The sequence below is a fragment of the Dendrobates tinctorius genome, unplaced genomic scaffold (assembly GCF_039654945.1).
Source record: "Dendrobates tinctorius isolate UK_male_01 unplaced genomic scaffold, ASM3965494v1 ptg000006l, whole genome shotgun sequence".
Taxonomy (NCBI): domain Eukaryota; kingdom Metazoa; phylum Chordata; class Amphibia; order Anura; family Dendrobatidae; genus Dendrobates; species Dendrobates tinctorius.
Window position 1 is genome coordinate 9,282,017 of NW_027361674.1, and position 144,179 is coordinate 9,426,195.

Below are 144,179 nucleotides of genomic sequence, written 5' to 3' on the forward strand. Positions count from 1 at the left end.
TATAATATAATATGCCCCATAGTCCTCCATATAGTATAATACACTCCCTGTAGTCCTCCATATAATATAATGTGCCCCATAGTCCTCCATATAGTATAATACATGCCTCATAGCCCTCCATATATTAAAATACACTCAGCCCTCCATAAAGTATAATACAATACTCAGTCCTCCATATAATACACTCCTCATAGTCCTCCATATATTAAAATACACTGCCAGTCCTCCATATAATATAATACACTCTTCATAGGGCTCCATATAGTATAAAACACCACCAGTCATCCATGTAGTACAGGCTGGTCGCTCATCATGTGGCAGTTTATTGCATGGGCTGATGCCCTCAGAACTGGGGCGAAATGGCTGAAGGAGTCCCCTAATGAAGTAAGGCTGAACATTGAGTACGCTGTAGGATTGAATGGCCCAGTCTGTCCCAGAAGCGAGCTTAGTGACAGAGAGAGAAGGAGAGGGACAGAGGAAAAACTATGTTGTGAAACCTGATGATGATGCTGGAAAGAATATGGATATGCTGTGTACAAGTCTCAGTAAAGTTACTCAGTTAAAAGTTGAACTGGACTGTGGATCATTTTGCACCCAGGCGGACCAAGGAATCCTCCAGAAACGTACTGAGGACCCTGGTGGTGCAGAGTAAGGAGCTACAGGTACGCAGTCTGATGGACAGTGAGTTTGTGTCAGGAGGTCAGGGTGCACTAATGCAAATGTTGGCAGCCACGACTACCACCCTGCTCCTCTCTCACATACACAGCAATCTTGGTTTCTCTTATGTGATGTAAATAGCAGAATCAGTGTTTCCTGTGTGTTGTATTTACAGCAGTCTTGATGTGTCTCTATGTGATGTATATACACAAGTCAGTGTATCCTATGTGATTTATACTGCAGTCTGTGTATGCCTATGTAAACTATATGCGTAAGGGTCTTAGTGTATCCTATGTGATGTATAAACAGCAGGCTAAGTGTCTCATAAGTGATTTATACAGCAGTCTGTGTATCCCAATGATATATATATATATATACAGCAGAGTCTCAGTGCATCCTATGTCATACAGCAGTCTAAGTGTCGCCTCTGCAATGCATACAGCAGTCTGTCCTCTATATGATATATACAGGCATCTAATTATCTGGATTGTGATGTATACAGCAGACCGCCTACCACTTGAGTTCTATACATGTTATATGAGTAGAGATGAATTTCCCTTTTTGAAAAGACATGCAGTGTAATATACAACTATGATCAAAATGACTTATCGCTGTGAGTTCTTTACAAAACCTTTCGCAAACAGACTACCATGCTCCAGACCAACGCAAACTTGCTAAAGCAGTTGCAACTAGCAACCTCATCAATACCACTTAACATCACACACCTCACCAACTGAGACTACTGTATATACGTCATATTGGATACACTGAGACTCTGCAATATATACACACGTGGTCAAAATTGTTGGTACCCCTCGTTTAATGACAGAAAAACCCACAATGGTCACAGAAATAACTTGAATCTGACAAAAGAAATAATAACTAAAAAATCTAGGAAAATGAACAAATGAAAGTCAGACATTGCTTTTCAACCATGCTTCCACAGAATTTAAAAGAAAAAATAAAACTCATGAAATAGGCCTGGACAGAAACTTAATATTTTGTTGCCCAACCTTTTGAGGCGATCACTGCAATCAAACAATTCCTGTAATTGTCAATGAGACTTCTGCACCTCTCGACAGGTATTATGGCCCACTCCTCAAGAGCAAACTGCTCCAGTTGTCTCGTGTTTGAAGGTTGCCTTTTCCAGATGGCATATTTCAGCTAGTTCTAAAGATGCTCAATTGGATTTAGGTCAGGGTTCATAGAAGGCCTCTACAGTATAGTCCAATGTTTTCCTCTTAGCCATTCTTGAGTGTTTTTAGCTGTGTGTTTTGGGTCATTATCCTGTTGCAAGACCCATGACCAGTGACTGAGACCGAGCTTTCTGACACTGAGCAGCACATTTCTCTCTAGAATCCCTTGATAATTTTGAGATTTCATTGCACCCTCCATAAATTCTAGACACCCTGTGCCAGATGCAGCAAAGCAGCCCCAGAACATAACAGAGCCTCCTCTATATTTCACAGTAGGGACAGTGTTCTTTTCTTGATATGCTTCATTTTTCCATCTGTGAACATAGAGCTGATGTGCCTTGCCAAAAAGTTCAATTTTTGTCTCATCCGTCCATAGGACATTCTCCCAGAAGCTTTGTTGCTTGTCAACATGTAGTTTGGCAAATTCCAGTTTGGCTTTTTTTTTTCAACAATGGTGTCTTCTTCCTTGGTTGTTTGCTATGAAGGCCACTTTGGCTCATTCATCGACGGATGGTGCGATCTGACACTGATGTTCCTTGAGCTTGAAGTTCACCTTTAATCTGTTTAGAAGTTTTTCTGACTTCTTTTGTTACCATTCGTATTATCCGTCTCTTTAATTTGTCATCAATTTTCCTCCTGCGGCCATGTCCAGGGAGGTTGGCTACAGTCCCACGGAGCTTAAATTTCTGAATAATATGTGTAACTGTAGTCACAGGAACATCAAGCTATTTGGAGATGGTTTTATAACTTTTACCTATAATGGCACCGTGAGTAGCCTGTAGCCCTACATACAGGTCCAAGTCACTGATTCCAAGATTGTATACACCTGTGATGCTAAATAGCATGGTTGAAAAGCAATGTCTGACTTTCATTTGTTCATTATCATAGATTTTTTAGTTATTATTACTTTTGTCAGATTCAAGTTATTTCTGTAACCATTGTGGATTTTTATGTCATTAAATGAGGGGTACCAACAATATTGACCACGTATGTACATCATATAAGATACACGAACACCGTTGTATATATCACATATTATCTGTGACACTGCTGTATATACATCACATAGGATACACTGACACTACTGTATACATCACATAGGATATTCAGAGACTCCTCTGTATACGTCACAAATGACATATTGAGCCTGCTGTATATACAGAGGCATGTAAAAGTTTGCGCACCCCTGGTCAAAACTATTCTTATTGTGAACATTTAAGCAAGTTTAAGATTAAATGATCTCCAAAAGGTCTAAAGTTAAATATGACACATTTCCTTTGTATTTTAGGCATATATACATATATATATATATATATATATATATATATATATTATTTTACATTTAAAAAATTGCAAAAAGGAATATGGGCTCATGCAAAAGTTTTGGCACCCAGCATGGTTAGCACCCTCATTTGAAAATATAACAGCTTGTAAACACATTTGTAGCCAGACAAGAGTCTTTCAGTATTTTTCAAGTTCTGTGAGGTTCCTGGATCGTCTTCTATACACTGCTATTTTGAGGTCTAGCCACAGATTTCAATGACGTTCAGGTCAGGGGACTGTGAGGGCCATTGTAAAACCTTCAGCTTGCACCTTTGAGGTAGTCTATTGTGGATTTTGACTTGTTTTTACGATAATGTTCTATTTGTAGAAGCCATCTTCTTTTCAACTTCAGCTTTTTTTTTACAGATGGTTTTATGTTTGCATCAAGAATTTGTTGAAATGTCATTGAATCCATTTTTCCTTCTACCCATGAAATATTCCCCATGTCATTGGCTGTAATACAACCCCAAAGCATGATTGATCCACCTCCATGCTTAGTAGTTGGTGACATGTACTTTTCCTGAAATTATTTGCCCTTTTTTCTCCACACATACCTTTGATCATTGTGGCCAAAGAATTCTATTTTAACCTTATCGGTCCACAGGAGTTGTTTCCAAAGTGCATCAGGCTTCTTTAGATGTTCTTTTGCATATTTCTGAAGCTGAATTTTATGGTGAGGATGCTGGAGAGGTTTTCTTCTGATGACTCTTCTATGAAGGTCTTATTTGTGCAGGTGTCTCTATACCACAGCTCCAAAGTCTGTGAAATCTTTCTGAAGGTCTTTTGCAGTCAAGTGGGAGTTCTTATTTGCCTTTCTAGCAATCCTACAAGCAGCTCTCTCTGAAATTTTGCTTGGTCTTCCAGATCTTAGCTTGTCCTCCACTGTTACTGTTAACTGCCATTTCTTCATTACATTTTGAACTGAGGAAAGGGCAACTTGAAAAGGTTTGCTATTTACTTATAGCCTTCTCCTGCTTTGTGGGTCTCCAACATTTTTAGAGTGCTAGGCAGCTGCTTAGAAGGAACCATGGCTGCTGTATTTTGGCACAAGGTTAGAGGAGGCTGGGTTTTGATAAAGCTGGGAAATTTACATCACCTGGCCTTTCCTAGCAATGATGGTGAACAAGACACAGGCTAATTAAGGTCTGAAACCTTGTTCAAAGTTATCTGCTCCCACAAATCTCAAAGTGTGCCCAACCATTTGCAGACCTGTTAGAGATAATTTTGCCTTCAACTTGCTTAACTGTTCATAATAACTTGTAATTTTGATGAGAAGTGTCCAAACTTTTACTGCCACTGTACATCCTATAGGGTACACAGTGACCGCTGTATATACATAACATAAAATACACGGTCAGCTGTATATATCATACAGGATACACTGGGACTGCTGTATACATCACATTGGCATAAGTGTAACAGGAATGAAAGAGCTCGCTAATTCCACCCATAAATAACATCCTGAACAGGTTGTCCAACTTGACTTTTTTTTTTTTTGCGCAGCTTATCAAAAAATCCTGGATGGGCAAATATTTATTATGGACACATTAAAAATCCATAATAAATTATATTTGAAAGATACATGTCTACAGACCATAATTCTGATATGAAGAACTCAGTTGCATTCACTGTAAACCGTAAGATGATGTTACCGGTAATTAAAATCAAAATAATCTCCTTAAGTTTCTTCAGCTTAAAAAAAACCATTGACGCCTCCAATTTTTTTTACTGACCGAGCAAAAACAGGTGCCCTGTTCTTACAGACTGGAATTACTGGACCGTTGGCACCCTGGTGCTGATGCTGATGCTGACCAGTGTCAGACATAATACTTGTAATTGTGCTGAACACTGCGTGTGTGCATGTGCTCTATAGAAAAATTAAAAGGGCAGCCGCTGGAAAAACAGGGTTGGTTGCCCAAGCACTTTGGACCACCGAGAATCTGTGGACCACAGGGACATTCCTCACCACTGCCATCCAGGCTCAAGGTGAAACTGCTACTTCTGCCCCACCTGTAGTTATGCCACTTCTCTGATCATTTGCATTGTGAGAAATGTCATCTTTATAAGCACCTGAAAAAAAAGTCAAATAATTTTAGAGTGTGAAGAACCCCAATCCCATTAAAAAATCCACAGATACCACTGGGATCAGCCATAAAATGTGTATAATGGCCTCCTACTGTGACAGATGAACAGACTTCAAGTTCTCAGGGATCCAGATGTGTCCGACATAGCAGTCCCAAATTAAAATTAAGAACTTGTGAACCAGACCATGGGAGGAAAGGGTAAAAATTTTGCCAAACCACTCCCAAACATGCTTATTTAGCTCGCATACTCAGGCTCTACTAGGCTTAGTATAAAAATAAGCAGCCCAATTTATTTACAAAGTTACATTGTCACCCTCGATGAACAATAAATTGGTACAAAGATCATCTGCGATTAGCTGTCCAATGTCATTGGTGGCTTCACTGCATCTTCTCTCCATCTAGTCCAATCCCCACTCAATGACTTTTAGCTAATGCTATGCCACAAGGAGTTACAGCTAAACCCTAGTGAGTGATGAAAAATATAAAATAGCTGTACTAACGGACTGAGCAGCGCAGTATGTGAAGTCTATTAAAAAAAATATATAGACACTGCCCCTTTAAGAATGTAGTAGCATCGCATATATGGTCCAATAACGAAGCTAAACCAATTACATTACGACAAGTAATCATGGAATCATTGAAAGATGGATCGCTCTATAATTAACAATTAATGTGTTGTGTAACTGAGAGAACAGTACCCCCATCCTTCATCTGCTCTCTCAAAGGTATTTCTTTCCATCTACTTAACACCATTCTGTTTCAAGAAGCCCACCTGTCTCTAGCAGGAGGGGCCCGAGGTTTATGAGGCAGCTGCACCAAAGCAGAAAAATATTTCAACTTAAGACGCTCACCCAATGTTATAGAAGAAGTGTGTGCATTGGGATATATATATATATATATATATATATATATATATATATGTGTGTGTGTGTGTATGTATGTGTGTTTAGATATATTTGTCACTTATGTTCTAGATAGTAACAGATCCAGAGCCTACACTACAAGGGGGGCAGGTAGTGAATGACAGATCCTGCGGTACATATGGAGGGTCATGTAGAGAGTGACAAACCCCAGATTACACATGGAGGCCAGGTAAAGAATGACAAACCCTGCATTACATATGGAGGGTCATGTGGAGCATAACAGACCCCAAACTACACATGGAGGGCTTGTAAAGAGTAAGAGATTCCACATTATACATGAAGGCAGGCAGGTAGCGCATGACAGAACTTGCACTACACAAATAGAGCGGGTAGGAAGTAACAGACCCTGCACTACACAAAAAGAGTGGGTAGGAAGTAACAGACCCTGCACTACACAAATAGAGTGGGTAGGAAGTAACAGACCCTGCACTACACAAATAGAGTGGGTAGGAAGTAACAAACCCTGCAATACACAAATAGAGCAGGTAGGAAGTAACAGACCCTGCACTACACAAATAGAGCGGGTAGGAAGTAACAGACCCTGCACTACACAAATAGAGCGGGTAGGAAATAACAGACCCTGCACTACACAAATAGAGTGGGTAGGAAGTAACAAACCCTGCAATACACAAATAGAGCGGGTAGGAAGTAACAGACCCTGCACTACGCAAATAGAGCGGGTAGGAAATAACAGACCCTGCACTACACAAAAAGAGTGGGTAGGAAGTAACAGACCCTGCACTACACAAAGAGTGGGTAGGAAGTAACAGACTCTGCACTACACAAATAGAGCGGGTAAGAAGTAACAGACCCTGCACTACACAAAAAGAGTGGGTAGGAAGTAAAAGACCCTGCACTACACAAATAGAGTGGGTAGGAATTAACAGACCCTGCACTACACAAATAGAGCGGGTAGGAATTAACAGACCCTGCACTACACAAATAGAGTGGGTAGGAAGTAACAGACCCTGCACTACACAAAAAGAGTTGGTAGGAAGTAACAGACCCTGCACTACACAAATAGAATGGGTAGGAAGTAACAGACCCTGCACTACACAAATAGAGCGGGTAGGAAGTAACAGACCCTGCACTACACAAATAGAGTGGGTAGGAAGTAACAGACCCTGCACTACACAAAAAGAGTGGGAAGGAAGTAACAGACCCTGCACTACACAAATAGAGTTGGTAGGAAGTAACAGACCCTGCACTACACAAATAGAGTGTGTAGGAAGTAACAGACCCTGCACTACACAAATAGAGTGGGTAGGAAATAACAGACCCTGCACTACACAAATAGAGCGGTTAGGAAGTAACAGACCCTGTACTACACAAATAGAGCGGGTAGGAAGTAACAGACCCTGCACTAAACAAATAGAGCGGGTAGGAAGTAACAGACCCTGCACTACACAAATAGAGTGGGTAAGAAATAACAGACCCTGCACTACACAAATAGAGTGGGTAGGAAGTAACAGACCCTGCACTACACAAATAGAGTGGGTAGGAAGTAACAGACCCTGCACTACACAAATAGAGTGGGTAGGAATAAGAGACCCTGCACTACACAAATAGAGCGGGTAGGAAGTAACAGACCCTGCACTACACAAATAGAGTGGGTAGGAAGTAACAGACCCTGCACTACACAAATAGAGCGGGTAGGAATTAACAGACCCTGCACTACACAAATAGAGTGGGTAGGAAGTAACAGACCCTGCACTACACAAAAAGAGTTGGTAGGAAGTAACAGACCCTACACTACACAAATAGAATGGGTAGGAAGTAACAGACCCTGCACTACACAAATAGAGCGGGTAGGAAGTAACAGACCCTGCACTACACAAATAGAGTGGGTAGGAAGTAACAGACCCTGCACTACACAAAAAGAGTGGGAAGGAAGTAACAGACCCTGCACTACACAAATAGAGTTGGTAGGAAGTAACAGACCCTGCACTACACAAATAGAGTGGGTAGGAAGTAACAGACCCTGCACTACACAAATAGAGCGAGTAGGAAGTAACAGACCCTGCACTACACAAATAGAGCGAGTAGGAAGTAACAGACCCTGCACTACACAAATAGAGTGTGTAGGAAGTAACAGACCCTGCACTACACAAATAGAGCGGGTAGGAAGTAACAGACCCTGCACTACACAAATAGAGCGGATAGGAAGTAACAGACCCTGCACTACACAAATAGAGTGGGTAGGAAATAACAGACCCTGCACTACACAAATAGAGCGGTTAGGAAGTAACAGACCCTGTACTACACAAATAGAGCGGGTAGGAAGTAACAGACCCTGCACTAAACAAATAGAGTGGGTAAGAAATAACAGACCCTGCACTACACAAATAGAGTGGGTAGGAAGTAACAGACCCTGCACTACACAAATAGAGAGGGTAGGAAGTAACAGACCCTTCACTACACAAATAGAGTGGGTAGGAATAAGAGACCCTGCACTACACAAATAGAGCGGGTAGGAAGTAACAGACCCTGCACTACACAAATAGAGTGGATAGGAAGTAACAGACCCTGCACTACACAAATAGAGCGGGTAGGAAGTAACAGACCCTGCACTACACAAATAGAGTGGGTAGGAAGTAACAAACCCTGCACTACACAAATAGAGCCGGTAGGAAGTAACAAACCCTGCACTACACAAATAGAGTGGGTAGGAAGTAACAAACCCTGCACTACACAAAGAGTGGGTAGGAAGTAACAGACCCTGCACTACACAAATACACCAGGTAGGAAATAACAGACCCTGCACTACGCAAAAAGAGTGGGTAGGAAGTAACAGACCCTGCACTACACAAATAGAGCGGGTAGGAAGTAACAGACCCTGCACTACACAAACAGAGTGGGTAGGAAGTAACAAACCCTGCACTACACAAAGAGTGGGTAGGAAGTAACAGACCCTGCACTACACAAATAGAGCGGGTAGGAAATAACAGACCCTGCACTACACAAAAAGAGTGGGTAGGAAGAAACCAACCCTGCACTACACAAATAGAGCGGGTAGGAAATAACAGACCCTGCACTACACAAATAGAGCGGGTAGGAAGTAACAGACCCTGCACTACACAAAGAGTGGGTAGGAAGTAACAGACCCTGCACTACACAAATAGAGCGGGTAGGAAGTAACAGACCCTGCACTACACAAAAAGAGCGGGTAGGAAATAACAGACCCTGCACTACACAAATAGAGCGGGTAGGAAATAACAGACCCTGCACTACACAAAAAGAGTGGGTAGGAAGTAACCAACCCTGCACTACACAAATAGAGCGGGTAGGAAATAACAGACCCTGCACTACACAAAAAGAGAGGGTAGGAAATAACAGACCCTGCACTACACAAAAAGAGCGGGTAGGAAGTAACAGACCCTGCACTACACAAAAAGAGTGGGTAGGAAGTAACAGACCCTGCACTACACAAATAGAGCGGGTAGGAAGTAACAGACCCTGCACTACACAAATAGAGCGGGTAGGAAGTAACAGACCCTGCACTACACAAATAGAGTGGGTAGGAAATAACAGACCCTGCACTACACAAAAAGAGCGGGTAGGAAGTAACAGACCCTGCACTACACAAAGAGTGGGTAGGAAATAACAGACCCTGCACTACACAAAAAGAGCGGGTAGGAAGTAACAGACCCTGCACTACACAAATAGAGCGGGTAGGAAGTAACAGACCCTGCACTACACAAATAGAGTGGGTAGGAAATAACAGACCCTGCACTACACAAAAAGAGTGGGTAGGAAGTAACAGACCCTCCACTACACAAAGAGTGGGTAGGAAGTAACAGACTCTGCACTACACAAATAAAGCGGGTAAGAAGTAACAGACCCTGCACTACACAAAAAGAGTGGGTAGGAAGTAACAGACCCTGCACTACACAAATAGAGTGGGTAGGAAGTAACAGACCCTGCACTACACAAATAGAGTGGGTAGGAAGTAACAGACCCTGCACTACACAAATAGAGCGGGTAGGAAGTAACAGACCCTGCACTACACAAATAGAGCGGGTAGGAAGTAACAGACCCTGCACTACACAAAAAGAGTGGGTAGGAAGTAACAGACCCTGCACTACACAAATAGAGCGAGTAGGAAGTAACAGACCCTGCACTACACAAATAGAGTGGGTAGGAAGTAACAGACCCTGCACTACACAAATAGAGTGGGTAGGAAATAACAGGCCCTGCACTACACAAATAGAGTGGGTAGGAAGTAACAGACCCTGAACTACACAAATAGATTAGTTAGGAAGTAACAGACCCTATGCTTTATATGGAGAGTCAGGTAGAGAGTGACAAATCCCACACTACACATGGAGGGCAGGTGGTGAGGAACAGACCCTGCATTACATATGTAGGGCGGGTAGAGGGTTACAAATCAAACACTGGACATGGGGAGCAGGTAGAGAGTGACAGATCCCGCACTGCATATGGAATAAATCAGCTGTCACTTACTGACTTATTATTGTTGTCCTGTGTGCATATAATATCATAGTTACCAGCAGTAAGTCTTTTTTAGATAGGATGATGCGCTCTCTATAAGGATGATCTTAATGTTGAATGACCAAATCACCCTATCGATGATCGTTTATAGCCTTCACAGGGTGATTTCTGGCATGTTTACGCAAGCCAATAACCAGGAGACAATGCTTGAATGAACACTCGTTCCCAATTATTGGCTTATTTAAATGGCTTTATGATAGAAGAGAGAAGTCTCATGCTTCCTCAATTAAAGTTTATGAAAGCTACAGAAATTGACAAACTGTTTTTATAACTCTTAGTGGCTTAAATGGAAGGAGCATCACATCATAGTCACCTATTCTCCCAAAAGGTGAGGATCCCTAAACTCTGCCAATCTATTGATCTACTCCTACAGAGTGAAACATGAATAAAATAAAGGCTAGAATAACAATAAGCGCAATAGGGTCTTATCCGGTATACAAAAGCAAAAGAAAAAATGGGACTTGCTCACGTGGTGGGATTGTGACAGTCTGCCCCTTAGTTAGCTAGTTTGAAAAAGCTGCTGCAGATCCAACAAAATAATAAGGTATAAATATGGAGACGACGAGGACGTAAATCCACACTTCCCAAGATCCAATTTACAATGAGAGATCAAATGCAGTACGAATGTCGTTTTAATTTGTCAATGCGTTTCGACAAATGATGGTTTCTCCTGATGTAGAGTCCATCATTGTACAGTAGTTTGTCTTGACGAAGTCCATCAAAGTCCTTCGTTGTGGTTTGCCCTGATGAAGACGTGAGATTACTTCAATGTTTTGACAAATAAATACAGCATTCATACTGCATTTGGTCTTTCATCATAAATTGGATCTTTGGCAGCGTGGCTTTACATCTACGGCATGTCATCTCTATATTTACACAGTGACATGCCAGTGCTTTGGAGTAGGAAATTTGCAGTAACAATGACCCATACACTTTTTTCAGTATTGTGCATTGTGAAGTCAAGTGGCTACAATATTGTTAGTCTTTTGTTAGGATAGACAATTGATATGCAATTCATTGGATCCAAGTCTCACCATCCCCACCGATAAGCTGAAGAAAGGTGTTGGAGTACTACAGTGACTCCTGGCATTCCAGCTGACCAAATTATTGGTGCCCAGACACATTGCTGCACAGTTTGGCTGTGCCTGGTACTGCAGATTAGTCCATTCAAGCCACTATCAAAGGTACAGCACAAAGTCTGATTGGCTTGAATGCAGAGAAGCCACTGATAAGATATTGATGGCCTATCATAACATTTGTCCATCAGTATTTGAATCCTAGAAAAATCCTAGAGAAACCCATCGACCCCTTTGAACACTCATGATTTGGTAAAAGTTATCCTTTTCATAGTTCTCAGTTTTCTCAACTCTCCTTTTAATTGTGCTCTTGGCCCAACCAAGCATTTCAGAGTTTAACTTCATCCACACAATGAATACCAGAGAATGGAGAACATACTTTGGAAATTCCAGTGACGTCTAAGCTTGATCAGCTTCAGTCCAAGCGGAAACATCGGCACTGTTGCATTTCTCATGCATGTTTTTCACAGTATTTAGTACAAGAGGTTGGATTATTGGACATCTGGCACTATAGGTATTAGGAGGAGATTGCCCCCCCTAGGAGTTTATATTGGTCAGTTATTTTGGATTTTGTGTATCTATTGTTTTCCATGAAAATTTAATTTTGTAAAGTGAATTGACATGTTGGCCACATCTCCGTTGGAGCATCCTCATTTTCTTTCGAATACCTATGGACAGTTTAAAGGGGCTTTCTACATTGGATTATTCCTTTTTGTTAAAAGAAGTGATAACCTGATCACAAGAGGTCCTGTTGAGACATACAGTGACTTGTGGAAATCTTTTGGGAGCATATCTAATGGACGTAAGTGCTCTCTTCTCCTGCAGCGCCTCTACATTGGAAACGATGAATAAAAATGCTTTTGACAAATATCTGCATTTCAAATATTAGGAAATCACCATAATAATTCAATAGCAGACACCAATAAATGGACAATAAGGACAATCGCAATCTACCAAGAGAACACACTGAGCAAAGCTCCAAAAAAAAGCGACTATAAGTCCAAAGTAAAATCAATAATTTTTATTGTTAAGACAAATCCAGATACAAGTGGGGGGAAGTGGACAATAACGTGTGGAAACCGCACACCGCATGGATAACAAAGGGTTGCTGTACAATCAGAACCTATACAATATCAAAAAAATACATGCATAAATTTACTAAATTATCACAAAGTGCATATAGTGCATGGCAATGTATAGCAAATAAAGTGCACCGCCAAAAAAGATATCTTATTCAAGCTCCATCGATCAAATAAACAAATAAATACACAGGTCCTTGTCAAATAACAGGTGATAATTCACCATAGTTCGACATATGTATGATGCCTAGAAAGCAAAGGTTCCAGCAGTCAGCAACCCACCCCAACGATCGTTTCGGAGGGTCACTCCTTCATCAAGGGGCCCCTGGCGGTGGCGGTGCACTTTATTTGCTATACATTGCCATGCACTATATGCACTTTGTGATAATTTAGTAAATTTATGCATGTATTTTTTTGATATTGTATAGGTTCTGATTGTACAGCAACCCTTTGTTATCCACGCGGTGTGCGGTTTCCGCACGTTATTGTCCACTTCCCGCCACTTGTATCTGGATTTGTCTTAACAATAAAAATTATTGATTTTACTTTGGACTTATAGTCGCTTTTTTTTGGAGCTTTGCTCAGTGTGTTCTCTACATTGGAAACGTAGAATTACATATTGGTCATTTTAATCAGAAAAGCGGTTTATCCAGACATGTTGGATCCTGCAGAGCAGATGATGTTCTTTGCAGTGGTGTTTTGCTCTAGTTGATGAATTATGGTCCACGAGGATTCCCTTCTATTAACAAATAGGAAACCAATTTTTGAGTACTCTAACTCCCAAAACTCCTTTAACTGGTTCTGCAAAGTGTATGTACTGAAAAATGCCTACACATATACATATCACATACACCAGTGACCAAATCGCCTTACATAAAGTCCAAATTTATATAATAAATGTGTTTGTGGGCAGTTTTTGGAATTATGCAATACCATAAGGTCACGTAATTTAGACAAAGAAATGTACCACATGAGAATAATGACCCATTCATCCAAACTCACTCCCGAGAAATGTAATTACGGTATATGCCCTATAATAAACTATCACAATACTTAATATAATGAATGTTTCTAGTATAAAGAAACCTATCCAGATTCTGGGCTTAGATTTACATCCCGTGCCCACCGCATCACAAATCCGATTATCAACTAATGAGATTGTGTCAGCAATAGATAAATGGAAAGTGTCCTAAATAACATCCTATGAAGAATCTACTAGAGCACATATGTGAGGTCTGTTGTATGTTTTTGGCTAGTCCTGTGCAAACCCTTAATATAGGGTCCTCCGTATAAATTAGTCATTTTCTGGAACATAATCTATTTAGTGTACTCATGTAGGAGATTAATATTTGACCATTTTGTAGGCATTCTCTCCTGCGGGGTTTGGGATCACCTTTCATATGATTGCAGGAGATAATTTATCAACTAGCCCAAGGATCGATGATAAATGTTCTTGTGGCACATCCCATTTGAAGGGTTTTTTGGGGACTCAGAAATTTGTGATTTATCCCTTGGGTAGGTCATCAAGTTGATGGGAGTCTGACACCCTGCAGCCCTACCACTCAGCTGATAACGGGAGCCACATCTGACAGACGTTCAGAGACTTATACACCGTATTGTGACCATTTTCAGGTACTGTAGCTCAGCTCCCATTGATGTTAATAATTGGAGCTGCTATTTCCGAGAACGACTCCTCCATGGTGTCATCAAAGTATTGGGGGTACAGAGTGTAGGCTATTGAGAACCCTATTAGGCACCAAGATAATTTGGTCAATCTAATGCTTAAAATTATCCATAAAGTTGACTTCACTCTCTATTGTACCCAATCACATACGGTTTATAAGGCTCTTTTATTGACCTAGAATTATCTTGCTGCCACTTCTCGGCCATTATCCCACTTTATGTAACCACCTTCCTACTCCTATCATCCTGTACCATGGTCACACTCTATCATCTTACACTTTCAGCAAATTTCACCAATGTCTTGACAGTTCCAAAAAGGAAAAATCAGACACACGTCTAGTGGTTTTTATTTTTTATTATCATTACTCTTGTCGACTTCATTGTGGGACATTTATCTGATTCAAAAATTGCAGGTTAGAGCCAACATGCTATAACCTTGTGTATAGGATCTTCGCCCCTGGCACTGAATGAGGACTTGAATAATTGATGTGTTTCACCAGCTTCAATCAATTTTGTCATTTTCACTTCCCGTTCATAATAGATGGAATTCTTGCTTGTAAGCTTTATGCCGGCTGTCTGAAATCTGCAAAATGATGCATAGCAAATTTCTGGCAATTTTAATATCCTAAAATGTATTATAATTATTCATGACATGAACAATACTTAACATGCATTCTTCTATGCAGTGATATATATGACTGTTACTTATGTACACAGAATATGTGGTACAGCAAGATGATATGTAATCAAAAGTTTTGTGCACCCCCTGCCCTACGGGAATCAAGTTGTAATGCCATTCTGTGTGGCTCCCCCAGCCATGTGATTGCAGACATGTATCTCTTGTGGTGGCTAGAGTGAACCTTTCAAGGTTCGGTTCAGAGAACGTCCCGATGTTCGCCGAACATGTTCGCTCATCTCTAGTGGTGGCTCACATATGCACTGAACAAAAATATAAACTCAACACTTTTGTTTTTGCCTCCATTTTTCATGAGCTGAACACAAAGATCTAAGGGTATGTTTCCACAGTCAGTATTTGCTGCGGATTGTACGCAGTGTACATTTTACCTCACAAAATAAATCCTCTGTGATCCCCTGCTGTAATGTCGGTATTGTCTTTTGCTTCCTCCTCCGTGATCCCCTGCTGTAATGTCAGTATTGTCTTTTGCTTCCTCCCCTGCCCAGGAGATGTGGTATGCTCCGTACACGGTCAGACAGACAATTTTTACAATGAACTTTTTTTTTTGGAAAACCCCTTTAACGTGACTGGCTTTCTCTGCCTGTAGACACGTCGCGCATCTGCCGCTGGGATCAGCGGAATGATTCACTGCACCTGCGTGGAATTTGCACAGGTGCTGTAAATCAGACCGCCGCCATCTTTGTGCAAACAATGTGGCGGTCAGTGAATTATTCGGATGATCCCTGTGGCAGCGGGTGTAGTCTGATTAAGATAGGTGGATATATCTTTCCTGAAATATTCTTGGTAATAAGCAAGTAGCTAAGGCTAGTTTCACACTAGCGTTTGAACGATGCGCGCACGGCGCCGCTAAGCCACGCCCCCTGCCGGCTCCCTGCCCACCCCTTCCTGTTATCGCCTCCTCCAAGCGCAGAGGGCTGCATGCGTTATGCGCACCCTATCTTTAGCATAGGGTGCGCAGGCCGTGCGCAACTATGAATATAGCGTGCGCTGCGCATTTTTGGAGGTGCACCGTGCGCGCCGAACTCAGCATGTTGCATTTTGGCGCGCACGGCGCACATTCAAAAATGCGCAGCGCACGCTATATTCATAGTTGCGCACGGCCTGCGCACCCTATGCTAAAGATAGGGTGCGCATAACGCATGCAGCCCTCTGCGCTCGGAGGAGGCGATAACAGGAAGGGGCGGGCAGGGAGCCGGCAGGGGGCGTGGCTTAGCGGCGCCGTGCACGCGTCGTTTAAACGCTAGTGTGAAACTAGCCATAGTCTTATTTAGCCGGCATGCCACAAAGGGTATAGGGCGAGAGTCGAACAGTGTTTGGCTGGATAAGACAAGTCATTCAACAAAAATAATTTAAGGCTTTTTGATCCAAACAAAAAATGAGCCTGAGTGCTCTAAGTGAGTTCCTGGACTTGCTCAGTCCATGGCATTGGTGTTCCTACAAATTACAGGACAATTCTTCTGATTGAGTTTGGCCATCAACGATCTTGAGCAACAGTGAGAATTTAAAAAAAAAAAAAAAAAACACTGATGTAATATTACAACGATTACATTTTTCATGGCAAAGTTTCTTGAAGAAGGAAGTGACGGCTGTGACTATGTTCACATCTCGTTACTTGAATACTTTAGTATATTTATCAGTAAAATTCCTGGCACATGCCAAACAAGTGAACCTTTGGTGTACACTAGACCGAGTGCTGTGGCTCAGCATGGGACCAAAAACATGAGATGCCTCCTCGTTAATCATATTACTGGCGAGAGTGAATACCGGTACTACGTATAGACAGTGAATCGAAAAGATGGCCAGAGCAAATAATTGCCTAGGTCCTGCATGACTGCATGTGTGCACAGATACTTTACAGAGTAAGCAAATGTTAAGATCATATCCATTCATCTATAATTCAGTGTATAATAGCTGAGTCAGAAGCCACGATCAAACACGACCAACGTGGCTTCTCTTTGGAAATGCAAATTCCTAGTGATGACGACACTTGCGGCTGTATTTAGCTCAGTACAGAGTTCCAATGTTCTTGGATCGATACCAACTAGGTAAATACAGGACCATAAGATACAGCAATTTATAGAAAAATCACAAGACATTTCCATGTTGTATTTCTACATTCCCCTCGGTTTTTCATGTAAAGGTAGAATATTGAAGGGGTTTTACATCTGTTATTAATAGGTATTAGATGCTCCATGTAGCTTAAAATAAAGGGTACACTATTCTACTTTAAAGGTGTTTTCCTATTTTTTTTTTTTTTTTGTTCTTCAGGAGCACACAGCTCCCCTACCATCCAGCTCCCTCCTTGCCGGGGAGTGGTGCGCTCTTGAGCACTTACACTTACAGTTCGGGCTGGTATGAGGACTGTGCCCTGTCCGATGCTACAAAGCAGAAATCGCTTTACCTCTGCAGCAACAGAGAAGTGCAGGAGTACTAAAGATGGCCGCATCCAGACCGCTTTAAAGATGTGCTCGCACGCTGTATAAGAAACTGCTTACAAGAGCGCACTGCTTGCCTAGAAAACCGGCCACTGCAGAGGTGACCGGTAAACTATGCAGCAGGTGCTAAGCTATAAAACAAAACCCCCTCCGTTCTCAAGAACAGAGGAGTTTTAAGAAGTAAATTGCAAGGTTACTTTTTTTTTTTTTTTTTTTTCTTTTACAAGCATTTGGTCCATGCAAAGCTTAAAAAAAAGTTGTCTCATTTTCATAAAGGGCTAAAAGTCTTAGTTACTCACCGGTTAACGGTATTTTTCGGAGTCCATGACAGCACCACCTGAGAGAGGGATCCGCCCTTCCTAGGAACAGGAAAACCTACAGATACAAAAGGGCGGCACCTCTCCCACGCATCAGTTGGATTACAGAGCATAAAAGAGGACCTCCAAGGTTAATGCATCATTATATGTACAACAATATCAACACTTACATTTTTATCACCCGTGGATATGTACAAAGGGAAAACGTGCACACCCAATTTGACTAAGGGAAGGGAATCTATGGGTGCTGTCATGGACTCCGAAAAATACCGTTAACCGGTGAGTAACTAAGACTTTATTCGGTCGTCCATGACAGCACCACCTGAGAGAATTACAGAGAGTAATCACTACTTTAGGGGGGGACTACAGCCTGCAGAACCCTGATACCGAAGGAGAGGTCTGCAGAAGCACCCAAGTCTAGCCTATAATGACTATAAAAAGTGCTCGGAGAGGACCAAGTGGCCGCCTTACAAATCTGGTCGATGGAGACTTCCGACCTCTCGGCCCACGAGGTCGCCACGGCTCTGGTGGAATGCGCCTTCAATTTCTCCGGAGCTACTCTACCTTTTGAGGTGTAAGCTAGCGAGATTGCTTCTCTAATCCATCTGGCTAGTGTACTTTTGGACACCCTAAGACCTTTCCTAGGGCCTTGGTAGGAGACAAAGAGGGCATTGTCCTTCTTCCAAGGATCGGTAGCCGCTAGATACTCCAAGAGGCATCTCCTAACATCTAAAGTGTGTAGCTTCTCCTCTTTCTCATTAATTGGTTTAGGGAGGAAGGATGGAAGGACTATTTCCTGCGACCTATGAAAGCTGGAGGCTACTTTTGGTAAATACGCTGGGTCAGGTCTAAGTATTACCCTATCCTCTTTTACCTGAAGAAAAGGTGGGCTCCTAGACAATGCCTGAATGTCGCTTACCCTACGGGCTGACGTTATGGCTATCAGGAAAGCTATCTTGAGGGACAGGCTCCTAATAGAGGCTGACGAGATGGGTTCAAATGGCGCTTCTGTCATAGCTGTGAGGACTAGGTTCAAATCCCATGGCGTGAGTCTATTTTTTACTATTGGTCTGGATCTACTCGTTGCTTTGATAAACCTATTAACCCAGTAATTAGCCGCGATGTTGCAGCTAAAGAGGGCCCCTAAGGCGAATACCTGTACTTTAAGGGTACTGGTGGAGAGACCCAGGTCCAGCCCTTTTTGTAAAAATTCCAAGATCTGGCCTATAGGGACGGAATCGTCAGTATTTATATTTGAGCTTTGGAGGAATCTTTTCCAAATTCTGACGTAAATCTTAGTTGTCACCACTTTCCTACTTTTTAGTAGAGTGTCAATTAGGTCTGGGGAGAAGCCTTTACTTTTTAGCAATGACCGCTCAAATTCCACGCCGTGAGATGAAGGCCAGCCACCTGAGGGTGGAAGACCGGGCCCTGGGACAGAAGGTCCGGGAGAACCCAAGGATCGTCTACCGACATGATCCTGAGGTTCGAGAACCATGCTCTTCTGGGCCAGAACGGGGTGATGACTATGACCCTTGCCCTGTCCTTCCTGATCTTCCTCAACACCAGAGGAAGTAGAGATAGGGGAGGAAAGGCGTAGGCTAGCCTGAAGTCCCATTTTATCAGTAGCGCATCTACTGCCAGAGGAGTCTCCCTGGGATTTAGGGAGCAAAACTGTCTCGTTTTCGAGTTCTCCTTGGTGGCGAATAGATCCACCTCTGGTTGACCCCATCTCTGCACGATCTGAACGAAAATGGAGGTGTTTAAGGCCCACTCTCCTTGTTTTAACAGGTTGCGGCTCAGGAAATCTGCCGCGACGTTCTCTTTTCCTCTTATGTGAAGAGCCGTGAGAGATAAAAAATGCCGCTCTGCTAGCTGGAACAACTGTCCTGCCACATTCATCAGAGTTTTGGATCGAGTTCCGCCTTGGTGGTTGATATAGGCCACGGCCACTCGATTGTCCGAGAGAACTCGTACGTGATGGCCCTGTAGATACATAAGGAGCTCTTTAGCTGCGTGTACTACCGCTGTCAATTCTTTCAAATTAGAGGACATTTCTATCTGATCCAGTTCCCATAGGCCCTGGACCAGAATTTCCTCCATATGCGCCCCCCAACCGGAAGGACTTGCATCCGTGGTGACCACGCGGGTAATGATATACTCCCAAGGGACCCCTCTAGACAAGTTATTTCTTTCTAACCACCACTCCAGGGACTCTATTGTGTTACTGGATAAGGTCAGTCGACCTTCTAAGTTACCCCCAAGAATCCTCTGATACCATAAAACTTCGCCCTGTAGAGTGCTCGTATGAACTTGGGCCCACTGGACCGCGGGAATGCAGGACGAAAGGGAACCCAACAGGGACATGGCTTTCCTGAGGGACATGGAGGGGTTGTTGGAAGCGTTAAGGACTCGGCAATGCAGGTGCAGCAGCTTCTCTGGGGAAAGACGGCATTCCTGCTTTTTAGAATCTAAGGTTAGGCCTAAAAATTGTTGAATTTTTAATGACTGCAAACGGGATTTTTTGATATTAAGTAGCCATCCCAACCGCTCTAGAGCCGCCGTTGTTTTCTGTAATTGTTCTAAACACTGCTCGGCTGAACTGCCTATTATAAGGAGGTCATCTAGATAGGGAACGACTAGAATGTTTAGCTCGCGCAGATGGGCCATCACCTCTGCCATCACTTTGGTGAATACTCGGGGCGCAACTGCCACCCCGAAGGGTAAGGCCGCATACTGGAAGTGCTGGATTGACCCCTTCAACTGAACCGCCAGTCTAAGGAAAGGTTGGTGTGCTAGACATATAGGTATATGATAGTAAGCGTCTTTCAGATCTAGGACCACCATGAAGCAGTTTTGAAACAGCATTTTTATTGCGGTGTTAATTGTTTCCATTTTAAACGGACGTACGACCAGGAATTTATTGAGGGCTTTGAGGTTAAATATAGCCCTAAATGAGTCGTCCGGTTTATGGACCAAGAACAGGGGGGAATAGAAGCCTTTCCCCCTCTTCCTCTGGAACTCTCGTCAGGACTTTTTTGTCCAGTAGCTCAAGGACCTCGGTCTCCAGGGCAGCTTGTTCTAGCGGGGAAGATTTGAGCGGAGTTACCCTGAACCGATCTTGGGGGGACGCAGGAGAACTCTAGGTGCAGTCCTGTAGCTATCACCCCCAGTATCCAGCTGCTATTTGAGATTCTGGCCCAGGCCGGGTAGAAGGCAGATAATCTTCCTCCTACCGGAGCCACTAGTCATTGGGGCGGCTTCTTATTATCCCGTGATGGACCTTCTTGGCGCCCCCCTCCTCCGAACATGAAGCCCGTACCTCTGGTTTTCTTGTTGTCCCATCTGTTCTGATCTCTGGCCTGCCTCCTGTGGGAATACCCTTTCCTAGAAAAGGGACGTCTCCAGGATGTATTCAGCAGACTTGGAAATTTCTTTTTCTCATCCCCGGCTTTCTCTAACAGTTCGTCTAGGACGGGGCCGAATAAGTATTCACCCTCACAGGGGATAGAACAGAGACGGGACCTGGCTTGGATATCTCCTGGCCAGCATTTTAACCAGAGGGCTCTTCGGGCCGAATTAGACAAACTTGCAGACCTGGCCGCCATTCTTACTGAGTCTGCCGAGGCATCTGCCAGAAAGGCAGCAGCATTCTGGATAATTGGAAGAGACTTACGGATGGAAGCTCGCGAGGTTCCATCCTTTAGCTGGGAGTCCAATTGATCCAGCCAAACCATCATGGATCTGGCTGCGCACGTGGCTGCTATTGCTGGCCTTAGGGCGCCTGCTGACATCTCCCATGTGCCCTTTAAAAAGGAATCTGCCTTTTTATCTAGGGGGGTCTTTAAGGGAGGCCATATCGTCGAAGGGTATAGATGACTTTTTGGAGGCCTTAGCTACCGCTGCATCCAGCTTGGGGGCCTTATCCCATCGACTTACTACTGGGTCCTCAAAGGGGTATCTTCGCTTGAAAGCAGGCGGCATAGAACCCCTTTTTTCCGTTTTTTCCACTCCCTGTCTATCAGGTTCTGGACTCTTTCGTTTAATGGAAAAGTCCTTTGCTTTCTGGGGTCTAGACCCCCGAACATAATGTCCTGAGCAGATAATTGTGTCTTTTTTTCTTCTACCCCCATGGTTGACCTTATGGTTTTAATTAATTTATCCATTTGGTCCAAGGGAAAACAGAACCGGCTGGAATCCTCTTCGGAAGAAGAAGAGGAGGCCGAGGACTCTGAGGAGATATCTTCCCTCCTAGGGCAGACTGAAGATTCTGAGCCTGAAACACTAGCCCGTCTTCTTTTAGAAGAATCTTCTTTTGATAGGGCTTTTATTTCAGTCCTGATTTATTGCCTCAGGTCTGTAGCGAAGCTTGGATCTTCTTCCGCTACCTGCATAAATAGGGAAGAGTGTAAGAGTCTGATACTCCACTCATGTTCTACCCCTCATCTCCGTCCCTACCGTCTGTCTCACGCAAGACTGACACAATCTCTTAGGGTGGCCATCTGGTAAGGGGCAACTACAGAGGGCACATTCCTTGTGCTTCTGCTTCCCTGTGGCCTTCTTCCCCTGAGAATCAAAAAACATAAGGGGACACTGCATCAGGGTACATTCTCGCAGATCTCTTACCCTTGCAGATGAGGACAGGTACCGGATCATGGGGGGCTGCAGGAGGATCCTTTGGCCTAGAGGAACTACTGTGGCTCCCACTCGAACGTCCCTCCTTCCGCCTCTTAGGCTGGTCACTGGGGTGCTTTGCCATGGGCTGCACCTCTTGTGGATCCATGGGGGCTTCTGTTGTGTCCATCGCTGGGCCTCCAGAAGCACCTCAGCAGCAACGCCTTCTGTCTTAAGAAGGCTTCCCCTCCGGATCAGCAGGAGCTCCGTCCGGTGTTCGGGCCCCCCATTGGACCGCTCCCCGCGACCCTCCCCCTCCCCTTCAGGCCTGCCCGGCCCCCTCAGGCGGCAGGCGCGCATCGGCGCGTGTCCCCCACAACCGGAAGTCGACCGGCATCCGACTTCCGGTTTCGGCGCTAGGCTCCGCCCCCTCCGCCGCGTCACTTCCGCCGCGCGACAGGGGACGCACGGCAAGGGGCCAGCACTGCGCCGCCGGCTCGGAACCGCCGCTCCCTTTGTGGGACACCGCCGGTGGCGCCTGCCCGAACGGACCGCACCGCCCTGGGGGAAGGAGACACAGGGGGACACCGCTTACCTCACCGGCCCATGGAGAAGGCGCCCACCGGACCCGGTCTCCGCCTGCTCTTACCACTGCCGTGGAAATCCTACCCGGACCCACCGTGGCGCATCCAGGGCCCCCAGCGAGACCGAGGTAGGAGAACCCCCCGCTACCTGAGTCGGTCCGCTGGCCTGGGAATTCGGTTATCCATGACGGACGATCTGTAGGGAGTTCTGTCCTTCTTAGGAACAGGAAACCAACTGATGCGTGGGAGAGGTGCCGCCCTTTTGTATCTGTAGGTTTTCCTGTTCCTAGGAAGGGCGGATCCCTCTCTCAGGTGGTGCTGTCATGGACGACCGAATAAATGTAAATTTGTTAAATTACAAAGATCAATGGAGGACCGGAAGCATGAGCAATAGTGATGTCTGTTCCTTCCTGTTCTTTATTACAACCATGTGTTCCCTAAGTAGTCCAGATTGCTAACACTTCTTGGATTATTTAGGTGCTCATTAGTGATGAGTGAACGTGCTGGGATAAGGTGCTATCTGAGCATGCTCAGGTGGTAACCGAGCATCTTCGGCGTGCTTGAATACTATGTACGAGTCCCCGCGGCTGCATGTCTTGTGGCTGTTAGACAGCCGCAATACATGCCAGGATTGCCTAACAAACAGGTAATCCCTGCATGTATTGCGGCTGTCTAACAATCAGGTAATCCCTGCAAGTGTTGTGGCTGTTGAACAGCCACGAGACATGCAGCCGCGGGGACTCGAACATAGTATTCAAGCACGCCGAAGACACTCGGTTAGCACCCGAGCATGCTCAGATATCGCCTTATCCCAGCACATTCACTCATCACTAATGAGCACCTAAATAATCCAAGACTGAAGTGTTAACGAGCTGGACTACCTAGAAAATCTCCCTAAAGGGCCTGTCACACTAAGCAATATCGCTATAACATCACTGGTTTTTGTGACGCAGCAGCAATATCGCTATGTCTGATACTTACCTCCGACCGCTCCCCCGCTGGTTATCACGCGATAATGTCCTGGACCGTTTCTCGTCGTCAGCTTCCTGCTGGGGCGACGCGCGGGCGGGAGGACGTCAGGATCGCCTCGTCTGACACATAAGTAGCGACCCCCGACCCCTGCGATGTCGCTGGTGAGATCTGCCTGTGTGGCAGCTCACTAGCGACCACTTAGCGATGTACCAGCAATCCTCACCGCGTCATTTCGCTGGTCGGGATCGCTGGCACATCTCCAAGTGTGACAGTACCTTTACACATGGTTGTAATAAAGGACAGGAAGGAACTGGTATTTTTTTCTTTATTAAATCTGCAAGTGATAAAATAAAAAAGGAAGTAGGTATGGGATGGAAGGTATATTAACATTTTACACAGACTTCATAGCTGTGGTTAAAGGGGTTATCCTCGATTTCTCCCCAAAACAGCACACCTGTCAATGGGTCATGTCCGGTATTTCTGCTCTGCCCCATTGTCAGACCCCTCCCATAGACAGGTGTGGGTGCTGTTTATAGAGAGTGGAAACAAAACTTAAACTGCTCTGCCAAGGTGAGGGGACAGGAAACTGCATCACTAAAAACCTACAGTCCTGAAGAATTTTGAAACTTGGAAACGCATTGACCAATAAACCGTCATCTTGGATTCCTGTCCCCTCATCTTTCCTACGGCAGCACAGTTTTAAACCATTTGTTTCCAGTCTCTTACAATTCCAATACAGTGTTGTCTGAAGCAGCCCAAGCCTTTTTAGTAGTTGTGAGCACTCAACCCAACCAGGTGAAACCATTGCCTACAACCTTCCCACTTAGTATCCGGATAAGACCTCATCACCCATTTCTCTTCCAGATTAAAATAAAATGGAATCCATGTCTTTGGTGAGAAAAAAAAAACTTCACAGAAAATAGCAACAGTTAGACTCATTCACAAAATAAATTTTCCAAAAACTGAAGTCTAAACAGGACACACACAAAAAAAAAAAACAAAAAAACTGAATTAAAATATTCTAAATATAAATCTAGAACTGATCAGGATTTTATACACTGGGCCCCTGATCGATTTATCAGCATGGACCATTTAGAGAGCATGGAGGGTCTCCACAAATAGTGTAAAAAGAAAAAAAAGTGATTAAGACGACAGTGAGACTGACGGGCCACCGCACTAATCTCCGTTTAGGTCAGTGGAAATCAGTGTGACAACCTGACAAGCAATGGGCTGAAGGTATAACCACCGAATAATAGATCTGTAATCCCTATGGAGCATTATTTTTTTTCTTAGTGGTCCCTTTGGTATTCCTCCTCGAAATATGAATAAATTGACAACTGGGTGTTACCATTCATTTTGTTAAGTAGACATCCACCTATGCCATCGGCTCTATCAGCAATTACTAGATGGTGACCGATCGTAGGAGGGACAAATCCCTGGAACTCTCAATTCTTAATTTATTCACAGGAGGAACAACAGAGAAACCATGCAGAGTCCAAAGAAAACAATTACAAATACTTATGTGCACACGTTGAGTACTTGCAGATTTTTCAGCAAAGACGTTGTGTACAGCTTCACTTTTGCATGCCTTTTTACCCGTTGATATAAATGGACAGAGAATCTCCGAAATTTCAGTTCTTTCAGCGATCTCATTCACTTTACTGATCCTGTAAAACACTTTTTTTCTTAGCTGTGGCAAAAATGCATGTAAACAATCCCGTAACAGGAATATCGGAGCAGACCGAGGTCCTGGTCCTCTTCTTTTAGAGGTCTTCCGGCCTAGACAAGTTAGAATGGTTAGATGGGTGTGCGTACACCATAATCCACTGATTACCAACACGGTAGTTGAATGGTTTGGTGGCTCTCACTATCCAAGTCTTTGTCACAGAAGAAGATAGTCAACTGCAACAATTATATTATTCAGGTGGCTTTCAACATCTAAATAGAAGGGCAGGTAACATCAAGGCCGCCATCCTCTGAAATCGGTTGGGTCCAAGATGGCACTCACACCGATCTAACAGTTATCCAGTGTATAGGTTGGAATACCCCATTTTAATGTTTACTATGGTAACTTGTGGTAGCCCCATATAAACCAAACCGATCGAATTATCAAATGCTGCACAGGTGAAACGATCCAGATGAGGATCACATCTGTACAGTGACTACATCCGTAGACCCCAAATCCATCTTTACACTGAGGATTGAACACACAGAGCTGAAAAACTCCTGGCAATGGAAAATTCCCCTGATATTTCTAGTGATAGAAGATCAACATGAATGTGGAAAATCCAAATCCATGTGATTATCCGGCTGGATTTGGAAAACACAAATCCTCCTGACCTCTATACTCTGTAGGGAGGCTGACCTTGTTAGCTTCAATCAAATGAGTGACAACGTGGTTGGAATGCATCCGAATAAACATTTCCCTTAAAATCGGCCTTTTAAAGTGATGCATTAGGGATTGCTACTTAAGCGTTAATGTATAATTCCTAATTACGGTCTTTATATCACGGGAGTTTGGCTCATTACTGTATGAGGGTATGTGAACACATGAGATTCTGATGTAGTTTTGTGGCACCAATTGTGTACCAAAATTAAAAAAAAAAAAAAAAAAAAAAAAAAAAAAAAAGCTTGAAAGGGTTATTCCCATCTCTAAAATCCTATCCCAATATGTATTAGGATTGTTAATATTAGCAAATACTTCCAATTAGAAATGTATAGTTTTTCTGATTCGCTATGTCTCTTTTCTCATGTGCAGGACCTTAGGCATTCATGGTTACGACCATTGATGTAATGACCGCTAGCAGTTAGTGGTTGTAGCCATAGATACCTAAGGTCCTGCAATGCCTGCCCGAGATAAGACCTATCAAATCAGACCTATACTACATTTCTAATTGGTGGTATATTTTTACACTTGCTACATATTGGGATAGAATCTTGTAGCTGGGAATATCCCTTTAAATCTGCTTACATCAATCTCCCATTCATTTAAATGAGAAAACGCACTTCGTGCAAATATTCATTGGAAACTATGGGCGTCAATGGCATGATACTTTCCATTTGGCCGGGATCACACATGCAAGAAACATGGCCGAGTCTGGCATGTTAATACCCGGCACTCAGGAGCGGAGCGTGCGGCCGCATAGCAATACATGTGGTCGCATGCTCCGCTCCATTTCTCGCATGTGTGATCCCGGTCTATAAAGGTGTTGTCCGCTTTATCTGTGTGTTGGGGATATGATTTTGTGACACAATTATAGGTTCTTCTCGCATGCCACGTTCCTCAGACCACAATGTGGCAGCTGATGGAGGAGCATGTGACGAGACCTGTCCATCTTCTCCAATGAAAGACTGATTTTTTTTTTCCATGTGTTCTAAAATTAATTGGAAGAGGCTGGCGGACAGGACTGATCACAGGCTCGTCTATTAGCAAACATTTTGCTGACAGGAGAGCTGTGCAGTCTGTGAGAACGGAGGAGAACCTGTCATACAAAATCATGACCCACACATCTGGTAAAATCTAAAAGTTGACAACTTTTAATTAATGTGCATTTAAATTCAATATTTACGTCAATAGTAAATGCAAAAATGGAAACTGGAAAAATTGGGCAACACATTTGCCATTTTGCTTTAAACAAAGTAGTCAGGTCTTAATTGGTGTGGATGTGGCTTTGGCTGCTCATCAGATTCAATGGAATTTACGCTACCATTGGCTTAAAACTGTACTGAATATGTGCCATTGTTTTTTCTGGTGCAAAGACAGACAAGGATCCAAATAAAGTTTTAAAGGGCCGTAGGCCTTTATTTAGTCTCACTTCATCTTCTTTTGGCTTTGGACCCATGCACAAAATCCTGGTCTTAAAGAAGGACTTATCACCAGGTCAAAAGGGCCACTTTTTGCAATTATTTATTCCTGCTGCTACCTTGAGTATTTCATTATTCGTAAATCTGCTACATGGTTGCATAGATCTGGGGATTTTTATTTAGTGTGGATCTTTCCTGATCTTTCGAAGTAGGTGTGGCTCAAAAGATAACTATGCAGAGCAGCCTAAATACACGCCCCAGAGGATCCTGTGAAAACCCATCGCTTTGATAAAGACTACAAGAATTAGTATTAAAAAAAAGTCCATATATCAGAAATTGTACGGCAGATTTAAAAAAAAAAAAAAAAAAAAGGAAAAGGAATAAAAAGACAAAAAACTGGCCTCTGACCTGGTGACCGATCCGCTTTCTGGTCTCCCATACACATAGAACACATGTCTACCATTTTTAGTGGGATCAGAAGAGTAACATAGGCCTCCTTTGCTCCTTTGTCATGGGGTAGCTCCTTAGGCCTCTTTCACACTTCAGTTTTTTGTGTCAGTTAAAATCCGCCAAAAAGGCAGACAAGCGGATCCGTTGCTAACTGATGTGAACGGATGCCACAGGATCCGTTTTTTGACGGATCCGGAGAATGAGGAAATTTAAAGGAACCGCAGGGGGAGAGAGAGGGAGAGGGAGAGAGATTTCTCCCAGCATGCGCACTGGAAAATGCGGATCCAACCACAAAAAAAACGTTGCAGGGTCCGTCCAGGCATGCCGGCGGATGAAAAAAATTTGGTGGATCCTCACAAAAACAGATCCAACGGATGACCATCAGTCAAGATCCGCCAGTAATGCAACTCAATGGGGAAAAAAACGGATCCGCAAAAAAAAAAAAAAATTGCGGATCCGTTTTTTTTCATAACTTGGCGGATTTTGACTGCTTGTCAAAAACGGAAGTGTGAAAGAGGCCTTAGGGTGTATTGATACCACGGTTTTTGAAGAAAAAAAATTGCAATAAAAGACAGAATTATAGGTTAATAGACATGTTAATAGGTGACCTCTGAGACAGGTAGACAGGTAACCAGGTTCTTGGAAGTCAAATATGGCCAAGTTATGCATGGTCTATGGTCAATTAGTTAAGTTTTTAGTTAGAATGCAGATTGGAAAAATATTGCATGAAAAATACACATATACAACTACTCCCTGCTATTACACCAGACCCCCCCAAAACAATAAAATAAACTTCACACGCAAGAGACAGATTTTAACATTGTTATAAAATGCTTTAATAAATAGTTTTTTTTCTGAAACATTTTTTTTTATTTTTTTAAAGAACATGTCAACCAAAATGCACTGAACAGAACAAGATCCTGCTAAGCAATTCTTGTATAAAATAATTATTTTCAAGCATTCACGGTCATTGGCCAGAGTTTACACTTTCAGATACTCCCCCCCATACCCTCCCCCTAACCCAACCCCCACTGGTAATCCATCAATCAGGATGTCACTTTTACAACGATACTACCATTAGAGGAGAGAAATTAAGCAGCTTGACATACTATGTAGTAATAATAAAGCCTTAAAAAAAAAAAAAAAAAAAAAAAATACAAAAATAAGGCTGGTTTCACATTAGCGCTTTTTAAGCGCACGCATGGCCGGGGGTAGCTCCGCCCCCGAGCCGGCTCTCTGCCCGGCGTGCCCGCCCCTTGCTTGTAGCGCCGCCTCCTAGCGCACAGCGGCGCCTGCGATCGGCGCACCCTATCTTTAGCATAGGGTGCGCAGATCGTGCGCAGGCCGTGCGCTAGTTGCGCTTTGACCTGCGCTGCGCACTTTTGACGGTGCGCCGTGCGCGCCAAAATCCGAAAAGTTTGATTTTGGCGCGCACGGCGCACCGTCAAAAGTGCGCAGCGCAGGTCAAAGCGCAACTAGCGCACGGCCTGCGCACGATCTGCGCACCCTATGCTAAAGATAGGGTGCGCCGATCGCAGGCGCCGCTGTCCGCTAGGAGGCGGCGCTACAAGCAAGGGGCGGGCACGCCGGGCAGAGAGCCGGCTCGGGGGCGGAGCTACCCCCGGCCATGCGTGCGCTTAAAAAGCGCTAATGTGAAACCAGCCTAATTGCTGAAGCCTTATTTACGAACAGCTGTGTTTCTCGTGAGGTAATCCAACCTATTGCGTTTGCTGCCTTTTCCCTTTTTATTTTGAGAAAAAAAATTTAACAAAATAAAAATAATTGTTCCCTTCATTAGGCTTGTCATAAACGAAAGAACATGAAAAAAGTATCAATAGAAATGGTTCAAAAGAAAAAAAGAGAAATGCTTGACTCTGACGTCACCATAACCCACGTTTTGAGCAAAGCCCCTCCGAAAACAACATCACATGGGCTCAGAGACGTTTCTCTATGCTCTATATACTCACACCCCAATCTGTCACAGCTTAGGCACTTCTAACATCGATTAAGACCCAACTTCACACAGACCTAAGAGTTTAGGGGAGACTCCAGGGAACCCCATTTCCTCTTCCACACCACAGAGGGGCTTCCGTCACCTGATTTTATAGTGGCCATCATTTTCTGCACATATTATCCCCATAATTCCAAGGCATCCGTTGGTCTTCTGACTAGAGTTGAGCGACTTTGGTCGGATCGGGTTTTGTGAAGCCCAAATGAAACAAAATTGGAGTCTGATGAAAGTTGTCTGACTAGGGCAAAAAAAGTGGGAGTTTCGTCCGAAACCCGACCCCAATGCAAGTCAATGGGGAATAAAAGTCGTCATTGAGCGGATAACATTCATCCACTCAATGTCGACTTTGATTCCCCATTGACTTACATTGGGGTTGGGTTTCGGACGAAACTCCCACTTTTTTATGCCATAGTCGGACCAGTTTCATCTGAAACAAATTTTGTTGCATTCGGGTTTCACGAAACCCGATCCAACCAAAGTCGCTCATCTCTACTTCTGACCCCAAATTACAGCATAGTATAAGCCTATGGGGTCAGATAGGGAATTACATCCATAAGGAAGGAAAAAAAAAACAAAAAAACAACTACAACATGGATGTGTTTAACCTTCCCTAACCTAAAAGGAAAGAAAACCAATAAGGCGAGGTATGCTGTATGAGTAAAAAGTAAAAAAGTTTTTTTCTCTGGTTGCAGAGACCACACTAATTTCCATGGACCGTGCCTGGTATTGCATGATGCTAAGCTGCAATATCAGAAATGACCCACAAATAAGAGTGGCACTCTGATTTAAAAAAAAAAAAAAAAAAAAGTGGCAGAGGATTTTTTCGTCTGATCTCAGGTTTACCAGTTTGTTTTTGTTTTTTTTGTGTAAAACTGATTGAAATTGCAAAATGTTGTGACTGGAGAACATTTCTGGTGGTACAGGGCTGGAACTACACATACAAGTCTTAATGCACAGTTTTAAAAGCGGTATTGCCATCTCTAAGATCCTATCCCAATATGTAGATGTAATATTAGCAAATACCTCCAAATAGAAAATGTAGTATAATTCTTCTGATTAGCTAGGTTGTTTACACCATGTGCAGGGCATTGCAGTAGCTTAGGTATCCATGGTTACAACCACTCATATAGTGACAGTTGTTAGTGGTGGTAACCATGGTTATCCAAGCTACTACACATGGGGTAAGCGACATAGCGCATTAGAAGAACTATACCACATTTCTAATTGGAGGCATTTGCGAATATTATTACATTCACTAAATGTTGGGATAGGATCTTGGAGATGGGAATACTCTTAAGTCAAAAGCTGAGACGTATAAGCCCTTCCTTTTAAGATATTTTTTATTCATCCCAGAAACTACTTTGGGCATTGGTTGAAAAGACCTGCATCAAAAATTACACAAATAACCCCTGGTTCTACAGTCTAAGACCTTGCCATACAGCACCCCCCATACGTACATGGACACCAAGGAACGCAAGCCATAGGCAAGGAAGGTAAAGGAATGAAAGGCTGCTTCCTTCCAATAACAGCGCCACAGCTATTGATAGGTTTGGGCGGTGGGCTGGCACAACCGATTAATTGCAATATAGCCGATCCAATGGACAGTTACTGGGAAGAAAGCAGCCACATATCTAACACATTTGTAATTTTTAGGTTTCGAGTGAAGTTAGGTTTTAATCTTTCTTAATGAAGATGGACATTTAAAAAAAAAAAAAAAAAAAAAAAAAAAAAAAACAAAAAAACAAAACCTCCCTTCTGAGACATAAATTAAAAAGGAATGGCTTAAAAGAACAAAAAAAAAAAAATCTGAAATAATGTCATTAAATCAAATATACAGAGCGATTCCTTCAATATATACATATTTACAGAACATATGTTTACAATGAGAAAATAAACGTCTCTATAAAGGAGGACCCTAGCGCTCTGCCCGTCATACATGACATATATATTAAAGCAGAAGGTAGTCTTTGACAGTTGCTAAAGAAAAAGTTTAATCTCAAGGCACTTGTCACATACATCAATACTGCAATCCTAAAATAAAAAAAATAAAAATTATGAAAAATAATAAAATTAACCAGAATAAAAAATAAAATAAAAAAAATTAGATGCTTAAGTCCATAGATCGCCTTGTCGCATTAATGCTGTGCCTGTTAAAAAAAAAAACAAAAAAACAAAAAACAAAACAAAAACAAACAAAAAAAATAACTTGTAAGGCAATAAGTTCGTTGGGACCAGTGCTGGAAGCAAGTTAAACCAGACCTAAGTAAGAGTCGGGCATGGATATTTGTTTCCCCTACCGCCTTGTCTACAAGACATTGCAAAAACACTGGACAGAGACAGGAAAATTATGGGGCGGGGCGGGAGGGGATGGGTAAGGAAAAAAAAAAAAAAAAAAAAAAAAAAAAAAAAAAGAAAAAAGAAAGCTGAAGTCACTTATTTTCCTCAACCTGGAGGGGCTGGACGTCGTCATTAAATTATAAAACGTTAACAAAAAAAAAACAAATCTTGTAAACAACTGTAAAGTCTTTGCATAAGAAAAATGTACACTAGATAACGACAATCCTTGACTGAAGAGGATTTAAAGCAAACTTTATAAAAAATAGCAACTATCAAAGAACTTTTCTTTTTTTTTTGCCTTTTTTATATAGTCACAAATAATTTATAGAAAGACTACAGCAACAAATAGAAAAAAAAAAAAAAAGTAACTTTTTTTACATTATGTAAAGAAATTGGGAGTCCAGATTTTAGTCCTGAACCACTCATCCAGAGAAAAATAGGGCCTGGCAATTATTGCCAAGTAACACGCCCATGATGCCAACTAATTGTGGAAGGGTCATTCAATTGGAGATGAATTCTGCATCTCTCCTCGTCCCGTTCTCAGCATAGGTCCATTCTGTGTATACGGCTTTGCTTCCTTCAGTGGGGTGCGTTCACATTTTTAACACATCTGTTGTCCACTTTGTCGAGACTTGTCCGATGTGGTTTACTTTTTGAGCAGTCACTATCCCCTATGCTTGTGTAAGCCTTTGTGTATGACTGAGGGAGGCAATCGTCCTCCTCAGTGTCCTCCTCCTTATCCACCATGTCCTCTTTCACCCCCTCTTCTTCACCAGAAGTTCTTTTTTGAATATGAAGAAGATTTTTGCATTCATATTGAATGTCTCTATAAGGCACCCGAATTGGGTTCCATATTGGATTTAAAGGTTGGCGCTGGTTATTTGCTTCTTCTTCTTGGCGAGCTTCTCGCCGTCTCTCTCGCTCTTTTCTTCGCTTTCGCGTCCACCAGACACATATGCTTATACAAGTCATCCAAACAATGCCAAACACTACACACAGCACCGGGACAAGGTAATCTAAAAAGAAAACCATTAAAAGGAAGTTTTAGATGGGAATTCACATAGGACACATCTGACGTTTAGATGGAAGAGCACCATACATGGAGATTACTTACCTGAACTAGAGGCATCGACTACTGTTGTCTCAACTTTGACTTCCGTTACCGCCAACATGACTGTGCTATTCTGTCGTTTGGTGATGGCATTGACAATTGTATTGGCGGCGTTCTGAATGAGACTGGCATCTTGATTGTCCACTTGTGAGACGAGTGCCTGAAAGAGGGAGAAAAAAATCCAACATGATAGACCTGAGCAGAATCTTAAGGCTACAAGCTTAGTTGAAAACTCTCCTTAATGGTCCTTAACAAGTGAAACTACCTCTCCAATCTTCACCTAGATGTCTCACTCAAGATCCCAAACTTCAACCAAATAACTTGTTTGACTAGCTGTTAAAGAGGACCTGTTACCGGTCACAAATATGTAATTTCTTTACCTGGTGTAAATGCCGCTGTTCTGAATCCAGTGTAGTTTTTCTTTTGTTCCTGCGCCTCTCCGTTCCGGAGACACGGCCACTTCTTCCTTGTATAGAATTCTAGTCTTTAAGTGGGTGTGGTCCTTAAGACGACCTGGAGCTTGTGACTACACCCACTTGGTTAAGGAGACTAGACACAGGGAAAGGGGGGGGGGGGGGGTCGCATCTCAGGAATGGAGAGGAGCAGAGAGACAACTGAAAACAATATTGGATTGGATTCAGGAGAACAGTGGCATTTACACCAAGTTAAGAAAAACAAAAAAAATAAAAACAAACGGGTCCTCCCAAGATAAGGACCGTCTAATAGGACACAATCAGATTTGGAGGTTACTTTTCAGTTAGTAAGTCATTTTTATGCTGTCCCATGACTATGTAGCTGCAATATTCCTTATTCAATGGCTAATGTTTAGCGGAAATATAAGAAATTGATAGTATCATGGTTATTAAGCATAAGATCCAAACATCTCTGTTGCCTCGGTGGCTGTCCTCTCTTCCTCACACTGTGAAGCAGATAATGGCTGCTGACTCGACTCCTCTAAATCCCACTGTCACATATTCAAAGCAATGCAACATATGAAAACTCTTCCAGAGTGGAAGATACTCTTGAGAGAAGTTCTCCTCTCTGGCTCAGACCATTGACCCACAGGAGGACAGACAGAAAAGGGCCCTTGTGCAAGAACATTTTATGGGCCCTTTGTTGCCCCAGAGCTCTCAATTGGTCCCCTTACCTCTTGGTCCAAGCTGCACCAACAATATGTGTACCCCTGCATTGACCCATGTAGCGGACCTCCTGTCTAGGTCATCCATACAGATCGCTTTTTTTCACCATGGAACAACTCCTTTAATACCGATCCTTTAACCTTTAGACAAGCTATACTCACCACTGTAACCTCCACTGCTTTTTCTGCAGAGTACGTTTCAGCACACAAGACGACGAGCGGCTGGTCTTCGGATACAGTCCTGATGGAAGGCAAGTAGCGGATCTCCGAGCAGATATTTTCAACTGTAGTTCCCTTAGACAGGGGCAAAGGAGCAGTTAGAGTAAATCATAATGGTGATCCGAAATACATATTTTTACAAATACTGTTTTTATTTTAGGTCCCACAACCATTTTGAGAACTGGGGTCCCCTGACACCCAATCCTACCATGTGGCTGAGCAGAACAGGAGGGCAAAAGTTGCCAGTTTCCAGATGTGGGACTCACACCTACCTTATCAGACTTTTATATTATAATCCATAAAAGTATATTTCCCTCAAAGGGACTGTCGGCACAGAATGACTGTTCAAACCAAGCACAGGTATTCGGTGCATCCTTGGTGTGACCAAACCGTTCAGTGCACCTCCCCACCGACTTGTTTTCTGTCTATCTCCACCCTACTCTTACGATTGATAGCTCTGGCTTTATAGAGCCATCAGAGGGCAGAGATAGATAAAAAACATGTAGTTGGGAAGATGCACTGAAGTGTTTTGCCACACCAAATGTGCACTGAGCGCTTCCTTTTACGCGAAGTGCAGGGCCTAAATGAGCAAAGAGTGAAATGGGTCTACAGAATACCAAAGAGTTCATGCATCCATAGCCTCCACCCTGGGGCCTGCAATATGCATAACATAGTACCAGTATTGCCTGCAGTGCTCCTTTAAGTCCTGACTGACGGCACCCATTATAGGGGTGGAGTAGGCTACGATCTCATGCACAGATCAATGTACATGTTATGACAAGTTAATCCAAAATAAACATGAGAATTAAGTACCTGTGGAATTTTTTCTGGGTTGAATATTAATGTTATCCGGGCACAGTTGTTATCCAAGTATCCCGAATTGGGTAGGCATTTAATCATGTGTGATCTGTCGGGGGCACTGCACTCTCCCCACTCACGGCATGGTGGTTGGAAGCACTTTACAGAAGACCGTGTCGGCTCACATTCCTGGTCCTGGGGACACTGGTTCTTATCGTGCAGTCTTTCTAGTAGACATGGCTTTTTCCCACACCAGACCTGAAGAAAGAGCAGTGGTTAAACTACACCAAATTAGAAGGCTTAGATTTGCATGAAGGCAGTGAAACCAATCTATAGAATTAAACTGGAGAGCAAAAAGGTTGGCATAGTTCATGAAAAATTGTACTTAAAGTACATCTGGAATCTCCATGTTAGCCTGCATTTACATCTGTCCCATAAACCATAGTGGGATACCAGATCCAAACTAACAACCTCAAAGGCTGCTAGTTCGAGTCAGGACACCAGAGGCTAGTCTGGTGATTGAGGTCTGTTCTCAGACGTGTGAACGCAGTCTTCATGCCATAACACGACCTCCCCTGTGTGACCACCCCACCATTCACTCTGTATGAGAGGTAATTAAGCATGCACAATACTGCCATGATCCAAGGAGATTACTGCAAACTTAACGGTCCCTGTAAGAATGAAGCGCTTGTTTAAGGAGCAACCCCTGTAAAGGGGGTTTTACACTAAGCGATATCGCTAGCAATATCGCTAAAACGTCACCGGTTTTGTGACGTTATAGCGATATTGCTAGCGATATCGCTATGTGTGATACTTACCAGCGACCGGCTCCCCCGCTGTCCATCGCTGATCGCGCGAGAATGTCCGGCTCCATTTCTCGTCGGGCGCTTCCTGCTGAGACTTCCTGCTGTGACGACGAGCGACGCTGGACGCGGGCGGGAGGACGCAGGATCGCTGTGTGTGAATGGTAAGTATCGTGCGCTGTGTCGCTGCTGCATCGCTGTGAGGTCTTTCTGTATGAAAGCTCACTAGCGATCATTTAGCGATGCACCAGCGATCCTGACCGGGTCGGATCGCTGGTCGGATCGCTGGTGCATCGCTAAATGTAAAAGGGCCTTAAGGGTCCAGTTTGACATAGCGACGCACCAGCAATCTCGACAACGATAAAACCTGGTAAGGATCGCTGGTGTGTCTCTACATGGTTGCTAGTAAGCTGCCAAACAGGCAGATCTCTTCAATGAAGCAGCAATGATACGGCGATCCGTATAACGACCTCGGCGGTCGTTGGGACCTTGTCACACAGCAACTAGTCTGCTTCCCTGAGTTCTGTATCGCCAACGAGGTCGCTCGTTGGCGTCAAACACAGCGATGCATGCTGGCTAGCGGAACGCCAACGATCAAAAAATGGCCCTGGACATTCGAGCACGAACAGCGATATCCAGCGGGGGACGGTCGCCGCTATGTGTCACATGTAGAGAGATCGCTGGCGAGATCGCTGTTGCGTCACAAAATCTGACGTTTCAGCGATCTCGCCAACGATCTCGTTATGTGAGACGGGGACTCAAATTCGTCCCAAAACCAACTATGGGAGACGCAAATTAAGTTTATAGAAATGGAGAGACTCTACACCACGAAGAGCAAAATAGTCATTTTTACAAGCTTCTGGCTGCACCACCTTGGACAAAATCCAAAATTTTGTTAAAGAATAAAAATATTATTAGCCATCTATAAAGTCAGTGCAGATTTAACCTCCATTTGCCTCCATAAGAACTAGAGAATACCTTAATGCGAAGGATTAGAGGAGGATCGCACTATGATCCATACCTTGGTGCAGTCGCTCACTCCATCCAGGCAGTGACAGCTATTGCATTCCTCGTCCCATTTGCTCCCATGTGGGTACTGCATCCCTTTTACCCAGCAAGATCTTCCAAAGCCAATCACTAGCAAAAAGGAAAACGGAAAACAGTTTAGATCTTCTGCCAAGTCGTCCATATAAATTGCTTACAGGAGTCGTGGGCACTTATGTGAACACAACGTGCTAATTACCTTCCTGGCAACGTGGGCCAGCTCGTCCTGAAGGGCAGGTGCACCTGTAGCCATTGATTTCATCTATACAAGTAGCACCGTATGCACAAGGGGAAGACTGGCATTCATCGATGTCTACAAAAGACAAACAATAATAAGGCCGTGCCGGGAAGAGCTTTGTCTACATAATAGAGCGTAATCAAAGATGGCAGCGCCCGTCTGGTTTACAGCACAAGTGTGAAAGGCACAGAGTTGGTCTTTTTTTACCGATGTGCGGAGCAGCTGCTCGGGGTTTGTCATTTAATCTGTTTGTCTGCTGTTTATTCAGAAATTGCATAAAATACTTAGAATGGCCAGAGGCTTTTATAATTTATTGGATCTGGACATATGACTGATGCTCAAACCATAATCAATGTATGAGCTGTTAGTAAAAATAACGATACGTTCCCTCAAAAATAAGCCTTCAGAAAAATAAATTTCTTACTAATTCTGCAATCCGGTCCTGCAAATCCAGGTGCACATTCACAACGAAACCAGTTGACGCCATCAACACAGATCCCACCATTGTAACTGCATAGGATAAACAGATGAAACAGATACGGTAAGTAACGTCTCTATAAAATATACCAATACTCATACGCGAAGGGGATTGGTCACGTAACACGAGGCCCACCTTCTCTGTAACTTGTAGGAGACAGGACAGAATCATGTAGATGGATATTTAGTTTTGTGGGAAGTCAATCCAGTATAAAATGTGGGCTTAGGAGTCCAATGGGTGGGTCGCACAAGGAGCATGTATACAGACAGCTGGCAATCATGACTCCACCCACTGGACTCATACGCTAAGAAAGCTCTCTCAACTCCTTATGTTCAATAACATACTAGATGCAGATCGGAGGTTTTACATTTCGCAGCCAAAAAAATTGAGTATGAAATGTACTGAATTCTAAGAAATCTACACGGTCATAGCCAATTCAATGAAACAGGAAAAAGAGCAGCGATTCCCGGGCGCTGATGCATACACCCTGATCTTCACTCTGTAGCAGCGGCAGGGAATCACCGCTCTTTTTCCTGTTGGTTTGATTACATTGGTTCCCATCGGTGTGTGGGTCAGCGGTCGGGGAAGCAGCCCTTCATTCTCACAAGTCCAGAGTTGTGCCGGGTCACATCCTAGGCAGGGGAGCATATACAATCCTTCGCTCCTGGTCTCTTATATTGAGGGTAAAACACTAAGCGCCTTTTCTCTTGTTCTATGCAGGGTCATAGCCCAGGTCTGGAGGTCTTGGAAGTCTCATGTTAGTAATCTGCACTAGAGATTTATTTCTGCATTTTCCAGGGCCACCAGAATTAAATGGTAATGCTGAAACCTGTGCCCAATTCTAAATGCAGCACAGCAACATCACACTACTAAGGATGCAGCAATGTGATAAATAGGCTAAAAATACAAGCAAATGTCACTTACCAGGGATAAGGATTGCAGTCGTTTGTATCTAGAGAGAGAGAGAAGAGAAAATTAAATTTACCTTTTTCCCTCACCCCAGCTCTAAAAACATCAAATTGTCTTCTAAAGGCTGCTCCATGACTGGTGACCAGAACCTCCCTCTGCAACAAGATATTTCTAAAAAGGGGTTGGGGCTCAAGTCTTCCGTCACTCTGTGTGACTGCAGACTTGTGAATCCTCAGTGCGCACTTGTCAGGATTCTCGATTTGAACACTTCCAGTCAAATTCCGACTAGACGTGCCCAGTCTCGCTCAATTCACTTGTACGGAGTGAGGCTGGGCACGTCTAGTCGGCATGTGACCACATATATGCAAATTGTATACTTGCAGTCACGTGTCCTTTTTCCAGTAGCTTTAGTATTTACTCCTTATTCTGCATTTATTTTGCGCCACTTTACAAGTTGTCAAGGAAAAAAAAAAAAAAAAAAAATTAAATTGAAGAAACAGATTCATGAAATGCGACTTTTACCAAATGCTGCCTCTCACTTTAGTCCCTGCCTGGAGTAAGGTTTATGGAGCAGTTTTCAATGTGATGCATTTTTTTTGGCAAACCTATGACTTTTTGAAGGATTTGAGACTTTTGGTGCTGAAAAGTCACAAAAGCTGATTAAAGAAGAAAAAAAAAAAAAATAAATAATAGGCCCCTAGTGGAGGTAATACAGACATCTGCAACACCCCGTGTCGGTACATGAACTACAAGTGTCACCATATGTACAGGGGGGATATCATGGATCATGAGAGTTGGACTTTAATGGAGGTTAATAAGGTGAGGGGGGAGATAAAATCTCATTCTCTGGACCACTGAAGATCACACCTATTTAGCAGATAAATTAGTAAAGGCATTTTCTCACAACTAGCATCTACAATATCTAACACAAAGAAAACTTAAGCGGCAAAGTGGGACAGTCTGTGACATTAATGGAAAATCCTAAAGCCAGGCAATATTGGTATATGTGGAGACAAAACTCTAAAGGCAACCTGCCACCATGTTACCCATTATTAAACTACCACCAGTAGGTTATTCCTTGGCAGCTGCTGAGATCTTGCAACCCCAATCTCTAAAAAAAAAAAAAAAAGGCATAGCGGCCAGTCAGTGAGCACACAGCAGGCGCGGCGGTGGGCCTGTACACACCCACTGGACCACTCTGTGCGGACTGACCTATAGGGAGAGTGGAATATAAAAATTTAGCAGTATGCCAAGCTGAAGGGGGCACACAAAACAGAGCATTAGGGTCCTAATTAGCGGCACAAAACGTGATGGCAGCTTCCCTTTTATTTTGGAGGTAGGAAATGCTCTCTGACGCATGTAACCTGCACCTATCAGCATCCATTACAGGAAACAGTGTGCAACCGAGGAAGTTGACTTTTGCAAAAATTGTTCAACATTTGTAGAACCAAGAAAAGCCGAAAGAAAGTAGCTCTGTGAATATATCATTTAAAGTCTGGGTACCATTAACCTTAAATGCTTATGAATGTACCAAGTAAAATTTACCAAAGCTGGGGGAAATAATCCGTTGCAAAACTTAGACCAGAGGCAATCGTTTGCATACATTTACAAGTTCTCTAACTACAGCTCATCTACACCTTTACTCTTCGTGTATTCTTAAGACACACACAAGCTTCTTTTTTGTAGCCTCCAGCTATTTCCCATCCCAAATGAGTCAAATATGTTGGCAAATAAATGAAAGGATAAAACATGTTATGAGACACACCCTATATCCTAAAGGAATGAAAAAAAAAAAAAAAAAAAAGCAAAAGGCTTACTCTGTGTGCAGGTACGTCCCTCCCATCCTTCTTTACACATGCAAGAGAAGGAATCTCCGTTGCCCACGCACGTCCCTCCGTTAGCACAGGGGTTGGGGAGACAGCTGCTGTTCTTCGCTGTAACCAAAGACAAGAGAAGACTTTAGATATTTTGCTTTCGGAATGTTAAAACAGATAATGAATATTTTTCAACAATTTTGGTTCTCAAGTCCTCAGACAGTTCTCTTCTCTTCCTGTTCTCCATGCTTCATGTGGGCCACACAAAGCAAAGATTGAGTAAACTTATCGCTTTCTTATCCCGTTTCTGGCTTTTTAGGTTGTTCCGATATACACATGATTATTTCCTTTGTGTGTAACAAAATGTGTAATAGAAAGCATTTTCGGAAAGAAATACTTCATTTTCTGGAACAATTTTGAGGGTGCCAACACTTTTGGCCATGGGTGTATATATAGGAAGTAGGACAATGAAATATGCAACACCGTGACACCACATCAGTTACTGCACAGCACAAGTGATACCAACGTCATCACCGACTACTATACAGTACATCACACTGATCATAACAGACGGGATAGTAAATACCAGCAGATGCCAAACGATCCTTCCCATGCACTTTGGCCATTAGTGGAATTATTCCAGCAAGATTTGTAGATTGACAAAAAAAAAAAAAATAAATAAATAGATACAAATATTTTATAAATTTATACAGAAATGAGGAATTGCTAAGAAAATCGGTCCATTCTGTGTGCAAAAAATACCGTACATCATAATGACATAGCATAAGCCCAGAGGTCTCCAAATAGCTGTTGCAAAGCTATGCCTTGGATGCTGGGAGTCGTAGTTTTGCAGTAGCTGAAGCTAGACTAGAAATGTTGTATAGACTGAGAACACTGCAAGTAATGCAGTCATAAGATATAATATCTGATCAAGCTCACCTATGTTACAAGTGGCTCCTTCCCATCCGGAAGAACAAAGGCAGCGGAAAGTGTCTCCGGTATCGTAGCACGTTCCTCCGTTACTGCAGGTGTTGGCGTCACATTGATATTCACCTGATAAGAACGGTGGGATATAACTATAGTTCGCTGCCAGACACTATGTATTATGTACACACTTGTAAGGGACAGCTTGTTACTTACGTGAATGACAGGTTTTGCCTTTCCACCCATTTTCACACTGGCAAACGAAATCGTTCACCAGATCTATGCAACGACCGCCATTCTGGCAAGGATTTGGATTACAATCGTTGTAGTCTGCAACAGAAGGAGGGAAGAAAAAGGAAAAACAAAAACCGTCAGACGGCGTTCAATACGCACAAAGCCACAACACACGGTTAGTAAAATAAGGCAAAAAAATGTTATGGGGTCAACTTACTGATGTCGCAGAATTCTCCTCCCCAGCCGCTGGGACAAAAGCATTTAAAAGAGTCGATTTCATCGGTGCACGTGCCGCCATTTCTACACGTATTGCCGTGGCAGTCATTTATATCTAAAAATAAGGTACAGAAATAAAAATGTCCGTTAAGAAAAATGACACGTGAATCAATTATACATTATGCAAAATAAACAGATGGAACAATGCAAGAATACCCAAATATTCAAAATATTATTTTAATCTGACATACTTTCATGGCAGTAGGCACCAGTGAAGCCTCGATTGCAGGAACAGGTGAAATTCCCACCAGGCAGACTAATGCAACGTCCGTGAGGCCCGCAGACATTAGAGGAGATGTAACGGATATCTTCCTGGGTGGCATTAGTAGAAATCGCTATTGTACAGCTGTCTATGACTAAAAATAAAGAGGGACACGTTAGTGACACTGAGACGCTCACTATCAGCTGCAGAAAAAAAAACCCTCAGGACGGGGCCCTGTTTCACACGTCGGAATAGCAGCCAGCGACTAACATTTGCACAAAGCATCCTGCTCGCCGGTTTATGGCACCTTACCTCTGCATGTGCCTACAGATATTGGCTCCTTGGCTAGGTCATGCCTATCATTCCTCTCTGGTTAATAGCACGGTGCTGTCATCCCCGCTTACCTTTACACAAACCGTTTTTGCAGTGGTCTTTAAGATGAGAGCAGTTCTTGCCATCGTAATCGTCCGAACAAGCACAGTAATAATCGCCTCCTACGTTGTAGCAAGGAGCTTTATTCTGGCAGGGGTTCGGGTCACAGAAGTCAATATCCACCTAGGGGAGGGAAAAAAAAAAAAAAAAAGTATATATTGTATTATGTATAATTACTTTAAGGGGCAATATCATATTAAGAGACATGATGGGCGAAGGTAACACTTGTATCTGGAGATTAATGTATTTCCAAAGCACCAGGACGGCATCGACTAGAAAAGCCCAAAGTAATGGTGCAAGCGATTTAGCCACACACTAAAAATATACTCATGGCTGCAATTCCTGGTGACCGGGAAGGACCAAGTGTACTGTAACAGCTGCAGAAAATGTAGAAGTGCACCGGGAGGCCCATCTAGACTAAACTGCGTTGTGCAGCTTCAGATGTGTTTGGCATGCGACCACAAGAATACAGAGCCTGCTCCACCTGCAACCCCTAACCGGAGTAATTCAACCATTATGTATTTGCTATTTATGCGATTTTCGGATATGTCAATCCACAAGGTGCAGCTTTACCATATGATTAGTGAAGGAAGACACAGAAGGGCGAGACGAGCCAGAGAGAGCTGGGATTCTGATAAGGCTCTAATAGCAGAAATGGAAACTGGATTATCCCCATGCTTAAAAAAGCCAGACCTAAAAATGAGGGAAGCCAAGATTCCCATTAACCCTGTGCTTTCCTCCCAGGGTCCCATGTCATCCCTGCATCTGATCCATCATCATACACTGTATATACAAGTGTCTCTTTAATGCATCTTACAAGCAGCAAAAATCTCTGCGACGTCTCCGTGAGTGAAACACGACAGCAGAAACCTTAACTATCCAGCACTTTTCTGCAGGTTGAAGCCTCCTCTGCAGTCACTATTAGCACAAAAATGCCCAACTTAAACAAATGTTAAAACCATGTAAACCTTAGGGCGGTTATGGCCTTTTAAGGTAGTACATCCTAATAAATGGCTTCCACTTTTGTCTTCACTGTGGTTACTGAAACCAGGGCTGTGGAGTCGGTAAGCCAAACCTGCGACTCCGACTCCTCAATTTCCCTTACACCGACTCCAACTCCACGACTCCCACACATATTGCTTATATTTAAGTGAAAAATTTATTGTAGTACAATGTGAACCTCAGACATTTAATCATTTTTATGATCCAATAATCAAGATATTTAGATAGAACAGAATATATATTGGTGTACTACCCGGTTTTCATTCTTTTTGGTACAGATACGATATGGATAAATGGATAGATAGAGCAGATTTCTAATCTGCTTTTGCTATTGAAAACATTATCTATGAGCTCAAAAACCTTTCAGGTGATGCAGTTTTTTTAAAAAGATGATCTGCTTTTGCAGCTGAAAAACATATCCTCAAAAAACGCAGGAAAAACGCTGTGTGTGAATGTAGCCTTAGATTAGATAGGACATTTCATAACTTTCCCAAACTCCTATGAAAAAATATTCAGCACATCCTGCATTGAATTACTGTACCCAATTTATTATATATTTTAGGAGTCGGAGTCAGTCCATTTTATACCGACTCCAACTCCGACTCCACCAAAATGAGCACCGACTCCACCTCAGACTCCACAGCCCTGACTGAAACTAAACGCAAATTTAAGTCAGACCTAAAATGCAGAAATTTCAGTCTTAAAAAAACAAAAAAACAAAAAAAACCTCATCTTTGTTCCCCCTGAGAGATTTTAGAGTGTTCACTTACATACAAGCTCTTAAACAATTATTAGGCTGAAAATATTTAGGCTTTCTGCAAAAAGTGCAAAAACTAAACAATATGTACACTCAGCTCTGCTATATCTGCCTCTAACTTTGCAGGCGACTGGGATGAATGCTGCCCAGTCTGTATACGCTTCACATTGCAAAAGCTTCCATCTGCACATGACAGACGCCTCTGCCACCTAGGCCTTTCCTGCCCGGCCTGCAGAAGTGTAGAAGGAGGGAGAGATGTTGGCCAATCCACAGGAAGTTGAACGCATCTGAGCCGGGGCGAGGGAAGCCTGTCTGCCACCTCCCTGATGGAACGCAGCCCCACTAAATCCACCGGTAATAATAATACAACCAAGGGTTGGCAGAGGACTGGCAGACACTTGCTTCTTCCAAACATCTCTGCTTAGGTTACAACACAGGGAGATATGGCGTCAGCAAGGAGCCATCCTACAGTCGCTTAACCACTTCATGACATGAATACATGTATGTATCCAATTCATATATCTCCATAGATCCCTATATTAACTGCCTGCAATTATCTGTGCAAGATATAGGTGCTCCTATATAAAGGGGCATTTCCATCTCAGATATTTATGGCATAAATGCAGAATATTTAATAAAAAGGTCCCTGCCTCTCAAAGTTGGAAGTGGAAAGGTCAACTTCTAACGGAGGAACATGCAAACACCTCTGCTCCTAGCAATGCGGGACTGGGACTTGTTAAGAGATTGAAGCAGGTTCCTCTGATGGTAACCAACCCTTTCATACAGTGATGAACAATTCCATTTGCACTGCCCTGGTCCAGGCCAGTCCTCAGTGGCAGCTGTTCTTCAGTTCTGCACCCAGATTCCTCGGACCAGTTTGCCGCGAGGATTAGTGAAGAGCAGTGATGAATGAGCATGCTCGCTTGAGTGACTTTGGCGTGCTCAAATAATATGTTAGAGTCCCCGTGTCCACATGTCTCATGGCTGTTCAATACATGCAAACCATGTGTTGCGGCTGTCAAACAGTCGTGAGACATATCCGCACAGGGACTCGAATATATTGTTTGAAGGCATAAAGTCACTCGGTTAGCACATGACACGCCTATTAGCACACCAATTCGAGCACGTTCGTTCATTAGTGGCTATACATCATGGGGACCAGTAACAGCCAAAAGCGCCAAGGATGCACTAAGGACCGGCTGCCACTGAGGACCAAGGCAGTTTTTTTTTTTTTTTTTTTTACCCAGACAGCTTCAGATTTAAATGCATGTATGACATTCAAATCTAGTTTTGTGGCCCAATATACAAGGCTTCCAAACCCCCCCCCCTCCAAAAAGGAAAAAAACAACAAAAACACAACAAACAGCACAAGATGCCAGAGTATGGTCTGCTAACAGGTTTTACTCTTTTTTTTTTTATTTTGCACATTTCACACCCAAGTTTGGTTTCATGAATAGCCAAAACTCTGTAAATAAAAGCTTTTAAAGTTCTAAAAAAAAAAAACAACTAAAAAATAAAAATAAAGTCCAAAAGTAAAAAATAAAATCCAATAAAAAAAAAAAAAGAAAAAAAAAATTCTCATCTTGGGAGTGGTAAGGGGGAAAAAAAAAAAAAAAAAAAAAAAAAAAAAAAAAAAAAAATTTACAGCAACAGGCTTACTGATCCAAGAGACTTAATGCCAAGAGAGGAATGTCTTATTTGTATGAGCACGTCTGATGGAGGTTTTAAGATTGAGAGTTGCAAAGGAAAAAAAAAAAAAAAAAAAAATTATGCAGCGCTCAAGGACAAGGATGTCTACATGCCTGACTACATGACAAATGCCTAAATCTCTGCTCAGACCGAGCCTGTGAGAATATGGCCTTCTTCAGATGTCCCCCTATCAGCTGTGTCCACATGTTTCCTCTGGTTAGTATAAATTTCCCTTTCCAGTTCAAGTTTAATAGTATGTAGTGAGGATATGGTTAAGTGGGGACAAAACTTCCTGCAATTCATATAGTTTCTATCCTGGCCCCTTGATCTTCTACAACAAAAATGAAGTACAAAAAGGCAATAAAAACCACAATGCGGAAAAAAAAAAAAAAAAAAAAAAAAAAATAGTATGAGAATGTCCTATATAGTAGTATTGCAGGGGGGTGGAGAATGGTTCAGCCCCTTTAAGCCGCTCGCTTTGCAAATACTTTAACATTACACGTATTTATACTGTTAGCGTTGGTTGTGAATCAAGAGCATTTTATCGTGAGGCCACGTGACATTTCAAGTTGCATTTTCCCCCTTTTCTTTAGATGGAAATGGAAAAAAACTTGTCACACGTTCAAACAAGCACAAAAATCAAGAAGTTCGCTAACTAACCAAGCTTCTGTGAAATCCTTACTGAAGTGCAGCTTCACCTTTTACATGATGCTTTAAGGGGACCACATGGGGGTCAAATATCAGAGAACAAACTCAAAGCTCGCAGATGACCTCATCCTTTATTTTAGGGATCTCTCCTCACTATAGGTAGGGAGTTGTGTCTTTTTTTTTTTTTTTAACCAGTACCAAAAAGGGGCCATATCTTAATTTTCACTACAGACCCCACCTTAACTATGGTCACGCCCCCAGCAGATGACCTTGCAACACAAGAAAATGCAGACGCCCCATTACAAAAGTTGCAGTACTTTCGTGGATTGCTGCCCGACATCAGACAGACTGGAAGGGTTGGGTTGAATGGTTTTACAGGCTAAAGTTAAAATCCGCTGTAAATGTCTAAGGAGCATAATTAAAACTTTGAGCTGCTTGCTTGTCAGAGACATTTCTCCAGGGTATGAAGATTCTACACATGTCTCTGGAATTTTAATGATCCAGGAATTTAATTTGCTTATAAAACCGACTTCGAAACAAAAAAAAAAAACGACAGCCGAGTAGAAGAGGAAGCCGTGCCTTCAAAAGGTTTGGAGCCACTTAGACACTGCTGTACAAATCTGCTCATTATGTATACAAAAGTATCATGTGATGCCTGCATCAATTTCTAGATGTCCTAGTCCCTGGGCATCTGACTTAATTCACAGAGAGATGAGATTTCCAAGCTTTGTCCATGGAAGTCACATGGTAGACTCCTCGGAAACACTCACCTCGCACGTGGTACCGGCAAAGCCAGAGAGACATCGGCAGTGGAAACCGTTGACCAGATCGTCACAGACGCCTCCATTCTGACACGGATTGCTTGCGCACTCATTCACTTCTATCTCACAGTTCTTGCCAATAAATCCACGGGGACATAGACAGCGGTAGCCGTTTATCTTATCCTGGATGCAACCATAAAATAAAGTGCAAACTTAAAACTACAAGTCATTCTTGCCTAGCCATCCTGGTGGAAAGCAATATGGAGGTTTTTCCAACTCTCTTAAAAGGTCAACTCCCACAACCGTATGGCAGATGTATCTTTTTCCTGTGTTAGGCCCAACAGTCCCAGCTTGGCTGTGGGTCTTGTGCCTCAAACTATCAGAATTATAGTCATAGATCGTGCTGTTAGTTTAAATCAAAGAATATAAACAAAAAAAAAAAAAAAAAAAAGCCACATGGATGCATAAGTCACGAAAATAATCAGCAAAAAAGAAAAAAAACTCTAAACTCAAGACAATCCAATTTTATGTTCTTACATGAGACAAGGAGGAATTAGAGATGGCCAACCTAAAGGCCCCGTCTCACTAAGCAATCTCGGTAGCGAGATCGCTGCTGAGTCACAACTTTTGTGACGTAACAGCGATCTCACCAGCGAGATTGCTGTGTGTGACAGCGATCAGCGAGCGGCCCCCCTGCCGGTATCGCTGATCGCTGCAAGAAATCTCTGGACATTTCTTTGGTCGCTGGTCTCCCGCTGGCCAGCACACATCGCTGTGTGTGACAGCGGGAGACCAGCGATCAGGTGTAAAAAATAAAACAAAATAAAAAATATAGTTATTCTCACCTTCTTAAAAGCTGGCAGTGGAAAAGGATGAATACAAAAAAAAAATAAAAAAATATATAAAATATTAAAAAAGGGAACAATATATAACCCTGGAGATCCACCAATTGCTTCTGTGCCTTTTCTCCAACCACCTCCAATGGATTAAAGGAGCAGACGTCATTATCACCCGCTAGTGTCCTCAGCGGTCAGGTGACTAATGGTTGTGACATTACCTCTTCCATACTGAAGGAGGTAGTTGGTGCAGGAGCATTAGAGGGCAAATTCTGGTGGGCAAGTTTTAAGTCTTAAAGGCTGAAAATCCCCTTTTAGTGTTATGCAGGGTCTAAGATATAGTCAGGAGAGTTCTCTCAAACAACTCAGCTTTTATATTAAAGAAAGGTGTAAGCTGACAAAACGATCCTCACCTTGCAGATGCCTCCATTCTGGCACTGGCCCCGGCAATCATTAACATCTAGAAGTAAAAAAATACATTTTAAAGCATGCAGGGCACAAATACGGAGATCAGACGAAAAATAAACTAAAAAAGACAAAAAAAAAAAAAAAAAAAAAAACTATAAAGTCTTTTCCATTTAAAGAGAGAAATAAAAAATCCCCAGCCTGACCCTTAAATTTTCTTTCAGTCATGCTGCCCCGATTGCCTCTCGGCTTTTTGATGGTATAGCATTACATTCGCTGATATCTTATTTTTAGCTACCAAAAATGGCTTTCATTTAAAGTGGTCAAAATAAAGTGAAAAAATTAAAATAGTTCTTCCTTCCCACCCTGTGAATGGCACCCCACTTGTTTATAGGCTGTGTCTTGAGCAGCAATACCAGCCGTGAATAATGATGGCGCATTTCCAGGGGTAGAAAAGGGCATTTTTTTGTTTTGCTTTTTTAAACAGATTTCATAAAACCCCATTTCCAGATAACACTGACTCAGACTAAAAAAGGCTTTACTCACACATTTATAATAAGTCGGGATTTTTGTAAAACATGTGAATAAGGTCTTTTAACTGTCGATTTTTCTTTTTTTCTTTTAAAGAATAAATATGCAAATCTGTATATTACATATTTAGGGAGTTTTAGGCCATTTTCACACATGGCAGGCTGAATAGGGTTGGTTGTGAAGCAAAATCTCCTGCAAGAGAAAAAAAAAAAAAAAAAAAGTCTGTCATGTGTGAACATAGCCTCAACTCTCCTGCATCCTGACAGCGCACAGACAATACATAGACAGTGAGGTGAGAAGGGGACATTGGCTGGGAATGGATGCAGCTGGGTAAGTGGAGAATGAACCAGTCAATACTAACTGATGTGACAGTTTTTTCCTGTCCATCCTGGAATGCAGTCACAGTAATATCCACCAATCAGATCTCTGCAAGAATAAGCATTAACACAGGGATTTCCCTCACACTCATTAGCATCTGTGAAACAAGACAAAAGAAAGAAAAAAGAAAAAAAGAAAAAGTACACACCATTACACAGATTCCCAGGCACCAAGCAGAATACACCGGAATATTAATAGGCTAGCAACAAATTAAGAAAAACAAACATTTCATGCAGAACACCCCCATCTACCGGATTAGCCGAATGCAACGTCTAGTAACTTCATGCTATGTTAATATCCAACCCAAAACAGTACGTTATCATATTCTACTATGTATTTATCACGGAGGAATTATGAGCAAGGTCAGCCACAGTAGGGAAAAAGAAATTATACAAAACAAAAAACCGCAAAAATTAAATATTTTTCAGTACATCAAAAAGATACAAGTGTCATTCTCACGTGTGAGTGCACTTTTAGCAGAGCGAGCTGGAGAAGGCAACTGCACTTGGGAAGGGAGAGCACTCAAGAGCACTGTAAGGGTACGTGCACACGCTGCGGATTCCGCTGCGGATTATCTACGGTTTTGCCTGCGGTTTGGTCCTGCGGATTCACTATCTCCACGATGGTGGAGATATGTTTCCGCAGAAAGAATTGACATGTCAATTCTTTCTGCGGATTCAAAACCGCAGCAAATCCGCGCGGATTTTTCCGCAGCGTCGGCACAGCGATTTTTTTTTCCCCATTCATTTGAATGGTACTGTACACCGCAGCTAAAACCGCTGCGGAAACGCAGCGGAATCCGCAGCGTGTGCACGTACCCTTAAAGCGTGCTTGGGAGAGCCGCCGACTGCACTTGGGGAGGGGGAGCCATCAGGTGAGGAGGGAAGCCATCTTTCCCCCTGGATTTTGATATAGGGCCTGTCAAAATCTAGACCACCAAGTAAGAAGTCGGACAGCACACTTTGCTCTTTATAGTGTTTCCCAGAAATTACAAATACGAAAAATAAGTGGGAAAAAAAAAAAAATTCTCTAATTTTGGCTTTATTCCTTGGTGTGCTCATTCCCCTTCATATGAAGGCAAGAAGTTATTAATTCATATTTTCAATAAACAAAAATTAGTTTACAAGCTTCACAAAAAAGCCCCATCACCAGTTAAGCTAAAGTCTTAAAAAAAACACAAACAAAAAAAAAAAAAATGATTAATAAAACACTCATTAGATAAAATATAATGGATTAATAAGATCACAGAAACTGAATGAAGGATTGGACTTTGGAGATCTTAAATTTTGACAGGGGTTTCAGTAAAGTAATATAACCGTAAGAAGTGTGTGAACGGTTGTCAAATGAATAGTTTCAAGAGCCTACTCGATGTCACTAAAAATGTGGCGGAGGAATATTATGGCTAGATTTCTAAATTACTTACCCAACTGACAGGTGGTCCCAACCCATTGTGGAGGACAAATGCACTCAAAGCCATTAATAAGGTTTTTACAAATTCCTCCACTAGCACAAGGGTTAGATGAACATTCGTCAATGTCTGCAATTGACAAAGAGAAAATTAAATGAAGAAAATATATACTGGTAATGGTTTTCCCCTCATTCATAGAAACATGTTGTACATATTTACCCTTCATTCACACTTTCTTTAAGCCACAAACGAGCAAATTATGTAGATAAAAGATAGGACATCTAAAGTCTGGTTAAAAAAAATAAATAAATAAATGCCACAAAAAAGGGCTTCACGGCAACTACAGGTGCAAATACTAACTACAGATCGTCCGCATCCACAGCCAGCATATGTAGTACGCCGTGGACTCAATAGCAAAGTACTAGTATTCTGCGCTACTCTGCATTCTTGTCAACATTTGAAGAATCCAGTTGACTAGATGATTGGAGACTTCCCCAACCATTTAAAAAAAAAAAAAAAAAAATGAAATAAAATAAAAAATTACCAGGCAACCAGGAGATGTCAGGTAACAACCGTTCTGACCTTAAACAGAAATGTCCTCTAACGCACATTGGGCTAACTTACCAATAGCACAGGTTGGACCAGTCCATCCTTGTGGACAATGACACTCAAACCCAGAGGAGACTTCATGACACACGCCATCATTTGCACATGGGTTGGAAGCACAGGCGTGTTCAGCTAGAAAACATAGGTTGTGTTAGTATGTTGGTCATCTGCTCGCAGATATTCTGTCTTCTGGTCAGAAGATATTATTTATGACTGGGGCATTTCTGGTACACTTTGGAGGCCTTTTAGACTAGACTAGAGACCAAATGTATAAAACGCTAGTAAAACTACCACTATATGAATACATTGGGTAAAGTGAAAAAATACAAGCCATCCCCTCTAAAAATCGCAGAAAAGTATATATGATAAATTAAAAAAGCCAAGTACTTTTTTCATTTTCTTTTTGGGATCCACATTTACCTATTTCGCAGTTCTTTCCAGAGTAGCCATCCGTACAGGCACAATGATATTTGTCAGGCTCTGTGTTCATGCAGGTTCCTCCATTTAGACAAGGATGATGGGTTCCACAATAGTTCAGATCTTTACCACAAAAGGAAAGCAAAAATAAAAATTTATCAAGGTAAGGAGGCATCTAAAGATTGTCAGTACAGATTCACAGCAACCATTTTTTTCCTGACCAGACGCACCAAGATTACCCAATGTCATCCCCATGAGCCATACACATTAGATGGCTGCCATCAGAACGCCGTTTTGGATGATCACTTAGAGACATTCCAGCCAACTTTCCCCACACACCGGGAACGTTCGACCGAGCACTCCTGTGTTCTCTATGAGAAAGCTGCCGACTGACTTGAGCCAGCGGCCGATCTCCATGAGAACAATGCAATCGGCAGTTTGAAATATGACATGTTCAGTCAACATGTCTGACCATCAATTCAGCCTTTACCCTACCCCTATATACATCAGACTATTGGCCAAACCCATCGATCTACACTAGTCTGTATATGGGGGCCTTAACATTGTGTGTACAAAAAAAGCCTAAAAGCAATGAGAAAAAAAAAAAAAAGAAAAAGATTGACAAAACGTGTGGTAATACAGTCTGGAGTCTAAATGTGGAAGAGTGGAAGATAACCCAGCAATGCTCAATAAGTTACAGAGGTCAAGGCAACAATCTTTTTAAAGCTGTTGAGAACACGAGAGACAATTGGTGGTGCAAAATTAACAACCAGAGATGCCGTAAAAATAGTCCGGAGATCATGATGAACCGAGCGCCGCCAACTTAGTGTTGCTTGGCCTTGACCTAATGTCTCAAGCAATACGGTCCTATGGTGATCTTCAGATATATCTGATTTCATTGATGACAAACTTAAAGTTACCAGACTCATTGTATGAAAACTTAATGAAAGGTTAGAAATTCTACACATCTGAGGGATACTGGATACCTGGTTTTCTACTCTGAGGCAGCAAACATACATACACACACACACACACACACACACACACACACACGAGAACAGAGTACGTCATTGGGAGCCTGATAATCTCAAACAACTAAAAAACCTACAATGGCTCAGATCAGCCAGGACTGTCTCCAAACCAACGGCACTAGTGCAAGAGTCATGGGTCAGTCTAGTCTGTGTACCACTGCATTCAAGAACACTATAGAATAGGGCATTTAGCAAAGCAAATATGTTCCTGAAATTTACCTTTATCACAGAGAAGTCCACCCCAGTTGGTCTCACATTTGCACTCCCACGGCAAGCGGCAACTCCCATGCAGGCAGCCTGGGTATGAAAGACACTTGTTGCAATAGTCACCCTGCCAGCCATAGTGGCACCTAGTAAAACAAGTTAAAAGTAAAAAATGTGGTGTATTTTAGATGACAAAAGTGGAAAAATGAATATGCAGATTTAAATTTCTCAGAAGAATGGCCTAAAAGTCTCCTTGCACTAGCATGCCAGGCATGTCACTATGCACAAGGAAGGTTACCCTTAGACCCCAGCAAAAGGCCTCTCATACAACCAAATCAGATTGCTTTGCACTGAGGAGGGGTATCTCTTCTATGAAAAGGCAATTTGCATATAAAAGTAAGGGTGTGTGTGTGTGTGTGTGTGTGTGTGTGTGTGTGTGTGTGTGTGTGTGTGTGTGTGTGTGTGTGTGTGTGTGTGTGTGTGTGTGTGTGTATATAAATTATCAGTTTTTCAGTGTGCTTTAGAACGGCTAGACTTTCAAATAGCAAAATGCCGACGGATTCACAGAGTTTTTCGGCTCCCCACAGAGGCGTTATGATGCCAAATTTGTTCCAGAGAGATTTTGAGAGATTTATTGCAGAACCAGTATAACACTTATGGCAATTAAAGGGGGTTGTCCAGGCCATGGGTCACCCATTACCAAAAATTGATGGCGGATAGATAGTCGGCACCCTCCTCGATCAGCTGCGGAAGAACATATTGTACAGGAACTCCACCCCTTTGTACACTTTAGTGGTAATCTCTGGTACTGCAGTTTACATCCCATTCACTTGAATAGGAGCAATACAAGAGAATGGCCACTACATAGTGTATGGAGCAGTGGTGTTTCGATTTTGTATACCATCTACTTCTGGAGGCTACGAGGCCTTGTAACATTTGATTGACGAGCATCCTCATTGTCAAACCACCCATTAACCAGATATTGAGGAACTCTAAGAGGTCATCAACATACCGGGTCTAGACCTCGTTGTAGACACAGTAGTCTTCTGGTCGTACAACTTCTAGACCTAGAGAACTTAAAACTGACCCTTCCGTACTAGACGTACCGTTGGGGGCCTACATGAGACACATCAGATCAGTACCAGAAAAATATGGCTAGAATTAGGAGCATTACAGCATTTTACACCGAAAATAAATTATAAAGCACATTTCAGCAGATGCTTTTGGGCAGGATTGGCATGAGGTTAGCCAATTTGTTTTTCTAAAGAGTGGAAGTGTTATTTCAGTGCCTGGGGGTGGGTGAAGACACAGCTGTCTTGTCAGTTTTAACTGCAGTTATTTTGGGAACCGTTTCCATACAATGAGTTTTATGTATTCACGCTGTGCTTTTATATTGTACTATTCCCTGATATCACAGAGACCCTCAAAACGGCTGCAATGCAAGATTTCCTTCATTTATTCACATAGTTAATAGACAAAGATCAGCAAGATAAAAAAAGGGAAGGAACATTCCACAATTTTACTTTCTTTTGTGATTCCTGGTAACAGATACAGTAAAGTAGTCTTTACCTGCAGTCCCACGTAATACCCCACTGGGGAGCAATTTATTAAAGGCCTTGCACCATTTTTTGTAGTTACAAAGTTGTACATGTTCGTTCAAGCCATAATTTGTGTAAACAATTGTGCCTTCTTGCCCTTTGTCTAAAGCCCTTGCAACAACAAAAAAAAACCTCCCAGACTGGGCGTAAAACAGGAGGGGTGAAGTCATTTGCAGCCAGATAGACATCTTGGACAATTTTTAAAGGTGTGCTCCTTTTCTTAAATTTGTAAATTTACTCCAGCACTTTGGGATCATGATGGGAGTACGAAAAACGCTCATCTTAAATAAGGGGTTATTCCCAACCTTAAAGGTTATCAACTAGCCACAGAATATAGGTGAGGACTTGTATATCTGTGGCAGTCCGAGCTCCACAGATACAGAAATACCCTGTTGGACTGGAGCATTGGCCACGCATGTCACCAGAGATTCATTCATTCATTCATTCTTTAAGGAATGCCCAGCCCTTTACTTTGCCACCTTCATCATTCCCAAAGAGAACGGCAAGGATAGCCATCGCATTAGTCCACTGGAGCGCATCAAAGCACAAATCTTGGAATTGATGGGGGGAGGGGTCCTAGAAGTGGGGTAGGTGATGTTGTGAATAATCTATTAAAAGGTAGGGAGAACATACAAACTCCTTGCAGATGTTGTCCTTGGGATTTGAACAGTACAGTTTTAGCTCTATGCTCTTTCACGTGAACCACTTGTCCAAAACCAGCCATAGTGAGGCGGTGTGCATGATGCCAGTAATCTGGTTCATATTTGTAACTCTGTAGTCCAATTGAATATTAACACCAAACACATACCAAAACATCTTTTAGGAAACCAATACTCATCTTAGAAAGTCATTTTAGTAGCAAGCTTAGAGCGGCACAGGATTCTCGCATTCCTCAGTGATTTTTTTTTTTGAGGAACACAAATGTTTATGAATCAAAGGGTCACTACGTGTTAAGTCCGGCTGTTCTACCATTATCTGGGAAGAGTAAATGTGGACTTCCTCTCGCACAGGAAGCCTGTTGTGTCCTAATTTTACAGGTGATGGGCCAGCTTTAATTTGACTTCCTTATCGGAAACTAAACGGATTTGCACGAATCCTATGTCACGGTCTAGGCCGCCAGGAGGGGACAGAATAGGGTTGCTCTCTTTCACGGTCCTCCAACATCCTTTTGTTGTAGTGACGTCTTGAAACGTAGATCATGTTTAAGTCACAAGCATGAAAGTCAGAAACGTCATCATTTGTTAGCCTGACCTCATCTCACACCAGATCAGTCACATAAAATCAGTAATGGGCAAGCTAATCTTGTGAGTGGTTAGGAACTAGGTCATTCCAGACTTTTTTTTCTAAATAAAGTAGATCGCCTTCAATAGAGGATAGGAACAATATGGAACAATCTGTACAATACTGAAGTATAAAAGGAAAAGATCAGAAGAGATCCCCAAACAGTTAGAATGGGCTGTATAGCAATGAAAGAAGGACTGCTTCACTCTTAAAACAGCACCACCAGTGTCTACAGGCTGTAATTCATATTGCAACTCTGCTTTGACTTTAATAACACTCACAATATGTGTGCCACCAAGAAAATCGGCCACGTCATGGTAATACTGGAAAACCAAAAAGGTAAAGCATACTTTTTAAATAAAACTTTTTAAAGTGAGTGTCAGCAAAAAAATGACTGTTCAAACCAAGCACAAGTGATTGGTGCACCCTTGGTGTGGCCAAACAGTTCAATGCACTTTCCCACCTACCTCCTCGATGGGACAGCTCTGGGTTTATAGTAATCAGAGTAAGGTGGAGAAAGATGTAACACAAATAAATGGGAAGGTTCACTGAACTATTTGGCAACACCAAGGATGCACCGAGCTCCTGTGCTTGGTTTGAGCAGTCATTTTGTGCTGACAGACTCCTATTAATGTTCCCCCTAGTTGAAAGTTGTTGTAGTCATCCTGGTAAGGATAAAACTATGAAAAAAAAAAAAAAAATCTAAAGCGTGGCAGTACCATCCAAAATCATCATCTAATCATAGAGTACTATAACGCAGAAATGGACAAAAATAATATTAAAGCCACTCTAATAGATGACATTTCTAGTAACTTGCAATGAAAACTGCCCCAGAGGTAAATACATGCGTTTTTGCACATTGGCTACTTAACATTTTCAAAATGGATAACCCCAAAAGTAAAAAAAAAAAAAAAAAAAAAAAAAAAAAAATATTGCTTACATCACTATTTAACCCATTTTATTTTGACACCGGCAGTGTAACGAGAGTGGGAGGATAAAGGTGAAGAGGATGGAGGGCAACTAACCTGTGGTGACCAGGATGCCGGGAGCCGAAGTGAAAACTGGTCGCCAAAGAGGACCGGACACCAGACCAAGGCAGCGCGACTAGAATTTATCATTTCAACAACCATGCACAATAAAGAAAATTTATAGGCCACTAATGGCATGGGGAACTAAGCCTATGGCTGATGTCCAAAGATGGTAACCCATAACTGCCAAAACTGGATTTGTGTTTTTTGTTCAAAGTAAAACAAATTGTAATACACAATAAAGTAGCACCACAAATAGCCTTTGTGTAGTCTGGGTGACCTTATCAGGCTCCAAACTTCTATGTCTGCACCAAAAGCAATTGTTAGATGTGGAATAAGTCGTTCTTGCAGCGGGGAGGAAGGGGCTGCAAGACGGAATTTCACGGGGGTACAAAGTCATTCTTTACATTGCATCCTTAGAACCAGCTGGCACCTTGAATACAAGGAAGGTACTGAAACAAGGGAAGGAAAGGGAGCGGAATAGGGTGCTGAGAAATACAGACAATGTGTACTTTGGATATTCTTATCTAGAAAATGACAAGGAGAAAGATATACGTACACACGTGGTCAAAGTTGTTGGTACTTGAATCTGACAAAAGTAATAAATCAAAAATCTATGAATATGAACAAAATGAAAGTCAGACATTGCTTTTCATCCATGCTTCCACAGAATTTAAAAAAAAAAAATAAGTAAATAAAACTCATGAAATAGGCCTGGACAGAAATGATGGTACCCTTGACTTAATATTTTGTTGCACAACGTTTTGAAGCAATCACTGCAATCAAACGATTCCTGTAACTGTCAATGAGACTTCTGCACCTCTCAACAGGTATTTTGGCCCACTCCTCAAGAGCAAACTGCTCCAGTTGTCTCGTGTTTGGAGGTTGCCTTTTCCAGATGGCATTTCAGCTCTTTGCAAAGATGCTCAATAGGATTTAGGTCGGGGCTCATAGAAGGCCACTTCACAATAGTCCAATGTTTTCCTCTTATCCATTCTTGGGTGTTTTTATCTGTGTGTTTTGGGTCATTATACTGTTGCAAGACCCATGGCCTGCGACTGAAACCAAGCTCTCTGACATTGGGCAGCACATTTCTCTCTAGAATCCCTTGATAGTCTTGAGATTTCATTGTACCCTGCACAGATTCTGGACACCCTGTGCCAGATGCAGCAAAGCAGCTCCATAATATAACAGAGCCTCCTCCATGTTTCACAGTAGGGACAGTGTTCTTTTCTTGATATGCTTCATTTTTCTGTCTGTGAACATAGAGCTGATGTGCCTTGCCAAAAAGTTCCATTTTTGTCTCATCTGTCCATGGGACATTCTCCCAGAAGCTTTGTGGCTTGTTAACATGTAGTTTGGCAAATTCCAGTCTGGCTTTTTTATGATTTTTTTCAACAATGGAGTCCTCCTTGGTCGTCTCCCATGAAGTCCACTTTGGCTCATACGACGGATGGTACGATCTGACACGGATGTTCCTTGAGCTTGAAGTTCACCTTTAGTCTGTTTAGAAGTTTTTCTGGGCTCTTTTGTTACCATTCGTATTATCAGTCTCTTTGATTTGTCATCAATTTTCCTCCTGTGGCCATGTCCAAGGAAGTTGGCTACAGTCCCACGGAGCTTAAATTTCTGAATAATATGTGCAACTGTAGTCACAGGAACATCAAGCTGTTTGGAGATGGTCTTATAACTTATCTTTAACATGTTTGTCTATAATTTTCTTTCTAATCTCCTGAGACAACTCTTCCCTTTGCTTCCTCTGGGTCCATGTCGAGTGTGATACACACCATGTCACCAAACAGCACAGTGAGTATCTGTAGCCCCCTATACATACAGGCCCACTCACTGATTCCAAGAGTGTAGACACCTGTGATGCTAATTAGTGGACACACCTTCATTTAACGTGTCCCTTTTGTCCCATTATTTTAGGGGGTACCATCATTTCCGTCCAGGCCTGTTTCATGTTTTTTTTTTTTATTTATTTTTTAATTCTGTGGATTAATGGTTGAAAAGCAATGACTGACTTTCATTTATTCATTTTCATAGATTTTTGATTTATTATTACTTTTGTCAGATTCAAGTTATTTCTGTGACTATTGTGGATTTTCTGTCATTAAACAAGGGGTACCAACAATTTTGGCCACGTGTGTAATATGCATGACCTCTGTATATAGGGTAGAAATACTATTCTGCCAAGGGGGGGGGGGGGGGGGGGGGGGGCACACATTGCTGTGCAGTCTCACATTCATGAGCGACGTGGAATTACACAGTCAACATATTTGGAGTCCTGGGCCAGGATGGTGATGGGATAGAATGGGATGGAAGTCACAATTTCTCAGAAATATAGCTGAACATTAGGGAACAATGCCCCCTTAAATCTTAGGAGGATACTGAATAATGCTGCAGGATAAGACATTAATATAAAAACGACCTAATGATATACAAGGTCTCAAAAGACACCAAAACAGGAAAACTACTACATAATCATCTCAAAACATCAGTTGCTGCACAAATCATGCAAACTGCTGTCAGAATGGATTGCAAGAAAAAAGTATGATGTATGATCAAGCAAAAAACAGACAAACCTATAAATGGTTCATTGCAAGAAACAATTGAGTTTCATGTTGTGTCCAACATCCAGAAATTCCCAAACACTTGTAAAAGACCAAGGAGATTCAGTTAATCAGTTCTCCTCCTTCAACAGATGAGCTGAAGGTTGAGCATTGTTTCAAAAAAAAGTTGTACTCAACAAAACATCGATTTCTTAAGACATATCTTATTTTCAAGAATTCGAGTGAAGTTACCTGAGCTCATCAGGGGAGTTTTTTTTTTTTTTTTTTATACATTATGGAAAATCATCTCTCTTTGGAGGACCTGTCCTATATTGCACAGACAGCCCACTGATGTGAATGGGATGTGTGTAATGCTTAATTTCTCCTGTGGGGGTGCTGTAGGGAAACTGCTTATAGTCCGGTTTTCCCCACATACGACTAATCAGTGGGTGTTTAAAAGGTAATCTATCAACCCTGGTAAGCGGTCTATATGGGCATAAAGGACACCTCGATATCGGCAATCTGAGATCCAGAGAAATTCTTTTCTTTATATATGTGCATGAGCTTAAAAATGGAATATGAGCAAAGACCAGAAAGTAAAGCTGATCCAGAGCAGAGAAGCAAAAATGTTCTGTATCACACACAAACATCTATGAACTGCAGAGGTAAAGAAAGAAGTGGTATAGGAACATCAGATGTCAAATAAGTCAGTTTTCAGAAGAACTTCAGAAGAAAAAATAAACGTAAAAAAAATAAACACATAAAACAGAACCCAAAAACTTTAAGAAGTGAGCAGTCAATGGAAACAGCCAAATACAAGACAGACAAATCAGCTCGACAAGAATGATATGAACTTTGACGATCCTTCTCATTATTCAATTTTGAGGTTTCATCTGATAAACAAAAAAGTGGCAATGCTCCAGGAATCCATATCAGGGGGATAGGATGCAATTACAGGTCTCCAGCAAAACAAAGCATGAATCACAGTCTGCCACATCCCAGACCAGAAAAAAGGATTTGTCCAATTTAAAAACAAATTAAGCAATAATGGAACAGATTATGAAAAGAAATGCAATAAGACCCTATGTGGAAGACGAGATCCCCAAAAATACACTATAGAACTTACTTGCATTCTCCGGGAACAGAACATCCGCCATGGAGTAGGTCACATCCCTGCTTGCATATTGCTGCAAGAAAAAGACAAAACCTCTATTTATGGAGGACAAAAAAAAAAAAAAAAAAATTTTAGACCACCGAATCTGAATAGGTCAGCGGCTCACCTTGCTTGCACTCCTCCCCCATCCAGCCGTCCATACAGGCTTTATTTCCATTGTGGTCACATGTGTAATGACCAACAAAGTCATCCCTGGGGCGACACAGCTTGTTACACATGACTCCATAGTAATTTTCATCACATTTGACTCTAATTTTAACATCGAAGTGGGCAACATGGCCATTCAAAACCAACGGTGTCCACTGGTCGTCTGGGTTGATGACTCCAGCGTAGGGAATTCGGTCAATTAAAAGACTTTCGTCTATAAAAGAAAAAAAATAAAAATAAATAATGAAGCTCAGTAACTGGATTACATCACTGAATAAACTCAACAAAATTATCAGGTCAACAACTGCATATTCAAAAAGGAAAACTTATAAACCTTATTGAAGCACAAATGGACAATTCGGGTATCAAACAATAACACAACGAGAAGAACCAAAAACAACGTCCAGTGTTGATTATAAATATTTATTGAAAAATCATTTCCAAACAATGAATGCAGGGGTGGGAAAAATTACCAAAGGGGGCGACACCAGAGACAGTCTGCACAAGTAAAATGCACTCGATTATAATGCAGTTTCAGAAAAGTTACAAAAGATAATGAAAATAATAAATCATACCATGGTTATGAAAAAGTGCAATTAAATAGTTCATGAGTAAGCACAGGTAAATACAAGATAATTCCTATATAAAGTCCAATGTGCAAAACTTTATAGGATTAGTTAATACAGGACTTGGTTTATACTTGCCATTGTGCATTTTTTTTGCCTATTAGGACGCTTGTCCATTTTTTGTCCATATAAATTATCCTTAATTACTACCAAAAAAAAAAAAAACAACCCTCTTTTAGTATATGGTTGTATGCATAAGCCCATGATATTTATGTTGCACATTGCACTTTATATATGAATTATCTTGTATTTACCTGTGCTTACTCATGAACTATTTAATTGCACTTTCATAACCATGGTATGATTTATTATTTTTTCATTATCTTTTGTAATTTTTCTGAAGCTGCATTATAATCGAGTGCATTTTACTTGTGCAGACTGTCTCTGGTGTCGCCCCCTTTGGTAATTTTTCCCACCCCTGCATTCATTGTTTGGAAATGATTTTTCAATAAATATTTATAATCAACACTGGACGTTGTTTTCGGTTCTTCTCGTTGTGTTATCACTGAATAAACTGCAAAGCTCAAATAAACCGGAACGAATGCCCCGTGATGGGATATCAATGTAAGGAGACAACAGTGAAGACCACACACAGTTGACATCACAAGATCATATCTGGCGTACACAACCATCCCCACCTGCCCTCAGGCTCTGCATCTGGCAGTCAACATACCCTTACCCACAACATATAGCCAGGATCACATGGAGATCTGGTGTTGTAGCTGATCTCCGGTCATAAGTACCATAGAAGCAAGTCAATGTGACTCTTATGGGGGACCCAGAGAAATTTGCACAAATTTCGTTTTCTCATCCCAAATTTAGGGCAAAGAAAAAAAAAAAAAAAAAAACACACAACAAGGACTGGAGACCTTAAGGCCTCCAGTCCCAGGTGGTTGTGAGGGTGGTGGGATCAACAAGTACCTGAAAAGGGTTCATCGTTGCTATGGTCTCCCATCATTCATTTACACTACAAAGCTGCAATGCCAGATACAGCCGATAGTCAAAATTTTCTATTTTTTCATAACCACAAAAAAAAAAAAAAAAAAATAGTAAATATTTATTCCATTATAGCAGTCTTGCTCCATCTCACGATCCCCCAATACAAAGTTTCTTTGCTGGAGTTCATCTACTGAAAGAAGCTTTCGTCTAGCTGATCGTGCTTTTTTGGCTTCTTAAAAAGGCATTTCCTAGTCAACAACATGAACAGGATACAGACTGTATACCTCATTCCTACATTCTCAGACTGTTTCATTTACCGTACAGAAGAATTATCCACAATTACGACCGTCGAGATCTAAACAAAAATTTCCCTTTTGAATTTGTGAATATTTTGTTTGTCTGGCACAAAATACCAAAAAAATGATAAGGTATAGAGCATAAAAAAAAAAAAAAAAAAAAAAAAAAAAAAGCACAAAACTAAAATTATAGTCAAGATCATTAATAGCCATAGCAAAAAAAAAAAAAAAAAAAAAAAAAAAAAAAAAAAAAAAAAATAATGTCTTGCCACTCGCAAAGACAAACAGGAAGTCAGCTTTACAAGAAACCGCAAGTGAACTTCTACTCAACAGAACTAAAAATGGGTTGTTTTCTGAAGGCACACCCTTGTCCATTAGCACTAAGAGCAAATGGACGTCACTCGGTGCCCCTGTCCATTGCATGGCAAGTCCCCTCCACCCCCCCACAGATTTATCAGATTTATGCAGTCATAGCCCACATCCCAAAATAAGAGGGCCTTTACTCTTGGTACGGATCTAAGAAGCCAAGTGACGAATGACCCAGGGTCTGGTTTATCTGTTCCTTCTTTGCTAGGGTCATGGGCATTGATCCTGTCTCAGTCCTATTTACCAAAATGTGTACAGAGATGGGGCAACTTGAACTGGAAAACACTCTTGAGTCCCAGTAACATCTTCACAGTGACAACTAGGCAGTAGACATCACATTATCCATTTTCCCCCCACTAGCACAGCTGACACAACGAGGATTCTCAGCAGAGATGTCCTCAAACGAGAGGTCCAGTAGGCCTGAAGACACGACTACTTCCTCAGCATTCCTCCCTGCACTCTACCAGTCTGACGACAGCAAGAGGCAGTTGCTTTCAGCCAGAGGAAATAAATACAGATGGAAAAGGGCTATAAAAGCAGCAGATTTAAAAAAAAAAATATCTAAAGATTATATATAGCCAGTAGCTAGGGTTACAGAACTACACCGTACCTCACCGGATCTGTTTTTATTCTAGTTAATCTCTATTATGGTAACAAAATCTGAAGGGAATTTACAGGCGCGATAAATTGCAGTTTGCAACGTTATCAGAAACGCCGATTTTTAGATTCTTCATTATATTCGTAAACAAAACACATCCTATATGCGGCGTGAACGGATTAGTAACAGGTCGCAATTGCTCGGTTGACATCATGGCGCTTTTTTATTTACCAAGATGCCAGTCACGCTGGGAGTAGACAGACAATCCAATTGAGAAAACAACATTTGGAGCAGACTAGTAATTTAATGTGAGATGTGCCACTCCGATGAGACCAAGTTTGCACCAATGGATAAATACAGACCAATGCGTGATAAACCTTTACTTAAGGCGGGGAAAATGGGAGAAAAACTTGTAAGAAAATATAGGATGAGGCAATCACTCAAATGGGAAAAGTCTCAATAGTTTGGGGGTAAGGAGCAAATGTCTAAAATGAAGATGTGGAGCCACGCATCAGTAAAGGCTTCCATAAAAATTATGTGAAAGCCAGCCAACCCAATGATTCCAGCAGGACCTCCTGATGTGTAAGGGAACTGCCCGACTCCCCCGACAGATGTCAGGGAAGAGGACGTATAATTGGGCAGTTGGAATTTCAACACCTACTCATATCGTTTTAAGGAGACATAAGCCTCGGTCGAAGGAGATGATGATAATGATAATGATAATGATAATAATAATACCACTCTGCCAAGTATAGGTGGGAAAGATACCGGTTGGCCGAATGTTGATTAGTCACTCATCCTATATGTAACACCAGATTAAAACCAAAAGGATTTTCCCAAGAAAAATAAACACTATTTACCAAAAAATCCCTGGCAGAAAGTAAAGGCTAAATTTGATTTCAGCCACAGATGCACCTGCAGATTCAGATGAGGATTAACAATTTTGTAATTCAATTTGCAGATTTTCCACAATGCAATAATCAATGCCCTGTGAAGTGTAAAGTTGACGCAGATTTTTCTCAGAATCTGTCAAAAACCTTACGGAATCCTAAGCGGCTGAACGTAGGTTTTGGAGAGGTGGCCATTTATACCGCTCAACTGAAATGTGATTTAAAAAGGCAGGCTGCCAATCTCTGAAAGGATTCTCAAGAACTCCTTAAGCACACTAGTTTGGTAATTCCATTTTTACTTTTGCCTAAATGAACACAAATCTTAAGCAGCTGTTTTGCAATGTCCTGACATACAGAACACATTCTAAAAGGTAAAAAGGTCAATTCAGTAGGTAAAAATGGAAGCTACTTTCCTACAAAAAGGTGCTACTTTTATATGTGGGGTACAGGGCAACAGTTAGTAATCTTACCAGAGACTTAAGGTACTGTCACACTTAGCGATGCACCAGCGATCCCAACCAGTGATATGACCCGGTCAGAATCGCTGGTGCATCGCTAAGTGGTCGCTAGTGAGCTGCTACACAGGCAGATCTCACCAGCGACATAGCAGCAGTCGGGGGTCGCTACTTACCTGTCAGACGCGGCGATCCTGACGTCCTTCCGCCCGCGTCCACGAGTCGCTAGTCGGCGCCACAAGAAGCGGCCGACGAGAAAAGGCCCAGGCCGTTCTCGCGTGATCAGCGATAACCAGCGGGGGAGCCGGTCGGAGGCAAGTATCACACATAGCGATATCGATCGCAATATCACTGCTACGTCACAAAACCAGTGACGTTATAACGATATTGCTAGCGATATCGCTTAGTGTGACAGGCCCTATTGCAACTTAAAACAGAAAGACAAAAGCCAAAACACCACAGCATTTCATGAAGACTGGTCATTGCAAACAAAAGCAGGTGCACCATTCCCATGGACGACAACAAGCTGACTTTGCTATAAAGAGTAATTTGGACTGATAAGTGCACAGGATTAACAATAAGTCAGACACCGAGCTGGGATCATATTCAACCTGAAATACCACATACAGCAAGGGAACAAGAGTAAGGTCACTTCTATGGGTGAGGCGGAGGCAAGCATGGGATAAACACAGACCCCTTTTTTTAATGGAACATTCCCTTTACAATAGACTTCATACAAATGACATTCACGGTCCGAGTACGGAACAGTTACGGATCCCTTCACCTAAACGCAGCCCAGGTTAGAGCACAGCATTTCCTTGAGTGAGGAAAGAAAGGGCAGAGGGATACAGTGAGCGTCATGTTGCCTCCATCCTTAAAATTTCTAAGACTGCAGTCCATTACAACAAGGTCAAGCAGCAGACATTGTTGACTACAAAGCTACAGACCGGCAGAGGGCGAAAACGACGCTCCACTGACCGGGATGACAGTCATCTTATTTGAATGTCACTCAGCAACTGCAGGATGACATCAAGTGACCTACAGAAAGAATGGCAAATGGCAGCTGGGGTGAAGTGCTCAGCAAGAAAAATTTGTAACAGGCTCCTAGAGGCAGGGCTCAAGTCATGTAAAGCTAGAAAAAAGCCTTTCATCAATGAGAAGCAAAGGAGAGCCAGGCTGAAGTTTGCCAAAGACCATAAGGATTGGAACATAGAGGACTGGAGTAAGGTAATATTCTCTGATGAGTCTAATTTTCAGCTTTGCCCAACACCTGGTCATCTAATGGTTAGACGGAGACCTGGAGAGGTGTACAAGTCACAGTGTCTTGCACCCACTATGACATTTGGTGGCGGATCGGAGATGATCTGGGGATGCTTCAGCAAGCCTGGAATTGGGCAGGTTAATCTTTGCAAAGGACATATGAATCAAGCTGCACACAAGATTATCCTGGAAAAACAGTTGCTTCCTTCTGACTCAGGCAATGTTCCCCAACTCTGAGGACTGGTTTTTCCAGCAGGACAATGCGCCATGCCACACAGCTAGGTCAATCAATGTGTGGATGAAGGACCACTACATCAAAGCCCTGTCATGGCCAGCCCACTCTCCAGACCTGAACCCCATGGAAAACCTCTGGAATGTAATCCAGAGGAAGATGGATAGTCACAAACCATCAAACAAAGAAGAACTGCTTAAAATTTTTGTATCAGGAGTGGCATAAGATCACCAAAAGCACTGTGAAAGACTGGTGGAAAGCATGCCAAGACACATGAAAACTATGATTAAAAATCATGGTTATTCCACAAAATATTGATTTCTGAACTCTTCTGGAGATAAAACATTAGTATTGTTGTTTCTAAATGATTATGAACTTGTTTTCTTAGCAATATTTGAGGTCTGCAAGGACTGCATTTTTTTGACCATTTCTCATTTTCTGAAAATACAAAATTTAGTGCTTGGAAATTCAAAGACGTGTGTTTGTGTGCGCGTGCAATCTGTCAGTAGGATCAACCCTCCTGTTCTGTCTATATGGCCATTCAGGTTGAAACAGAAAAGCACAGTAAAACAAACGTATAAAAATACTCTGTTGGCCATGCAGGTTACAGAAAGTGGAATCAAACAATACCTTGATATCTGCAATCCGATGAATGTTTCCCGAATAACGCACATTTTTTCTTACATGCAAATGAGATATCTGGCCCAGATCAATCTCGGGATTTATCATGAACCGTGCTTCAGTTCGCAGACATCAAGATATCATTTTATTCAACTTTCCATCAACTGTATGTCCATATAGATGGCTTAGGAGGGTTCACCCTACTGACAGATTCCCTTTAAAGGGAATCTGTCAACTATTTTTTCACCTATAAGCTGCTGCCACCCAGGGGCTTATCTACAGCATTCTGTAATGCTGTATATAAGAAAAACGAGTTATATTATACTCACCCGGGGGTCTGGTCGGTGTTGCGGTCCGGGTCAGGGGCCTCCCATCTTCTGTCGTGCTCCTGCCCAGGCGTATTTTATCTGCCCTGTTGAGGGCAGAGCAAAGTACTGCAGTGCACAGGCGCCGGGAAAGGTCAGAGAGGTCCAGTGCCTGCGCACTGTAGTACTTTGCTCTGCCCTAAACAGGGCAGATAAAGTACGCCTGCACAGGAGCACGACAGAAGCAAGGAGGATGTCATCGCTAGAAGATGGGAGGCGCCGGACTCGGACCGTGACACCCATCGGACCACACCATCGGGTGAGTATAATATAACTCGTTTTTCTTATCTTTCAGGTTACATCTAGGGCTTTATCTGCAGCATTACAGAATGCTATAGATAAGCCCCTGATGGCGGTGGCAGCAGCTTATATACGAAAAAATAGGTGACAGATTCCCTTTAAGCTGTGGGAAAATGAAAGTGGCCTCTTGAAGAATAGAAAATAGTTAATTTTATAAAATATTTATTTTGCCATCAAGCCTTTCCCAAGATGTAAGCTGTCCAGAGTCTACAACCATGAAAAAAAGCTTTTGTGCAATCACTGCAGTCCAAACACTGACAAGTATCAAGTAGGAGTCAAGTGTTGAGTTGAGGCAACCTTGATCAATAAGAGTTGCCCATCAGCAATCACAGGTCAACAAAGTGCTTCCAGTACAGTAGCATTCTGACCTCCTGCCCACTAGGGCTCCTCTAAGTTTCCATGTAGCACAAGTATCAGCTGCAAGAAGTGATAGTCTAACATGACCCATGAACCAGATCATTTTGCTATTCATGAATTTTTATAATCTGCCCACAACCACCCAACCACCATATGGACTCAAGCCAGAAAAGGTATTTTAAGACCTTCATACAACCATAGGTAAACGCCCATCAAAAAGATGCCCAAACAGACCACCTTTTTTTTTGCTTTTCTATAAACTTAAAAAGGACAGTGGTAATAATGAGTTTAAGGGTACCTGTCAGCAAATTTGGCAGATATAAGATGCAGCCCACTGCCTTTCAAGGCTTATCTACAGCACTCTAACGCTGCAGATAAGCCCCTGATCCAACTGGAAAGATAAGAAACTTTTCTTATTATACTCACCCGGGAGGGGGGAAAATGGGCGGTTCGATGGGTGTCACAGGTCCGAGTCCAGTGCCTCCCATCTTCTTGCGATGCCGACCTCCTGTTGCTTAATCGCACCCCGGCATCGCGCTCCTCCGCAGGCGTACTTAACTTCCCTGTTGAGGGCAGAGCACAGTACTGCAGTGAGCAGGCGCTGGGCCTCTCTGACCTTTCCCCATATCTGCGCACTGCAGTACTTTGCTCTGCCCTTAACAGGGCACATTAAGTACGCCTGGGCAGAAGCGCCTTGCTGGGGTGCGATGAAGCAGGAGGGTTGCATCATAAGAAAATGGGAGGTGCCGGACCCAGACCTGCAACACCCATCGGACAGGACCGCCCCCTGGGTGAGTATAATAAAACTTATCTTTCAGGTCGGACTGGGGGCTTATCGACAGCATTCTAGAATGAATGTTATAGAAGCCAAAACTGCTGACAGGTTCCCAGTAATAAGAACCAGACAAATTTAGGCAACGGTTACTCCAAGCAGCCAAATACAAAATTTCTAAATTGCAACTACATTTTCAGAATACATTTCCCCATCTGGCTTAAAAATATCGGCATGTAAAGCAAAAAAAAAAAAAAAAAATCCACAAAGGATAGCAAACTTCATACACAGGTTACAAGTAAATTAGTGTTGTCCCCAGAGATCTTGTTAGCGGCGCCTGTGCTATAAGCTTGGGAGAGGAACTTTGGCACCCAATACTATTACAGTCAGGATTGGGAGAATCACACTAGGATTATTTTGGTTCACAATGATGAGGGAGAGCCGAGAGGGAGAGCCGAGAGGGAGAGCCGAGAGGGAGAGCCGAGAGGGAGAGCCGAGAGGGAGAGCCGAGAGGGAGAGCCGAGAGGGAGAGCCGAGAGGGAGAGCCGAGAGGGAGAGCCGGCTGCAAAGGCGAAAGCATGAAAAAGTAAAAATGGACACAAAAAAAAAAAAAAATATATATGACAAAAAGGAGGGAGGATAACTGAGACAGCTTTCCACATACATTGTGGCAATTAAATACTTACCAACTTTGGTGTCATTATCCCAGTCCCAAGCCTCCAAAATCAAAGTGAAAGATCTCTGAAAGAGAGGAGAAAAGGAGCTTACTAAACGATTTTCATTTTTAATATAAAAGTACATGTCAAAATCAAGTCAGCTTCTTCCACATAAAATGAAACTATCCTGCAGCAAAAATAAATAGCACAAAGTACACAAAATGTACAACTAAACAGACAATGCTGCCCATTTTGTTCATATGTTTTTTTTTTTTTTTGTTTTTTTTTTTTTTTTTTTGTCTTTTTGCCCAGGATCTGTACTACTCTAATAGAATACCTCCTAGCGCTCTAGACCTAAAAGTGGTAATAGTAATCTTTATTGCATTTCATGGGGATAGCACTGATGAAAATGGGCCCCCATCAAGACCAATGATAACCATAGACACAACCCTTGTAATGAAGCATGTCAAGAAGAGATTTCCATTAAAAAAAACAAAAAAAAAAAAAACTGTACATATATGGTAATTTTTTATGGCGCTGACTTGCTTCGTCTAAAATGCTACATGGCCTCGATGTTACAAATGGGAAGCTGTGCGCAGTTTAGAACAAATTACTTAAACATTAAAATCAGATTCTGCAGAAGGTGATAATTCTTAACCTAACAATGCATCATTCATGAACCCAAGTGGTGGGTGGCTTGTCACTTCTGCATTTCCAAAGGGGAAAAAAAAGGGTGCACAATAGGCCCAATCTAGGTGAACTCCTCTTAACTTTACGACGTCAAAGCACTCTATAGCATACAAAGTACTTGAGCATCAAGTTCAAAGAAAATATAAGTACATTATTGAAGAGATTGTAATAAGCAGAGCATCCTTTTCCCACCCATGTACATAGACAACATAGGCAATCCCAAAAGGAAACACAGAATTAGAAGCCAGTTTTGCCATGCCAGTGGCCAACTGAAAAACTTTCGAAGATATCACTAGCAAATCTGTTAGCGGTTTTTGCCATCAAGCTCTATGGTAAGGTATGAGACTGTTGGGGCTTCCCACTTATGAAAAGGGGGTCTTCCATGGTAAAAAGGCTAGGAATCCCTGCTCTCTAGGATTCAAGAATGATTGCAGTTCTGGAAAGGTTATCAGACCAATGCCCTTCTGGAAGTCATCAAGCAATTCTTAGACAAAACTGTAAAGTCATGACGCTTCAGGGCTGTGGACTATGCATCTTGGATTTTATATATCATTTTTCATTCTCTTTAAAAGGGACTGAAAACCTATCCCCATCTTCCGTTGACATTAATAAACTCCCTTGTGCCAATTATGGAGCTCATCCAAGCAGTCATCCCACATTATGGGCTCATTTATATGAATGAAAAAAAAAAAAAAAGAAACCTCACAACATGTTAGGGCAAGATATGGGTTGAACTAGATGGACTTAGTCTTCCTTCAACCTTAATAACCATGTTACTAAGTAACATTCCTACATGGTATCAAAATTGTTAAACTAAAAAACACAAAAATATGTATTAAAAAGAGAAAAAAAAAAAAAAGACTTTCTTGACTATACCAATGTAAAGACATGCAGCAGACAATGTTTTCCACACATAATATTGCACAAGACGTCCTCTGGGCATTCTGGCTAAACATGTGCCCTGATGTCTGCCTACATCCTAATAGCTCAGATATTCATCATCACAACTGGATAAGTCACAAGAGGACAAGACATGGAGCTCAGCGTGACAACTGTCTGCAGCAGCTGCGCTTCGACCCCGACACCACTTCCCAGTTTTCCGCTTGTTCTTTCCAAACCTGTACTGAAGAAAAAAAAAAAAAAAAAAAAAAAAAAAAGGGGGGGGGGGGGGGGGTGTGAACCGCTTCTCTATACAGGTAACTCAAGTGTTGACATTTTAAAAAAAAAAAAAATTTAACCTTCTTTCAATTTTGCACAATAGGAAGCAAATAGTTGGCAAGAGCAAAAGTGTGGGCAAACCTGACTGTAATCCCTTCAAGTATAAACTTGATGGAGAAGTTTCAGTTGGGTAAATGAAGTGTGACCAGGTCTAACTCTGACTACTTGTGGTTTCCGTGGAGTGTGTGTCTCTTAAACGTAAACCACAAGTAAGTTTCAAGATGGCAAAGTTGCACGATACTGCTTGAGCAACGAAAGTTAAAAAAGCTCTAGTCTAAAAACGTAGACACGTTGGCTGGTGGGAGACACCAAGGTGGTAGTTTGGCTCCAATTTAATATGCATTCAATGCTTCCCACGAGAGGGCAAAATCCTGCATCCGATCTTAATAGTGGCATAATGAAAGGAATTGTATACACAGGGGATCTGTGGTCTCCCATCTACAATACCCTGCACATCATTAGAAGGTATGGAGACATTTTACATCTTCAAGTTGCAAAAAGGGCTGATCAAATACATTAGCTTTTTGGAAAGAGAAATTATTTTTCTGTTGTAACCTTCAAAACCAAAGTTTGAAATTTAGGTCCACATTTTACCCATTATTCTTTAGCAGAAGCCTTGGCATAGAACCTCCTATCACAAGCCAACAGCAGTCTATGCCAAAGAAAAAGCAAGTAATGAAGAGTCCCGAATAAGATTCATACACCCATATTCCCGTTTCTACCAGTGAGAAAAGCCTGGACAAAACCCAGCACCCAAGGCCCAATGCTGCTCTTGCTTGGCAACCCAGCTTTTGGCGATCAGGTTGCTTTTGATTTTGATGCTGGCAAATATGAAGATGACTTACGGAGCAATCTACGGTATGTAGATTCAGGGATACAGTATTTTGGACACCCCTGAAAAAAGTACCATTAACAAATTGGATAGTGTAGATTCACATTCATAAGGACGTACAGAAATTGCAAGAACTGTGAACCATGGAGGGGAAAAAAAAAAAAAAAACAAACCTAAAAAGAAAACCATATTCAACTCTACGAGTCGCCTTTCCTATGATGTCACCGCTGTGCATGCCAGCATTCACATCACATTATGTCAGTTCTGTCTGACAGAACTCGAGCCCACCAGTGGCCACCAATACGTCACATGAGCCCACGCAAACAGCGCTGGGGCGGTCCAACAGGGGAGTGGAGGTTTGTTTTTGTTTTACTCGGGGAAATAGAGCATATGAGAAGAGGTAGTGCAGAAACCACCCTTTTACGCTCATATTACAGTACATAGATGTACGCCTCCGTGTCCTTGCAACACTGGAATCCTGGAAGAGGTAATGTTGACCGTTTGTATGATTTTCTGTGTTTGAGTGTGAACAGAAGCCAAAAGTAACTGGAAGAAACCCACACAAACTGGAAGCGAGGCTCCACCCTGGCACTGAAAAGTGATTATACATTTCTCATGTATAACCACTCTAACCAACCCAACAACACCACTGCAACAGGCATCTTTGAAAGCCAAACAGCAAAGAAAACAGTGATGTAAAGTTGAGGGGACCTTGTAGGGTACCTGTACATGAGAAATGTATGGCCGCTTCAGTTCTAGGGTGAAGGACCGCAGTCATTTGGAAATCCTTCTACAGCGCTGCACAATGGGTTGATGCTACATTGTAGACCGTTCATAACATGACACATTGGGAAGTCATGAAGTTAGCCCACAACAATTCAATCCATCGATCAAGAAAATTAGTTTGATCCTAGTTATTTTGGAATGCGCAAATTGGGAACCTAAATGCGAAACAGATTCCACTACAAAATACTGTACATTTTTTACTAGTTCATTAGATCACACAGTTATTCATAGAAGTTCTAGGAGAATATTAAAATCTTGTAAAAGATAAACATTAAGAATACAGAAAAAAAAACAAAAAAAAACTTCCCCATCTTTGAAAGTTTTCACTTCTGATGATCAAGGTGACCAGCTTGTGTAATAAATGACAATGAGCACAGGTGTTATACATGATGGCATCACCATTTTAATTCATTCATATTCCTTCCAGGTGTATAATCCTTTCCACCATGGAAAGATCAGGGATTTTTTATTTGTTTTCCTCTTTTAATATTATGGCCAGTCAAGTTGCGGTGCCAAGTACATAGTGACATGATGAATCCAAACTATTCCTGCATAACCTCAAGGTCCCATTATGTTTATCCTACGTTGTATTTGAATCATAGAAATGAAGTCTTGTTTTTTGCTGATGCGGACATTTTGCCATACTGTATAAGCCAGGCATATATAATTTTTCTTTCCGCCTGCAATGAAGCAGCATCACTGAGCGGAGAATAAAAGGCACAGCGCTCTGTCTCAAGGTTAAATTGTCATTCCTACTGGTATGCGTTTCCTCGCTCTAGTTTCTAACAGCTTGCAGTCTCCAGTGTAGTTGGATCCCACCAGTATCGAATAACATTGCTTATTCCTGGCAACCTTTAGAAGAAAATGACGCTTTCATGTCATACATTCACAGAGTCCCTTTGATTGCTTCACTTCAAATCTTTCAACTTATTATTTACATGTCCCTAAATTAAAAGGGTCATAAGGGGTGGGAAAAAAAAAAAAATGGGGTCAGCGAGTTACTAACCTTATTAAGAGCAAGTTAATGTATAATGAGCTATTAATTATATAGTCTCCGATCCGTAAACAGTCACTGGGGACAGGATAAGTGTGGGGGCTGCAACTCGCCAAGACGTGTTATATCTAGTAGTCCATTAATCCCCCTACTTCATAGGATAAGATTGGTAAGAAATGTACCTAAATGCAAAATCTGGGACCCATACACAATAATGGGCAGGGCTGAGGAGTCCAAGTAAGGGTCCATTCTGGTGGAGTTGCAATAAAATGGACTGATTCCTAAAATATAACACATTGGGTACAGTGGTACAATGCAGGACTTGCTGTGTTTTCATAAGAATCTGGGAGAGTTATGAAATGTATTAAAGGTCTGTTCCTGATCTCTGTTTTTAGCCAAGTGGTATCTGTGCCGCACTTTATGTACACGCTCAGTAGTGACCAGTGCTGTAGAGTCGTAGATGAGATGAATCTGTGCTGCACTTTATGTACACGCTCAGTAGTGACCAGTGCTGTGGAGTCGTAGATGAGATGAATCTGTGGTGCACTTTATGTACACGCTCAGTAGTGACCAGTGCTGTGGAGTCGTAGATGAGAGGAATCTGTGCTGCACTTTATGTACATGCTCAGTAGTGACCAGTGCTGCAGAGTCGTAGATGAGATGAACCTGTGCCGCACTTTATGTACATGCTCAGTAGTGACCAGTGCTGCAGAGTCGTAGATGAGATGAACCTGTGCCGCACTTTATGTACATGCTCAGTAGTGACCAGTGCTGGGGAGATGTAGATGAGATGAATCTGTGCTGCAGTTTATGTACATGCTCAGTAGTGACCAGTGCTGTGGAGATGTAGTTGAGATGATTCTGTGCTGCAGTTTATGTACATGCTCAGTAGTGACCAGGGCGGTGGAGTCGTAGATTAGATGAATCTGTGCTGCACTTTATGTACATGTGTAGGATAGGTGAGAGTGTAGCCAACAGCGCTTCACCATTCCAAGTACGCCATCCGCTTGGTACCCTCAGACAGTCTACGTCTGCGGCTACTGTCCTTTGGGCCACCCCCCCGTGACCGTCTCAACTGTCAGTTCCTCTGTGGAGCCTTTCTACCGTCTCTCTCTCTACAGCAGAACCTCCTTACTAGTGAGCTCCCCTGGCTGACTGGACTTTCCAGAACCTTCCCTCAACCTCTTATACTCCCAGTCCTGGTAGCTCTGCCCACTATCACCCGACAGTTTCTTTGACCAATGGTAGTTACAGTGTCAAACTCCTACGCTCCCCACTGCCCTCTAATGGTCAAACTACAACACAGCACACACTTCTCTATCTCAGCGCTTTTGATGAATCTGTGCTGCACTTTATATGCTCAGTAGCGACCAGTGCTGTGGAGTCGGGAAAACTGAGGAGTCGGAGCAGAGGTTTGGCTTACCAACTTCACAGACCTGATACTGGGGTCCCTCTTGGGCTTGTTTTACACTTACTGTATTTTTGCGGGATGATTTTGCGGCCCCAATAGCTTTCTATGGGGCCGCAAAAATCGGCCCGCAAAAATTCAATGATGAGCCGTGTGCCATAAGGCTGTGAGGGCCGTATATACGGCCGTGAAAAAATATCGAGCTTGCTCAATATTTTTCACGGACACGGTCCCCATTAAATGAATGGGGCCGCAAAAACAAACGGTTGTTTTTGTGTCGCGCTGTCACTTCTGGTTTTGCAGAACGCAGTTTTTTTTCTCCAATACCATTTCCAAAGCATTGTGGGGGGGGGGGGGCGCGATCCGCAAACATTTTTTGCGGCTCGTTATTGCGATACAACACAAAAAATGCGGCGATACGGCCCGCAAAAAATGCAGTAAGTGTAAAACCAGCTTTACAGGGTTGTGCACTACTCTAAGTAGTCAGCCCTGATAAAATATTAAACCTATACACGCCTCCCATGTCGGCTTTGTTCCCACGGTGTCGGCACTCGCGGTCCCAGGGCTGTGATGCGGTTGAATGACACAAGATGTGATGCCTGGCACCCCATCAGCGCTGGCATCACCGTCTCTACCTTTGTACGAACTAAACATGAGTCGGGAGTTCGGGCTGCATCCGATCCCTAGCTTCCTCCACATGATCATTTCGACAAGAGGTGGAGAACGTGATGCCAGCACTGATTGGGCACTGTGCATCACACGTGTCATTTCACCACATCACAGCCCTGGGACCGAGAGTGCTGACACCAATGGAACGGAGCCGACACAGGTGGAGAGTATAGGTTTATTTTTTTTAAATTAGGGACGAACATTTTAAGGGTATGTTTCCACTTTCCGTATTGTCGGCGCTTTGGACGCTGCTGAGACCCCGATCCGCCCAAAGCGCCGACCCCCTTTCTACGTGCAGTGATACAGCATGTGTTCATTGAATACGTGCGGTATCACCGCATCGTATCCATAGACTGTGTAATTTATCTTGCGTAGACGGAGCGTCTACTCAAGATAAATAGACATGCTGTGAACTAAAAAGACACATCCGTAATTTCGGTTGTGTCACCCGTGTTTTCACGTATAGTAGAGACGGGATTTCATAAAATCCTCTCCACTATGCTGTAACATCTGGACGCTGTGGATTGCACGCTGCAGCTGTACGCAGTGTCCAATGCGCAGCAAATCCTGATGTAATCCTGAACGTGGAAACATACCCCAAGGGTGTGTGCACACGCTGCGGATTGATCCGCGCGGATTTTGCAAAATTCGCAGGTCAAAAGACCTGCGGTTTATCTGCAGTTTTGCCCTGCGGTTTATCACCTCTACAAAGGAGGAGATGGTAAACCGCAGCGGAATCCGCAGAAAGAATTCACATGTCAATTCTTTCTACGGATTAGAAACCGCGGAAAAATCCGCACCGTCTGCACTGCGGTTTCCATTTCCCATAGGATGTTATGGTACTGTACACCACAGCAGAAACTGCTGCGGATCCGCAGGGCCAAAACCGCTGCAGATCCGCAGCAGAACCCGCAGCGTGTGCACACACCCTAAGAAGGGGTTGCCTTTAAGCACCAAAGCCTGGGTGCAATCGCTACCCCAATTCTTACACCTAGCACAGTTTCATATACATATATGCGGCAAATTAGGAACTGCATTAAAACACGATGGAAGTATAAAAGACTCCTCAATAACTCCAAGCACAGCACAAACTGTATCACCCACCCGTCGGTAGCTGCAATTCTGCAGGTCGAGTCAATATTTATGAGAACACGCAGTATCAGTTCTAGGCGGTATTATCCGGAGAAGTGTTTTATTGTCACCGCTTGCTCGGCATTCATAAATATTTCACATCTCCTCGGTTTTATTAAGGTTACATCTTACATCAGATTTCCTATATCTTCGAATAGCTCCATAAACAAAAAATATGTCAAGTACGTGAGCATGTTTTCCGATACATTAGAGAGCATTGCTCCCGAAAACTTAGCAGTGATAGTAAATACAAACCCTAGAGGAGTCGCTGTGTTCGTGTACTGAAAAGTCAGTTACAAAAATATTCAAGTTAACAAAAGGAATACCGTAATAACCAGTGCGGATGCCATTAGTATTCATATAAGGGTCATCGGTTGGCATTTCTAGACATCCTGAATGAAGTACGTGCCTAGAAAGGCATAAAACATAAGAGCAAGCGGAGGTACTCTCACATACGTCTGCCTAATAGAAGACATCTAGGTCACTGGTAATAAACTCTGATATGAGGGTACAACATAAAGAGGCATATAAAGTAGCCGATGCGTCTTAATAGCACAGTGCCCCCGAGAGGAGCTTTATGGCGGACTGAGTACTTTACATACAGGGGCGCTCATATCTGGTTATGGCAGCTGCCTATAAGGCAATGTGCACACGCTGCGGTTTTGGCCCTGCAGAACTGCAGCATTTCCGCAGACATGGTACTTTACCATGTTAGCCTATGGGTTTTAAAAACCGAAGTGCTCACGCTGCGTTTTTTTTTCCGCAGCATGTCAATTGTTTCTGCGGATTCTGCTGCGGTTTGCCACCTTTTCCATTGTCCAGGTGTCAAACCGCAGGCCAAAACGCAGGTCACTTTACCTGCGGTTCCGCAGGAAAAAACCCGCAGGTGAATCTGCAGTGTGTGCACATACCCTAATGGTTTGACTTCACCCAGGGGTACATGTGGCCATTAGCGATCTCCGGAAATAGTTTATCTACACAATAACCATTATGAAGTTACAGCCACACTGGTCTCATACTGGAATATGAAGTATCTGCTACGTAGCAGCAAAGTGGATAACATTTTATGAAGTCTCGTGTGCATGTTGTGGATTTAATGTACAGAAAATTACCTGTATTGCAGTCTTTCAATTCACAACCTATATTTTTCAGCAGGGATTTCACCTTTTGTTTTGCAAACCACAGCATTTGTGTGGCCGCAAAACGTGCACTACTTGGTACAGATCAGCTACCAAAATTGGCGCTGTAACTGCTTAAAAAAGTTTTTGGGGGGAGGGTTTTGGAAAACCCCTCTCCAACTTGTGAGCTCAGCGGATCTGCACGAATTGACGGCACGAGCCGCTGAGCTCACCGACCGACTGCAGAATTGCCAACAATTCCAGTCATCAGGAGCAGCAGTGGAGACTCAGCGTTGGACACGGGGAAGGAGAATTAAGCATAATTTTTTTTTTTCCCCTCTAAACATCCCGCAGGCGACTAGGGTTTTTTCCTCAAAACCAGAATACCTCTTTATAGGCCCTTTCAGACGTCGATCCGATCTCAATACACAGACTGGTGGCGCATCTACTGATCCAAGCACAACAGCCGCATAAAAGCATAGAAGTCTGTTCTGCGGCCAGTCCATGCATTGCGATCTAAGATCGGATCGATGATCATAGATGTCTGAAGAAGCCCATAGGGTTATCCAAAATGCAACGGTTAACGCAACGTACAAATTAAGTCCTGGGATAGGCTTAAAAATCCATAGCAAAAGAAGCATCACTTAATCCCATATCTGGGCACATGAGCATCCGGCTGGAGGTTACGAACTGTCGGCATACAGGAGACAGCAGGCAACAGACCACGCTCTACTGATTAGAACACATTTTCTTTCCACTTTCATAATTTCCTTGAATAATTTGGCCGCTAGTGGGAGAAAAAAAAAAAAAAAAAAAAAAAAAAGTTTTAACAAAAGAAGAAATCCCGAGGTGAACTCTGAAATGCACTAGCATTATGATTGGCTCCCCTACCCGACCTCATATTAACTTTCCTGTGCAAAAATAGGGCTAGAGCCTTGGCATGCCACTGACTGCTCCGAGGACTCATTTTGCCATTTCTGTGCAAGATACAACTTATCACAAAAAAGGAACACGGGCATATCGTCAGAAGAACCGGGGTGGACGAAGTAAATATGCATACACAGTATACATCACTCCCATCAATAATTGGCCAAACTAAAAAGAATTTAAGATGTGTCTGGTGACATTTAGATAAAGAATACAGGAGGATAAGCGAGAGGATCTGCGACCAGGTTCCCACTGCAGTGTCCTATAAATAACGAAGTCTTCGAGCGTGCAAGCCAGAGCGGCACCTATCCAAACCCAATAAACACCAGCGAGCTGCGAAACACTTCTGTGCGCCTGGTTATATGGAGTACATTCCTGCGTCATGAAATGTACAGAAAGAATTGGAGAATGCTGCAGGTGGCAGACACATCAATAACACAGCGACCATTATTCAAGGCTACAAAAACAAGAAAAAAAAAAAAAAAAAAAAAAAAATCAATCAAGAAGGAAAAATATTGGAAAAAATTGGTCTTTAACCAAACACCCCAAAAAGGTGGCGTACAACGCACGATTGTTATAGCGGTCACGTATTCAAACAACCATAATTTGATTTTTTATCATCATTTCCCAATCAGAAGAGAAAAGACTCGGATCGGAGACCGTCTTGGGGACCTGAAGGACAAAACTTACATTGGTTTCAAAAGTAGGATTTTGCTTTTTTTCTTGATTTTTTTTTTCATATTTATCTGCCATGATGAGGAATTTGGCAAGAATAAGTAAAAAATTAAAACATAAAAGTCACCTCAGATTTGTGTCGTACAAGACAATCTTTTCTGAATTGGAACATGACCAACTTCACGAGAGAACAGGGCTGGTGGGTTGTCCAATTTAAGAGCCAAGCCAGCCCCCTTCTCTTTCTATACATTAGTTTTGACAAATTGGGCTGACTTCGATATTGAAAGTGAACAGCCAGCCAACTCACTTTCAAGAATGGAGCTAATCCCTGCGATGGAACGGAAAAAGCTGTCGTGTTTCAGACACAGAAGACCTGCTTGAGATCTATGCTTATAGCAAAAGATAAGGACACACTTCAGAGTAGAGTATAAACTGCAAGTAACAGTTTACACATTCAATACCAAATTATTTTATGTGGAAATTTCCTTTAAAAGACCTGATCTGGAGGTAAATAGCTTGGGAAACCCTTACTTCGGAATAGGGCTACTTTACATATACTGATGTATGGTCCATTTTCCATTAAATTGGAAAAAGGGAAAAAATTAAATTATGTTCTGAACGCCTGTATCGCCATTATGTTAAAAATTTGGCTGCAACCAACGTCAAATAGGCCACAACATGAAGCTCAAGATTTTCTCAGCTAACGACATACGATGAGCTCATAAGGGTAAGTGCTGTCTCTGCACGACTTCCCAGCAAGTGATTTGCATCATGTTTAATAGCCCTGAAAATAGATCCATGATGCCGGAGTGCAGTTTTGCATATGGACAACGCAGAACAGTGACTGCACCAACAACATTCACTTTGTGTCCTATTCCTGAGACATGTCGATACACAATGCAGTATTAATTCCTCCCCAGTCATTTGGGGCATTGACCAAAGACAGCAAGGGTAACACAAAGGCAAGGTGTAGCCGCCGCAGCTGTCGGGGGGGCTCCGGACAGAAGCCAGCACGAGTACATCATATCTGAAGAAGGCAATGTAAATTATGAGAATGGAAGGTTTCTTGCAGCGGATCTGCTTCCCATCAACGTGTTTGTGTGTAAGAGCCTCGCTGGTGATATTACCGTTCATCACACAGCACAGGGCGGTCTTAAGAATGACTTGCAAAGGGAAAAGTCCAGGGGGGAAAGACTACTGAACGCTGTCAAAAAGGCACCCCCATACAATTTATGATTCAAGCTGGTCATTGGGGTTAGGCCTTGCAGGGGGTTACAGGCTTTAGAAACAAAACACTCAAGAAGAGAAACTTAGGGACTTATAATTATGACTAAATGATCAGGTTGGATAACCTAGCAATAGCTTTTAATTGGCGCCGCTATGCAAACATGCCACTGACCTGCTAAAAACAAGAACTACTGAATGGAGTAATACCTAAAAGTCAAAAGGGAGTTGGAGCGTGGGTACAACTCAAGCGATACAAAATTTAGGAGCATATTCATCATTGGAAATAGGAGATTTCTAGACTTACTTTGAAAGAATAAAATTACTAATGTAAATTATACAAAAGGTCTCTACAGCCAAGGACACGGAACCTTTGGACACAGGGTTACCTAGACACAGGGTGTCCTGCTACTAACACCCCATTGATCAGCGAGTTCAATTCCCCTACAGCACCTCCGGAGGAGAACTGAAGCATTACGCATTTTCTATTTCAAGTGGCTGTCCATATAATGTACAAAGATACCTGGTCCTCCAAAGCAAGACATGTTCTTTATAATAGCGCTCTACTCTGGCTAATGGATGAGATCCTAATTACTTATGCATCCACTTCAATTGCAAACAAACTTCTTGGCACTTTGTAGTGCAATTGACAGTCTCAACCTTAAAAGGGAGTCTGTCAGCCCAAAATGACTGCTCAAACCAAGCACAGGGATGGTGAGGCTGAGGAGCTGAGTATTTTTTCTTACCTACTAGTTTTCTATCTAGAAAGTGCACAGAACTGCTTGGCTGTGCCAATGTTACAACGAGCGCCTGTGCTTTGCTGGTCAGTCATTTTGTGCTGATAAGACTCCATTCATGTTGATTTGCCATGATAGGACTTTTTGCTAAAACACAATGGGCATCACATAGCACAGCCTGGAGAGATTCAAGAATTATAATAAAGTTTGTATAAGGGGCCAGGAGGGCGAGTTTAGTTTTTTTTTTTTTAAAAGACAAATTACACTCAGATCATATGATGTAACCAAATAGAAGTTGTACATAATATTAGTCTCTATAATCTTAGTTATTGGAAGTCGCTACAAAAGCCATTGCATTTAGGAATAGATCTGCAGTGCGCTGACTACTGTACAGGAAATGCAGTCAGCAATGTCTAAAATGGGACTGTACAAGTTGTATCCTTGAGAGCATGAGAAGTGCCAGCACACGGGGTAGGTTGGATAAGAAATGCTGCATAACCCGGCACACGTTACTACACACGAGAAGGATCGTTCAGATTGATTGCAGATGGACACGTCACGTACATTCACAGGGTTGTTCTACACAGAATCTGATCGGATTTCACATCAGAATCTTCATGAAGAATAAGTTTCCAAAAATTGCTTCAATAAGACTCGCCAGCCAAAATGTTACAGCTGAAAAGTCATGGCACAAAAATGGGACCAATTGTTGCTTTGACCACCAACGGCTTAAAGGGAGTCTGTCAGCAGAGAATGACTGTTCAAACCAAGTACAGGCACTCGGTGCATCGAGGCGGGGCCAAATGTTTAAATACACCTCTCCATCTGCCTCCTCCTTTCTCTGGCTCTATGAAGCCAGAGCTGCCAATCAAAGAAGACGGGAGTGGAGACAGAGGGAAAACAAGCAGGCTGGAATGTGTATGGAAATCATGGGCCACGCCGTGAAGCACCGAGCGGAGGGACTTCGTTTGGACAGTCATTCTGTGCTGACAAAGGCCCTTTAAAATGCAAATCTACAGCAGAAACCCGAAGTGCTACAGTACCATGGATTTTTGGTGTGGAATCCAGAGCAAGTACAATTTTCTTTTGCATGCATTTATTCCATGTGGTCATACACTTCTGTTTTTTCCCCAACACAGGACTGTGGAATGTCAGCAGTGGAGGAAAACAAAAAAAAAATAAAAAAAAAAAAAATAAGAATTGCTGAACATTTCACCACTGGGATTGCAAAGTGTAATTTGCAGCATAAACTGGCTTGCAGCTTATCAAAGTCGGCAGGACTGGTCATTTTATCTGTACGGTGCAGATTCTATAAAATCTTATCCACAATGCCGCTGCCACACTTGGTGGATTCCAACCCCTCTGGACATGTGGAAAATTGTACTTTACTCATATCCATTAAAAGGAAGGGCTGAGTGACAACCAGTATGGTTGCAGCTGCACAACTGATTGCTTGCTGGCCTTCCAGAAAAAACAGTGGACTGCTGCACCGACCTCTGAAGTTGTAGTACGTTTGGCTAGCAGAACTCGCTCCATGATCAGTGTCGACCCAGGGAAACAATGCAATCAATTAGGAAGGATAGACCCCCTTTTAAAAACTTCAACTCTGGTAAACTGTTCAGATTGCAAGCGGCCATGTTCCAATGCCTCATGTCACCCCCTGTATAACAAATTGACCGCAGATACCACAAAGTGGTAGTATCTCTACGGCCAGTATCACACGCTCAACATTATGGTCAGATTTCGCACCTCAGTCGATACTGGTAGAGCATATCCTGAACTAATGTAAGCCCCCGTAATATATCAAAGGGGGCACTTGGGATCATTTTGCCTTTATTAATTTATTACTGTGGTACATTCATCATTCATTTTCATCCACCCTTTTTCATAAGGTTCTGTTAGTTAATGGTATCTACCTTCTAGAGGTTTGGTCAGTAGGTCATGTGATAAGGCAGATTTTGCTAACAGGAATTTGATTGGCAGTTGTCAGTTTAGGCGGGAAACGGGCATCTATTTAAACCTCTGCTTTCTGGATCTGGAGCTGTCTGACTGAAGATTTCTGCACGGAAGCATCTCCCCGCCGACTCACCCCTATTTTATTGTTATTTATTTTTTTTAGTTGCGGTATTACTTTTGAGGGGGGGGGGGGGGCGACCAGCTAATGCTGGGTGGACAGAATTTTAATGTACTGAGGTAATTTTGGTATAATTATTTATTAAATATTTGATTAAAATGTATTACTTGAATTTACTTTTGGGTAACCCTAAAATAAACCCTGTGGCCTTTACGCCAACTTCTGTTGTGTCTCAGATTTCTTTATTTACATGATATTTAGACTAATTTATAGGCAAATATGAGCCCATGACGGAGGCTTGAGCTCGGGTCAGGAGACCTGTGGCCGCACAAACTTCGGATGCACAAAGACAGCCTAAAGAATATGAGGCAACTTTTTGCCCTCCAGGCGGGAGAACCCCGTGAGTTTTTCCAGATGAACATGCTTCAGGAAAACATTTGGTTTCGTTTTTTTCTTTTGTTTTATAAACTCCATTCAACAATGCAGAAACCATCAGTTTTTCCCAAGCAAAACTCTTCAGCATCTTTTTTCACCTCACTCTTGACTTCTATTATAAAAGTTTAAAGTGTCTTACAAATTGTGAATGTCTGAAGAATTGTCAGGTCACCTTTTAACCACCTGGCGTCCATGGAAAGCCAAAAGTGAATAGTGAAGGGTTTTATTTTTTTTTTTTTTCTTTAATATAGAAATGCATACATTCTCTCTTTTACATGTTTAGATAACACACTTATTCAGGTGGTTTTGTGGGTGGAATCAGCCTGGAGGAAAAAAAAAAAACAAAAAAAAAAAAACAAAAAAAAACAAAAAAACACAATAATAAAAAAAGCACAATTTAAAGTTGCTCAGGTCAGATATAATATACTTATTATAAGTAGGATTTTACAGAAGGGCACATATCAAGCTGGAAGGGTGGGGGAATTATCGTTATAGCCATACCAAATAAACACATGTAGAAAAAAATCCTACACATGCTCCTTCATACAAAGACGCAAAGCAAAATACTAAAACATTAAAAAGGAACACGTTTACATAAGCTTGCAAGGTCCATTGAATTTTAATGATCCTCTTAAGCACAAACTGCCTCCTACGTGCCAGCGGCCATGGAATACCAACCTGGCTCCTGGACCAGAGTACTGCGCAGATCTACATATAATTTATTAGAGTAAAAAAATAAATAAAAAACCCACATCGTTTCTGAAAAGCAGCAATTCCTCAAATTGTTTCCTCTTGCAAAACGTTTCCGCTTCGAAAAAAAAAAAAAATAAAAATAAAGTGGAAGGGCCAGATTCATTAACAGTATTTCCAGCTGTGTTACCGAGTTATTAGCGCTTGGCTTTTAATTTCCGCCAATTTTCAAGTCTATTTTGTGTTTGCTGTTTTTTTTTTCCCCTTGTCCTTTTTCAGTTTCCCTTATTTGGCAATGTTTTGGGGTTTGAAGATAGATTTGCCCAATTCATCTATAGCTTTTCAAACAAAGGGCATAATTTGCCACAAATAATACTCCATATGGAGCTTTTTTTGTGCAATTTTTTGTGTCACTTTGAAAACGTGTCAAAAAAAGTGACAAAGTTACAAAAGGAAAAAAAAAAAAAAAAAAAGCCATTTTTGACTAGGTGCACGGTTCAGGAATTTTGCACACAGTTTTGACAAACTTAACCAAGAACCCATGCGGTAGGTGACTTAAGAATGCAGTCGTAACAAGTAGTAGCTGAAGGTTGCCAAATCTATTTTTTTTTTATATAATAGTCTTTGGCAGTCATTGCACCTAAGGCAGACATTAAATATTGGTGCTTTCAGTAGAAATGTAATGTACATGTCACCATTGGCCATTGAGTTCATACAGAGTGGTAGCAATTGATTTTGCACAACTACTTAGTTTGGGGGGCGCCCGACTTCCACTGACCAATGAAGTCGGGAGAAAAGATTGGGCCTGTTCAAATACTTTAACAACCTGAGTCAACCTTTCCTGTGTATGGGGAGTCAGGAAAGATGGCTGCCAGCTCAACGGACATCCCTCAGCCATCTAATGATGTATGGGGTGGCCTATGTGTGACAACTGATCTCTAGTATTGGTCAAAAGATGGCGAGCTAGACAGATTGTGAATACGCATAGAACAAGGGGTTGGAGAAAGGCGCCACTTTGTGGCTCAAACAATATTAGAAATACATTTGGTTTGAAAAAAAAAAATATTTGTAAAAAGGTCCGTTCCAGCCAGATACAAGGCTACTGGTACCCTACACAAAATGGCCGTCTCCTGTACATCCCAGAGGCCAGAGAAGTAGGAAGAGAGCTATAAAAATCAAAAACACATGTAATATACAAGAGCAAAACATAACGAGCCCCCGCGGTAATGTCTTTAGAGCATAATCTGGACATCAATTCAATCTTCTAAGCATTGGGGTTTTTAACACTGGCACCTACTCAGTTGCCTAGCAACCCTTCAATCTAATCAGTCCGGAAGTAACCTGGAGGATTTGGCACTCCCTCTTCTCCGAAATCAATATGTGACAAGCCTTCAAGCACAAAGGCCTGTGGTGGTTGTATGTGGAGGCTTATTGAATACACAAAATATAAAAACAAAAATTACATAAGCTTGCGCCTTGCCTCAAAAAAGATTGAGGATTTCAATTATAAAATGAAGGCCGCATTCCCACTTGGTATAAACACTGCATGTCTTTCTGCAGGTGTCCGCGACAAAAGTACGCAATAGTAATGTACTCTGATTATTGCATTTCTCCCCTCATTTTATGCCTTTTTGGTGCAGGTTCTCCATAAAAATCTGTAAAGAAGGGGAAGAAAATCCCCCAGCTCAACAGCATCTTTGCCATCAGTTCTCATGAAATCACATCCATTTTGCTTGAACTGTTTAACGCAGATTCTAATAACAAATTCAGTGTTCCCATAGGACAGAAAAAAAAAAAAAATAAGTAGAAAAGTGCAAGAGAAAAGAAAAATATATATATGTTCTTAGTGCACAAATTGGCCAATTCTTGTAAGCCCATCAACCACGAACCACGGCAAGGTGACCTGATGGGTCCCTGCTCTAGCGTACATAAGCCACACACAAATATATATTTTTATTTATTATAGATTTTGTATTTATCATTGTAAAGCGGTGTGGGGGGGGGGGGGGGGAGGGGTGCCAATCATTGAACTTTGTTTATAAAAAGTCTTTACAAATCTTATCCCAGGTGAAACTTGAACAGGTGTTTAGTTTCTGAAGCGTCTGTCCACAGGGCATAAGAATTGGTGACTTACAGCCTTGTTGCTAAGGAACAGCGTGCTCCTCTTTAAGCTGTGAATAGAGTATGACAGAGTGACACTTAGCCTTGAAATCCTGTTTCTCAGCTATGGAACGGAAGATTTTTTTTTTTTTTTAAGTCATTAGGGAAAGCCACATTGACTGATTAAAAAAAAGTAGAAAAACAGATTATGGTGTTAGCAGGGGCAACACCCATACCCCAGTAACTTAGAGGACCCGAAAGCCCCTATGAGCCACGCTAGTTACCAGTTTTTGTTAAGATGCATGGTATGTAGGGGCCCTTTACAGGCTTCACATTAGGGATCAGAATCTTTACATGACAGCTGCCCCCCAAAAAATAAGGTCCATCTCCATCAGTGTTTCCAAGACCGTGATTTACATGACTTTAGATCGGGAGACCCTCAACAGATAGGGTGCAGAGTTGGGACCATTCCTATACATACCATGAAACCGGCGTTATTCCTCTAGATTTTAAAAAGGTCTTCTGGATATACTCAAGCTGTTTTGAGGGTAACTAAAACACGAGATCAGTAATTGCATTTCAGAAATGGGGCAAAACACAAAGCACGTGCCTTTTTGCCATGTACTATGCTACATCGCAGGGGGATGGGGTGGATTGAAAGAAAATATATAGTCTCCAAAAATCACAATGTGACCACATCCACTGCTCATCTGTGATCGTCTGATCCGTGTTGTAGCCAAAGTCAAATAGTAGCCCAGTTTCCAGACAGCAAAGCAAGGAGGCGACGTTAAAAAATTAGACAAAATCTGCAGTGGGAACTCAACCATAGGCAACTTTTGTAGGTCCGCCTCTCACCGTCTGCGTGTGAACAGCGACTTCTGGATTGGCTGCAGGTCTAATTCATCAGCCTTGTATACCTAGTAGGCCACAGAGTTTGGATCAAGAGACTCATGGCTGGATAGGAAGTCACACCGACATGAGAGTGCAGTTGTAGGCCACATATCTGACCACAGATTGGAGATAACCATTGACCATTTCCAATGGCAACCAGCAGAATTTTGAAATTGACTGAATGGAAGTGTCAACCATATACAAGTTATCAGTACAATTTAAAGGGTAAAATATACACTCTATACAGTTGAAGGTTTTGTTTTTTTGTCTTTTACATGCTTGTGAATAGCAGAACTTTTAGAGATAACAGGAGCCAACAAAGAAAACAATAGTGATCCTCCTGCCATCACCAGTAAGATCTACCTTCCAGGCTCTATATATAATTAGATGTTAAACTGTATATAACGCTAGTATATAATTACAGGGGCTACGCTACAACATAAGCTGATACATTTTACACACTGAGCCGACAGGATCATAGAGGAAACAGGAACCGAGCTGCGGTCTGACCATTGGTAAATCCATGATCACATCCCTGGTTGTTTTTGCGAAAGGTATGTTCATCACAACGTCTGGAAGACGAGCACTAGCGACTATCTACTCCGGGTGTCATCAACATGGCAGGAATGCATGATAGAAGATTGAAACTTAAGTAGGTCTTACAAAAAATTAAAATTTTGGATTTTCTCTCCTGGTTTTTTACCTTTATTGGGGTACATGCAAACATGACTATTACATTATAAAAATAATCCAACCCCTTATGGAAACAGCTCCTTATAAAGTCCCAAGTAAGGATGCCGAAACCTCTAGAAGGAAGCTGCCGGAAACGAGAGTCGTTTCTTGTGCAATTTTACATTGTGCCTATGCCAATTAAAGGACACCTATTAAACTTGAGCAAAACCATTTGCAGGACCCTGGTCGAACAGCCACGGCAGCAGAGATCTGCAAACTCTTTACTACCTGTCGGCATCCTTGATGCCTCTTCTGATAAGTTGGCCCATGCAAAACATGACTTTTTTGCATTGTGTCACAACATCATGACATCACAAGGTCTACTACTAATTACAGAAGAGGCGCATAGAATGCCAGCAAGTAGGAAGAAGCTCAGTGCTCTGGTCCAGCGGCCACAGAATGCCAACGTGGCTCCTGGACATAATAGATGAGCAAAACCACTCACCGAACCCGACAGCGGCCAGGGTCCTCCAAAAAGCGGCTTGGTGGATCCACTAGCACATGGCCCACGCTCACGTGTCCAACCCCTTTAACAGTGGTTGTCTGACTTTAGCAAAGAGAAACGACAGCCACTTTTAGGGAATCTTGGACAATAATGCATTTGCAACGTTCCATCAGTATTTTCATTCACAGCTGCAATCCCACTTCTGATAGCTTCCAAGATATTTTCTAGCATTCCCTGCTGGCTCAGTGTCTGCACAGTAGTATAATAAAGTAAAACAAATATATAATCCAGGCTGTAACAGATTAGAATGTAATGTGTCAAAATAATCCAGTGCTTTTACAAAGCTACCAACCATTTATACAAAACAATAAATAAAAGTGTTCCTCGGTGCATAGAAATCCTGGTGACAAGGAGGACCCAACCAGTGTCTCCCCAGCCCAAAACGGCTGAAAACAGGGAACAGAAAATTAAAATACTATCCAATTAGCTTACTATTGGAAGCTTTATCTCTCTGCGGAGCAGACAGACGGCGGCAGGTTAATCCACCAAATCCATTTTCGCCAACAGACAAGTCAATTACCGGGATCTATGAACATTTCAAGTATCTCTGGGCCGAGGACAGTGGATGGGTGGTATGGCTCAGTTTGGGCACAATCACACATTTTGCTGCACGACATACCAGTGACGCCCCCTATCTTTCCCCCCATCAAACATGACAGAATTGGCAACGGTAACTCCGAACGAACTCTCCAAAGCAGCCGCAACCCAAAGTAAAAGTCAGATTATAACACAATCCTACCAGCCAGTTGATATTACATTTCGTCGCCATTGTTGGCCAGTCTTTACAAGTTTACTATGAAGTCATTGTATAATAAATGAGAGAAATACATCATCCTTCCTGGAATCCTTAAATTCCCCAAAATTCATATCCATTTGGCTCAGACTTCTAAATATGTATTGTAATCTTAAGGCATGCTGAGACTAGTGGTAACTTCCAACTTCCAGATTATGTCAGATCTGCTACATTCCACAGAAACAGCGCCACTCTTGTGTATAGGTAGTGTCCGGTATTGCAACATTCAGAGCTGCAACACTTAATACCGTACATACACAACATTGCCTCTCATTCTGGAAAGTAAAGGGGATGCATGAAATAGAAATGTAAGAGAGAAGCTTCAAACGGTGAAAGATCTAAAACAAGAGTTCATGTCTCTAAATTGCAAAATGGCTCCACAGCGGTCACTGCGCACACGTACACTGCGTTACGGGAAACTAAGACATTTTACCAACACTTGAGAGATAAATTTAGAGCGGAGAATTTTTTGTGAAGGGGTCCGGAGACTGCATGTGACCGGAAACGGAGTACACCTGTCGCCGTCAAAAAGGAAGGGGTGCGTGTGCACAAAGGGGGGCAGCTTGAGAGGGAATGTAGGGGGAACAGGGGGTCCGTTATACGACTCCTTGGTGAAACCCGTGTGTTTAATGCACTTTGATCCCACGCAGAGCCAGGACTACTGATATGCCTCAGACTTACACTGGGATTGGGTTTCTGACAGCTATCGGAGAACAGGAGACTGCAAGCGAGAGTGTGTGTGTGTGTGTGTGTGTGTGTGTGTGTGTGTGTGTGTGTGTGTGTGTGTGTGTGTGTGTGTGTGTGTGTGTGTGTGTGTGTGTGTGTGTGTGTATAAAATATTTACTATAGGATGCGAAGTCACTCAATGCATTTAATACACAAATTAAATAAGAATGTAGACAGATCTCAATATCCACTATTGCAATACAGTTTTCCCCTCTGGGATCATCACATCCACAATTTTTTGCAGCTCTGTAACATGACCTGCTCGCTGTAGGGACTGGTTGACGTTCGGCTACAGACGTGTTCAACGGTACATGTCATGTGTTCGTGCCGCAATCCTCCCATTTTTTTTTTTCTCCTAGAGCCTCATTCTGGCTCAGAGCCAACTGCGCAGCACACCCCCAAGGTGACAATGCATTCCCCGGAGGAGTCTCCAGCCCCGAGCCAGCCTCTCTCCAGCAGGCTGCTCTCAGCCGGTCTGCAATATCAGCTCTACATTTGCCAGGTAAACACATTTGTCCCACCGTACAGTCACCGGCGCAGCTTGGCCTCACCCCACTACATTCCCTGTGCACCAGCAACAACAACACAAGCTACTCACAACCTATATGGCTAGAAATGCAATGTAAAAAAAAAAAAAAAAAGCCTCCCTGATAAAGTACAGAAGCAAAGTTTGGCAGCATTTGCCATTGGGAACAACTCACGATATTACAGTTTTCTGCCTTCACATGGGTAGCAAACTTTACATCTGGATTCGGGGCAAAATATACCAAAACGAGATTTATTTTAATCATATTTGCACGTTGACTATTTTTATTTATTTTTTTTTGTAATAAAAGTCAAGAAAGCCTGCGTCAAAATCCTCATGAGGATTTTCCAACTATACGGATTCCAAATCAAGTGAGATTTGCCATGGAAAATACACTTTTGCAACCACAAAGAAAAAGAATCCAGAATTTTCAGGTTGGCCCTGCTATAATTGCATACACACAAGGTGGTATAAATGCAATCTCAGCGAGGAGAGCGGTGACCTGGGTGGTGGATACTGATCGCGTGGTCACTAGCAGCATATCCTACACAACAGGGAATGCTATAAACCAAAATGACAGTCAAGTTTGCAAAAATTAAAGAAAAAATGAGCTTGGATACAACGCTGCTAGTGGCAACCTTGACTAACAATGTCCGCTCGCTGCTGCGCCCTGTGCAAATCCATATAATCTGCAAACCGGTGTCACAACAAGACACCCAGGTGGCTCCGGTATCCATGCAAAATCAGGTGAATCGCATGCAAGACTTTCCTTGTAAGTGCAAATCAACTCCCAGCGTCAGTCCGTCTGCCTGCAAGCGAACAGAAGGGAAAAACACAACAACAAAAAAAAAAAAAAAAACACCAACACCACCACCATTTTATATTCCACCAGGGATGAGAAAATATGGGACAAGACACTATGGTATAAAGTGTGCATTGGCAGAAGTTCCACTACTACACAAGACTGCGGGGAAAAAAAAAAAAAAAAAAAAAACATCCAACGGCGAAAACATCAACTGTCCGGTCCATTATTTCAAATTTTAATCAGCAATTACACATGAACTAGAGGAGCGGCACCGACAGATGTATGATTAATACACTGGCGCCCAAACACCTTCACAACCAAAGTACCCACAAAGAGCCAAGAAATACTGTAGGAATAGTAATCCTCAGACCACAAAGTCACCGGTGCCAAAGAGAAACGGTTACGAAGGAAATGGCGACACCACTGGGGCAGCGGCTGTACTGCCCTCTATGGGACAAAGTGGAGTGTAGCAAAAAAAAAAAAAAAATAAAATCACACAGTAGCGCAACCCAAAAATATTAAGAAAAAAAAATATGAAAAAAATATTAGAAAGTTACGTACCGGCCATGCGAATTGAAAAGGGATTACAATCCTGCCATTCTCTCCGGTGGCGGCAGCTTTACCCTGCAGTTTGTTGTTCATGTATATAGTATTCCCACCAAGCACCGATGTGTGTCCCGAGCCATAGTTGCACGGCCCCGTCGGAGTGATCTTGGCCTGAAACTCCTTGAGGCACACTCTGAGATAGGTGTCACACTCATCCTTGCTGCAGTCCTGGTTCTGGGAGCTCTTCGTATCGTCGCAGCATTCCCCGCTCAACAATTCTCCGTTGACATTCTTCAGCGAGTTCAGCTGCAGCTCAAAATAACCCGTGGACTGGGAAGCCTAAATATAACACATCAAACGGAGGGAGACATCATTATGGTGCCCTGCTGGTGGGTAAGGGAGAGGTGTAGTGTCTATGGGAGGGTGGGGGACAGGTTACCCCTACGGGAAAGAACAAATTCAGATTAATGGCTGCTGCTCATAAAACGTATTGATTGCATGAAGGTAATGCAAGCAGGGACCCTGGTGCCCCCGCATCGATCCACGAGAGAGATCGCTGACAGCAGGGAGCTAGTATACAATAATACACGTCCTACTGAAGGTATACAGCATCTGCAACGTACCGCTACCTACGCCGCTTTACACATCCGTCCTATACAGGAGCACTACAGAGACTTATTACAGTCCAGGCTAACCTGCAGCCTATTACGCTCCATAGGGATCCTGCCCTATATACACATTAGATAAATATCTATATAGGGGTCATGAATTATATAAGGCTTACAGTCCTAGATCCTACGCAAGACCATATGATCCTATACTTTATATGACAGATATTCGGTTATTACATACAGAGAAATATCCATCCGGCCAACATCACATATATAGTGATTATAGCCACACACCGGAATATTACAGTCCAGGCTGACCTGCTATTATACCCCACAACAGCTATAAAGATCAGTGACTTATACAGACACTTATTACAGTACAGGGAGACCAGATCTCCCGTTATACAGTTATTACATACAGAGAAAGGAGGTCTAGTATAATAATCCCTGACAATTATACACCGATTAGTCCTAGATTGGAATCACAACCTGCAGGCTAGAACGTCAGGCTGGGGGGACCCTACAACATTAATTGCATAACAGATAAGACAGCCATCCGAGTAAACATTAGGGGGGGTCCGGAGCGATCATCCCCACCGATTATAGTCCCGATATCGCAAGCTAAATGGTAACCGAACACTTCTTGTCAGTAATTGCACCGATGCAAATGCAGGATCTAGGGGTAGTGGGGGGGGTTACACTAGGATGCAGGATCTAGGGGTAGTGAGGGTCCCTGGAACAGTGCAGCACTTGGGAGAGAGTAGTAAGTGGGGGGGGCTGCGGAGTCCTGCATTAGTGCTGGTTCTGTGGGGGGATTGTACTGCCAAATCTTGCACCAGTGCATAAACTAGAGGGAAGGGGTCTTGCACCAATGCAGGCTCTCTGGGGGCTGTGGCACACCTGGGGGTCTTGCACCAATGCAGGCTCTCTGGGGGCTGTGGCACACCTGGGGGTCTTGCACCAATGCAGGCTCTCTGGGGGCTGTGGCACACCTGGGGGTCTTGCACCAATGCAGGCTCTCTGGGGGCTGTGGCACACCTGGGGGTCTTGCACCAATGCAGGCTCTCTGGGGGCTGTGGCACACCTGGGGGTCTTGCACCAATGCAGGCTCTCTGGGGGCTGTGGCACACCTGGGGGTCTTGCACCAATGCAGGCTCTCTGGGGGCTGTGGCACACCTGGGGGTCTTGCACCAATGCAGGCTCTCTGGGGGCTGTGGCACACCTGGGGGTCTTGCACCAATGCAGGCTCTCTGGGGGCTGTGGCACACCTGGGGGTCTTGCACCAATGCAGGCTCTCTGGGGGCTGTGGCACACCTGGGGGTCTTGCACCAATGCAGGCTCTCTGGGGGCTGTGGCACACCTGGGGGTCTTGCACCAATGCAGGCTCTCTGGGGGCTGTGGCACACCTGGGGGTCTTGCACCAATGCAGGCTCTTTGGGGGCTGTGGCACACCTGGGGGTCTTGCACCAATGCAGGCTCTTTGGGGGCTGTGGCACACCTGGGGGTCTTGCACCAATGCAGGCTCTTTGGGGGCTGTGGCACACCTGGGGGTCTTGCACCAATGCAGGCTCTCTGGGGGCTGTGGCACACCTGGGGGTCTTGCACCAATGCAGGCTCTTTGGGGGCTGTGGCACACCTGGGGGTCTTGCACCAATGCAGGCTCTTTGGGGGCTGTGGCACACATGGGGGTCTTGCACCAATGCAGGCTCTTTGGGGGCTGTGGCACACCTGGGGGTCTTGCACCAATGCAGGCTCTTTGGGGGCTGTGGCACACATGGGGGTCTTGCACCAATGCAGGCTCTTTGGGGGCTGTGGCACACATGGGGGTCTTGCACCAATGCAGGCTCTTTGGGGGCTGTGGCACACCTGGGGGTCTTGCACCAATGCAGGCTCTTTGATAGGGGGTGCAGATTCTGGGGGTAGAAGGCCATCATCCAGAGCAGATGGATGGTTGGGGTGGGAGGGGGGATAGTGACCACTTACCTGAACCCATAAAGTTAGCAGGATGAACGCCACGGCTGTCAGGTGGCGGCTGCCGCTCCCCGCCGTCTCCCGCATGGCCAGCGAGCTCAGGGCTGCCGCACGGAATGACAGGAGGGCGCGGGAAGCGGCTGGGACGGGCGGGCAGCCATGGAGTGAAGGCATCAGGCGGTTAGCAGCAGCGCAGAGACATGGGCTGGATGTCAGCGGCAGCTCCTCACATCACCGTCCCCTGCTCTCCCAGCCCCGACTAACCCACAGTGAGCGGCCGCACTGACTGACATCCCGTCTAGCCAGTGGCGAAGGCGCTACGTCATTCATATTCATGAGGGGGCGGTGCACGGGGCGTGACCAGGCTGCAGGTGGTGTCTGCGCTGTGTGCGCCGCAATCGTTATGGAGACGGACGTATCTATAATATCAGGGGGGGAGCGCTGCGCTAATGGACTGCACTCACTATCCACACCCCCCTCTTCCGTAAGTAGTTTCCCCCGATTCGAGCAGATTCGCAATTCGTATTCATGACGCGAATCAGTCTCACAATTATTATTATTATTATTATTTTTAATAAAAGTGCAAATTTCCTGTCAAAATGTTTCTTTTAATTCTGGTTTTCTGATAACGACGACACGTTTATATTCTGCGGAGAGCGCCATATTGCAGCAAGATGCCTAATCGACAAGTGGCAGGTTCTAAACTGTGAACATTCCCTTTAACCTCTCACTTAAAGGGGTTGGCCAGAATTAAATAATCATGGCTGCTTTTTTTAACTCTGCCAGAAACAGTGCCACCTCCGGTACCAGGTTGTGTCCGGTATTGCACCTCTGCTCTATTAGGCTGTGTGCACACGCTGCGGATTAGGTGCGGATTCATCCGCGCGGATTTTGTAAAATCCGCAGGTGAAACCGCAGGTCAAAATACCTGCGGATTGCTCTGCGGTTTTACCTGCGGATTGCTCTGCGGTTTTACCTGCGGATTGCTCTGCGGTTTTACCTGCGGATTGCTCTGCGGTTTTGCCCTGCGGTTTTTCATCTCCTCAATAGAGGAGATGGCAAACCGCAGGAGAATCCGCAGAAAGAATTGACATGTCAATTCTTTCTGCGGATTGAAAACCGCAGATAATCTGCGTGGAAAATTCCGCACCGTCTGCATTGCGGTTTTTGATTCCCATAGGGAATAATGGTACTGTACACCGCAGCAGAAACTGCTGCGGGTCCGCAGCAGCCAAAACCGCTGCGGAACCGCAGCAAAATCCGCAGCGTGTGCACACAGCCTTAAAGCCAATGGAATTGCGCAGCAATACCGCGCCCGACCTGCAACCAGGCGTGGCGATTTAAAAAATACAAGTCTCCATGGCTTTTCACTTCTCTCCTTCCCTTTTAAACCCTTTTTAAGGGGTTGCCCATTATATTTAAACTTCTATGCATGCCTTAGGGCGAAAAAAAATAATTGGGTTTCATTTAAAAAAAAAAAAAAATTATCCCTTTGCCTTCAGAGCGTCTATGTTGCATTGTATTGCGGCCTGCAGAATGAGGTAACTGAGAATCTGTCAGTGGGCCCGCTATGACGGTCTCTTGCCGCGCTTGTTGCTCTTTTTTCTGATATCTGACCACAGATCACATCCAAGTTGAATATGAGTGGAAACAACAGAGCCTGTAAAGGACAAACTTTTTGAAAATTGTTGATAAAAGATGATGTGTAGCCCCAAATATCTGCATTTGAGTAAAAAAAAATGGCCTTATAAGGTGGAAAACCCGGTTAAAGAGATGAAAAAAAAAGCTGGATGTAGTTTTTGCCTCTGGTACACTCACCTGTCTGTAGACTGGGAGTCGTAGTGCCCCCCATTCACAAATGTTGTCCGGAGTCCCCCTTTTATGAGGAGACATGACCCCTCTTCTGCCAGAGGTTTCTTCATTAGTCCTTGTCCTGACAGCAAGCAGTTAATCCTCCGCCAGCACCTACATGGGAGATGCATATTGTGTGGATTTCTAATCCATGGAGCGCCCCCTTCTGCTTAAATAATGCAGAGCATTGTGATGAGACGCACACCCCACCCCGGTGCTTAGTGTACAGGGGGACGATCCGGGGAAGGACCACACTCAGCAATATCCTTTATGGGGGCAAAAGCTGATTATTCCTTGTTGGTAATAATTATTTTGTATTACTGTTATGCTTTGCGCCATTATATCTGTCGTCATCATCACTGTCCCCATTGGGGTTCACAATCTACATTCTCTATCATGGGGAGAACATACAACTCCTTTCGGATGGCCTTGGTGGGATTTCATCCCAGGACCCCACCGCTACAAATCAATGGTGCTAACCACTGAGCCACCGTGCTGCCCTATACATTGGATAGTGCTAACCACTGAGCCACCGTGCTGCCCTATACATTGGATAGTGCTAACCACTGAGCCACCGTGCTGCCCTATACATTGGATAGTGCTAACCACTGAGCCACCGTGCTGCCCTATACATTGGATAGTGCTAACCACTGAGCCACCGTGCTGCCCTATACATTGGATAGTGCTAACCACTGAGCCACCGTGCTGCCCTATACATTGGATAGTGCTAACCACTGAGCCAACGTGCTGCCCTATACATTGGATAGTGCTAACCACTGAGCCACCGTGCTGCCCTATACATTGGATAGTGCTAACCACTGAGCCACCGTGCTGCCCTATACATTGGATAGTGCTAACCACTGAGCCACCGTGCTGCCCTATACATTGGATAGTGCTAACCACTGAGCCAACGTGCTGCCCTATACATTGGATAGTGCTAACCACTGAGCCACCGTGCTGCCCTATACATTGGATAGTGCTAACCACTGAGCCACCGTGCTGCCCTATACATTGGATAGTGCTAACCACTTAGCCACCGTGCTGCGCCAGTATGTAGTGATAAGTGCCTCTATATAATACGGCATTGTAATGTGAGGACATGTACAGGGAACGTTCACATTACACGTGACAAATGTAAGGCCTCCACCGAGCAGGTATACAGAAGTCAGCCGCACAGGAGATTTCCCCTATAGAAGCATGCCGTAACTGTCCGATAGCTCATGCACGGTCCTCTCCGTTCGCTTGCAGTAGGGCAATATTTTCCAGGAACATCCATTCTGATCAACTGAGAGAGTTGTGAAACGCGTAGCCACCTCTCTACTGGGCGGCACTGGAGCCCCATTCTTGATGAACGCAAAACTCAACAGTGCGAATCACGTCTTTGGTATATCATTATTCAAGATGGGAACAGCCCTTTAAAGGGAACCCTTCACCAGGTTTTTGCTTTGTGATCTGAGAGCAGCATGATGTAAGGTCAGAGACCCTGATTCCAGCGATGTGTCCTTTAGTTTACTGGGCACAGCCCAGTTATGATAGAGTCACCATTTTCTTTGCTGAAGAGCTTGATTGGCAGCTTTCTGTGTACACTGCATATTGACAGAAAGTTCCTAATTAGTGCTAGGGGTGTGGTTGGAGTAAGAGGCAGGAGGCAGCTAGTCCTGTAGTGATAATCTCCAGCTGTTAAAACGCTATTTGTACTGAAACAGCAAAACACAGCCCAGTAAGTGACACATTGCTGGTATCAGGGTCTCTACCCCTACATCAGATTACATAGAAAAAAACCTGGTAACGGATTCCCCTTAAATCAATGTTCCCAGATGTTAAAAGGTTGCATTTTATTGTCTGCGCCAAAATGTGCACTGAAATTTTGCTTTGTTGATGAATTTTCCCTTTTTGTTAAGGCAATTTCGGTACAGGTTAGATGCAGTGGGTTTTTTATGCTATTTAGTATTCTTTTCTTTTTTTTTACTCTCCACACTGTATTTTCTTTACTCTTCCCATAGAAGTTGATAGGGGGAAAAAATGCACAAAAAAACAGAGTTCTGCAGCATCTTTATTCACATAGAGGGCATGAATTTCCCCAAAATCACATCCACTTTGTTTGAACTGTTAAACGCAGCATATTTACTGTACAAAAAACGCAAACTATGGAGAGTTTAAGCTACGGGGGAATATGACTGGACAGTCATATCCATCTGAGCAGGGTTTGTAGCCTTTATCTTTCTTCTCCTTAACCATCTTCTAAGTTGAACTTTGATTTGGTCATGGATAAGCTCTAGGAGAGTTAAGGAGCTCACTGATGGATTCACAGGTAACTCATTCTGCAGTCTCTAGTTAAGGAGCTCACTGATGGATTCACAGGTAACTCCTTCTGCAATCTCTAGATAAGGAGCTCACTGATGGATTCACAGGTAACTCCTTCTGCAATCTCTAGTTAAGGAGCTCAATGATGGATTCACAGGTAACTCCTTCTGCAATCTCTAGTTAAGGAGCTCAATGATGGATTCACAGGTAACTCCTTCTGCAATCTCTAGTTAAGGAGCTCAATGATGGATTCACAGGTAACTCCTTCTGCAATCTCTAGTTAAGGAGCTCAATGATGGATTCACAGGTAACTCCTTCTGCAATCTCTAGTTAAGGAGCTCAATGATGGATTCACAGGTAACTCCTTCTGCAATCTCTAGTGTACTGTAATACATAGAGGCTGCTGAAGGCAAACGGTTCAATATTTCCAAGGAAACCTTTTTCCTAAAATGAATTTTAATAAAAAAAGACATACATTCAAGTCAACAAAATACCACCAATAAGTGGTAAGTGGGCCCCCACCGATTCATAAATTCACTAGAAATGTGGCCAGATATCGGGGCATAAATTATAGATCAAATCTATTCCAGGCATACATAAAATTACTCCGGGGGGTCTGGAGAACATTTACATAAAAAAAAAGTATCAACTTTTTTAAACGTCGCAATTGAAAAATCGACAGCAAACAAACAAGAAAATAAAAACTGCACCCACAATGGTGAACATTGAAAAAAAAAAAAAAAACAGACGAACACATGTAAAATAGACTTTAAAGAAAGGTGCGATTTAAAAGAAGAATTTGGCAAAAAATAAGCGAAAAACACCAAAAATAGACAAAAAGGGGCACGTACAATAATTAATCAAAAATAGGCGAAAAACAAAAAAAAATTGACAAAAAAGGGTCAAATGTAATAATAAATCGGGTTAAAATGAGGTTGTAAAACTCTTGAACTCCATCATTCAATAGGTTAGCTATGTTATACTCTGAATTAGCACCAGAAAGGGAAATAACACCAATCTCTTGTATTTTACCGTTTTCTGGCTCAGTGGTTAACACTGTTGCTTTGCAGCGCTGGGGTCCTGGGTTAAAATCCCACCAAAGACAACACCTGCAAGGAGTCTGTATTATCTCCCCTTGTTCGCTTGAGTTTCCTCCCACTCTCCAAAGACATACTGATAGGGAATAAACATTGTAAGCTGATGTCTGTGGAAATAATGGTGCTATATAAATGAGTAAAAGAAATAAAAAAAATAAACTACAGGTACATCTGAGAAAAATAGAATATCATCAAAAAGTTAATTTATTTCAGTTCTTCAATACAAAAAGTGAAACTCGTATATTATATAGAGTCATTACAAACAGAGTGATCTATTTCAAGTCTTTATTTCTGTTAATGTTGATGATTATGGCTTACAGCCAATGAAAATCCAAAAGTCATTATCTCAGTAAATTAGAATACTTTATAACACCAGCTTGAAAAAATGATTTTAAAATCTGAAATGTTGTCCTACTGAAATGTATGCCCAGTAAATGCACTCAATACTTGGTTGGAGCTCCTTTGGCATCAATTACTGCATTAATGCGGCATGGCATGGAGGCGATCAGCCTGAGGCACTGCTGAGGGGTTATGGAAGCCCAGGTTGCTTTTATAAAAGCAGCATCTCATCATTCATTAACCAAACTACCCAGTTTATTATTATATAGAGATATAGGTAAATTAGTGAATGAGGATCATGTAATATTTGTATGTAGGTAAAAAGTAGGCCCCCAAAGTCAATGTTACTGGTGGGCCCTTGGCGCCCCAGTCCGACACTGCCACTAAACCATGTAAAGAATGACTGTGGCACCGTTGTCTTACCAAAGCCTTCTAAATGCTGGTAGATTTTTTATGTAGAAAAAAGGACTTCTAATTAGGACTTTCAATGACTATGAACAGTAGTCTGCAATCGTAGAATTTTATAATGAATAAGACCATTTTGTTAGGAAGTATATGCTACTGGGGGTTCGGCTTTCTCCAGCAGTCGGAGGCTGAGCATGTGTGTCTCCACTCCATTCACATTGGGGCTCGGCAAAGTTCCCAAATTCCAGAGCTCTATTCTCGCTATCATTGCGGGTCTCAGCAGTAGAACCCCCAGCCAGCAATCACTAAATTTTCCCCCGTCCTTTGGAGATACTATTACTATTTTTGGAGTAACCCTTTAATAGCAGGAGGCCCCCGGTCCAGGTCACTCTGGAGGACTCAGCGGCGCACATGGCTATTGATTTCAAGGAGAACTGTTCAGTCCTTAATTTCTCCTGCGATGGTGCTGCAGGGTTTCCCTTAAGATCACAGACAACCCATTTCATGTCTTAGAAAATCCTGTAATTCCATAGTTTTGTCTGCCATGCAGAAAATACGCTCTAGTCCCTGCAGTTATAATGGAGAAGGTTGTGCAACTGCTCAATACTCATTGTCTATGTAGACTCAGAATCATACTTTAGTTATGTAAATTATGATGAGGGAATTGTATTAAATATATCTACTATGCAAATTTATGAAGAAGGGTCTTGATAATGAATACGTAATTGAGTTTTAGGCTTTAGGCGTGTTGCAATGCCAGCTGTGCACGGCTATGCATATTTGCACACTCTGTATGCAATATTCTAATTGTATTCATTATCAGAAGTGCAGCGTGTGTATTAACACAATTATGTGTCATTTGCAGCAAGTACTGGGCAGTTCTGAAATGGCATACCAAATTACATAGATATGGATGAAAATAAACAAATCATAATATTGATGTCATTTGCATAATATTCTGTTACTATATAATATATACAGTTTGTAATTACACATTGCTATATTTGCATATTTTGTAACCAAACCATTTAAGGATGTTTTCTCGGAAATGAAATATTGATGACCTCTGGTATGCTAAGGATAGGTCAATATCAGATCAGTGGGGGTCTGACACCTGCCACCCCCATGATCAACTAACGGTTAGCAGGACGTAAAGGGAATCTGTCAGCAGGATTTTGCTATGTAAATCTGAAGACAGCAGGACATAGAGGCTGAAACACAGAATTCAGGCTACTTTCACACTTGCATTTTTTGCGCTGCGTGCGCAGTGCAAACGCGCATAAAAAACGCATCATGCGTTTTCTTGTTTTTTTTGCGCATGGTTTTTGCATCACTAAAAGATTAACATTGTTGGACTAGTCCAGCAACTAAGCACCTCACTGTCTATGGACTTTGTACATGGAGAGCCTGGTGTGGGGGGGATAGCTTTCTCAGCTTTTCTTCATTCTAAATCTAAAAGCTCTGATTGTGTCAGAACTGCTGCACAAAGTAAACTACAGTGGGTACAGAAAGTATTCAGACCCCTTTAAAGGGAACCTGTTAGCTGTTTTGGCTATAAGATGGGGCCACTTCCTTTCAGGGCTTATCTACAGCATTCTATAATGCTGTAGATAAGCTCCTGATCCGACCTGCAAGAGAAGAAAAATAACTTTTATTATACTCACCCGGGGGCGGGCTGGTCCGATGGGTGTTGCAGGTCTGGGTTCGGTGCCTCCCGTCTTCTTGCAATGCCACCCTCCTGCCTTCTTCATGCCTCCCCGGCATAATGCTCCTGCGCAGGCGTACTTTTCTGCCCTGTTGAGTGCAGAGCAAAGTACTGCAGTGAGCAGGCGCTGGGAATGATCAGAGAGACCCAGCGCCTGCGCACTGCAGAAGTTTGCAAGTGTGAGGTTCAGAGCACTCTGGAAGAGGTTTTCATCCAGGATATCTCTGTACTTGGCCGCATTCATGTTTTTATCAATTGCAACCAGTCTTCCTGTCCTTGCAGCTGAAAAACACCCAATAGCATGATGCTGCCACCACCATGTTTCACTGTTGGGATTGTATTGGGCAGGTGATGAGCAGTGCCTGGTTTTCTCCACATATACCACTTAGAATTATCACCAAAAAGTTCTAACTTCATCTCATCAGACCAGAGAATCTTATTTCTCATAGTCTGGGAGTCCTTAATGCGTTTTTTAGCAAAATCTATGCGGGCTTTCGTATGTCTTGCGCTGAGGAGAGGCTTCTGTCGGGCCACTCTGCAATAAAGGCCTGAATGATGGAGGGCTGCAATGATAGTTGACTTTGTGGAACTTTCTCCCATCTCCCTACTGCATCTGTGGAGCTCAGCCACAGTGATCTTGGAGTTCTTCTTTAACTCTCTTACCAAGGCTCTTCTCCCATGATTGCTCAGTTTGGCTGGATGGCCAGGTCTAGATAGACTTCTGGTGGTCCCAAAGTTCTTCCACTTAAGGATTATGGAGGTCACTGTGCTCTTACGAGCCTTGAGTACTGTGGAACTTCTTTTGGAACGTTAGCCAGATCTGTACCTTGCCACAATTCTGTCTCTGAGCTCCTTGGCCAGTTCCTTTGACCTTATGATTTTCATTTGGTCTGACATGCACTGTGAGCTGTGAGGTTTTATATAGACAGGTGTGTGCCTTTACAAATCAAGTCCTATCAGTTTATTTAAACACAGCTGGACTCCAATGAAGGAGTAGAACCATCTCAAGGAGGAGCACATGGGGAAATGAACAGCATGTGACTTAAATATGAATGTTTATAAGCAAAGGGTTGAATACTTATGACCATGTGATATTTTAGTGTTTCTTTTTTAATACATTTGCAAAAATAATGCTACATTTCTGTTTTTTTTTCAGTCAAGATGGGGTGCAGAGTGTACATTAATGAGAAAAAAATGAACTTTTTGAATTTACCAAATGGATGCAGTGAAACAAAGAGTGAAAAATTTAAAGCAGTCTGAATACTTTCCGTACCCACTGTAAGTGATATATGGTTAGCTTTCAGATGAGGTAGCAAAAACCTGCTGACAGATTCACTTAAACCTCAACTCCTATTCAAGTGAATGACAGTTGTACTGCAGTATCCAAGAAAAACACATATTTAAAAAGAGTAGATTCCTTTTCCGAGACCTCCATTAATTATAATGTGTGAAGAATTTTTTGCTCTGGAGGATCTGGCATGTCAGTGCTTTACACAGAAAACCCATTGAGTACATAGTGTATCAGTGGTGACCAAACAGATAAGGACATTATTACTGGAAGAAGCCCAGGATGGGGGCATATTATACCAGGATGGGGAACTTATATTACTGGAAGGGACCTAGGATTGGGAACATTATACCAGGATGGGGGACATATATTACTGGAAAGGTCCCAGGATGGGGGACCATATACCAGGAAGGGACTTAGGACGGAGGACACTATATCAAGAAAGGAAGAAATACTATATTAAATTCATACAGCAACGACCTTTTAAAATCAGAACCTGCTCACATGAAATAGCTAATTTATTACATAAATTAATAATATTTTGGGGGTTTTGTGAGCTAATTTCTTTGCAGCCTTGAGGTAGTCAATCACTAGCTTAATTAAAGATATTTACAAAAGTTGTATTATAACAAAAAATACTAACAAAAACTAACAAAAGATTAACAGACTTCAGCACCAATATGCACATTGGAAGAAATGTATCATAGGGTTTATTTCAAGTTTTTTGGTTAAACGTTAGTGTAAAAAAACTTTGTAATTTAACTTTTGTAAAAAATGCTCTCCGTTCTCTAGAATGGAGGGATATTTAATTGTATTGCGTACATCTCATAAGAAGAATTGACGCCTTTGAAATGTGCTGGAGAAGGATGTTATCAATACCATGGATGGCAAGAAGAACAAACAAAGTTTGAAAAAAATCAAGTTAGACATGTCACTTGAAGCGACGATCACCAAGCTACGACTTGCCTGCTTTGGACACATCATACGAAGAGACCAGTCATTGGAGAAGGACATCATGGTGGGAAAAAAGGATGGAATAATGGGAAAAGGAAGACGAGCAACTCCATGGCTTGATACTATTAAGATAATGGTGGAGAAGACCCTGGTGGACCTATCTAGGCTTTCTCAATATCTACAGTATCTACCTACAGATTGTTCATCCATTAAGTAGCCACGGCTCAAGACTGAGTTGAAGGCTGTTAAAAAAACAAAAGAACAACTCATTGCTTAGGTTATAAGACACCCTGCAGTCACAGGGTAGCCGGTTAACTAGTCAAGGAGCGGGATCCTTGAAGAGCCGCTTTGGAACTGACCACATTGCTGCATCATTCCAGACAGCTTCAGTTGTTCTGTTCTGATGTTGCGGAGGCAAAGCTGTCTCTGCTAGCAGCATAACAGTGGTCACACTTTGGGACAACAGCTTAGCCATGCCGCTAGTCCAAACTGTCAATCTTTAGGAGCACACCGCCCCCCAGCAAAACAGAAAGCCAAGAGATTGGGGAGCAGTACACTCCTGAAGAAAAGATTAGAATACTCCTTTAAAACATTTGTCAGTTCTATTGATGCAAATTTTGGTGCATGATGTTTTTGCCAAAAAAATAGCATCTTGTTGCTATTTTATGTTGTTATCACCCCTTTAAAAAAAAGGGTGTTTAAAGGGCCTTTTACACATAGTGATATCACTAGCGATATCGCTAAAGTGTCACCGATTTTGTGACGCAGCAGCGATATCGGTAGCGATCTCGCTACATGTGACACCTCTGACCAGCCCCCCCGCTGGATATCGTTGATCGCGCGAGATCGTCCTGGTCCATTTCTCATCGTCGGCGTCCTGCTGACGCCGACGAGCGACTTCATGGACACGAGAGGAAGTCGTCATCAGAGCTGCCGTCTGACACGTAAGTAACGACCGCCGACCGCTACTGCATCGCTGGTGAGATCTGCCTGTTTGACAGCTCACTAGCGACCATTTAGAGATGCACTAGCGATCCTGACCGGGTGGTATCGTTGTCGGGATCGCTGGTGCATCGCTAAATGTAACGGGACCTTAAGTGTGCATGGTCTCAAACATCATCTATCTGCATATCTATCGATCTATCTAATCACTGCTTGAGACAGACTCCAAAGAAACATAGCTGTTGTGGGTGAATAAAAGATACCTTTCACTCTTTTTCACCTAATTGGTTGTGCTACCTCATTATTTGGATTTTTATATCAATTATAAGTAGAAAAAATGGAGGCAGCATGCATTTCAATACATTTTGCAAAAATGCTTATTTCATACCGCAATATATGCGACGTTTGGTTCTAACACTGAGCCTTTCTCACTCAATACGCTGTGATACCAATTGTTGACTTCAGTCCTGCAAATGACTATCAACTTCTTTAGCACAGGTAACATCATGACAACATAAATACTGTATGTATCAGTCATAATCATAAGCTGCTTGGACATCACTATTAACTTTAGTCAGGCAACATATTTTGATAACAAGAAAATCTCTCTTCTCCAAATTTTTCACACACCAAAAACACACCACCACCGCAGTCCAAAAATAGATGTGGTTTTAGCGTGATCAGCAGCTGTGCTTCTGCTGGGATCTTAGTCTCTACATGTGGTTTTCCTCTCCTGTGGTTTTCCTTATTCAAGTCTATAGACACTTTTTATGACTACCTTATTGCTCACCACATGTGTTCGCCAGCCACAATAGGGTATATGGAAGAGTGTTGTGTCTTACTTGCCTTTCAAGGTAGTACTGTGGAGATGGGAGTCCTGTGCAGGATATGGCCAAAGGAAGTTGGACCAACCAACCTTCCTCCAAGAGCCCCATAGCAGCCACATAGTCTGACTCTACGAACATATAGAAAGTGAGCGTAATAGTTATATATGTGTGGATCTCTACAGAAATGTGAACCCCACCATGTTTTTTGCCCTAAATACAGGCTACACATGCAGACCACACTGATAAGGTGGAATTGTTTTTTATTTATTTATTTGGCTTTCTTGTGAATGAAGGCACCAAGAGATATTTTCCCTCAATGCCTGTATAGGACACAAGCATCATTCTTTGGAATTGAGAGATAACGGTAAAATGTATAAAGATATCATGTTATGACTTCCATCAGTCAACACATACCAGAAAGTGAAGAATCTGCTCAATAGTGATTATTTATTCTGCAATACACCATGTAAAATATGTAAGCATTCCTCTCTCTGAACATATTGTTATGAATTTGAACATGTTGTGGTAGGTCGGCTCACTTAGCTTCTCCTCGAGGTAGACACAGGCACACGTGGGTTAAAGTCTCTGGTTGGTTTATTGTATCATCTATTCTATTATTTCTAAACACTGTTTTTCGGTAATTCCTTTGTATCCCCGTTAATACTGCACCCACACACACAAATGATACACCATTTAAAAGATAAACTTGCCCCCTTCAGCAAGAAAATAGCCAAACAAACCACCCATCCACAATTTGATCACAAAATACAGTTTAAACATTAATTTTCATCAACCTGCAGTAAGGAAAAAGGACCTGCAGGTGGCACCACAGTACCCCAGAGCACACTATCAACACATTTGTGAACATGCACTGCTTTTTCGCTGATTACTTTACCCACACAAACATGATACACTATTTGAAAGGTAAACTTACTCCCTTCAGCAAGAAAACAGCCAAACAAACCACACATTCACGATTTTATCACTAAATACAGTTTAAACATTTATTTTCATAAACCTGCAGAAAGACACAATGACCTGCAGGTGGCACCTCAACCGGAAGACATTTTTTGGCCTCTACTTATCAAAGCAATTTATTGCATTACCAATCTACATATATAAATACCTGTCTGTGTTCATCATCTCATGAAATTGCCTGCGCCCCCAATGACCTATGAGCGAAAATTTCACACAGGCCAAGCTAGTAAAACCCAAAATGGTAAAAGAAAAACAGCCTTTCTGGCTCAAAAGAAAATAAAAAGTTCATAAAAGTCCTACCCTGCACTTCTGGGCCAACACCTATGGTAGCTCTCACAGGAGCATTAGCCTAGAGCAGTGATGGCGAACCTATGGCACCTGTGCCAGAGAGGGCACGCAGAGCCCTCTCAGCTGGCACACGGCCTCGCCTCACTGATCCAGAGCTGCAGCTTCCTGGCTGCCTCTCATACATTGAGCGGCGCGGCCGCGGATCTGAATGATGATGCCATCCAGCTGCGGCCGCTTCTCTCAATGTGTGAGAGGAAGTGAGAGCCGATGAAGCTGCCGGGGCACAGAGAGATGAGTGTGGCCGCTGGTGTGTGTGTGGCCGCTGGTGTGTGTGTGTGGTGAGTGTGGCCGCTGTGGTGTGTGTGTGTTTGCCAATGATGGGGAGAGGGTCAGTGATGGGGAAATGGCCATTGATGGAGAGATGGCCAGTGATATGGGGAGATGGCCAGTGATATGGGGGAATGGCCAGTGATATGGGGAGAGGGCCAGTGATGGGAAGGTGGCCAGTGATGGAGAGAGGGCCAATGATGGAGAGAGGGCCATTGATGGGGAGAGCGCCATTGATGGGGAGATGGCCAGTGATATGGGGAGATGGCCAGTGATGGGGAAATGGACAGTGATGGGGAGATGGCCAGTGATATGGGGAGATGGCCAGTGATATGGGGAGATGGCCAGTGATATGGGGAGATGGCCAGATGGCCAGTGATATGGGGAGATGGTCAGTGATGGGGAGAGGGCCAGTGATGGGGAGAGGGCCAGTGATGGGAAGATGGCCAGTGATGGAGAGAGGGCCAGTGATGGAGAGAGGGCCATTGATGGGAGAGCGCCAGTGATGGGGAGATGGCCATTGATATGGGGAGATGGCCAGTGATGGGGAAATGGACAGTGATGGGGAGATGGCCAGTGATATGGGGAGATGGCCAGTGATATGGGGAGATGGCCAGTGATGAGGAGAGGGTCAGTGATGGGGAGAGAGCCAGTGATGGGGAGATTTCCAGTGATGGAGAGAGGGCCATTGATGGGGAGAGGGCCAATGATGGGGGTGATGGGGAGAGGACCAATGATGGGGGTGATGGGGAAAGGGCCAATGATGGGAGTGATGGGGAGAGGGCTAATGACAGGAGTGATGGGGAGAGGGACAAAGATGGGGAGAAGGAAATGATGGAGGTGGTGGAATGGGCAATTTCTTCATGAAGGGGATCATGATGGGGCATATTTCTACATGAAGGGGATCATGATGGGACATATTTCTACATGAAGGGGATCATGATTGGGCATTTCTACATGAAGGGGATCATGATGGGGCATATTTCTACATGAAGGGGATCATGATGGGGCATATTTCTACATGATGGGGATGATGATGGGGCATATTTCTGCATAAAGGGGATCATGATGGGGCATACTTCTGCATGAAGGGGATCATGAAGGGGCATATTTCTGCATGAAGGAGATCATGATGGGGCATAATTCTGCATGAAGGGAATCATGATGGGGCATATTTCTGCATGAAGGGGATCATGATGGGGCATAATTCTGCATGAAGGGGATCATGATGGGGCATATTTCTGCATGAAGGGGATCATGATGGGGCATATTTCTACAAGAAGAGGATCATAATGGGGCATTTCTGCATGAAGGGGATCATGATGGGGCATATTACTACAAGAAGGGGATCATGATGGGGCATTTCTGCATGAAGGGGATCATGATGGGGCATTTCTACATGAAGGGGATCATGTTGGGGCATATTTCTACATGAAGGGGATCATGATAGGGCATTTAGCATGTATTGGCACTTCGTCGTAAATAATTGGGTTTTAGGTTGCAGTTTGGGCACTCGGTCATAGAAAGGTTCGCCATCACTGGCCTAGAGGCTTGCTTGCCTCCACACAACACAGACCACAGAAAAAAAAAAACTCTGGCCATTTATTTCCCCAGCCACACCCTTGAGGTTGAGATATGGTGAGCAGGCGTCCCACCCATCTCTTACCTATTCACCTAAAAACCCACCCATAACATGGTCGCTTAACTCCTTCAGCACATATCATGCTGAAAATAAACACAGGTTTCTAGATCACGGAAGAAAGCAGTCTCCGTGACACATATCTCCCCTCACATACCGTGCCAGTGACCCTGTCACAATGTCGACTCAGGTTATGAGGGTACCGTACATTCCAATTAAAAGACAGACAGAGAAACAGTTACCTGAGTTAAACCTGAGGGTTCCTCGACTACTGCAACCTCTTACTCCCTGGTCTCCCCTCTAGCACTCTGGCACCACTCCAATCCATCCTACACTCTGCTGCCCGACTAATCCACCTGTCTCCCCATCATTTCCCAGCCTCTCCTCTCTGCAAAGCCCTTCATTGGCATCCTATCATCCAGAGGCTCCAGTTCAAAACCCTAACTCTGACATATAAAGCCATCCACAACCTCTCTCCTCCATACATCTGTGACATGGTCTCCCAGTACTTCCCACACGCAACCTTCGATCCTCTCAGGATCTCCTTCTCTACTCCCCTCTTATCTCTTCTTCCCACAACCGCATACAAGACTTCTCCCGTGCTTCCCCCATACTCTGGAACTCTCTACACCAACACATCAGACTCTCGCCTACCATGGAAACCTTCAAAAAGAACCTGAAGACCCACCTCTTCTGACAAGCCTACAACCTACTTTGATCCTCAGTCTACTGAACCGACGCACAACTAGCTCTACCCTCTCCTAGTGTATCCTCACCCATCCCCTGTAGACTGTGAGCCCTTGTGGACATGGTCCTCTCTCCTTCTGTACTTGTGTGTGTCTTGTATTGCTCATGTTTATTGTACTTGTCTATATTTACCCCTTTTCACATGTAAAGCGCCATGGAATTAATGGCACTATAAAAATGTATAATAATAATAATAATAAATTTAATAGTCTTGCTGTCTCATATTTATCTATACTCTGATTAAAAAAAATGAATGGGTTAGTTAACTTCATTAAAGAATAAAGAGACATTTGGGGGCTTTTTTTGTTTATAAACAATTTTGGAACATTTAACTTTTGCAGCCTCTATATACAGTTAGATTCATATGTATTTGGACAGAGACAACAATTTTTTAAATTTTGGTTCTAGACATTTCCACAATGAATTTTAAGTAAAACAATTCAGGTGCAGTTGAAGTTCAGACTTTCAGCTTTCATTTGAGGGTATCCACATTAAAATTGGATGAAGGGTTTAGGAGTTTCAGCTCCTTAACATGTGCCATCCTGTTTTTAAAGGGACCAAAAGTAATTGGACAGATTAAATAATTGTAAATAAAATGCTCATTTCTAGTACTTGGTTGAAAACCATTTGTTGGCGATGACTGCCTGAAGTCTTGAACTCATGGACATCACCAGACACTGTGTTTCCTCCTTTTTGATGCTCTGCCAGGCCTTCACTGTGGTGGTTTTAAGTTGCTGCTTGTTTGTGGGCCTTTCTGTTTGAAGTTTAGTCTTTAACAAGTGAAATGCATGCTCAATTCGGTTGAGATCAGGTGACTGACTTGGCCATTCAAGAATATTCCACGTCTTTGCTTTAATAAACTCCTGGGTTGCTTTGGCTTTATGTTTTGGGTCATTGTCCCTCTGTAGTATGAAACGACGACCAATCAGTTTGGCTGCATTTGGCTGGACCTGAGCACACAGTATGGCTCTGAATACCTCAGAATTAATTCGGCTGCTTCTGTCCTGTGTCACATCATCAATAAACACTAGTGACCCAGTGCCACTGGCAGCCATGCATGCTCAAGCCATCACACTGCCTCCGCCGTGTTTTACAGATGATGTGGTATGCTTTGGATCATGAGCTGTACCACGCCTTCGCCATACTTTTCTCTTTCTATCATTCTGGTAGAGGTTGATCTTGGTTTCATCTGTCCAAAGAATGTTCTTCCAGAACTGTGCTGGCTTTTTTAGATGTTTTTTAGCAAAGTCCAGTCTAGCCTTTTTATTCTAGATGCTTATGAGTGGCTTGCACCGTGCAGTGAACCCTCTGTATTTACTTTCATGCAGTCTTCTCTTTATGGTAGATTTGGATATTGATACGCCTACCTCCTGGAGAGTGTTGTTCACTTGGTTGGCTGTTGTGAAGGGGTTTCTCATCACCATGGAGATTATTCTGCGATCATCCACCACTGTTGTCTTCCGTGGGCGCCCAGGTCTTTTTGCATTGATGAGTTCACCAGTGCTTTCTTTCTTTCTTTCTCAGGATGTACCAAACTGTAGATTTTGCCACTCCTAATGTTGTAGCAATTTCTTGGATGGGTTTTTTCTGTTTTTGCAGCTAAGGATGGCTTGTTTCACCTGCATGGAGAGCTCCTTTGACCGTGTGTTTGCTTCACAGCAAAACCTTCCAAATGCAAGCCCCACTCCTCAAATCAACTCCAGGCCTTTTATCTGCTTAATTGAGAATGACATAACGAAAGGATTGCCCACTCCTGTCCATGAAATAGCCTTGGAGTCAATTGTCCAATTACTTTTGGTCCCTTTAAAAACAGGGTGGCACATGTTAAGGAGCTGAAACTCCTAAACCCTTCATACAATGCTAATGTGGATACCCTCAAATGAAAGCTGAAAGTCTGAACTTCAACTGCATCTGAATTGTTTTGTTTAAAATTCATTGTGGTAATGTCTAGAACCAAAATTAGTAAAATGTTGTCTCTGTCCAAATATATATGGACCTAACTGTATGACAGTACTTAGCAAGCTGCAAAATTAGCCTGACAGCAGGGGATGAAACCCTTATCTATCTTCTCATGTAATACATCTGCTAAACTGATTTATGATATAATGAAAGCTCATCTTAGAAGATTTGCTCAGAAGAGGAGAGATGGGAGTCACCACAGATCCTACAGTCTGAATTGGTTTGCTAACAGATTCACTGGTAACACATTCAGCAGTCTCCTATGTACGGTGATACATAGAGGATGTAGAAGATAAAATAATTTAACATTTTTAGTAAAAACCTATTGCAAAAAACGTTTTTTAGGCCTGGAGTACTCCAAGTCTTGCTCCCCAGTAATGACTATGTCTACATCTAAATGCTAGAGGAAAGTCATTCAGACGTGCCCCTTATGGAGTTATTGTTGCACAGCTTCTTGAATACCAACAGTTGCAGTAGAAAACTTCACAGATCAGATTACATGGGATAAAAAGCTTTTACTTGTCAGAACATGAGGAAAAGGAAAAATGCACAGTCATACAATGCTATATCATCAGGAAGTAGGAAAACAAAACTGAAACTAAACAAGAGAGACCTTTTCTCTTACAATACATTAAGCAAGGAAACTTTACACATCATCGCCATCTATTGTCAGATCAGCATAAAGTCCTCCTTTACACAATCGAAGAAGTCTACAGCTGTTGCATATGCCAACACCCTTTCTCAACAGTAAGGACTTATTCAGTCAAACCTAGTTTCTTCATTAGTCTCTGATGTTTTTCAGCATTCAATGCCTTTGTGAAAATGCCTGCTGTCATAACTTCAGTTGGACAATATTCTAATTTCAGGATTCCATGTTCCTGATGATCCCTCAAGAAATGATACTTCAAATCAATGTGCTTGGTTCTGGGGTTAACTCTTTCCATCTGAGCAAGAACAAGACATCCTTGATTGTCCTCATTTATTTTTGTTAGTTCCAACTGTGGTTGTCCTAGGTCTGTTAGCAATTGTCTTAACCATAGAACTTCTTGACTTGCATGTGCTGCTGCAACATATTCTGTTTCTGTTGACGACAGCATTACTATTGATTGTTTTTTACTAGTCCAACTAATTAGTCCGCCTGAGAGAAAGAAAAGATAGCCACTGGTAGATTTTCTGTCACTTGGATCTCCAGCCCAATCTGCATCAGTGTATTCAGTTAAAATGCATTTATCACTTGTAGGCAGTTTCAGTTTAACATTGCTAGTTCCTTTAAAATAGCGTATTACTCTCTTCATGGCATTCCAATCCACTTTATTTGGCTTAGATACTTATCTACTCAGAATTCCTACTGCTGCTGCAATGTCTGGTCTTGTAACATTCGCTAGATACAGTAATTTTCCTATTGCCATTCTGTACTCTTCATTATTTGGTAACACATTTTTCTCACTATTTATCTCTTTAAGATTATTAGTTTCCATTGGAGACTTTGCTATTTTTGCATCCTTCAATCCAAATGTTTCGGTTATGTCTTGAATCATGTCATTTTGATTAAGTAAGAAGCTTCCATCTTCTTCTCTTTCTATCTGTATTCCTAGGTACTGTTTCACATTTCCCAAATCTTTGATCTCAAAATGTTGATTCAGGATTTTTAGTATGTCTTCTTTATCCCTTTCTTTTTCAAAACAAACTAAAATGTCATCAACATATATGAGTACATAAATCCATCTGTCCATTAGTCTTTTTGTGTACAGGCAAAGATCAGCTTTGCTTCTTTGAAATTTTTCATTTGTGAGCACTTCCGCGATTCTATCATTCAACGCTTTAGCTACTTGTTTTAAACCGTATATACTTTTCTGTACTTTGCAAACCATGCTTGGGTTACTTTCATCTTTGAATCCTGGAGGCTGTTCCATGTAAATATCTTCTGTTAAACTTTCATTCAAAAATGCTGTCTTTACTTCCAGATGTTTCAGTTCCATTTGTTTCATTACTGCAAATGCAAACAAAGTTCTTAATGTAGTATGTTTGACAACTGTTTCATCATAGTCTTCTCCATATTTTTGAGAATAACCTTTAGCTACGATTCTTGCTCGGTATCGTTCAGATATGCCATATGTTTGGTATTTTACTTTAAAAACCCATTTACATCCTATAGCTTTTCTTTCTTCTGGCAATTCTGTTAGTGTCCACGTCTTTGAGTCATGCATGGATTTTATTTCTATTTCTGCTGCTTCTATCCATTTATTAGCTTCTTCTTCAGGAAGTCGAGATATGTCTTCCCAAGAGGTAGGTTCATAAATTTTACATGTACTTGCCTTGTATGAGAGGCATTTTGGTGGTTTTCCTTTGTTTTCTCTTATTAAACGTCTTGGTTCTGTGTCTGTTTGTAGTTGTATCGCTTCACTTTCAGAATTCTGTTTTTTATCAATTTCAAATTCTTTTTCATCAGATATTCCTTCAGCAATATCACTGCTGTTTTTCTCATTTTTTGTTTCCAGTGAAATCATAGTGTCTTCATTTTGATCCTCAATGAATGTCACACTGTTTCTCACCGTAACTTTGTTTGTTTTGGGATCTAGGATTCTGTATCCTTTGCAGTTTTCAAAATATCCAACAAATATTCCTTCTACGGACCTGTTTTGAAGTTTGGAACGCTTTCCTGTTGGAATGAATACAAAACCTTTACAACCAAAAACTCTTAAATGATTCACACTTGGTTTCATACCTTGCCACATTTCATATGGAGATTTTTTCAGTTTTCTGGAAAAAAAAGTCGGTTTTGTAGATATGTAGCTGTCACTGCTGCTTCACCCCAATATTTCTCTGGTAGTTTGGAATCTGTCAGCATACACCTTATCATTTCAGTTAGAATTCTGTTTTTCCTTTCTGCTACTCCATTTTGTTCAGGTGTATATGGAACAATCTTTTGATGGTCTGTACCATTTTGTCTTAAGTAGTTTTCTATTTCATGTCCTGTAAATTCACATCCATTATCACTTCTAATGACAATTGATTTCCTCTGAAACTTGTTATTTGACTTTGTCGCGTAGTCTACTAGTTTACTGAAAACTTCGCTTTTGTTCTTGATCAAGTATGTGACTGTGTATCTTGAGTAGTCATGTATAAAAGTCACCTTATATCTATTGCCTCCTGATGTAGTCATTTTCATGGGTCCACATACGTCAGTATGCACCAAATCAAGTGGTCTTGTACTTTTCGTTTCACTTCCTTTAGGAATAGATATCCTTGTGGCTTTAGATTTTATACAACATTCACATCTTACGGTAATTGAGCAATCAGATATCAATAGATCCTTTGTCATTTCTTTCCTTTGTAGCTCCTTTATACTTTCAGGATGTCTATGTCCTAGATGTCTATGCCACATGTGAATACAATTCTTGTGATTGTGTGTACACAACTTCATCTGTTCCTTTAATGTGTCTAGATGATATAATTGTTCATCTGCCTTGACCTTGATTATTACCTTATTTCCTGCTTGGATTGTACATTCATCATCTTTGAATTTTACAGTAAGTCCTTTAGCTGTTACACGTTTTACAGATAACAATCCCCCTTCTAATCCTCGAACGTATAACACATCCTGTACAAGTATTTTTTAATCATTCCCAAATTTGTTAGAACAATTTAGCATTCCTTGTCCAACACCTTCTGCAGTTATTTTGCTTCCATCTGCAAGATAAATGGCTTCTTTCTTATTTAAATCAAGTTCAGTAAAGAAATTTTATTACTTGTCATGTGACTTGTTGCTCCTGAGACAATAAACCAACCAAATGATAATTTGTTATCAGTTACTTTAAATGAACCATTCCAATTATTTTCACATGAATCAGAAATTGTGTTTTTCACCTTCTGTGTATTCTCCCTATGGTGTAGTTTCTGTTCTGCTTGCTTTCCATATAGTACAGTCTTTCTTTAAATGTCCTTTTTTCTTACATCTGAAACATTCTCTTGTCTCTTTATTATAGGGTCTTTTTTATTCTGTAGCTTTAAGAGCATTTCCATTATCTTTTTAGTAGAAGAATCATTTGTTTGTTCGTTCCTTCTTTTATATTCATCTATGAGTCTGGTCTTCACAAATTCTAATGTAATATCTATTTCAGGTCTTGTCTCTAGTGCATTTATTAAAGCAGTATATGAATCCGGTAAACTGCACAATAATATTGCTGCTACATGGCTTTCCTTAATATCTTCACCAATTGATCTCAGCTGTGATATCACTTCCATAATAGAGAATATGTGCTTCTGCATGTCATTGTCTGCACTTAGTCTCATACTGTAAAGCTTTCATAACAGAAATAACTTGTGATTTAAGCTGGGTCTTTCATGCAGCTTTCTCAGTGCCTCCCACATTCCCTTTGCTGTATCCTCATTCCTTATGTGAATTAATTGAGCATCATCCACTAATAGGCTGAGAGTAGCTCTTGCTTGCCTATTTTTTCTATCCCATGTCTGATTATCTTCATCAGGTCTATCTATAGTAATTACTTCCCATAAATTATCTTTAGACAATAACATCTCTACTTTGAACTTCCATAACTGATAGTTCTCATTATTCAGCTTAGCTACTGTGAGTTTTAGCTCTGTGCTACTCATCATCTTTAATTTGTCTTCCTTGTTTGTAGAGAATTATACTGAAGAATTCTACAGCATTCACCAGGGTCTTTGCTGAGAGTTATGGTGTTCTGGGTGTCTGGTATCCTCTGTGCTTGGGATCCTTGGTGAGTCTCTCGGATTCTCTGTTCCTGGGATTCTCTGTGCCTGGGCCCATAACCTTTTGCATAGTTTGTTGCACAGCTCCATGAATACCCACAGTTGCAGTAGAAAACTTCACAGAGCAGATTACATGTGATAACAAGCTTTTACAGTTAGGTCCATATATATTTGGACATAGACAACATTTTTCTAGTTTTGGTTCTAGACATTACCACAATGAATTTTAAACAAAACAATTCAGATGCAGTTGAAGTTCAGACTTTCAGCTTTCATTTGAGGGTATCCACATTAAAACTGGATGAAGGGTTTAGGAGTTTCAGCTCCTTAACATGTGCCACCCTGTTTTTAAAGGGAAAAAGTAATTGGACAATTGACTCCAAGGTTATTTCATGGACAGGTGTGGGCAATCCCTTCGTTATGACATTCTCAATTAAGCAGATAAAAGGCCTGGAGTTGATTTGAGGTGTGGTGCTTGCATTTGGAAGGTTTTGCTGTGAAGCAAACACACGGTCAAAGGAGCTCTCCATGCAGGTGAAACAAGCCATCCTTAAGCTGCAAAAACAGAAAAAACCCATCCGAGAAATTGCTACAACATTAGGAGTGGCAAAATCTACTGTTTGGTACATCCTGAGAAAGAAAGAAAGAAAGAAAGAAAGAAAGCACTGGTGAACTCATCAATGCAAAAAGAACTGAGTGCACACAGAAGACAACAGTGGTGGATGATCGCAGAATAATCTTCATGTGAAGAGAAACCCCTTCACAACAGCCAACCAAGTGAGCAACACTCTCCAGGAGGTAGGCGTATCAATATCCAAATCTACCATAAAGAGAAGACTGCATGAAAGTAAATACAGAGGGTTCACTGCACGGTGCAAGCCACTCATAAGCATCAAGAATAAAAAGGCTAGACTGGACTTTGCTAAAAAACATCTAAAAAAGCCAGCACAGTTCTGGAAGAACATTCTTTGGACAGATGAAACCAAAATCAACCTCTACCAGAATGATGGAAAGAGAAAAAGTATGGTGAAGGCGTGGTACAGCTCATGATCCAAAGCATACCACATCATCTGTAAAACACGGCGGAGGCAGTGTGATGGCTTGAGCATGCATGGCTGCCAGTGGCACTGGGTCACTAGTGTTTATTGATGATGTGACACAGGACAGAAGCTGCCGAATTAATTCTGAGGTATTCAGAGCCATACTGTGTGCTCAGATCCAGCCAAACGCAGCCAAACTGATTGGTCGTCGTTTCATACTACAGATGGACAATGACCCAAAACATAAAGCCAAAGCAACCCAGGAGTTTATTAAAGCAAAGAAGTGGAATATTCTTGAATTGCCAAGTCAGTCACCTGATCTCAACCGAATTGAGCATGCATTTCACTTGTTAAAGACTAAACCAGACAGAAAGGCCCACAAACAAACAGCAACTGAAAATCACCACAGTGAAGGCCTGGCAGAGCATCCAAAATTAGGAAACACAGCGTCTGGTGATGTCCATGAGTTCAGGACTTCAGGCAGTCATTGCCAACAAAGGGTTTTCAACCAAGTACTAGAAATGAGCATTTTATTTACAATTATTTAATCTGTCCAATTACTTTTGGTCCCTTTAAAAACAGGGTGGCACATGTTAAGGAGCTGAAACTCCTAAACCCTTCATCCAGTTTTAATGTGGATACCCTCAAATGAAAGCTGAAAGTCAGAACTTCAGCTGCATCTGAATTGTTTTGTTTAAAATTCATTGTGGTAATGTCTAGAACCAAAATTAGAAAAATGTTGTCTCTTTCCAAATATATATGGACCTAACTGTACTTGTCAGAACATTAGGTAAAGGAAAAATGCACAGTCATACAATGCTGCTTCATCAGGAAGTAGGAAAACAAACTGAAACTAAACAAGAGAGACCTTTTCTCTTACAATACATTACGCAAGGAAACTTTACACAACATCGGCATCTATTTTCAGATCAGCATAAAGTCCTCCTTTACATAAACGAAGAAGTCCACAGCTATTGCATATGCCAACAGCTATTGACTTCAATAAAGTGAGAACCAGTAGCATAATCCACTATGCTATTGTTTCTGACATATTTGAACAGTTAATGGTTTTATCATGTGAATGCCTTAATCCTGTCTTTTGGGTCATGAATGGGGACATAGATTCAGTGTGAACTCAGACTTTGCGCTTAAGTAAAGTGAATACTCACAATATGTATTTAATGGTGTGATGAATTAGCTATGTAGCAAATCTGGAAAAAAAAGTCTGTATATCAGCCTCATTCAAGATACTTGATGAGCTGCAATTCCAGACACAGCCCTTGAGCAGGAGGGGCACTGCTTCCTGAAGAAATCCATAATGGTTTTTCTAATCTCTTGTAACTCATTTAAAGCTTTACAGAGCCTAGTTTTCCTCTATGATATTCTCATGCATATCTATAACCGTGGTGGGGAACCTTCGACCCGCGGGCTGTAAAAGTCACTTGATCTGGCCCTCGGGCAGATTCTGCAGGGTCTCCAATGTGATGAATACAATTGTCTTCATGTCTCCTATGTGATGAATATACAGGACAGTATTTGTGTTTTGTATATGATTAATATAGCAGTCTCCTATGTGCTGAATATACAGTGAAGAGCAAAATGGTAACAATGTTTTGAACTTATGACTTTCAGGCTCCATATCTCACCATCCACTACTGCTTCGAACATGATACTACCATCATTTTACAGACAATCATCTTGGCTATCTCATACATAAATTTGACTTGCAGCTATTTAGCATATGGTTAGTTATGCAGATTCTTGTCATGTCACTGCATTGTTACTGTTTTGCTCCTGGTGGTAGAAAAATATTGTTCTTTCTGAATACTGAAAAATATAACCTGTTTTCACATTCCCTAATAACTCAGTGTGTTATTAGGATGAGTCCCATTGGTTCGAATAAATGAGCTGCCATGAAGATAATTTCCCAAGAAAAGAGAAACAGCATCATTCGGCTCATCAATAGTGGTCTCTTGGCCAAGAAAATTGCCAAACTGCACAGTTGGAAGAATACAAAATGAAATCCGTCCATCCATTCAGAAGCCAAGGGATGGACGTCCAGGCAAAATATTGGAGTCAACAAGTCGGCTCATCCCAAGGTTAATTCTGGGGCGACAAACATGGCAGTGGAGGTGGCTCGCATGCTTTATAATAGTGAGATCACAGATGTTGATGAAAGCACCTTGCGACGCACATTACACAAGTCTGGAATGGTGACCGAAAAAAGGTGAAGAAGCCTCAAGTTAAATAATGTCATAAGAAGCGTTGGTTTGAGTTTACAAACAAGTATGAAAAGATTTGAAACAGGTGATTTGAAGTGATGACACAAAAGTCAATAGACTAGGCTCTGATAGGTGCAAATGGGTCTGAAAGAAACAAGGCAAAAAGGAGCTAACGGATTGAGAAATTGAAGGAAATGTCAAGTTCGGTGGAGGAAGCCTGATGATATGGGGTTCTTTCACAGCCAAAGGCATTGGATGCTTGACCAGGATCGATGCTGGTCTCAATGCTGAGCTATATATCAGTATCCTACAAGATGAGTTACTTCGTACACGCAAGTACTATTGGTATGAAAAGGATGACTAAGTGTTACAGCAGGACAGCAAACCGAAGCATACATCGAGATTGGTGAAGACATGGTTCAATGACAATGAAGTAGAGGTGCTGGAATTGCCCCCCCCCAGTCCCCAGGCCTCAAACGCAATCAAACGCTTGTGGGATGAATTGAAGAACACCTGTATATATACCCAAGTGAGTCGACAAGTATGCACCAACTTTGGGAACGTGTAGAAGAGACCTGAGATCAAATTTTGGTCAATACATGTTTGGATCTGATCACGTGCATGCCCTGAAGGATTCAGGCACTGTTGAAAGCTGAAGGTGGATTTACAAAATACTAACAAAATAATAAAAATTTAAACTTAGATCTTTAGGTAGAACAGTAACAATGCAGTGACATGACAAGAATCTGCATAACTAATCACATGCTAAATAGTTGCAAGTCAAATTTAAGTATGAGATATCCAAGATGATGTCTATAAAATGATGGCACTGTCGAGTTCAAAGCAGAAGTGGATAATGAGATATGGAGCATGAAAGTCAAAAGTTGAAAAACATTGTTAGTCTTTTGCTCTTCACTGTACACAGTATCAGTGTTTCCTATGTAATTGTTATGATAGTGTTGCAACTCACTCAGGAAAATAGTAACACACTAAAAACTGCAGCTGACTCTGTCGGTTCCTCTACAAACTAGAGATCCTGACCCTATAGTCCCTAGTGGTCCCTGCATCAGCTGAGTTTGCTCTAACCACAGACTAAACAATGGCAACTCGGACCTATGGTGCCTGAAAGGCTGTCGAGCACTTCATGTTCCTTCTAAAGAACTGGAGGGCAGAGCAAAGTGCAAATAACCTATAGAAAGGAAAGTGTGCTGAAATAGAAAGAGATCCCAGAGTGATTAAAACAAACCATGAAATACAAAATAAAGGAATAGAGACTATGCCACCTGCTTTCTAAAAAGAAACAGAAGATAAGTGCAGGGTAAAGAACATAACCAGCAGAGAGATAAACCCTAGTTGGTCTTCCATTGACTGGCTTAAAACTACAGCAGTATGGCTAGACATCCAAATGAGGAGATCCCAGCAGCATTAACCAGCAAGAGGAAAGTATATAAAGCTGCACCGGAAAGATGATAGGGCAGACAAATGAGTAAAATAAAACACTGGTTACCCTTAAAAGACTAAAGCAAGGATAACAGAAACTAAACTGCCAGAGAAAAGGTGTACCTGCTGGGGATTGTCGGACAGAGAAACCGACCACAAAGCACAGGCTCAAACCCAAACGTATGTTAATAATCTATTTACTGCATAGTCGTGGTGTCTAATATGTGATGACTATACAGCACAGTATCAGTGTTTCCTATGTAATATAGATATACAGTAAAATTTCAATGTCTCCTATGTAATGTCTATACAGCACAGTCTCATTGTTTCCTATGTAATGTGTATAATGTAATCTCACTATCTCTTATGTCAGACCTGGGCAAGGGGCGGCCCCCGGGCCGCATCCGGCCCGTCCAGTGCCTCATTCATGAGGACCCCGACCTCCTGAGAGCGGCACAGAAACATTGCCTCCAGCGATTGCCCACACACCAGACCTGCGGCGCTGACTGGTCGAGGCTGGAAACGTGCGGGCGTGGAGGTGTGGTGTGAGCTACACTGTGTTCCAAATTATTATGCAAATTGGATTTAAGTGTCATAAAGATGTAATTTTTTGTTTTTCAAATAAACTCATAGATGGTATTGGGTATCAGGGCTCTTTGGATCACTGAAATCAATCTCAAATGCCTGTGATAATTAGTTTATCAGGTGAGCCCAATTAAAGGAAAACTACTTAAGAATGATGTTCCACATTATTAAGCAGGGCACAGGTTTCAAGGAATTTAGGAAAGAAAAAGGATCTCTCTGCTACTGAAAAGCATCAAATAGTGCAATGCCTTGGTCAAGAGATGAAAACATTAGATATTTCCCAAAAACGTGATCATCGTACTGTTAAGAGATTTGTGGCTGATTCTGAGCACAGACATGTTTGTGCTGATAAAGGCAGAATGAGGAAGGTTTCTGCCAGGCAAGTTCATCGGATTTAGAGAGCGGCTGCTAAAAAGCCATTACAAACCAGCAAACAGATATTTCAAGCTGCTGGTGCCTCTGGAGTCCCTCTAACCTCAAGGTGTAGGATCCTTCAAAGGCTTGCTGTGGTGCATAAATCTACTATTCGGCCAACCCTAAACAGTGTTCACAAGCAAAAATGGTAGCAGTGGGCCCAGATATACATGAAGACTAATTTTCATACAGTCTTGTTTACTGATGAGTGTTGAGCAACCCTGGATGGTCCAGATGGATGGAGTAGTGGATGGTTGGTGGATGGCCACTATGTCCCAACAAGGCTGCGACATCAGCAAGGAGGTGGAAGAGTCATGTTTTGGGCCGGAATCATGGGGAAACAGCTGGTAGGGCTCTTTAAGGTTCCTGAAGGTGTGAAAATGACCTCTGCAAAGTATATCGAGTTTCTGACTGACACCTGTCTTCCATGGTATAAGAAGCAGAAACATGCCTTCAGGAACAAAATCATCTTCATGCATGACAATGCACCATCTCATGCTGCAAAGAATACCTCTGAGTCATTGACTGCTATGGGCATAAAAGGAGATAAACTCATGGTGTGGCCACCATCTTCCCCTGACCTCAACCCTATAAAGAACCTTTGGAGTATCATCAAGCAAAAGATCTATGAGGGTGGGAGGCAGTTCACATCAAAACAGCAGCTCTGGGGGGCTATTCTGACTTCATGCAAAGAAATACAAGCAGAAACTCTCCAAAAACTCACAAGTTCAATGGATGCAAGAATTGTGAAGGTGATATCAAAGAAGGGTTCCTATGTTAACATATAACTTGGCCTGTTAGGATGTTTTGGAGTTAAATAGCTTTTTTGTTCAGTGAATGTGACCTCTTAATGCTGCAAATTCCACAAATGAACATTTTCAGTTCTTTAAAACATATCAAATGTTTAGAAATTCTACTGTGCCTAATAATTTGGAACAGTGCAATTTGAGTTTTTATTCATTTTGGAGATTATACTGTTATCATTGGGAGGTTTCTTCAATAAAATTTGATGTATACTCTAACAGGTGATGACTTTTATTAGACTGACTGTCATTTGTACCGACTATTTAGGAAAATCATAGAAAAATATCATTTGCATAATAATTGGAAACACAGTGTATACTGCTGCAAGCAGACCAGTGACACTGTGGTGCAACGTAAGGCTAGCATCAATTACTTTAGACTGGGTCTGGACTGGGTGTTTGGGTCTGGACTGGGTGTTTTGATATGAATGAGTCACCGTAGGAGGCAAAAACAGAAATACTAGCTAAGTCCAGAAAATCAGAGAAGTTGGCAGCTATCGGATTGCAGACCCCTGAACCTAACAACAACTAGCAGTAGCTGTGGGGGGTTCCTACGGTGCCCTAGACCCCTCGATCACAGCCGGAGAACTGCATAGCCTAAAGACAGAAAGGGAAATCTAAACTGCCCCAGAGCAGACCCCAAAGCAATAGGCAGCCCCCAACATATAATGATGGTGAAGCAAGATAAAAAACACTCACACAGATAGAAAGATAGGCTGAGCAAATGATGGGGCCCAAGCCAACTAAATAGGACAGGATAGAAAAGCTGCTGTCAGCAATCCGCCAAAACCCTCTCAAAACAAGAGCCAACAGACTGATAGGGAAAAAAACCCTGAAGACTTCAAAAAGACTATATCAGTACTCAGGTATTTTCTGAAGACAGAGCATAAAGGAATTCAGCTCACCCAGCAGGGAAAGGCAGAAATCCAGAAAAACAAGGCAAAACAAAACCAAAACACAAATGCAAAAAGCAGAGCAGAAAACTTAGCTTTTGAGGAGCAGGAATCAGACTGGTCTCCAAGCATCCCTCAGAGAAATCACCCGCAAGGCAGAAGGGCGTCGGCTGCCTTATATCCAGTCAGCAATTCCAGTCACCCAGTCATCATCATTCTGCTCAGGTGCTTTGCAATCAGCCTCACCACCTTCCTTCACCAGAAGAGGGAGTTCATCAGACCCCAATGGTGAAGGGGAAAATGAACTCACAACAGTGTTTACATCAGGCCAGGGTCTGGGACTCTGGGTAGAGTTAACTTTAACACTGTTAAAGTTAACAATTAAAGTGAACAATCACAAGCTGGTTGCAGTTCATCATCTCATCATTAAATAAAGATGTAATTAGGTCCTCCATATTGTCATTGTATTGTAAATCTTTGCATTGTTTAAGATACTGTTTGTTTATGAAAAGATAGCATATGTATACTATATATTATATACATATATAGTATTGGGTAAAACTGAGTTAATTATATTAGTCCGGCCCTCTGACACCATCCCAATTTCTAATGCGGCCCCATGGCAAAATTAATTGCCCACCCCTGTCTTATGTAATGTATATTTAGCACAGTCTCATTGTTTCCTATGTAATGTATATGCTACCTAGTCTTCTTAGTCTTTGTAATGTAGGCAGCAGTCACACTGTGTCCTATGTGATGCATGCAGAAGCTTCAGTGTCTCCTATGTGTACAACAGTCTCAGCTTTTCCTATGTGCTGTACACAGCAGTTTTAGTGTGTCCTAGATGATGTATACATCAGTCTAATTGTTTCCTGTGATAACTACACAGCAGTTCCAGTGGATAACATGTGATGTAGACAGCAGACTTGGTGTATTCTTTGTGATATATAAACAGCAGTCTTGGTGTCTACCATGGGATAAATATAAAGCAGTCACAGTGTATCTTATGTGACATAGACATCAGTCTTGGTGTCTCCTATGTTATGTATATACAGCAGTTTCAGTGTTTCCTATGTGATGTGATGTATACAGCAGTCTGTGACTGCTATGTATGCCAGTGCATGCAAAGATTCCATTAAACCAGTAGGACCAAAATATCCAATACTAGAATATCATAATGGCAGTAGTAAGAATGAAAATGTGTACTCATGGAATTTTCCTATTTCCTATTGATATACGCCATCTTCCCGTCATTGGATATGAACCAGAACATGCTATATGTTTAGTCTATGTAAATAAGGTGTTGCAGTAAAGACCAAAAATCAAGGTAGGTAAGAACATAATCTTATTTCTGCTCTACAACTTACTGGTCCAAATAGAGTAGCTGGGTCTGTGCTTTATCCCTCTGCCCCTATGAAGAACATTATAATGCTTTTTTCTTCTTTTAAAGATCATTCATATATGAAGTAAGTTTATGTGACAGGTAATACAATCTTGTATTTGTTCGATCATGGATCAAGCACACAGAAACCGCTATAATAAATTTTAGAATTAAATCGACTATATAGCCAATTTTTCCTGGCAGGCGAAACATTATACAGACCTATAAAGTGGACTGGACAGCAGTCGTTCAACAAGGAAAATAAGCAAGCTGCGGTGTTCAGCCTAATATGGCAACCGGGAGCCAGTGTTTACATGCAATAATTTGCAGGGCATAGAAGTAAAGGTGATTTATGTTCCAACAATCTAGGTAAATCTCCTACTAGCAATATGCTGAAAGCCGGAGCTGGCCAGGAAATGGTAAGATAAACGTATTAAGGGTGGTCAGAAAGCTCGACTTGGCCCACACAGTGCTTTTATTATTTATGTCTGTCTAAATGTCCAGCAGGTATATGGTTCAGCATCAGACACTTGTTTTCTACACAGTTTCCTTAACTCTGGTTACAAGGTAAGGAGTCATCTAATACAGTAATACACACTAGCGTAACTATGGGGAATGCCTCGGTACAAATTTTGCATTGGGGCCCCGTGGCATTGAAGATATGTTCTCATCTTCATAGATGATATTGTAGGGAAGTGCTTGTAAAAACAAGCACTTTTGCAATTTACTGCTTATTGAAATGTTTTCGAGATATAAACATTTCTTTTATTTTTACAGCTAGTAGCCTAGGTGACCGACCACCACTGCTATCAAGCAGCGTTGGCAGAACATGTGTAGCGTTTACAAGTTCTTCTTTATTAAATTTGTAAGCACTGGTTTGAAGTTGTCTGGGATCGTTAGATCTCGCTGTAGCATGTTATTTCTTAAGTGCAGTGTTTAGAAGCCAGACAGCAGCGGTGGTTGGTCTCGTAGGCAACTGACTATAAACAAAAGGTAAAACAAAGAGTTACTATCTCAAGAATGGGTGAAAATTTTAATAAACAATAAATTGCAATAGTGTTGGATTTTACAAGAATTGTCCAACAACACTCATCTATAAAAATAGGAGTAACTCTTTAAATTACCCTATAGGTAATGAATCTACAAAATCTCCAGCCTGGGGCTCTCCAGCTATTGCAAAACTACAACCCCCAGCATGATTTGGCAGTAGACAAATACTGCAGTAAACAATAGCTTTATGATTCTGGTAAAATGTCACATACTGCTTTAGAAAAATGGAAATTATGTGACTCCTGCTGCATTATTCACTAATGCTATATTATATTTCAAGGGCTGTTCCAGTCTGAGACATATATGACATATCCTCAGGATATGCTATAAATGCCTGACACATGTTGTACCCACATATATTTTGAAAATAGGGTCTCCAGAAATAGATAGGTGGCCACACGTGCAGATCTGTCCATTCTCTTGTACAGGAGCAATGTAAATTGCTGAGCAGGGATGCTTGATAATTTAAAGAACTCCCATACAAATAAACAGAAGGAGACTTGCAAAAGTGTCTACCTCTATTCTCAACAGCTTGGTTCATATAACCATGTGTAACAATCCTGCCGGCATCACTACATGGCCTCCCATCCTCCACACACCAACTTACTCACTTCTCCAGGCCATACTGTGAGTTCTGTCTGCTGCTGGCTCCATGCTGTGTGGCTCTTGCATCCTGCCTGCTTTCTGCATGCTTCCTGGAGGGGGGCGGCGCCAGCACGCTCTTGTTCTTATGGAATCAGTGTGCACCTGCCTAATGTGCTCCCGGCCAATCACCAAGAGGCCTCTAGTATTTAGGGCAGCTCCAACCGGTAGAAGCTGCCTGTGCAACGCCTTTACTCAGTTAGTGTCTTACTGCTGAATTGCCAGGTCCTGTCCTGTGTTTTGCCTTCTCTGGAGGCTTGATTCCTAGTTCTGCATCTTGTACCTGTCTGTCTGCCCTCCAGGAGGCAGAATATCCTGGTCTCTGTGTCCTTTTTCCTAGCCTTGCCTTGTACGTGTCCGTCTGCCCTCCAGGAGGCAGGAAGCAGAATATCCTGGTCCCTGTGCTATTGCTCCTTGCCTTGTCTCGTACCTGTCCCTGTGTCTTTGTTCCTTGTCTGTGGCTCTTTTCCCTCCTGTGTCTTTCCTTGTGTCCTCTTGCGGCTCTGCCTGTGCTCCGCACTCTTACGGCTCTGCCTGCTCCGTACTCTAGTGGCTCTGCTTATTCTCTGCACACTTGCAGCTCTGCCTGCTCCATACTCTTGTGACTCTGCCTGTGCGCTGCACTCTTGCAGCCCTGCCTGCTCCGTACTCTTGCGGCTCTGCCTGCTCCTTATTCCTGCAGCTCTGCCTGTGCTCCGCATTCTTGCGGCGCTGCCTGTGCTCCACACTCTTGCAGCTCTGCTTATGCTCCGTACTCTTGCAGCTTAGCTTATGCTCTGTACTCCTGTGGTTCTACTTTACATAGTAACATAGTAACATAGTTATTAAGGTTGAAGGGAGACTTTAAGTCCATCTAGTTCAACCCATATCCTATCCTAACTTGCCCTAACATGTTGATCCAGAGGAAGGCAAAAAACCCCCATCTGCTTTGTTCTGCTTCTGCTGCTGAAGAGCCTCTTGCTCCTAACTGCAGCTCCTCTCCGCATCCTTGCAGTTCTTTTCCAGTGTGAACAGGTCCAAACCTGTTCCTTCATACCTATCTATATTTCCATCCTTCTCGTACCAGTACGTGCACCTCCTGTGTGTACAAGTCTCTGCCTATTCCATACACCACTCCTTCCTGCCCTAGTCCCTGTGCCTTCCCAGTCAGCCATGCCTACCTGCCAGTGTCTCCTTAGCCGTGCCCGCCTGCCAGTGTCTCAGCCGTGCTCACCTGCCAGTGTCTCAGTCATTCCCGCCTGCCAGGGTCTCAGCCGTACCCGCCTGCCAATGTCTCAGCCATGCCCGCCGTGCTCATCTGCCTGTCTGCAAGTCGTGCCTGTCACCTGCACCTGTCCTAGCATTCTGTTCCCCAGTGGGATCAGCAACCACAGCCAAACACCACCTGGGAGTGGTACCTGGCAACTACCTATCGCACAAGCCTGACCTCATCATCATAGGCTACAGAGAACACCAAGGTAGCTGCATTAGTTACACCCCTTCCAGGGTAGTCTGGTTTGTGGCACAGTGGATCCACAACCCCCTTGCTTGTGTCAACCTGCCAAGGCATGAACGTGACACCATGGTACTTGAGAACACAACTTGGGAACCAAAAAGACACATGGCTCAAAGATGTAACTTGAATGCTTATCAATTTATTTATCTTTTGTATACCACTTCTGTCTTTCTTACATGACCTGCAGATCGGTGGGGAATAGGGTCCTGAGACATCCACCTTTCACTCAAGGAACTGCTTTAACAGTCAGAGAAGGGGCGGACATACCGCATGTGCAGTCGGTGCGGCTGCACGGGACCCCGAGGTGGAGGGGGGCCCCTGCAGGACGGCTAAAAATGAGGCCAATCTGGCCTGTTTATTCGGCCCTGAGGCTCCGGGGGGGCCCTGGCCAAATTGCCCTCATGTGCGGCGGGCAGGAAAAGATCCCTGCAGCTCCGCTGCCTGCAGGAAAAAATGGCAGCGGAGTGGAGCTGCAGCGATCCCTCCTACTCCATACCCATGCTTCCTGTGTCTCACACAGTAAGTAGCGCGGCTGGATTATTCAGAGCCACAGCTGCTGTGCCAGAGAGAGGAAGCTGCCGGCGACAGTGGTGCTGCGGAAGAGCGTGCGGGAGGTTAGAGGTGCTCTGTGTGTGTGAGTCATTGTGGGAAAGCATGTGGAGAGATGAGAGGTGCTGTTTGTGTGTGCGTGTCACTGCAGGAAAGCATGCGGAGAGGTGAGAGGTACTATGTGTGTGTCGCTGCGGGGGAACATGCAGAGAGGTGAATGGTGGTGTGTATGTAGGTGGAGGAGAGGGGAATGATGGGGAGAAGGCAATGATGGGAGTGACAGAGAGAGGGCAATGATGGGGTTGGTGGAGGAGAAAGCAATAATGGTGGCAGTTAAAGGGACAATGATGGGGTGGTGAGGGAGGAGGAAATGATGGAGGTGGTGGAATGGGCAATGATGGGGTGGTGGGGGAGAAGGCAATGATGGTGGCAGTGGAGAGGACAATGATGGGGGTTGTGGGTAAGGTGGCAATGATGGAGGTGGTTGGAGAGAAGGCAATGATGCAGGTGGTGGAAAGGGCAATGATGAGGGTTATGGGGGAAAAGGCAATGATGGTGGCAGTTGAAAGGACAATGATGGGGGTGGTGGGGAGGAGGAAATGATGGAGGCAGGGAAATGGGCAATGATGGGATGGTGGGGGAGAAGGCATTGATGGTGGCAGTGGAAAGGACAATGATGGGGTGTTGGGGAAGGAGGCAAAAATGAAGTTGGTTGGGTAGAAGGCAATGATGGAGGAGGTGGAAAGGGCAATGATGAGGGTGGTGGGGAAGAAAGCCATAATGGAGGTGGTGGAAAGGGCAATGATGGGGTGATGGGGGAGAAAGCAATGATGAAGGAGGTGGATAGGACAATGATGGAGGTGGTGGGGGAGAAAGCAATGATGGAGGTGGTGTAATGGGCAATGATGGGGTGGTGGGAAAAGGCAATGATAGTGGTGGTGGAAAGGACAATGATGGTCGTGGTGGAAAGGGCAATAATGGGGGTGGTGAGGGAGGAGGAAATGATGGAGGTGGTGGAATGGGCAATAATGGGGTGGTGGGGGAGAAGGCAATGATGGAGGTGGTGAAGTGGGCAATGATTGGGGTGGGGGAGAGGACAATAATGGGATGCAGGGGGAGGACAATGAGGGGTGTGGGGGATTGGGATGGGAGGAAGGGGGATTTATGGTGGCTTTAGGAACAGGGGGAGGTGCAGGAAGACATTGTTATTGCTTATTATGTCTAACACAGTCCCTTATTATATAGTGTACACACTTAATACACATAGCACAGCCCTTTAGTATATAATGTACTCACGCATTATGTATAGCACAGTCCCTTAGTATATAGTGTACTCGCTTATTATGTATAGAGCCATCCCTCAGTGTATAGTGTAGTCATTTTTTATGATGCCGTCCCTTATTTTATAGCTTCCTCTGCTGTTATGTACAGTGCTGTCTCTTACATAGTGTATTCTTGTTATTTTTGTTATTCACAGTGACCTCTTTTATTAAATAGTCCCCTCTCTTGTTAGATATAAAATGATGGAGGAGCCAGTGACCAGACGACCAGTCCATCAGCTCCTCCATTAGAAAAGAAGCTTTCCCATGCTCCATCAACCATCATTGCATTATACAGCTAACAAGACAGGACGATATGTAATAAAAACAGGGCTCTATGTAATCCAATATGTAAGGGACGGTGCTATACAAAACAAGAGAGGACACAGTATGATTGTTAGGAACGGCGGAACGCACTAAATAAAAATAATAACAAAGTGCGTTCGCCGCTCGGGGTCCACCATGCAGTAGGTGATATAACCGCTGCTAGATGGTGGCAGAGACAATATGGCGATTATGCACACGGGTTAAACTTCACCCGGAGTGTGCAGGACGGGCTCTGTTCACACCCAGAGGAGCCGCAACAAAGGATACAAAACACTGAACCTGTTTGTGTCACAGGCTTCAGGTAGAATACACAAAAACTGTAAACTGTCACAGGAGCAGCCCAAAATGGCGGTACTAAGTCCTTCTAGACGTACCATTAGTGACTGAGAGTATAGCGTCGCAGCCGCGAACGCTCAAGTGGGCTGCTACTGCAGCACGCCGTGGATACTGCCGCTCAACAACACCGCTATGGCGCAAGCACAATGTCGGACGCTAGCAGCTGTGCCTATGGAGCAATAGCACACTGGCGCTGGTACTGGTACTGGTAATAACTCAATCCCTCACACACGCGTAATATCCAAGGGTAGGGGTTTCAAATGAGTCATTCACCAGATCATGCATCCATCAACATTCACACAGCAGTAAGTATGACTATACTAGTGCATGGCAGAACAGCCATGCGCGCTTGTTATAGCAGACGGGACCTTCCGGAAGCCTCCAGATCTCCGAGATGGACCGATGAGATCTGGAGCAGGACCTGAGCACATGACTCCCGAACTCCAATGGGAGATCGTCCCATGAGCATGCTCAGAGGATGTAATGAAGGACTTAGCCTAAGGAGAGATTTGCTGCAAGGCAATCTCTTCTGCAATCTCCTCTGCAGTAGATAATGAGCAGGAGACTGCAGAATGTGAGGGTCTGGATTCCTGCATAGTAACCGCAGAAATCTGACTCCTAACAATAATAATGGACGGCAATATACATAATAACGGACACTATGTAATCTAATATATAAAGCTCAAGTGTGTGTATGTATATATGTGTGTGTGTGTATGTGTGTATGTCCGGAATTGGCATCCGCACCGTCTCAGCTACAGTCACAAAATCTGGCACAGTCACACGTCTGGACCCCGAGAGCATCCTAGGCTATGTTGTGAGGCAAAATTTTAACCCTGCGCATTCCAATTCACCAAACAATTTTGCCCCATCTACATAATGGGGAAAAAGTGTGTGCATCAAGCCCCGCCCCTCATTATGATGTCATAATGGTTGCCATGGCGACGCTGATGTCATCATAGGTTGCAAGCCCCGCAGCTCATTTTGATGTCATAATGGTTGACTATGGGACGGAGGATGTGTGATGGGTATATGGGCACTGGACTATGGGATGGAGGATATGTATGACGGGTATATGGGCACGGGACTATGGGATGGCGGATATGTATGATGGGTATATGGGCATGGGATTATGGGATGGAGGATATGTATGATGGGTATATGGGCATGGGACTATGAGATGAAGGATGTGTGATGGGTATATGGATACTCGACTATGGGATGGTGGATATGTATGATGGGTATATGGGCACTGGACTATGGGATGGAGGATAATTATAATTTGTTATAACTAACCACAGTTAGTTACTATGCCCGGGCAGCTCCGGGCTCTTCAGCTAGTCTAATATATAAAGCTCAAGTGTGTGTATGTATGTATGTGTGTATGTCCGGGATTGGCATCCGCACTGTCGCAGCTACAGCCACAAAATTTGGCACTGTCACACGTCTGGACCCCAAGAGTGTCCTAGGCTATGTTGTGAGGTGAAATTTTAACACCGCGTGTTCCAATTCACCAAACAATTTTGCCCCTATCTACATAATGGGGAAAAAGTGTGTGCGTGTCAAGCCCCGCCCCTCATTATGATGTCATAATGGTTGCCATGGCGACGCTGATGTCATCATAGGTTGCAAGCCCCGCCGCTCGCTATGATGTCATAATAGTTGACTATGGGATGGAGGATGTGTGATGGGTATATGGGTACTGGACTATGGGATGGAGGATGTGTGATGGGTATATGGGCACTCGACTATGGGATGGAGGATATGTATGATGGGTATATGCGCACGGGCCTATGGGATCGTGGATATGTATGATGGGTATATGGGCACGGGACTATGGGATGGAGGATGTGATGGGTATATGGGCATGGGACTATGGGATGGAGGATGTTTGATGGGTATATGGGCACTCGACTATGGGATGGAGGATAATTATAATTTGCTATAACTAACCACAGTTAGTTACTATGCCCGGGCAGCGCCGGGCTTTTCAGCTAGTCTAATATATAAAGCTCAAGTGTGTGTATGTATGTATGTGTGTATGTCCGGGATTGGCATCTGCACCGTCGCAGCTACAGCCACAAAATTTGGCACAGTCACACACCTGGACCCCGAGAGTGTCCTAGGTTATGTTGTGAGGCGAAATTTTAACCCCGCGTGTTCCAATTCACCAAACAATTTTGCCCCTATCTACATAATGGGGAAAAAGTGTGTGTGTATCAAGCCCCGCCCTTCATTATGATGTCATAATGGTTGCTATGGCGACGCTGATGTCATCATAGGTTGCAAGCCCCACCGCTCATTATGATGTCATAATGATTGACTATGGGATGGAGGATGCGTGATGGGTATATGGGCACTGGACTATGGGATGGAGGATATGTATGACGTGTATATGGGCAAGGGACTATGGGATGGCGGATATGTATGATGGGTATATGGGCACGGAACTATGGGATGGAGGATATGTGTGATGGGTATATGGGCATGGGACTATGAGATGAAGGATGTGTGATGGGTATATGGGCACTCGACTATGGGATGGCGAGTATGTATGATGGGTATATGGGCATGGGACTATGGGATGGAGGACGTGTGATGGGTATATGGGCACTCGACTATGGGATGGAGGATATGTATGATGGATATATGGGCACGGGCCTATGGGATGGAGGATATGTATGATGGGTATATGGGCATGGGACTATGAGATGAAGGATGTGTGATGGGTATATGGGCACTCGACTATGGGATGGCGAATATGTATGATGGGTATATGGGCATGGGACTATGGGATGGAGGATGTGTGATGGGTATATGGGCATGGGACTATGGGATGGAGGATGTGTGATGGGTATATGGGCATGGGTCTATGGGATGGAGGACGTGTGATGGGTATATGGGCACTCGACTATGGGATGGAGGATATGTATGATGGATATATGGGCATGGGACTATGGGATGGAGGATATGTATGATGGGTATATGGGTACGGGCCTATGGGATCGTGGATATGTATGATGGGTATATGGGCATGGGACTATGGGATGGAGGATAATTATAATTTGCTATAACTAACCACAGTTAGTTACTATGCCCGGGCAGTGCCAGGCTCTTCAGCTAGTATATATATATATACACACACATGTATGTGTGTGAGGCTATATACATATATATTTACTGCTCAAAAAAATATAGGGAACGCATCCTAGTACATTGTGTTGGATAAGCGTTCCCTTTATTTTTTTTGATCAGTATATATATATAGCTTTGTCACCATAGCAGGAGAGGGGCACAGACACATTTCTTGTACTCGGGCCCCAAGCTGTCAGTGAGTCAGAGGAACATGCACAGAGCGGTGTATGGACCTGTAGACTTTCTATTGAGCTCGTACACTGTTCTGTGCACACACTCTGCACTTCTGCTTGCAGAGAAGTTCACATCACAGCAGTTTTTTAAGTGAACGGTGGCGATCTCAGAATCCACTCCCTCATTGATCTACAGGTCAAAAGTGAAAATTAGAAAAAAAAAGATGTAGGTACTCTGCCCAATTTAAATTATTTGCAAAGCCCCCCACCTACAATGTATCATATACAACGCTGGTGCTTTCTTATCTAGCAGAGAGGTGCCTTCAGGCACCATGGCCCAGGTGCAACTGCTACCTCCGCATAGCTTATATTTTACGTAGCTAGTAGCCACAGGAGCATTTTTATTGCCATTGGGGAATAAAGTGCTGCAAGACACATCTGGTGCCATTTATCTCCTAGAGCAGGGGTGGGCAATTTATTTTCCCGAGGGGCCACATGAGAGACCATAACTGTTGTGGAGGGCTGAATTTAATTCTACTCAGTATTAATATAGATATATTATAATTATTATATTATTGATAATTATATTAATATTAATTGTATCACTTAATCTATCTAATCTTAATTGTATCACTAATATTTATATATTAGACTAGCTGAAGAGCGCGGCACTGCCCGGGCATAGTAACTAACTGTGGTTAGTTATAACAAATTATAATTATCCTCCATCTCATAGTCCCGTGCCCATATACCCATCATACATATCCTCCATCCCATAGTCGAGTGCCCATATACCCATCACACATCCTTCATCTCATAGTCCCATGCCAATATACCCATCATACATATCCTCCATCCCATAGTCCCGTGCCCATATACCCATCATACATATCCTCCATCCCATAGTCCAGTGCCCATATACCCATCACACATCCTCCATCCCATAGTCCTGTGCCCATATACCCGTCATACATATCCTCCATCCCATAGTCCAGTGCCCATAGACCCATCACACATCCTCCATCCCATAGTCAACCATTTTGACATCATACTGAGCGGCGGGGCTTGCAACCTATGATGACATCAGCAACGCCATGGCAACCATTATGATATCATAACGAGGGGCGGGGCTTGATACACACACTTTTTCCCCATTATGTAGATAGGGGCACAATTGTTTGGTGAATTGGAATGCACGGGGTTAAAATTTCGCCTCACAACATAGCCTAGGACGCTCTCGGGGTCCAGACGTATGACTGTGCCAAATTTTCTGGCTGTTGCTGCGACGGTGTGGATGCCAGTCCCAGACATACACACACACATACACACACACATACATAAATACACACACTTGAGATTTATATATTAGAAGAGCCTCACATAGCCTCCCCCATATGCGGCATCATGAGTCCCACACAGCCTCCTTATATAGACTGCATGAGCTCCACACAGTCTCCCTATATAAACTGCATGAGCCCCACACAGGCTCCCTATATACACTGCATGAGCCCCACACAGCCTCCCTGTATACACTTCATGAGCACCACACAGCCTCCCTGTATACACTGCATGAGCCCCACACAGCCTCCCTGTATACACTGCATGAGCTCCACACAGTCTCCCTATATAAACTGCATGAGCCCCACACAGCCTCCCTGTATACACTGCATGAGCCCCACACAGCCTCCCTGTATACACTGCATGAGCCCCACACAGCCTCCCTGTATACACTGCATGAGCTCCACACAGCCTCCCTATATATACTGCATGAGCCCCACACAGCCTCCCTGTATACACTGCATGAGCCCCACACAGCCTCCCTATATACTGCATGAGCCCCACACAGCCTCCTTATATACTGCATGAGCCCCTCACAACCTCCCTATACACAACATGAGCCCCACACTGCCTCCCTATATACAGCATGATCCTCACATAGCCTCCCCATATACAGCACGAGCCCCTCACAGCCTTCGTATATACAGCTTGAGCCCCAAACAGCCTCCCCATATACTGCATGAGGCCCCCATAGCCTCCTCAAGTGCAGCCTGACACCCTCATAGCATCCCCAATGTGCAGCATGTCACCCCATAGCATCCCCATGTGCAGTATGACACCCCCATAGCCTCCCATGTGCTGCATGTCACCCCCATAGCTTCCCCATGTGCTGCATAACACCGCCATAGCCTCCCCATGTGTAGCATAACACCCGAATAGCCTACACATGTGCTGCATGTCACCCTCATAGCTTCTCCATGTGCTGCATGACACCCCCCATAGCACCCTCATATGCTGCATGTTACCCCCATAGCCTTCCCATGTGCTGCATGACACCACTAAAGCCTCCCCATGTTCAGCATGACACCCCCCATAGCCTCCCCATGTGCAGCACGTCACCTCCGTAGCCTCCCCATGTGCTGCATGACACCTCCATAGCATCTTCATGTGCTGCATATCATCCCCATAGCCTCCCCATATTCTGCAACACACCGTCACAGCCTCTCCATGTGCAGCATAACACCCCCCATAACCTCCCCATGTGCTGAAAGTCACCCCCATAGCCACCCCATGTGCTGCATGACACCGCCATAGCCTCTCCATGTGCAGCATAACACCATCATAGCCTCCCATGTGCTGCAAGTCACCCCATAGCCTCTCCATGCGCAGCATGTCACACCCCTAGCCTCGGCATGTGATGCATGTCACCCCTATAGCCTGCTCATGTGCTGCAAGTCACACCCATAGCCTCCCCATCTTTATCATGACACCCTCATAGCCTTCCCATGTGCAGCACGACACCCCCATAGCCTCCCCATGTGCAGCATGATGCCCCTGGGTCGCCCCGTCGCTGGCTTCACCCAGGGCTGTGGGGTACTCGGTACCGGGCCGGTGTCAGGGGGATGAGGTGTCACAGCAGCGGTGACCCGGTCCGTGGCCCTGGGCCCCAATATCAATGGCGGTGGTGTTTGGTTGTAATGTAAAGTTCGTGACGCCACCCGTGGTATTTGGCAAGTAAGATGGTAAGCCAACGCTGCTTGCAGATCCACTGGGACTGATGGTGTGATGCAGCTAAGATGGTGTAGCTCCCCACAGGTGGAGCTGTAGTCCCAGGGCAGTGTATAGGAGCGATGGAGGAGTAGGGGCACAGAATGGTGTAGATGTTGATACCCCCAATGTAGTGGTGCTGATGCGGGAATGAATGGAGGACACCAGGGCTTGCAGTTTCAAAGCTTTACTCACTGTTCGTAGTGCACACAGGTGCCCGCTTCGGTACCGTGTCCTCCGGGACAGAGGCCCAGCCAACCTCCAGGCAAAATAGGGCTCTCCCCACCAGCACACCTCCAACATGTGCCTTTGCTGAATGACTCCTCTATAGCGCCTATTGGTGTGAAGAGCTCCAGTACCGTGGTTCTCTGAAGTTCCTCCTGTCAGATGTTCCTAACAACTCTCTCACTTGTATGACAGACAGCTGTAGCCTGCTTCGGGGACTCCCTTCTCCTGAATCCCGGCTCTCTATCCGTTTCGCTGTTGTGTCCCAAGTCTTGGATGGGAGTAGTGCATTTACAGCCAACTACTCCACCGCTGTCTGCTGCAGAACCATAAGTGTCCATACAACCTCGGGGACCGAGCCCCGGCCGTGCGCTGAGAACCTATAGGAAGGGTTCCTATCCAACCCACTCCTCCTGTTCTCCTTCCACTTTGTTCCATACTTGTTTTTCTCTCTCTTATGGAAATGCAGGTTACAGTTCTAGGTCTCTCTCTCTTTCTTTCTTCCAGGGACCCTCACTCCTGTCTGAGTGACTTCCGTCCCGACTGACCTTCTGTCAGCCCGTCCTAACTCTCTCTGACGGCCCCCTAAGGGACTGACCTCGACTCCCCTCTGGGAGACTGACCTGTAATTCTATCTTTCCCAGTCTTTTTAAACTAACTCCACCCACCTCCCAGCACATCTCGTGTTACGAAGCAGGTTCCACGAAGGGTGCTCTGCTACCCCCAACCTGAAGCTGCTAGGTGTCCCTGCTGTACTATCCTGTGTGTGGGATGCAGGTGTTGGAGTGTGGCAGGGATTTCCCACCCTACCTGGACGGTGGGGCACTACATCTTAGGAGAAGGTGCAGTACCTCTGTGGCAACTGAGCCTCAGGGGCGCCACCCCCCCCCGTTAAACACAGCACGTCCGCGGGCTGCAAGAAAACAAGGCATACAGCAGAGAAACATACACAAATTTTGTATTGCATAAACAACTTTTCTTACTCTAAGCTTCCTAATATAGGAGGTACTCATCTTAAACGTTACCAACAATCCTATCAAAAGTTCTATGTTAAACAGTGCAAATATCTAAGTGCAATTCTTACTCTCAAAGTGCTATTCTCTGTAACACATTTCTTTATTACTTTTCTCTCTTTTCCGTCACTTTATTCTCATTTTTCTTTTCTTTCTCATTCTACTAGACGCAAGACTCTGACCTCACATACTTGGCCTGTCACCTGTCTCTTTCAATGCTTCATCTACATTGCACATCTCTACATCAGACATTCCTAATTCTAGCTACATAAAAGCCATTTCTCAAATATCAACTTTCTTATAAAACACATTATCAAATACTTTTTCAATAAAACATTAGAAACATTCTTGTAAGTGCTGGACACTGCTCCCAGCCGGGATCTCTTGCAGTGTCCTTTGAGGTAGACATCATTCTTCGAAAAGTGTCCATTCAAAAACATCATCTTCAGAAAGTGTCTATATCTGTAATACACTATCTTCACAAAGTGTTCCTTTATGTAAAACCAAGAAAGGGCACCTAAAGAGGTGCAAACTATTTACAATATGAGTTTGGATCAATCAGCGTCTATGATCTCTTTAGTTCCATTTCAAAAATAACGCTGCCAATCAAAACTGGGCAACAAAATAAAAAATAGCAAAAAGGCACAACTGGTGCAACAAACTCTCCTGGGTAACGAGATTTGGAAAATAATGCAGAATCTTTTAATGGTGGTCCCCTCCTGGGGTTCTGGGAACCGAACTGTCACCGCTACCAGACTCCGCAGGCCTCCTTCCCTTGCTCTCTAAGATGGCGCTCTGGCGTTTCTCTTCCTGCCTCGGCCCCTCTCCCGCCACTGGCTTCCTCTGCCCCTCCTTCTGGGGGCGGCGTCTTCTTCCAGCGCCTCCATACCAAGCCAGTACGCGAACCCCTCGGGGGGTGGGCCATGTATCCGTCACATAGTAATTAAGGCAGGGCAGGCCCAATACTCTTTGCGGTCTTTTCTTAGGACCTCCTATCTCTTCACGCCCTTCTTCTCCGCGCCAGCGGCTATTTCTAATGTTCATTTCACAGTCTATCAAATCAGGTCTTCTACACATTTTCAAAAAGTCAAAGTTCAATAAATTTCAGGCACACAGGACCCGATGGTGTCGGGTTTTGTCATCCTGTTCGTGACGCCAAAATTGGGTCGCCCCGTCGCTGGCTTCACCCAGGGCTGTGGGGTACTCGGTACCAGGCCGGTGTCAGGGGGATGAGGTGTCACAGCAGCGGTGACCCGGTCCGTGGCCCTGGGCCCCAATATCAATGGCGGTGGTGTTTGGTTGTAATGTAAAGTTCGTGATGCCACCCGTGGTATTTGGCAAGTAAGATGGTAAGCCAACGCTGCTTGCAGATCCACTGGGACTGATGGTGTGATGCAGCTAAGATGGTGTAGCTCCCCACAGGTGGAGCTGTAGTCCCAGGGCAGTGTATAGGTGCGATGGAGGAGTAGGGGCACAGAATGGTATAGATGTTGATACCCCCAATGTAGCGGTGCTGATGTGGGAATGAATGAAGGACACCAGGGCTTGCAGTTTCAAAGCTTTACTCACTGTTCGTAGTGCACACAGGTGCCCGATTCGGTACCGTGTCCTCCGGGACAGAGGCCCAGCCAACCTCCAGGCAAGATAGGGCTCTCCCCACCAGCACCCCTCCAACATGTGCCTTTGCTGAACGACTCCTCTATAGCGCCTATTGGTGTGAAGAGCTCCAGTACCGTGGTTCTCTGAAGTTCCTCCTGGTCTGATGTTCCTAACAACTCTCTCACTTGTATGACAGACAGCTGTAGCCTGCTTCGGGGACTCCCTTCTCCTGAATCCCGGCTCTCTATCCGTTTCGCTGTTGTGTCCCAAGTCTTGGATGGGAGTAGTGCATTTACAGCCAAATACTCCACTGGTGTCTGCTGCAGAACCATAAGTGTCCATACAACCTCGGGGACCGGGCTCCAGCCATGCGCTGAGAACCTATAGGCAGGGTTCCTATCCAACCCACTTCTCCTCTCTGTTCTCCTTCCACTTCGTTCCGTACTTGCCTTTCTCTCTCTTATGGAAATGCAGGTTACAGTTCTACGTCTCTCTCTCTCTCTTTCTTTCTTCCAGGGACCCTCACTTCTGTCTGAGTGGATTCCGTCCCGACTGACCTTCTGTCAGCCCATCCTAACTCTCTCTGACGGCCCCCTAAGGGACTGAATTCGACTCCCCTCTGGGAGACTGACCTGTAATTCTATCTTTCCCAGTCTTTTTATACTAACTCCACCCACCTCCCAGCACATCTCGTGTTACGAAGCAGGGTTCCACGAAGGGTGCTCTGCTACCCCCAGCCTGAAGCTGCTAGGTGTCCCTGCTGAACTATCCTGTGTGGGATGCAGTTGTTGGAGTGTGACAGGGAGTTCCCACCCTACCTGGACGGTGGGGCACTACACCTTAGAAGAAGGTGCAGTACTTCTGTGGTGACTGAGCCTCAGGGGCCCCACACTCCCATAGCTTCCCCATGTGCTGCATGACACCCCCATAGCCTCCCCATGTGCAGCATATCATCCTCATAGCCTCCCCATGTGCAGCATGTCACCCCCATAGCCTCCCCATGTGCAGCATGACACCCCCATAGCCTCCCCATGTGCAGCACGACACCCCCATAGCCTCCCTATGAAAACATCCCATACACATGAAAAAAAAAAAGAACACTCGTGTATAAGCCGAGTTTTTCAGCACATTTTTTTGTGATGAAAACGCCCACCTCGGCTTATACACGAGTCATTGTCCCAGAAAGCTGGCAGGGGAGGGGGAGCAACGGAGCAGCAGGTGACAGAGGCAGGCACTGGTGGCTGTGGCTTAAGCCTGTGCTGCTGCTAAAGAGAAATGAATATTCATTTTTCTAAGGTTGAGTTCACACGTGGCGTTTTTTTCGCGTTTCCACGGCGGTTTTAACCACGCGATTTTGCCGCGAAAATGAGAAAAATAAGCATCCCATGCATTCCTATGGGATTCTGCAATGCTGTGCTAATGCTGCAAAATCGCTTCGCGGTAAAAAACGCAGCATGCTCATTAATTTTGAGGAATCGCGGCGATCCCGCACCCATAGGAATGCATTGTTCTGCTTACCCAATTGAGCATCTCTGGAGAGCCCTGAAAATGGCTGTCCACCAACGTTCACCATCCAACCTGACGGAACTGGAGAGGATCTGCAAGGAAGAATGGCAGAGGATCCCCAAATCCAGGTGTGAAAAACTTGTTGCATCATTCCCAAGAAGACTCATGGCTGTACTAGTGCAAACGGGTGCATCTACTCAATACTGAGCAATGGGTCTGAATACTTATGACC

General features: G+C 43.1%; 1 protein-coding gene across 2 annotated transcripts; it reads right to left on the reverse strand.

The window, feature by feature from the left end:
* Window positions 1-31,739: 31,739 nt before the first annotated feature.
* JAG2 (jagged canonical Notch ligand 2) lies at window positions 31,740-96,714 on the reverse strand. 2 transcript variants are annotated; one of them, XM_073570594.1, is made up of 26 exons: window positions 96,387-96,714; window positions 93,808-94,131; window positions 70,591-70,645; window positions 61,787-62,041; window positions 61,633-61,693; window positions 54,063-54,193; window positions 52,816-52,935; window positions 52,414-52,527; window positions 51,805-51,918; window positions 50,365-50,478; window positions 49,481-49,527; window positions 48,241-48,414; window positions 43,347-43,497; window positions 42,932-43,096; window positions 42,682-42,795; window positions 42,447-42,560; window positions 42,246-42,359; window positions 41,310-41,426; window positions 39,508-39,535; window positions 38,530-38,615; window positions 38,067-38,180; window positions 37,845-37,960; window positions 36,036-36,278; window positions 35,166-35,297; window positions 33,869-34,025; window positions 31,740-33,770 (listed from the first exon to the last, which is right to left on the reverse strand). In XM_073570594.1, the coding sequence occupies exons 1-26, from the start codon at window positions 96,546-96,548 to the stop codon at window positions 33,334-33,336; spliced, it is 3,759 nt and encodes a 1,252-aa protein (XP_073426695.1). In that variant the 5' UTR covers window positions 96,549-96,714; the 3' UTR covers window positions 31,740-33,333. The 2 variants fall into 2 exon arrangements, with proteins under 2 accessions (XP_073426695.1, XP_073426701.1); XM_073570600.1 differs by lacking the exon at window positions 50,365-50,478.
* Window positions 96,715-144,179: the final 47,465 nt, after the last annotated feature.

What these genes read in the sequence shown, in the direction of transcription:
- JAG2 (XM_073570594.1), bottom strand. Translation starts at nt 96,548, where the DNA reads ATGCCTTCACTCCATGGCTGCCCGCCCGTCCCAGCCGCTTCCCGCGCC. An exon ending in TGGAAAGAACTGCGAAATAG is followed by an intron (nt 52,528 to 52,815) that starts GTAAATGTGGAT and finishes TATGTTTTCTAG; the next exon opens with CTGAACACGCCTGTGCTTCC. An exon ending in TGGGACCACCTGTCAGTTGG is followed by an intron (nt 50,479 to 51,804) that starts GTAAGTAATTTA and finishes CTTGTTTCACAG; the next exon opens with ATGCTAATGAGTGTGAGGGA.